This window comes from Erinaceus europaeus, chromosome X (genome assembly GCF_950295315.1).
Source record: "Erinaceus europaeus chromosome X, mEriEur2.1, whole genome shotgun sequence".
Taxonomy (NCBI): domain Eukaryota; kingdom Metazoa; phylum Chordata; class Mammalia; order Eulipotyphla; family Erinaceidae; genus Erinaceus; species Erinaceus europaeus.
The window spans coordinates 2,155,051-2,291,752 of record NC_080185.1 but is presented as its reverse complement, the minus strand read 5'-3'; the positions used below and the strand labels follow the sequence as shown (position 1 = coordinate 2,291,752).

At 58.0% G+C, this 136,702-nt stretch overlaps 5 protein-coding genes and 2 long non-coding RNA genes across 22 annotated transcripts in view; 3 read left to right on the top strand and 4 right to left on the bottom strand.

Annotated features, from left to right (window-relative positions):
- Positions 1–7,773, bottom strand: part of PNMA6E (PNMA family member 6E) — a 9,760-nt gene extending 1,987 nt beyond the window's left edge. Inside the window, exons 1-2 of the mRNA XM_060183446.1 lie at positions 7,693–7,773; positions 1–1,836 (exon numbers count right to left, since the gene is read on the bottom strand). The exon at positions 1–1,836 is cut by the window's left edge and continues 1,987 nt beyond it. Of these exons, the coding sequence (XP_060039429.1) occupies positions 1–1,829 (1,829 nt within the window). The 5' untranslated portion in view covers positions 1,830–1,836; positions 7,693–7,773. The remainder of the gene's footprint in view (positions 1,837–7,692) is intronic.
- A 10,164-nt stretch (positions 7,774–17,937) lies between these two features.
- TREX2 (three prime repair exonuclease 2) lies at positions 17,938–34,897 on the bottom strand. Of its 3 annotated transcripts, none has more exons than XR_009547661.1 (2): positions 33,819–34,451; positions 17,938–18,096 (listed from the first exon to the last, which is right to left on the bottom strand). XR_009547661.1 is itself a non-coding variant. In XM_060183596.1 (2 exons), exons 1-2 carry the CDS (start codon positions 34,574–34,576, stop codon positions 32,692–32,694), a joined length of 861 nt encoding a protein of 286 aa, XP_060039579.1. In that variant the 5' UTR covers positions 34,577–34,897; the 3' UTR covers positions 32,479–32,691. The 3 variants fall into 3 exon arrangements, 2 of the variants coding, with proteins under 2 accessions (XP_060039579.1, XP_007534962.1); XM_060183596.1 differs by lacking the exons at positions 17,938–18,096; positions 33,819–34,451 and adding exons at positions 32,479–33,433; positions 34,458–34,897; XM_007534900.3 differs by lacking the exon at positions 17,938–18,096 and adding an exon at positions 32,479–33,433 and having other exon boundaries at positions 33,819–34,448.
- Positions 23,334–26,505, top strand: LOC132535785 (uncharacterized). Its single transcript, XR_009547492.1, has 3 exons — positions 23,334–23,445; positions 24,950–25,076; positions 25,840–26,505. It is a non-coding gene; the product is annotated as an uncharacterized LOC132535785 (long non-coding RNA).
- A 148-nt stretch (positions 34,898–35,045) lies between the features above and the next one.
- Positions 35,046–56,106, bottom strand: HAUS7 (HAUS augmin like complex subunit 7). 5 transcript variants are annotated; one of them, XR_009547659.1, is made up of 12 exons: positions 55,960–56,106; positions 55,422–55,537; positions 51,365–51,432; positions 49,746–49,807; positions 43,457–43,548; positions 43,154–43,294; positions 42,975–43,071; positions 42,528–42,740; positions 41,741–41,855; positions 39,381–39,485; positions 36,271–37,527; positions 35,046–35,258 (listed from the first exon to the last, which is right to left on the bottom strand). XR_009547659.1 is itself a non-coding variant. In XM_060183595.1 (10 exons), exons 1-10 carry the CDS (start codon positions 56,062–56,064, stop codon positions 35,080–35,082), a joined length of 1,188 nt encoding a protein of 395 aa, XP_060039578.1. In that variant the 5' UTR covers positions 56,065–56,106; the 3' UTR covers positions 35,046–35,079. The 5 variants fall into 5 exon arrangements, 1 of the variants encoding a protein (XP_060039578.1); XR_009547658.1 differs by having other exon boundaries at positions 36,271–37,515; XR_009547657.1 differs by lacking the exon at positions 36,271–37,527.
- A 3,502-nt stretch (positions 56,107–59,608) lies between these two features.
- On the bottom strand, positions 59,609–79,659 carry LOC132535777 (uncharacterized). Of its 5 annotated transcripts, XR_009547482.1 has the most exons (6): positions 79,061–79,659; positions 78,990–79,020; positions 71,369–71,581; positions 66,191–66,359; positions 63,665–63,861; positions 59,609–61,355 (listed from the first exon to the last, which is right to left on the bottom strand). It is a non-coding gene; the product is annotated as an uncharacterized LOC132535777 (long non-coding RNA). The 5 variants fall into 5 exon arrangements; XR_009547483.1 differs by lacking the exon at positions 66,191–66,359 and having other exon boundaries at positions 71,105–71,581; positions 79,061–79,657; XR_009547480.1 differs by lacking the exon at positions 66,191–66,359 and having other exon boundaries at positions 79,061–79,647.
- BGN (biglycan) lies at positions 73,503–83,281 on the top strand. Its single transcript, XM_007534889.3, has 8 exons — positions 73,503–73,652; positions 79,679–79,926; positions 80,085–80,197; positions 80,330–80,543; positions 80,619–80,729; positions 80,890–80,983; positions 81,064–81,202; positions 81,886–83,281. Exons 2-8 carry the CDS (start codon positions 79,689–79,691, stop codon positions 82,081–82,083), a joined length of 1,107 nt encoding a protein of 368 aa, XP_007534951.1. The 5' UTR covers positions 73,503–73,652; positions 79,679–79,688; the 3' UTR covers positions 82,084–83,281.
- Positions 83,282–89,358: 6,077 nt separating this feature from the next.
- On the top strand, positions 89,359–132,634 carry ATP2B3 (ATPase plasma membrane Ca2+ transporting 3). Of its 6 annotated transcripts, none has more exons than XM_007534888.3 (22): positions 89,359–89,582; positions 102,021–102,337; positions 105,021–105,218; positions 105,333–105,590; positions 105,861–105,986; positions 106,396–106,521; positions 107,804–107,842; positions 108,803–108,967; positions 109,135–109,349; positions 109,590–109,832; positions 110,098–110,339; positions 112,859–113,093; positions 114,070–114,249; positions 114,336–114,423; positions 114,934–115,040; positions 115,407–115,598; positions 116,244–116,457; positions 116,925–117,136; positions 117,467–117,574; positions 120,764–120,946; positions 124,396–124,549; positions 131,877–132,050. In XM_007534888.3, exons 2-22 carry the CDS (start codon positions 102,127–102,129, stop codon positions 131,900–131,902), a joined length of 3,522 nt encoding a protein of 1,173 aa, XP_007534950.1. In that variant the 5' UTR covers positions 89,359–89,582; positions 102,021–102,126; the 3' UTR covers positions 131,903–132,050. The 6 variants fall into 6 exon arrangements, with proteins under 6 accessions (XP_007534950.1, XP_060038526.1, XP_007534947.1 ...); XM_060182543.1 differs by lacking the exon at positions 131,877–132,050 and adding an exon at positions 124,058–124,173 and having other exon boundaries at positions 124,396–124,628; XM_060182544.1 differs by lacking the exon at positions 89,359–89,582 and adding an exon at positions 99,944–101,419 and having other exon boundaries at positions 124,396–124,509; positions 131,877–132,634.
- The last annotated feature ends 4,068 nt before the right edge of the window (positions 132,635–136,702 follow it).

The window sequence follows — 136,702 nt, the reverse complement described above, 5'->3', positions numbered from 1 at the left end:
CCGGCTGAGGCAGAGAGGGCATCTTCCTCATTGGCTGTGATGGCACGGGCTGCCTCCTCATTGGCGGCTGCTGATCGCACAACTTCCTCACTGGCTGCAATAATAAAGATGGCTTCGTTCATGGGTGGTGCCTCCCAGGCCTCCGTCTCGCGCACCAGCCGCAGCATCCCCAGGAAGCCAGGAGGCCTCCGCTCCAGCCTCATCCTGCGCAGCCGGCTCTGCAGCAACTCGTTGGGGCGGGCCTGCATGAGCACCTGGCGGGCGCGTACCTGGTTGGCCACGCAGGGGTTGATAGCACCCCGCTCCATGGCAACTTGCAGTAGGCCCTCTAGGCGCATCACGTAGGCAAAGAGTGACTCGCGTGGCCGCTGTGCACAGGTCACAAAGCGCAAGCGTGCTCTCACTTGCACATCTCTGTCCCCGAACACCCGCACCAACTCAGCCAGGCAGTCCTGCACAGTCAGGCCGGGGGTCTCCGCCAGGAGGCCACACAGAAAGTCCAGGGCAGGGCCACCCAGGCTCTCCACCAGGCGCCGCCGCCGCTCCCCTGCCGGCACATGGCGCCACAGGTACATCATGTCGTTGGCATGGTGTAGCCAGCTCTCGAAGGACTCGCCACGTAGCTCCAGCTCCTCGCGCCCCGAGAAGGTTCTGAGCTCCTGGTAGGCCCTGCTCTCATGCGCCGGCTGGAGAACATGCCTCCACTGATGGGTCCACAGCCTCACCTGGCCTGGCACGCCTGCCTCTCCTGCTGCCCCAGCCACATTTACAGAGCCTGCCACACCTGCCACACCTGTGTCACCTGCCGCACCTTCCTCATCCGACATTCCTGCTTCCTCTCCAGCTTCCATCTCAGCCACATCGTCGTAGTCCTCCCATCCATAGCCTTCTTCATCCAGGTCAGCCTCCGCACCCTCTGCTTCTGCCTCGCCTGCAGCTCCTGCCTCGCCTGCAGCTCCTGCCTCGCCTGCAGCTCCTGCCTCGCCTGCAGCTCCTACCTCGCCTGCAGCTCCAGCCCCGCCTGCAGCTCCTGCCCCGCCTGCAGCTCCTGCCCCGCGTGCAGCTCCTGCCCCGCGTGCAGCTCCTGCCCCGCGTGCAGCTCCTGCTTCGCCTGCAGCTCCTGCCTCGCGTGCAGCTCCTGCCTCGCCTACAGCTCCTGCTGCTCCTGCCCTTCTTGCAGCTCCTACTCCACCTCTGGCATACATTCCACCTACAGCTCCCTCTCCACCCACAGCCCCCTCTAGGTTCTCTGCAGCCTCGAGAACACCTTCAATTGTGGCCTCAGCTCCTGCCTCTCCTGCAGTGTCTATCAGCCCATCAGCTCCTTTCCCACCTACAGATCCTGCTCCACCTTCCGCCTCTGCCTCAGCCCTGGCTCCTTCCACAATGGCAGCCTCTGCCTCACCTTCTGATCCCTCCTTGCCTTTGGCTCCGCCCTCACCTGAGCCTCCAGGCCCTGTTTGCCTCTGGGGACATGCAGACAAGTAGGTTCTATCCTCTGGCTCAGATTCAGGAGCCTGGGGCAGGAAGACCACAGACCAGGGTCCCCCCTTACCCATTATCTGGCGGGGGATCAAACTTCGGTTTAAATACTCAGTGAACTCGACCAAGGCAACCTTGGAGCCAAGCTCCTTCCGACAGACCTTGACCAGCTCTCGGTAGCTACCCAGTGGCTGGAGGGCAGCCTGCATGGCCTCCCGGAAGTCCTGGTCACTGCAGTCTTCAGGGATGCCCAGGATAAGCAGGGAGCGCTGTGCATTGGCGCCCAGCCACCCACACCAGTCCTGCAGCATCATCTGTGCTGGGTCCATTTCCTCAGGCTGCTGCATACCTTGACTGTGGGTACAAGAAGAGAAGGAGTAGTGAGTGTGAGGCAGCTCACCCAGCACCCAGAACCCAGCCAGCGCCCCTTGGCCCTCCCAGAGTGGCATTTAGCCTCCCTTGCTGTTTGCTTTGCTCAATTTGGGGAAATCTTCCTTGACATCTACAAAATAAAAGTCAGGAGGCCGGATGGTGGTGCACCTGTTTGAGCGCACATGTTACAATGTGCAAGGGCCCACATTCAAGTCCCGGGTCCCCACCTGCAGGGAGAAAGCTTTGCAAGTGGTGAAACAGGGCTGCAGATGTCTCTCTGTCTCTCTCCCTCTCTACTTCCTCTTCCCCTCCCAATTTTCTCTGTCTCTATTCAATAATAAACAGATAAATAAAATTATAATTAAAAAAATAACAAAATAAAAGACATCTTCCCATTTTTCTGAAATCCATTTTAGTAAGGCCTCTTCCCAAGGAATCTGTGAATGTGTCCAAAATTCTGGCCTAAATATCTCCATTTATCACCATATTTTCTCTCTTTTTAAATGAATGCTGAGGAAAGAAGTCAGGTTATCCTGCCAGATGCAGCTGAGCCACCTCCCAGCCCAGTCTGTATTCTTCAGAGGCACCAAAGCAACTTGTTCCTGTCCATGCTGCTCCCTTACGGTGGTAAGAACAGAACTCGTGGCCTACTGAGCCTTCTCCTGTTAAACCCCCCACCCACTTTTTCATATCTGTCTGATCCTCCTGTTTGATTCCTGACATTGCTAATTTTGTCCTCTCTTTCTTTTCAGACTTATTGGGCTATCTGAAAGGTCATGAATTATAGTTCTACGTATTTCTAGGCAAAAATACATCAAGATGAACCCTACTAAGCCAAGGGTGAGTGCAAACGTGTGGATCTTGGTCAGAGAACAGTATAAGGAGAGATTCCTTGGGCCAAAATCCCGTACCTACTCAGGAGTGGCTAGTACTAGTCTTGCAATTGGCCAGTTGCTGCACCACCTCCAATCTGAGTTTTACCAACAAAAAGACTACTGAAGGGAGAAGAAGATCACCTAGACTTCACCAATTTACAACCATGGGTTTCTTCAGGGGCTGAAAGAGCAGCTGGGAAGCCCTATACTGGCATTGGGAGTGGGGAGAAAACTGGCCAGGTGGCTCAGAAGAAAATGTACATTGCCAGTGGTCTGGAGGTGTGGCTATATAGTAGGGGCTTTTTCACATCATACTCCTGATAAATTAGGGGAAAGGGTGAATAATTTTATCAGAAATCAAGATTTATTCAGAAACACAGGGCCACAGAGCACTGCTTACCAAAGCTGTGGCTGGAGGTGGGCAGGGATTGGGCCCAGGACTTTGGACTCCGGGGGTGTGGGAGTCTCTTCGTACCACTGTGCTATCTATCTCCCACGCTGTTTCATCTCTTGGTCAAAAAAAAAAAAAAAAAAAAAAAAAAAACTACTTATAGTTAAAAAGCCCTCAGGCTCCCATAGCTTTCGGGGAAAATAAATAACACAAGGAGGTTTTAACAACCACTATGCTTCACCTGAGGGATTGAGATCACATTGAAACAACTGTTAATTTTTCACAACTGTGAACTCATTTAAGTACGTTATTTAGACACAAGTCAATCCATGCAAGTGTGATTAGTGGGTTGGAAAGTAGTGATAAAGGGGCCTCATAACACGTCAAATATAATGGTTACACTCAGAAGAAACATCGGATAAATTAAATAGGACAAAAGCCCAGAAAAAAGGCCCCCCAAACATATAAGAAACATAAGAGTAAGGACAAAAGCCAAACACGAATTGAAGCAATAGTTACAAGAGTGAGGAAAGCTTTTATCATCAGAATGGGGAAACAACAGATTCAAGTCCACATGGGTCATTCTCAAGGACAGACCGTATATGTTAGGCCACAAAGACAATGTCAGCCAATTCAAGAGCATTGAAATCATCCCAAGAAACTTCTCAGACCACAGTGGAATCAAATTAACATGAAACCACAAACAAAAAAATATTAAAAGTCCCAAAGTATGGAAACTCAACAGTACATTACTTAACAACTACCAAATCAAAAAGGAAAATAAGTAATAAATCAAAATGTTTGGAGAATTAAATGAAAATTAAGACACGAGCTATCAAAATATTTGGGACACAGCTGCGGCAGTACTGATAGGGAAGTTCATAACTATACAAGCACACACTAGGAAACCAGAAAAAGCTCAAATAAACAATCTCATTGAGCAAAGAAACCCTAAAACAACCAGAAGGACTGAAATAACCAATATTAGAACAGAAATAAACAACACTGCAAACAAGAGAACCATACGAAAGAGCAACAAAGCTAAAAGCTGGTTCTTGGAAAGAGTAAGCAAAATCTATAAACCCTTAACCAGATTCAAAAAAAAAAAAGGAAGAAAACTCAAAAAAATAGGATTGTAAATGAAAGAGGAGATATAGCAACATATACCATAGAAATCCAACGTATAATGTAAAGCTTCTATGAAAAACTATATGCTACCAAACTAGAGAGCCTGGAAGAAACAGAAAAGTTTCTAGATACCTACAAACTTCCAAAATTAAAGAAAGAGGACCTAGAAGATATGAACAAGCCAATCACAGCCAAAGAAATTTCAATAGCTATCAAAACCTTCCCAAGAATAAAAGTCCTGGACCAGATAGTTTTACAAATGAATTCTACAAAAGCTTCAAGAAAGAGTTAATTCCTCTACTTTTCAAACTCTTCTAAAAGATTGAATACACAGAAATACTCCCTTCCAGCTTCTATGAAGCCAATACCACCCTGATAGCAAAAGCAGACAGGGATAAAACAAGAAAGAAAGGAAGAAAGAAAGAAAGAGAGAAAGAAAGAAGAAAACTAAAGACCAATATATCTGATGAACATAGATGCTAAAACATTGAACAAAATTCTAACCAACCGAATATAGCAGAGTATTAGAAAGATTGTTTGGAGCAGGATAGTGGCGCACCTGGTTGAGTGCACATGTTTCAATGTACAAGGAGCCAGTTTCCATCTCCTGGTCCCCACCTGCAGGGGGAAATCTTTGCAAGGGGTGAAGCAGTGTTGCAGGTGTCTCTCTCTCTCTCCATTTCTATCACCCCCTTCCATCTCGATTTCTGGCTGTCTTTATCCAATAAATAAAGATAATAATTTTTTTAAAAAAAATTGTTCATCATGACCAAGTGGGTTTATCCCAGGGATGCAAGATTGGTTTAATATATATAAATGAATCAGTGTGATCCACCACATCAATAAACACAAAACCAAAAACCATATGATTGTCTCAATAGATGCAAATAAAGCCTTTGGCAAAATCCAACATCCCTTTATGATCAAAACACTACAAAAATTGGGAATAGATGGGAAATTCTTCAAGATAGTGGAGTCCATATATAGCAAACCTACAGCCCATATCATATTCAGTGGTGAAAAACTGGAAGCATTCCCCCCCTCAGATCAGGTACTAGACAGGGCTGCCAACTATCACTATTATTTTCAACATAGTGTTGGGAGTTTTTGCCATAGCAATCAGGCAGGAGCAAAGAATTAAAGGGATACAGATTGGAAGCGAAGAAGTCAAATTCTCCCTATTTGCACAATTTGTAATAGCCAAAACCTGGAAGCAACCCAGGTGTCCAACAACAGACGAGTGGCTGAGCAAGTTGTGGTCTACATACACAATGGAATACTACTCAGCTATGAAAAATGGTTACTTCACCATTTTTAGCCCATCTTGGATGGGGCTTGAAGAAATCATGTTAAGTGAAATAAGTCAGAAACAGAAGGATGAATATGGGATGATCTCACTCTCAGGCAGAAGCAGAAAAAAAAGATCAGAAGAGAAAAACATGGGCAGAGGATAGATAGCATAATGGTTATGCAAAGAGACTCTCATGCATGAGGATCCAATGTCCTAGGTTCAGTCCCCCACACCACCATAAACCAGAGCTGAACAGTAATTTGGTGAGAGAGAGAGAGAGAGAGAGAGATATGCAAATAGAACCTGGAGTGTAGTTGGTGTATTGCACCAAAGTAAAAGACTCTGGGCTGTGTTTGGGGAGGGTTCAGGTGGTGGAAAATGATGACAGAGGAGGACTTACTGGAGGTTAAATTGTTGTATGGAAAATAGAAATGCTACACATGTACAAACTATTGTATTTTACTCTCTACTGTAAGCCATTAATCCCCAAATAAAGAATTTTTAAAAAAAATAAAAAGGAAAAAAAAGCTTCAAAAAATATGTCGTGGGGCCGGGTAGTGGTGCACCTCGTTGAGTGCACATATTACAGTGTGCAAGGACGAAGGTTCGAGCCCCCAGCCCCCACCTGCAGGGGGGAAGCTTAAGAGGTGGTCTGTAGCTGTCTCTCTTTCTCCCTATCACACCTTCCCTTTTGATTTCTGGCTGTCTTTATCCAATAAATAAATAAAGATAATAAAAAAATACGTCATGCCTTTTCAGACAACCCAATAGCTAGAAGCTCTATTGCTGCCCTTAAAGAAAAGTGATGCTTGTTGTTTCTCTAGTTGGCTTTTTACCACTGATTTCCTCTTTTCATTCTGGTCTCTCTTCACTCAACTAGTGTGTTTACTATGCTGTTACTTTGCTTAACTTTTTTTTTTCAATTCAGAACCAGGGTTAAACCTCCAATAATAATAGAGCCTCCAATAAATCATATAGTCTAAGAATACGCGACTTATTTAGTCTTTTTTTTTTCCTTTAATGAGAGAGAGAAAGAAATCTGGTATGATTTTGTTTTTATCACTGCTGAGGCTTCACCACTCCATACTGACTTTTCTAGAGAAAATTCAAGCAGCCAAGCTTCCTCCACCGCAAGGGGAGCAGGACCTGGGCTGCACCCACGGCAAAGCCCGCGAACCGCACATTGTGCCGTCTCACCAGCCCCAGGTCTAGCCTCGCAGCCCAGCCCGGAAGCCCAAACTTCAGCCCCGCCCCCTTCAGCCATCTTGGTCTGGGAATGCGCACGCGCACTCCCCACCCCCCCAAGGTGGCGGCCCTCCGCCACAGCCCCCAGAAACAGCCTGCCCAGACGCCTTCCTCACACCAGAGGACCTCTTTCTCCCTCTGCCACGCTAGCACCCTCCAGCCGTCCACCAGTCACCCTCCATAGTGACTCCGGAAACAAGGCACTTTCCAAGATGGCGTCGTCACGTGGGCCCCTCCTCTAGGCTCCATGTTGGGCGTGTCACATGCTCGGTCGCCACAACTCGAAGCACGCCCCTCCCCCACTACAAGGCCACAGCCAGCCTCCCACCGCTCACCATAGAGGGCGATGGGGGGGGGGGCACCCTGCCTTCGGACCCCACAGGCACGGCGGCTACTGGGAATGCTCCCCACTCCGTCCTCCCCTGGCCCGGTGACCTTAGAGCCTTCCTCCTGTCCCCTGGCACCCCGAAGCCCCCACCCGCTCGGCGGGAAACCCTGCCCCCACCTCCCGGCACTCAGTCTTCCGGAGGCCTCCCCTCCCGCCTTCACCTGGCCGGATCTAGCCGCCCCGCCACAAGCCACCCAGGTCGGCGGCCCCCCCAACACACACCTCAGCACCCCTCTAGCCAGAAGCGAACCCCATACACTCAGGACCCCTGAGATCCAGTAGTCCCCACCAGTGAGCGCACACACATACTTGAGAAATATCAGTCCTCGGCCTCCCAGACCGCCCCACAGGCACCACCAGGGTCTCTCCACCAGGCTCCATGGCTGGAATCTTCCCCCTCCCCCCACCCGACCCCCAACTGCCGCCGGGACCTCACCCCCCACACACCCACACCCGGAGAGGCAGTGAATAGACAGACCCCTGCCCAGGACTGCCGAGGAGCCCTTGCCCACCTTCTCACCTTTGTCGACTCTACCAACTCCTCCGAAATTCCTCTCAAAAGAACCTGGAAAAACCACCTCAGCCAACGGTCAGCGTCGCCACCACTCAGCTCTCGTGGGACCCGCTTTTCCCAGAAGCCCCCGGGGCCAGACGAGACAGAAAGTTCCCAGAAGCCCCTTCGCACAAGGCAAATGATTGGTTCAAAAGAGCGCGTGGTGAGGCACATTGCTACTGTAGCACTGGCCACATGTGCTACAAGCAAATTAAAGCAAAGCTGAAGGGATCAGTTTGCACATTAAGAGCCCTAAGTAGCAGGCAGATTAGTTTCGCTACATTGTCCTTTTTTATTATTGAGGGCTTGTTTATTTGTATTATTTATTTATTTATTGGATAGATACATAGAAACCGAGATGGGGGTAAGACACAGAAAAAGAGTGACAGAGACGCCTACAGCCCTGCTTCATCATTTGCAAACTCCCACCCCTTCGGGTGGGGACCGGGCGCTTGAACTTGGATCCTTGGGCTTTGTAACACATGCACTAAGCCACGTATGCCACTGCCTAGCTCCTTATGTCATAAGCGTTTCTTATGGTTTTATTGACATTGCATCTGGATTCAGCTTCTGAGGCCAGAGTGCTGAAATCTCCAGCCACCCACTGGAAAATATCCACTTCTCCCCTTTTTGTGGCAGATTTTAGTCTACATAGTTAGAAGATCTGATAGTGGCTGCATGTGCATGTATGGATTCTGTCTGTCACCGATGAATTGCCCCTCTTGTCATGATTGCCATTATCTCAGGCTGCAATATTTAACACTCCTTTGTCTGCCTTCAATACACTTTCCTCAGCTCCCTTTACATGATATAGCTCTTTTTGTAGCCTCTCAATATTAACTCACTAGAATAGTTTCACATCTTACCTCTTGCAGAAAACAGCTTTGCTCTTTGGTCTGAAAATCTCTCCCTTTTAATTGAAGTATATAATCCATTAATATTGAGTGATTTTAATATAACTAGATTGTCTTTTTTATTTCTTTATTGGGAGGTTAATGGTTTACAGTCGACAGGACTAGATTGCCTTTTATCCTTTCACTGTTGCTTTTAATCTTTTTGGACTCCTGTAACAAAACATCATAGTTTTTATTTCTGACAGTCCTGAAGACTGAGTCCAGGTCAAGGCACCTGCAAATTCTGTGTATGGTGAGACCCCACTTCCTACTCATAGAAATCTCCCTGGGGGGTCGGGTGGTAGCGAAGCGGGTTAAGTGCACATGGCACAAAGCACAAGGACTGGCGTAAGGATTCCATTTCCAGTCCCCGGCTCCTCAACTGCAAGGGTGTCACTTCACAGGCGGTGAAGCAGGTCTGCAGGTGTCTATCATTCTCTCCCGCTCTCTGTCTTCCCCTTCTCTCTCCATTTCTCTCTGTCCTATCCAACAACAAAGACATCAATAACAACAATATTCACAATAACCACAACAATGATAAAAAACAACAAGGGCAACAAAAAGGGGAAAAAATAGTCTCCAAGAGCAGTGGATTCATGGTGCATGCGCCGAACCCCAGCGATAAGCCTGGAGGCAAAAAAAGAAAAAAAGAAAAAAAAATCTCCCTGATGCCCCCCCATACACACACCCATGTCCCCACATGGCAGGTTCTCCTGAATCTGTTGTATAAAGACATTAACTTCATTCAGATGTGCTCCCCACCTCTGACCTAACCACCTCCCAAAGGACCCATTTCAAGATGTCATCACATCGGGTGTTAGGATTTGACTTGTGACTTTGAGCAAGGGTACCAACATTCACTCTACAGCAATGTTTGCCAGGCTATTTTCCTTTCTATGTTCCTGATGGCAGTAAAATACTTTTAGAACTGGGACTGAAAATAATATAGTTTGCCCTTTTTTGCAATATGAGTTCCCATTCCTTTTCGTGTTTGCACTACATATTATGGTATCTACTTTTAAAATTTTTGTTTTTGTCATTTCAGATTAGATAGACACAATGAGTTTCAGAGAAAGAGAGAGAAAATGGGGGTGGGAGAGAGACAGAGAAAGAAAGAAAGAAAGAAAGAAAGAGAGAGAGAAAGAAAGGAAGGAAGAAAGAAGGAAAGAAGTGCCAGAGTACCACTCGGGTACAAGCAATTCTGGGACTCAAACCAGGAGCCTCAAACATGTGAGTCCTGTGTTCTACCACTTGAGCTGTCTCCCTGGCCTCTGTAATCTCTGCTGTGGCATGGCATTATAAACAGGCATTTGTCAGACTGACAGAATAAGACAGTTCAGAGGTAGGCCTGTGGAAACCCCTAAGCTTAAGGTATTTACAAGGCAAAAGCTAGCAAGCAGTCAGCTTCTAACCACTGAATATCAAAAGATTAGTACCAACTGTTGTATTTCACTGTTGACTGTAAACCATTAATCCCCTCAATAAAGAAAAAAAAAAGAACAAAGCAAAAACAAGCAGACACTAGCCTAATTAACAGATCAAAGCATCCTTGATTATTTTTTTTAATTCTACCAGTTCGATGATTAACTTAGAACCAAAGGTTTTACTGTTTTACAATGAAAAAAAATTAAGCTCCTCACTTGGCCATTGAACAAGCTATCTGCCCCCTGATGTCAGGGTCACTGCCAACACACCCCTTTATCCTGTTTCACATAGACCCAATTTTCACTGAGCTCTGTATAACCCACGCATTTCTGCCCAGCAGCGGGCAGTTGGCTCTCTCTTTGCCAGCCAGCCTATCTCTGTCTCATTTGGGAGGCAGATGGCTTCTTTTCACTGTCCCCATACCCTTCTATTACTATTTATTGTTTATCCCAATACACTTAAAAAAAATAAAAGCCAGGAGTCGGGAGCAGCTCAGCGGGTTAAGCGCAGGTGGTTCAAAGTGCAAAGGCGCAGCATAAGGATCCCGGTTTGAGCCCCCGGCTCCCCACCTGCAGGGGAGTCGCTTCACAGGCGGTGAAGCAGGTCTGCAGATGTCTATCTTTCTCACCCCCTCTCTGTCTTTCCCTCCTTTCTCCATTTCTCTCTGTCCTATACAACAACAATGACAGCAATAACAACAACAGTGATAAACAACAAAGGCAACAAAAGGGAAAATAAATGTAAAAATATATAAAAATAAAAAGCCTTTGTAACTGCTTCATTCTCTCTCCCCAATGCCCTATGCATCACCAGACTGAAGAAGGCAAGATATGTCTTCAGTATCTATGCCCCAGTTACCATATGCATAGCCTCTGTTTTTATTGTAAGTCATATGACAATAGATTATGATTTTACTTTAAACGCCTGTGTATATTACAGACAAAAATCGGATCTATTTAAGTAATTACCCTTTCTTCACTTCTACCAAAGTTCCACTCCCCTCTCTTGTTTCTTTGACTGAAGAAGCTCTGTTAGCATCCCTTTGAGTGCACCTTTGTTACTGAATTATCTCAGCTTTCAGCGCCCAAGTGGTCCTTACTTCACCTCAATCTTTGTTTACTTTTTATTGCCACCAGGAGGCTCAGTGCTGGCACTATGAATCCAGTACTCCTAGTGGTCATTTTCCCTCCCCCTCTTCTATTTTATTATTTGATAGGACAGAGAGAAATTGAGAGGGAAAGGGAAGATAGGGAGGGAGGGAGAGAAAGGACACTTGCAGGCATGTTTCACCATTTGTGAAGCATCTATCCTGCAGATGGAGAGTGGGGACTCAAACCCGAGTCTTTGTGCATGGTATGGTGCACTCAACTGGGTGTGCCACCACACAGGCCACTTCAGCTTCATTCTTGATGAATACTTTCCTGGTTAACTTTGAAATATCTCTTTGTTGGGATTTGCTGTATCATACACAACATCACCATAATATATGTGCTTTGACATTACTTTTTTAATTTTTATTGCCTTTATTTACTGGATAGAGACAGCCAGAAATCAAGAGGGAGGGGTGATAGAGAGGGAGGGAGACTGAGAGAGACCTGCAGCCCTGCTTCAACACTAGTAAAGCTTTCCCCCTGCAGGTGGGGACCGAGGGCTCAAACCTGGGTCCTTGCACATTGTAATACATGCGCTTAACCAGGTGCACCACCACCTGGCCCTGTCCTTTGACATTATTTGCATATAGCTGTGCCACCGGTTGCTTCTGTTCTCCCTGGTTTAAACTTTCATTGCCTTCTTAAACCCTAAGACAGCAAGAACCTCCCACTTCCTCTATAGAGCCTATATTTCCCCCAGTCCTGGAACCTCTAGGGTGAGGCTCACTTTCCTGCATGCTTCTCTCACTTCATACCAAATGATATTGCACCCTCCGATCCCAACCTAATCAACACAATGAGTACTACCTCAGAATGCTTCATTTCAGACTGTGTCCAGACACAGCAGGCATGGAATGTCAACCCTTCAGCCTCATAACTCAGGTGAGACCTTTCCTTTTATAGGATTCTCTAATTCCATTCCAGACGGTTCACTTCCTAACAAAGTCCCAAAACCTAGATATAGACAAGGTCCTGTGAGATAGGACATATTTTTACATGTATCCATAAATTAGGGCAAAATTTATACCTGAATGCAAAAGTACACAATAGTATGCAGTCCGTATAAAGTTCATAATGAAATAGTGTCTACTAGACTTAAATACTCTCCTCACCTACTTCCTATTATACTTCCCTCACTCACTCCAAAGCTCACCTTATCAAAGCAAGGACTGCAAAAGCTGAATAAGGACAAGAGATTGGCATACTTTAACGATGACTCTTTAGTCAATATCAGACCAACCCATCAGCTAAGGCCCTAGCCGGGGAGTCCTGAGATTTCCAAACAGACATGATGGGCCTAGACCTCAAATAAATCCCTCTCTCCATTGTTACCAGTCATCACTATCAGGAGCAATACAATAGACCTCTTTGTGGGCTCCCATAGGACCTTGCCCTCAACCTGGATCAACAACGGTAGAGAATGTTCCATCCTCTGAAGGGAGGCTGGACAACATACTCTATGATACACCTGAGGAAGATGGTCCTGAAATCTGAGCAATCTGGAATGTTCGTACTCATGACCACAGAATGTGAGCTCAGATCTACAGGGATGCAGAGGTCACATAGGCTCCTAAACTGAATATGGGCCCCATATCACATCAAATCGATGGGGTTCACAGACATAAACATTTATACAACTTTTCCATATTTGGAAGCTGCTCTCTTCCCTGACCCAGCTTTCTGGTCCTTTCTCCAGTCATGACAGCATCTCCCCAGACAATTACTTGGATCCACCTGCATATCAGATTTCAGGCTCAGGGAAAAAGAAAAGAAAAGGAAAGGAAAGGAAAGGAAAGGAAAGGAAAGGAAAGGAAAGGAAAGGAAAGGAAAGGAAAGGAAAGGAAAGGAAAGAGAAAAGAAAAAAAGAAAAGAAAAGAAGAGAAGAGAAGAGAAGAGAAAAGAAAAGAAAAACTAGTATAGCCACAGGTCCTTTGGACTAAAACTAAAATAGGCCTACTAGCTATCTACAGAATGAAGACCCAAGAGCCAGGCAGTAGCACAGTGGGTTAAGTGCATGTAGCGCAAAGTGCAAGGACTGGCTTAAGGATCCCAGTTCCAGCCCCTGACTCACCACCTGCAGGGGAGTCACTTCACAGGCGGTGAAGCAGGTCTGCAGGTGTCTGTTTTTCTCTCTCCCCTCTATCTTCCCCTCCTCCCTCCATTTCTCTGTCCTATCCAACAACAACTACATCAGTAACAACAATAATAACTACAACAATAAAACAAGGGCAACAAAAGGAAATAAATAAATATTTTTAAAAGACCCCCCCCCAACTCTTCATCTGCACTATTCTAGTCTTTAGATTCATGATTAGTCAACAACTTGTTTGGCTTTATATGTTAACTCTCTTTTCAGCCACCAGGTTCCAGATACTACCATGATGCCAACCTGACTTCCCTGGACAGACAGCCCCCCCCCCAGTGTGTCCTGGAGCCCTGCTTCCCCAGAGCCCCACCCTACTAGGGAAAGAGAGAGACAGTCTGGGAGTATGTATTGACCTGTCAATGCCCATATTCAGCGGGGAAGAAATTACAGATGCCAGACCTTCCACCTTCTGCACCCCACAATGACCTTGGGTCCATACTTCCAGAGGGATAAAGAATAGGAAAACTTTCAGGGGAGGGGATGGGATATGGAGCTCTGGTGGTGGGAACTGTGTGGAGTTGTACCCCTCTTATCCTATGGTTTTGTCAGTGTTTCCTTTTTATAAATAAAATAAAAGAATTAAAAAAATGTTTTAAAGAGTACTTTCCTGGTTATAGATAAAGAACTCTGGAGAGTACAGGTCCTGGAAAAGGTTGACAGAGGACCTAGTGTGGGTTGTATTGTTATGTGTAAATCTGAGAAATGTTATGCATGTACAAACTATTGTCTTTACTGCTGACTGTAAAACATTAATCCCCCGATAAAGGGAAAATGTTTTTTTTTTTCCCTCCAGGGTTATTGCTGGGCTCGGTGCCTGCACCATGAATCCACCACTCCTGGAGGCCATTTTTCCCCCTTTTTGTTGCCCTAGTTGTTGCAGCCTCGTTGCGGTTATTACTGCCATTGTTGACGTTGCTTTGTTGTTGGATAGGACAGAGAGAAATGGAGAGAGGAGGGGAAGACAGAGAGAGAGGGGAGAGAAAGATAGACACCTGCAGACCTGCTTCACCACCTGTGAAGTGACTCCCCTGCAGATGGGGAGCCGGGGGCTCGAACCGGAGAAAATGTTTTTTTTTAAAAAAAAAAAAAAGAAATCTGGGTTGAAACTGAGATACTATTTGTTTTCTTTTAGTAGAAATACTTGTTTACTTACTCATGAGAGAGAGAAGGTAGCAAGAGAGGGCCAGAGCATCACTCAGGCACATGTGATGCTAGAGATTGAGCTCAGGATCTCATGCTGGAGACTCCAGTACTTCGGCTGTGCCACTTCTGGAGCACTGTTTCATTTTTATACATCATTTTAAAGCATTTAAAAATGTATTCCGGGAGTCGGGCTGTAGCACAGCGGGTTAAGCGCAGGTGGCGCAAAGCACAAGGACCGGCATAAGGATCCCGGTTCGAGCCCCGGCTCCCCACCTGCAGGGTAGTCGCTTCACAGGCGGTGAAGCAGGTCTGCAGGTGTCTATCTTTCTCTCCTCCTCTCTGTCTTCCCCTCCTCTCTCCATTTCTCTCTGTCCTATCCAACAATGACAACAACAATAATAACTACAACAATAAAACAACAAGGACAACAAATGGAATAAATAAATAAAATAAATATTTAAAAAAAATTTTTTTAAATGTATTCCATGGGGCCGGGTGGTAGCACACCTGGTTGAGCGCATACGTTACAGTGCCCAAGGACCTGTCGACAAGCCCCCGGTCCCCACCTGCAGGGGGAAAGCATTCCGAGTGGTAAAGCAGGGTTGCAGGTGTCTCACTGTATCTCTCCCTCTCTAGCTCCCTTTTCTCTTTCGATTTATGACTGTCTCTATCCAATAAAGATAATTTTTAAAAATAACTTTTTTATTTTTTTATAAAAAAGGAAACATTGACAGAACCATAGGATAAGAGGGGTACAACTCCACACAATTCCCACCATCCGAACTCCACATCTCATCCCCTCTCCTGACAGATTCCCTATTCTTTATCCCTCTGGGAGCGTGGCCCCAAGGTCATTATGGGGTGCAGAAGGTGGAAGGTCTGGCTTCTACAATTGCTTCCCCGCTGAACATGGGCATTGACAGGTCAATCCATACTCCCAGCCTGTCTCTCTCTTTCCCTAGTAGGGCGGGGCTCTGGGGAATTGGGGCTCCAGGACACATTGGTGGGGTTGTCTGTCCAGGGAAGTCAGTGGCATCAAGGTAGTATCTGGAACCTGGTGGCTGAAAAGAGAGTTAACATATAAAGCCAAACAAGTTGTTGACTAATCATGAACCTAAAGGCTGGAATAGTGCAGATGAAGAGTTGGGGGGGGGGCTTTTAAAAAATATTTATTTCCTTTTGTCACCCTTGTTTTATTGTTGTAGTTATTATTGTTACTTATCTCATTGCTGTTGGATAGGACAGAGAAATGGAGGGAGGAGGGGAAGATAGAGGGGAGAGAGAAAAACAGACACCTGCAGACCTGCTTCACCGCCTGTGAAGCGAATCCCCTGCAGGTGGTGAGTCAGGGGCTGGAACTGGGATCCTTAAGCCAGTCCTTGCACTTTGTGCCACATGCACTTAACCCGCTGTGCTACCGCCTGGCTCTTGGGTCTTCATTCTGTAGATAGCTAGTAGGCCTATTTTAGTTTTAGTCCAAAGTCACTGTGACTATACTGGTTTTTTTTTTTTTCCCTGAGCCTGAAATCTGATATGCAGGTGGATTCAAGTTATTGTCTGGGGAGATGGTATCATGGCTGGAAAAAGGACCAGAAAGCTGGATCAGGGAAGAGAGTAGCTTCCAAATATGGGAAAGGTGTGCAAATATTGTTGACTGTAAACCTCATTGATTTGATCTGATCTGGGGCCCATATTCAGCTTAAGAGCCTATTTGACCTCTGCATCCCTGTAGATATGAGCTGAATCTGAGCTGCAAAAGCTGAATAAGGGCAAGAGACTGGCATACTTTAACAATGACTCTTTAGTCACTATCAGGCCACTCCATCCTTTGGGGCCCTAGTCGGGGAGTCCTGAGATTCCCAAACAGACATGATGGTCCTAGACCTCAAATCAATCCCTCTCCCCAGTATTACCAGTCATATCTATCAGGAACAACACAATAGACCCCTTTGTGGGCCCCCATAGAACCTTGCCCTCAACTTGGATCAACAAAGGTAGAGAATGTTCCATCCTCTGAAGGGAGTCTGGACAACATACTCTATGCTCCACCCAAGGAAGATGGGTCCTGAAATTGGGGCAGCTTGGAACGTTCCTACTCATGACCACAGAATGTGAGCTCAGATCTACAGGGATGCAGAGGTCACATAGGTTTCCTCTTTAGTCCTTTTTTTTTTTTTTTAGGAATCTGACTTTGGTATTCCCACATGTGGATAGTCTGTGTATTTTTGTGGGCTGCATGACGCTTTTTTAATCTGTAAAGGATATCGGTCTCCAAATATTGAAAATGTCTTTGAATCTACACCTACTCACAGCTCTATTTCCTCATCCTCTGCCCATACACACACTTGGCTCCTTATATCATCGCATAACTCACAAGTGTCTTTTTTTTTTCAGTCCCTTTCCCCTTTTTCTCAAGATAATTCTGTTTATCTGTCTTCAGGTTCATGACTTCTCTTTCATCTACAACCTATTTTTTATTATTTTTAATTATCTTTATTTATTGGATAGACACAGAGAGAAACTGAGAGAGGAAGAGAGGATAGAGAGACACTGTGAACGACATTATCTGATTCACTTCAAGTTCAATTCTGCTGGATATTGGCTTTCTTGAGTGTACGCTCATTTTCTTGTCCCTGTTGGAGATCAAGCATCGGGCTCCGGTGCCTTTCAGCCCCGTGTCACAGTGGTTCTGGATTTGTGCTGCCCCTTGTGTTTGTCCAGAGAAGCATGGTTGTCATGGTCACTACCACTGTCACTGTTGCTAGCAGTTGGCTGCATCTTGACTCCAAGCCCTGCCTCCCCTGAGCTGGGCATGAGCTGAAACCTGTCCTGGGAATATACACCTCAGGGGTCCCCAGAAATGTGGGCCAACTGTCTATGTCAGATCTGGGCTCCCTCACTGTGGTTCTCCTGCCTTACCCCAAACTCTGTCTTCTGAGTCCCTGACATGTAACCCCCACAGGCCAGAAGTTCTCTGTTATCTGTCATCACATTCGAACAATTAGACCAGCGGAAACTCACTCAGCCAGTGCACCTTCCTTTTCACCAGCTTGCTGGCTTTCCCTGGGCTTGGCTTCCACCCCTGCCCGTCAGACCAGCAGGAGGTTTGCCTTCAGTGTTTTGTCTGAATTCATCATTATCTGCCCGATTCCAGCATTGTCTCCCCATGACCAAGAGGGTAGTCATGGCAGAATTTGCATACATATCAACAAAGATGACTTTTGAAAAATGTTTTATTTATTATACTGATATATTTATTTATTTAAGAAAGGATACATTAACAAAACCGTAGGATAGGAGGGGTACAACTCCACACAATTCCCACCACCCAGTCTCCACATCCCACCCCCTCCCCTGATAGCTTTCCCATTCTCTATCCCTCTGGGAGCATGGACCCAGGGTCATTGTGGGTTGCAGAAGGTGGGAGGTCTGGCTTCTCTAATTGCTTCCCCGCTGAACATGGGCATTGACTGGTCAATCCATACTCCCAGTCTGCCTCTCTCTTTCCCTAGTAGGGTGGGTCTCTGGGGAAGCGGAGCTCCAGGACACATTGGTGGGGTCCTCAGTCCAGCGAAGTCTGGTCGGCATCATGCTGGCATCCGGAACCTGGTGGCTGAAAAGAGAGTTAACATATAAAGCCAAACAAACTGTTGAACAATCATGGACCTAAAGACTGGAATAGTGCAGATGAAGTGTTGGGGGGGTTCTCTCTTCAGACTCTTGTGTACTTCTGCTTTCAGGTATATATTTTTCCCTGGTTTATGGACACGTGTGAACCTATGCTCTATCTCAGGGGACCTGGTCTATATCTAGGTTTGGGGACTTTACTGGGGAGTGGACCACCTGGAATGGAATTAGAGAATACTATGAAAGGAAAGGTCTCACCCGAGTGATGAAGCGGAAGGGTTGTCATTCCACACCTGAAGTCTCTGGTCACGGTCTGAAGCGAAGCATGCTGGGGTGGCACTCGTTGCGTTGATTAGGTTGTGATCGGTGGATGCAATATTATTTGATATGAATTGAGAGAAGCATGCAGGAAAGTGGGCCCCACCCTAAGGTTCCAGAACTGGGGGAAATATAGGCTCTATAGTGGAAATGTGAGGTTCCTGCTGTCTTAGGATTCAAGAAGACAGTGGATAGTTATTGTTATCATCACATTTTTTGGTTATTATACTGATATATTAGTGAGAAAGATACAGAGAGAAAACACCAGAGCACCACTCAGCTCTGGCTGGTCATGATACTGGGGATTGAACCTGGGAGTCTGAAGCCTCCAGCAGGGAGTCTTTTACAGAACCATTATGCTGTCTCCCAGACTACAAAGATGATAAAAACTACTTACAAAAAAAGTATCTACAGGGGATGGATGGTGGCACGCCTGGTTGAGTGCACACCCTGTTAAGCACAGGGACCTGAATTCAAAACCCCTGATCCCCACCTTCAGGGGGCCAGTTCACAAGCAGTGTAGCAGGTCTTCAGGCGTCTCTCTGCCTCTCTCCCTATCTACCTCACCTTCCTCTCTCTATTTATCTCTCTTCTATCACATAAAATAGAAATTTAAAAAAATGACAGCCAGGACAGGTGGATTCATAGTGCCAGCACAGAGCCCCAGTGATAACCCTGGTGGCAATAAAAATAAATAAACAAGTGAACTTTCCAAATGGAGGCTGGGCCAGCCTACTCTGCCACTCGAGGAAGACGGGTGCTGAAATAAGTGCAGCTTAGAATGTTCCCAGCTGTGAATATGGACTGTGAGCTCAGACTGACAGGGATCCGGAGGCTGCACAGGCCCCTACACTAAATAGAAATAGACATGGGCCTCGGGTCAGGTGGATAGGGTAAACAACTAGATGTATTTGTTTATTTTCTTTGAGTTTGGAAGCTACTCTGCCCTAATCCTGCTTTCTAGCACTCTTCTCAACTCGGACACCATCTTCCCAGACAATATGTTTAGCCCACCTCCATGTTAACTAGCAAGCTCAGGCAAAGATCACTAAAATCATGGGCCCCTAGGAACATCCCTGAAATAGACTTTCAAGCTTCTTACCACTCTGAAATCCCTATTCTCACCTCCTCTGTTCCTATTTATCAAAAATTTTGTCCTGCCTCATAACTTACTGCCTTTCAGACACCAAGTTACAGATGTTACTATGATTCCATCCTGAATTCCCTGAGCAAACAGCCTCACCAATGTGCTCCGGAACCTCTCCAGAGCACCACCCCACTAGGGAAATATAGAAACAGGCTAGGGGTATGAATCCACCTGCCAATGCCCATGTCCAGTGGAGAAGTAATTTCAGAAGTCAGGCTTCCTACCTTCTGCCAAAAAAAAAGGACTTTAGCCATTACTCCCAGAGGGGAAGAAATGTTCAGGAAAGATGACTGGAGGGTTCTGAACTCCAACTCCATCAGGACCCAGAGAGAGACGAGGAAAAAAGGGAGGGCATTCGGAAGTAGTAACTGGTGTAGGTGTGACTTAAAATGGAAGAGAAGGCAGGACCATAGAAAAATGCGAGATAGAGAGACAGTTTTAGAAATAATAGTCAACCCCTATCTGTGGCCTTGGGAAAATCACTGCAGTTTGCAATGGAGAGAATGGGGACACAGAACTCTGGTGGTTAGAACAGGATGGAATTGTACCCTGTGATTGCATTGTTTTGTAAATCACTAATAAAAATAAAACTAAAAAAATAATAAATAAGTAAAACAGTGAAAGTTTCAGGAGGGCTGACAGCCCTCTCACCTGCTCCCTGACTGCCTGGGGGCAGGGGCTCTCTCTATCCCAGCACTGCTACCTCACACCAAAGGGCCTATCTCACCTCAGTTGCCCCCAGCCCTCCTGCTGTCACTGCCAGCTGACGAGGGGTGTGTAGACCCTGTGTACTCCCATCCGCATCCTTGAGTGGGGTTTGACCCAAGCTCAGCCCTTCTTGTGTGAGTTTTCTTGAGCTCTAGTAACAAATCACCACAAGCCTTGTGGCTTAACACACAGAAGATGTATTCTGCTTCCTCACCATTTCAGAGGGCAGAAGCCCCGGGTTAAAAGATCTGCAGGGCCTGCCCCACTTGAAGCTCACAGGAGAGGCCTTCTACTCTCGAGGGGTCCTGGGTTTCCTTGGCTTGTGGCAGCATCAACCCAACCTCAGCCTCCGTCTTCATATAGTGTTTCCTTTGTGTCTGTCTAAGAACATTTGGGCTTGGTTAAAGGGCTCATGTGGTGAATCCACGATGAACTCCTCTTGAGCTTATCAACATGATTGCATCTGCAAAGACCCCTTGTCTAAACACAGGTCACCATCATAGGCTTTAAGGGTTACGACCAGCCATATTTTAAGGGCTCACCATTCACCCCACTATACCTTGAGAGTCCATACCTGGGTCTACCTCTCTCTTCTCTCCAAGAACTAGCTCAAAGGCATAAGGGCCCAGAGCCAGGGGCAAGGGCCTTGGGGGGGGGGGGCTCTCCGCTGCTGCTCTGGAGAAGGACACCAAGGACCAGGCCCTGCCCCACCTCCTCACTTGCCTCCCAGGACCCCTTTCACTGTCCCTCCCCCCCTCCCATCTTGGCTCAGGTGAGCTGATCCCTTCATGAGTGACAGTGTCTGGCCACTTGATGCTAGCTGCCCCCACCTGCACACCCACGGGTGACAGGATGGATGGAGGTCCAGGGGGCATCCAGCCCATGGCTGGAAGGGGTGTGGCCCTGGGCACAGGGGAGCCAGGTTAGACCCCCTCTGCCTTCCTGCCCCTACAGCCCAGGTATGTTGGCCGGGTGGGGCCGCTGTGGCCCTGGGTGGTGGCCTGTCTCAGTCAGTGGTTCAGGGCCAGGGAGCAAAGGAGTGATCCTTACGGTGCCCTGGGAGGCAGCGGGCACGGAGCTTCCAGGAGGGCTCCTCGACTCCAGGCCCCGGTGCCAGGCAGCCCAGCCCCTCACACTGGGTACAGTTTCCCATTGGCTGTGGCTTCCCAGAACACCTGTCCTGAGATGCTGGGCAGTTCTCCGCAAGTGGGGATCCTGAGGTTGAAGCCCCCACAACGGGCCACCTGCTGGGGCTTCCCTGACATACTCCCCCGCAGCACCTCCCGGGTTGGGGAGTGAGCAGGGCTGAGTGGGGCTGTGACTGCCCCCCTCCATGGCCAGCTCTACCCAGCTCAGCAGACATCCAGGGGCTGCAGGCCTTCCAGAGGCACCAGGAAGCTGGAGGACCACCAGGGAAGAGGCGATCCCAGGCAGGGCGGAGCCTAGGATGCTGTCCACTGCGGTGGGGGGCAAATGGGAAGTGACAGCAGATTCTATGGTTGCCACTCAGGGAGGTGACACAGGGCTCCAGAAAGGCTGCAGTGAGTTGGGTGCCAAGCCCAAAGGCAGTGCCACCAGGGCAGCAGAGGCCAGCTCAGGGCTTCGTCGTGTCCCCAGTCTCTAATCCATGCAACTCTTTCCAACTGCTGTTTGTTTGTTGTGGGTTTTTTTGCTGGGAAAGAGCCCCATCTCGTGGCTCCCTTGTGGCATTCCCAGAGCCACTCCCAGCACTCCCTCCTGCTCTTCACAAGTGTGTGTGTGTGTGTGGGGGGGTTGTTAGGTGCTGTGCTTAGTGGTCTTCTACCTAGAGCCGAGGGGCTGAGGAGGACTTCAGTGGCCCTGAGTAGTGAAGTCCTGCTTTGGGGTGCACTTGCCTCTTTGTGGAAAGGACTTGGAGAGCTAAAGTGCTGAGAAGGCAGAGAAGATTGAGCCCAGTCCAGGCTTGGAAAGTAGGTCAAGACAGCGTTTCTGAAAGGCCAGGTTACGTCACCTGATTGGAGTCAGGCCACGGTGGGCCCTTTGTGTCTGTGCCGGGCTAGTCTCCCGTGAAGTGGCCAAGCTCCCTTCGCAGCTGAGCCCAGCCTCTGTGGGCCTCCCTCCTCTGTGGGCTGGGCAGGGCAGGGCGGGGAATGCTCCAGGGTATGAGGCCCAGGGGCAGCTTGCTGGAAGCAGGTGGAGGCAGGCACACCTCCCGGAGTTAGCCCAGCAGCATCACTGATGGGGGGGCTGGGCACTACCAACCACACAATAAAGCCACCCCAAACTCTGGCACCTGATGGCCATCTCTTTCTCTTTGGTTCTTAAGCATTTTCTTTGGGGAGGGGAGCAGGTAACTGGCCCCCCTTTCTTTCCCTTCTCCCTACTTTGTGGGTCTTCCTTTCATTTTCTTTTGTTAGCTTTTTCTTTTCTTTTTTACTTTTTAGTTGTGATTTAATACTGAGCTACAAGACTGGAAGCTTACAGGGTGTAGATCCACGCCGTAGCCACGAGCGGAGTTGTGTCTCCACACCCAGCCACCTCCCTAAGATAACAGAGAGCCTCCAGAGTTCTCGCAAAGTCTTAGAAACAGTTTGCTTTTTTTCTTTTGGAAGATTATGTATTTCAATTCTGTAGACTCCACACATGAGTGTAACCATCTGGTAGTGGCCTTTTTTCTCTCCGCTTATTCCTTTAAGCATCATCACTCCACTCCCATCCATTTTGACCCGAAGGGCACAATATTGTCTTTTTTGACTGCAGAGTAGTATTCCATGGAGCCTATATCCTTCGACTTATTTCTCCAGTCACCTATGGATGGGCATTTGAGCTGCTCTCACTCTTGGGTTTCTTTTCCTTTTGATGAAGGACATCTCAGACCTCCCACTTGCTACCCTCCCCGCACCCTGCCCTGTGGTCACTGTCGCTGGGCTGGCTTGCTGTTTCATGTGGTCTGCCCGTCGTGTCACTTCCTTACAGCGAGTACACCCATGGGTGCACGTGGCCAGCATTTGTGGTTTCCTTCTGGATGACCTCACTTGACCTTTCACCCCTTCCATTTTGCTGCAAAAGCAAAACAGTGTCGGTTTCTGTGCTCGAATGGTTCCCAGTGTGGAGTGCAGCACATCTGTTTCCTGTCACCCATCGCCCACCAGGCACTTGGGCCATTTGGACATTTTCACTGCGGTGAGTAGCCAGGACTCTCTCTGTCCCTGCTTCCTTAGTGCTCCAGGGGGGCTGGGCAGGTCTCTGCTGGACCCCATGATAGCCCCCCTTTCAATTTCTTGAGGAAATGCCAGAGCACTTCCTCAAGGCTCCCAGGATGGGTGCACCAGCTTCTACTACTCCCACCACCGGTGCCCTGGGGTGTCCTGCACATACGCACAGACACACAGAGACACACAGACACATACACAGAGACACACGCAGCGTCTGCTGGTACGGTGTTTGCTGTGACCCATTCCCTCAGGAGTGGGGTGGGAGTCACAGTGGTCAGCGTCTGCATTTCCAGGAAGCCTCTCTCCTCCACAGTATCTCCCAGGGAGAGAGCACCTCTCTTCTCCACAGTATCTCCCAGGGAGAGAGCACCTCTCTTCTCCACAATATCTCCCAGGGAGAGAGCACCTCTCTTCTCCACAGTATCTATCTCCCAGGAGGGCTCACTTGTCTTCCCACAGTATCTTCCAGGGAGAGGTAGCCAGGGAGCTGGCAGTTGTCTGTCCTCCGTGCCAGGCTGGCCACTTCCTGGTGGTGTGTTTAGTCTTCCTGTGCCTAAGACCGTCCACAAGCTGGGCCTGGGTCACGAGGCTGCCCCGGGATGTGGTTGAATTTTGGCAAGAGCCCTCCTCACAGCCACCCATGCCTCGCACCTAGCCTCTGTGCTAGCATTCAAGGAGCTCTCTCTCTCTCTCTCCTGTCACCAACAGGATGCGCAGGGCATCTTGACGTTGGCTAGTCGCCCCCTAGCCCTGGCGACAGCATCTGCAGCACCTTCAGTGATCTCTGCTCTCTGATAAGCACAGCTAGGCTGTCACACACATGAGTGTGAGCAGCCCCTCTTGCCAGTGTGGACTGGCAGTGAGCCTAGGTGATAAGGGACTCTGGGAGGATTTGAGCAAAGGCCCACCCCTGCCTTCCCTGCAGCACCCAGAGCCCGGCCAGCTGTTCTCTCTGCTCCTCCTGGCGCCTCACACGGCAGCGCCTGGGCAGGCAGACGAGAGCAGAAGTTCTTGCTGGGACAGACCTTCTGGGGTGGTGGGGTCTGTGCAGATGGCGGTGAGTTCAGACGAGGTGGGACTGCAGTGGCCCCAACGCAATGGCCAGGGTCCTGTTCCAAGAACATACGCAGGAGCCTAGACATTCCAGGGGGCTGAGGGCGGATGGAGGCAGACTGCAATGATGTGGCCACCACCCAGGCCCACCTTGGTTCTCCACCCCACTTGGGGCCCACTCCTCCTAGTCATGACAGCCAACCTCCTGATGGTCAGGCCCGAGGAGAGCAGGGCACCCTCCCCTCGGGAAGGTCACAGCCCCTGCCCTGCATGTCCATGCCACCTACCCCCCTGCTCCTTTGCTGAATCCAGATGCTCTCCACCCCTGGGCCCCCTCCCACCCAGCTTTCGTTGCTGCCACTGTGCCTTGGGGCTTGTGGGGAAGTATCCCCTGCTGTCACAGGACTGGTTCATTCTAGGTGCCAATATCTTTTGAGGACGTGTCCGTGTACTTCACCAAGACAGAATGGAAGCTTCTGGATCTTAGGCAGAGGATCCTCTACAAGTAGGTGATGTCGGCAAACTATCACCACCTTCTGTTGCTGGGTAAGAACCCCTCCCCCATACACATCCTTAGCCCCCCGATCTTCTCTGATTTGGTTTAGTCCCATGGTGCTTTGCGTGTAGGCTATTGCAGTTTCCGGAGTAAGGACATGCGTGTCCTGATGGCATTGGACGAGTGGCACCATCCAGGTCCTGTGAGAAGGCCAGCTATCAGCTGGTGCTCTGAATGGACCTGTGTTTTAGGTGAACAGGACAGAGAGGTGCCTCAGGGGAAGAGATGTAAAGTTGCATGCAGAAGGTCCTGGGTTGGGTCCTGGGCACCACCCTACCAAAAAAAAAAAATCAAATTGGGAGTCGGGCGGTTAGGGCAGCGGGTTAAGCGCACGTGGCTCGAAGCACAAGGATCCTGGTTCGAGCCCCCGGCTCCCCACCTGCAGGGGAGTCGCTTCACAGGCAGTGAAGCAGGTCTGCAGGTGTCTCTCTTTCTCTCCCCCTTTCTGTCTTTCCCTCCTCTCTCTATTTCTCTCCGTCCTATCCAACAATGACATCAATAACAACAACAATAATAACTACAACAACAATAAAAAAGACAACAGGGCAACAAAAGGAAAAATAAGTAAATAAAATCAAATATTCTTATTTATAAAGTATCGAGTAGCACATTTCAGAAAAGTTCAGTGTGAGTCTGTCAGATAGCCTTTGCACAGAACGGCGTAGGTCAAGCGGGCTGCTTCCATCCAGAGCAGAGACTCGAACTACATCCCACACGTGTGTGCACAGCTTTCGCCTTTACTTGTCTCTCCAGGGCTGCATGTCGCTCAGTTCTGGAATGGGACAGTGTGTGACTATTTCAAGGCACCCTCATTGCCGACGGTGGCAGGCGGCGGCGGGCGAGGCTTCTGATATGTCCGCCTCCTCCCTGCACTTGCTCTGTTGTCCCTCTTCATTCCAGCCACGGGGGCTGGTCTCTCTCTCTCCATCTTCAAGCAGAGCACCCTTCGGGAGGCTTCGCTGCACCCCGTGTCCCCACCGTTAGGTGGCCCATCCGTCCTGGTTCTATAAGAGCTGTAGGCCTGGGGGCCGGGTGGCAGCGCACCTGGTTGAGCGCACACGTTACAATGTGCAAGAACAACCCAGGTTCGAGCCCCCAGTCCCCACCTGCAGGGGGGAAGCTTCATAAGTGGCGAAACAATGCTGCAGGTGTCTCTCTGTCTCTCACCTTCTCTATCCCTCCCTTCCCTCTCAATTTCTGACTGGCTCTATCCAATAAATAAACATAATAAAAAATTTAAAAAGAGGAGCTGTAGGCACAAGTCTTCTGTCGGCTCTGTCGGTGCCAGATGTGTTCGACTACACTGCTTTGGCCTCTCCTAAGTGTTGTTGTTGTTGGTTTTGATCTTGAAAAGCACACTGTTTCCTCTCACTTGAACCCAATTCATAGGCCTTTCGCCAAGTAGGACTGTGCCATGTGTCTGCTTCCAGAGCCAGGAGCCTCAGTTGCTTCCCAGCATGCCTCCCTCCAGCCCTGCCCACACCTGATCACGGCCCGACCTACACTATAAAAAGATGGGTCTGAGGACTTGAAAGTATTCTGAGACTTAAAAAACATTCTGGCAAAGGCTTCCAACAGAAAACAAATCAAATCAAAACAAGGAAGGAAGAATCCAATTAAATTGTGGGGTTTTTACAGTGAAAATATTCCAGGCTTGATCAGTGATGTGGGACAAGAGAAAGGAGGTGTGTGGGGGCAGAGAACACAGAGGGCAGAATGAGGAAAGGTCAGTGAAGGGACACTTGGGTAGAAAAACAATAACATTGCTTCCTCTGATTATGGGGGTAGAAGGGAGAAAAAAATGCCTCAGCTGGGAAAGTGGACATAAGTAATGACAGTCCAGACTGGCACACTTACTCATTAGTGGTTTAATGCTCTCACATATGGAGTTGGGGGTGGCAGGTGGGGGCGTTGGCTCTGCAGCACAGCAGGGCCCAGCATGACTGCTTAGAGTAGCTTTACCTCATGATCACAGAATGGCTGCTGAGGCTCCAGCCATCACATACTAAGTTAAGGACAGAAGGAAAGGACAAGTACAGTTGCATCAGGCCCCTTTTCCAAGAAAGCAGCAACTTCCTCAGATACTGGACCAGCAGTTTTCCACTTAGGTCTCAGCCAGAAATGGACTGCATGGTCACCCTGAGCTGGAGGACAGGCTAGGAAAGCAGCACACAGGATTGCCATAACCTGCCAGTTGAGGATGAGCCCACCGGGGCTGCTTTCCTGAACAAAGCTGGAGTCTTAGCCTCAGGGAAGGCTGGGCTGGGCTGGGTTGAGTAGTGCCCTCCCCTGGCCCCAAGGTAAGTGGGAGTCCTAGCCCCCGTTATTCTGTGGCCATATCTGGAAGCAGGGTCTGCGCAGGTGTGGACAGTTCAGAGGATCGAGCTGTGGAGTGGGCGATGCCTAGGAGCCCCCGTGTGTGCAGACTCGGAGCCAGGAGAGCAGTGCTCTCATCACACAGCCTAAGGCCTGGGGACAGGGGTGGGCACTGTCCTGAGCACCTTTGCAGGCCAAATGCTGAGAGCAGAGATAGTATAGAAAGTAGCAGGTTTGTGCCCAGGACTTCGGACTCTGCAGCCAGTCCCTTCTCCCCTGCACCCCCCCCCCCAGCTGGCTGGCTCTGCCAAGTACCCTCCCTGCCCTTTGGTGGATGAGCCCTTACATTCCCTGGAGAGAAGTGCCTTCAGGGCAGGCTGGCTTTCCTGAGGGTACTACAGAAGAAACCCAGACCTGCCAAGCCCTGCTTTGGGAACCTTACTGCTGGGGAATGATGCAGATGCAGTCACATCTGCCAAGCTGTCCCCTCAGGCTTTGCCACTTCCCACGATATTCTCGCAGTGCCTTTTTCAACCAATCCTGTTCCGACACGTCACTCCTGGTTGTTGCCCTATAAAGCCCTTCTTCTTCCGCCCCTCGTCTCTCTTGCCCGCTTTTCACATTGGTGATTAGACGCAGGAGGGTGGTCCGGGAGGTGGCCATTTTTGCTACCTCCTCGTGGCCCGAACCACTGCACTCTCACCCAACTCTGAGGTGCCCGTGTGAATAAACAGTTGTGTTCCCTCTTCGCTCCGGATCTCCTCTCTCTCTTCTCCGCGGCGCAGCCCGACACCTTACCTGGGGGGAGGGGGCGCAGAGGTGCTGTGCCTTCCAAGTGAGGCACATCCCCAGCCAGCCGAGGTTTAGAGAACACTGACAGCCTTACACACACACACACACACACACACACACACACACACACACACTGCCCCCAGTCTGAGAGCAGAGGAGTGGGAACAGCCCAGTCGTACTCTCCTCCCTAGAACTTGTTTCTTTCCTTGTGACAAACAGAAAGAGCCTTCAGGCTTTGGAGGCGGGGAGGGGACACTGGGTTGGGTTGGGGACAGGGGTCCAGTTGTGAGCCCTACCAGGTGCCCTGCCTCCCAGCTGCTGGGCACTGCCTGCTCAACTCCACCTGCACCACACCCCATCTCCTCCAGCCAGAACACTCACAAGTCGCCTGCACTTCTCACCTTCTGAAAGACAGAAAGGGGTAATCCTGTTGGGCAGCGGTGTGTCTACCTCAGACCCGAGCTCGTGCCCCTCCCCAGCCCAATGTCCCCACATCTTAGGGGCATCCCAGCCCGAAGTGCCTCTGGGTAAAGCATCTACCCACCCAGGGAGAGGGAACTCAGAGGAAGCTGCCACTGTCCTAGGCTCAGGATGGAGGCCATTCGCTGGCACAGGTGGCACCAGATTGAAGCCACCACTCCCGCACTGCCCAGGCGGCTGGTCTCCTCAAGACCTTGTGAGCGGTGCAGGTCATTCACTTTCCTAAAACAGACGTTTTTGTTTTGGGAAAACAGTGTTATCTCTGGTGCTTGATGCTTATGCAACTCCATGGTTACCAGAGGCCATTTCTTTCTTTCTTTTGTTTTTTTAATTTCTTTATTGGGGAATTAATGTTTTACAGTCGACAGTAAATACAATAGTTTGTACATGCATAACATTCCCCAGTTTTCCATATAACAACCCCCACTAGGTCCTCCGTCATCCTTTTTGGACCTGTATTCTACCCACTCCCCACCCACCCCAGAGTCTTTTAATTTGGTGCAATACACCAACTCCAGTTCAGGTTCTGCTTGTGTTTTCTCTTCTGATCTTGTTTTTCAACTTCTGCCTGAGAGTGAGATCATCCCATATGCATTCCTCTGTTTCTGACTTATTTCACTTACCATGAATTTTTCAAGGTCCATCCAAGATCGGCTGAAAACGGTGAAGTCACCATTTTTTATAGCTGAGTAGTATTCCATTGTGTATATGGACCACAACTTGCTCAGCCACTCATCTGTTGTTGGACACCTGGGTTGCTTCCAGGTTTTGGCTATTACAAATTGTGCTGCCAAGAACATATGTGTACACAGATCTTTTTGGGTGGGTGTATTGGGTTCCTTAGGATCTATCCCCAGGAGAGAAATTGCAGGATCACAGGGTAGGTCCATTGCTAGCCTTCTAAGAGTTCTCCAGACTGTTCTCCACAGAGGTTGGACCAACTTACATTCCCACCAGCAGTGCGGGAGGGTTCCTTTGACCCCACAACCTCTCCAGCATTTGCTGCTGTTACCTTTTCTGATGTATGACATTCCCACAGGAGTGAAGTGGTATCTCACTGTTGTCTTTATTTGCATTTCTCTGACAATCAAAGACTTGAAGTAAAAAAAAACACCAGTTATTATTGCACCAAAGTAAAAGAGTCTAGGCTGGGTGGGAAGGGAGGGGAGAGTTCTGGTCCTAGAACAGGATGGCAGAGGACCTAGTGGGGGTTGTACTGTTATATGGAAAACTGAGAAATGTTATGCATGTACAAACTATTGCATTTACTGTCAACTATAAAACATCAATCCTCCAATCAAGACATTTTTAAAAGAAAGAAAAGAAAAAGGGTATTTTGTTTGAGGTTCTGAGGTCCCAGCTTTCAATCCCTGGGATCATCAGAGTTGAGCAGTGCTCTGGTGGGAGGGATGGGGGAGGAGGAAGAGGAGGAAGGAGAAAGTGTGTGTGTGTGTGTGTGTGTGTGTGAGAGAGAGAGAGAGAGAGAGAGAGAGAAAGAGAGAGAGAGAGAGAGAGAGAGAGTGTGTGTGTGTGTGTGTGTGTGTCTGGGAGCAGTGGAATTACATGCAGAGGCCTCAGCTCTGCCAAAAAAAAAACTTAAATAAAAACAAATCAGGGGAGTCGGGCAGTAGCACAGCAAGTTAAACACACGTGGCTCAAAGTGCAAGGACCGGCAGAAGGATTCCGGCCCGAGACCCCAGCTCCCCACCTGCAGGCGGTGAAGCAGGTCTGCAGGTGTCTATCTTTCTCTCCCCTTCTCTGTTTTTCCCTCCTCTCTCCATTTCTCTCTGTCCTATCCAACAACAAAGACATCAATAACTACAGCAACAATAAAAAACAAGGGCAACAAAAAGGAAAAATAAATAAATAGATAAAATACAGTAAAATAAAATAAAATAAAATAAAATAAAATAAAATAAAATAAAATAAAATAAAATAAACAAAACACATTCAAACCAATGGAAAGACTCAGAACTCATCACTCCACGTACTGGTGTGAACCATTTGGCACCACCAGGGGGTGGTGCAGGCAGTGTGATATACAGTCTTTTCACCACCTTCCCGAGAGAGAGAGAGAGAGAGAGAGAGAGAGAGAGAGAGAGAGAGAGTTGTGTGTGTGTGTGTGTGTGTGTACACAAGCAGCTTGAAAGTAGCAAGGGGGGGCGCTCACACCAAAGATCTGTGCAAAGCCAAGTAGAAAGCAGCCCGTTCAGCTAGGAGGTCCTTCCCATCACTGCCAATAGTGACAACTGATGTGCCGCTTCACTTTATTCACTCATGAAAGGGCGACTGTCACCAAACACTGACTGGCACAAGGCCCAAGGGGCTCACCGACTGAGTCATGGGCACACGTGAAGCGGCAATCGGCGGGCACCGAGCCCTGCCACTACCTACTCTGTTAGGGACAGAGTAGCTGATGGTATTTGCAGGCTGTGTCACGACCTTTCTCCAGGTCCCTGAAGTCTGCAGCACGGGTTTCCCAATATCCACGTGCACACAGTGAAATTGGGGGTGAGGGGGACTCACGGCAGGGACTCCTGGTGACGGCCGCAGCGTGGCCCCCGCTTGTCTGAGCAGCTCGAAGGCACAAAGCTTGGCCTGGCCACCAAGTTCCAGGATGCCCAAGGATGGTGACTAGGAGCCCCGGACAGGGCTGGGCTCAACAGGGTGGGAGGGCAGGAAGGCGGGGCCCACCCTAGGGCTGTGGACCTGCCCACCCAGGCCTGGCCTGCCTGTCGAGTGAGGAGACCCACTTGTCATGACCCGCTGAGGAGCTGGTGTCCTAGGGCCAGGATACTTGGGGCCTGGCCCGCTTGGGCACCAGGGGGCCTGAGCCCACCCCCACCCCCATGCAGGTCTCTGGGCCAGCCCTGCCCCACCACATGGCACTCTCCCAGGGGTCTTTTGGCATAGGGGTCCAAGTAGCACCCCCAGGAGAGCTCAGAGCTCACGCCAACCACACCCCCGTCCACCTGCTTTCTGGTTTTGCCTGACCTTGCACCCTGGGCGCACGCTGCCCTACCCTCCTGCCCCTGACCACCGCCTCCCATGGGACCCGGCTCCTGGGCGCCGCCCACTCCACGGAGTTCCCTCACGTGCCTCACGATGTTCTCCACTGAGCAGCCTGAGCGCTGCCGCCTCCACAGAAAAGTCCTGGCCCTGTGGCCCCAGCCCGTGTCTCTCCACTCCCCTCAGGTGGGTACCCATCCTTGCCCGGGCCAGCCTCGCCACCTTGCACCCTGCAGTGTCTGCGGCCCGTCGCTCTGACCTACTTCGGGCCCCGAATGGGCCGGGCTGGCTCAGCACTCTGGGCTTTGCTCATGGAGTCACTCGAGGTGTGGCAGCCCCACCCACCCTCCCCACTCTTCCCACCTGCTTCCCCGGGCTTCCTGCCCTGCCTCTTCCCACTCTCTAGTGACACAGCTGGGGCTCAGAGACAAAGGTGGCTACCGAGAGGCTGCTGTCCCCATGCCCAGGTGTGGCCCACACCAGAGGTCTGGGGCGCCCCTCATCCTGCCTACCCAGGCGCCCTTCTGTCAGCTGTCAATGCCAAGTCCCTGACCGTGTGCCCGCTGCAGCCCTGCTTAGCCTACCCTGTCACCCCACTATCACTTGGCCAGGCAGGGTAGAAGCTGGGAGGGGTGAGCTCTGGGGCTCAGCTCCCCTCCAGCACATTGTCCCTTGAACTGAACCCCCAGACACAGGGGGAGGGGACCGAGAGGCGTGTAGAAAAGCAGCAGGTGACCTGGGTGGCTCTGCTGCGCTGGCCCCTGGGGCAGGGCACAGAACGGCTGGACAGGCAGATGGTGAGCAGCGGGACGTTTATTGGGACTCCACGGGCACGGGCCAGGGTGTGCCAGGAGGGTCTGGGGTTGTGGGACTTCTCATGCCGGGGCAAGGACGGACAGGCGCAGGGCTACCTGACGAAGGGGTGAGGCCACCAAGGCTGAGCCCAGCGAGCCGGGTAGGTTGACACAGCCCCGGCGAAGGCAGTGGCCTGGGTGCAGAGCCTGGAGCTCAGCCCTCGAGGCACGGACCATCGGACAAGGCATACATGGGCTCGATGTGAGCCCAACTGCACGCCTGCTCGTCGGCCCAGGCCAGCAGCTCAGGAGCGCGGTGCAGGAAGACCATGAGCAGCGTGTGCACGTCACCCTCGGCTGAGTGGGCGGCACAGGGCTCGGCCTGGAAGTAGCGGCGGAAGAGGCTGCCCAGGCTGTAGCCCTTGCAGCTCTGGGACCGCGTGCCGTGACTGTGGGCACGGTCCAGGCCCCGCAGCGCAGGCAGCGTGTCCAGGCAGACGGTGTCTGGGGGCAGGTGGGCGCCCAGGCGCTGCAGCTCTGTGCGCAGCAGCGGGAAGTCATAGTCAAAGCCATTGTGGGCCACCAAGCAGATGGGACCCTCCTGGCGGCTCAGGAAGGCCTGCAGCGTCTGCACCACGGCACCATCGAAGCCAGCCTTCCCGCACTGGGCCAGGCCCTCGCTGCTCAGCCCGGTGATCTCACTGGCCTTGGCAGTGAAGGGGCGCTGGGGCTGCATGCACAACGTCAGTTTGTCCAGGACCCGGGGCAGTGCCAGGCCACCGGACCTGGTGCGTGAGGGGCCCTCTAGTGAGGATCGGTGCACGGCGAACAGGGATAGCTCGGCGATCTCGGGGTCCACCTCGGGGAGCCCAGTGGCTTCCAGGTCCAGGAAGACAAAGGTCTCAGCCCGGGGCGCCTCGGCCATGGCGATGTTGCAGGGGACAGGGAGGCGACAACTGCCAAGACGAGAGGCTCAGGCCCTGAGGCCCCACATCTGGCCTCAGGGTCACCGCCTGCTGCCCCTTCCCCTATCATGGGCTTCAGACTCATGTGCTGCCTGGCTGAGGGCCATTCACTTCTGCCACCTCCCCCTCCACCCCCACCTAGCAGGCAGCAGAAGGGCAAATCCATGGCATCGGGCACTAGTGTGTCCTCAGCCCCACACAGCACCTCCACGGAGACACCTTCCCAGGAGTCCAAGCATGGCAGCACTGGCAGCCGGCCCATGGCACTCCTGACCCTCTCCCCCCTCCCGGTGCTCTGCCCGGCCCTCCGTTCCCCAGCAGGCCTCCTCCGCCTCGTGGCTGGCAGCAGTGCTGCCCAGCCAAGCGCCATGCTTACCTGGGGCAGGCACTGCGACTTCCTGGGCTGCTGGGCACCTGTGTGGCGCTGGCAGCTCCGGGCAGCCTTTAATCAGCAGCCTGGCCCGCCCCCAGCCACCTGTTGGGCAACCAGGCCCGAGGCCACAGGACCCGTGTGGCCGGCTTGCCTCCCCTCACTCGCTCACCCAGAACACACGCCCGTGTTTACAGGCCGCACAAAGGCTCTGAGCACTGCGTCATCACAGCCTTCCGGGACCTGCCACCAGGAGGGGACCCTGGCCACTATGGGAGGTAGCCTGGCCTCCAGAGGCTGAGGGCCCAGGAAGGTGTGCTTAGGATAGGACCTCGAGGCTGCTGCGGGCCCGCGTGCGGCCAGCGGGGCATCAGTGGTCCCCGCGCCGCCGCCTGCTTCCCGTCACCCACCGTGGGGTTCCACGCCCAGCAGGAAGAAAAGGTGGAAGCTGTCCCGGGACGTTAGAACAGAGCACAGAAGGGGCTTGCCTGGGGCTGTAGAAAGCAAAGGCTGGCGTGCAGCCCACCCACCTTTCAGGGTCAGCGGGGGTGGGGGACACAAAGCCCTCAGACTGCGCCTCAGCCAGCCCACCCAGCCCAGTCACCGCAAAAGGGACACGAGAAAGCCCTACGGTCTGGAGCTCACTAGCACGGGGAAGCAGGCATCTGCAGCTCGGCCTCCCTGGGGGCCAGGGTGACAGGCCTCATGGCCTCGGGGACAGAGGTGACAGAAGGCCTACCCGTGCTCCTGCTTTCTAGGGTCATAGGGAGATCTGGCAGCCCCAGTCGGAGGATCCCCGGGGCTGTGACAGGCGCACTGCTCAGGGAGGTGCTGGCTCATCCCGGGAAGCCCCGAGACAGCTTCCTGGCCGACCAGTCAGGCCACCAGCAGGACAGACTTCCTGGGCTGTGCTGGGCAGGCACCCAGGAAGGAAGGAGGGAGGTACCGATGAGCCCCGCCTGCCAGGGCACAGACTGGGGTGCACGGGGCTGGGGGCACGGTGCAGCCTCAGCAAGGTCAAGCTTAGCATGATGGTAGCAGGTGAGGGCACTGAAGTGGTGTGTGTGTGGGGGGGGGATACTGACATAGCCCAGAAACCTGAGCATAGCAGGAGGAGAGGGCACAGAGGGGACCCCCAGAATGGCAGGAAGCTCCAGGCTGGGACAACGGGAGAGCACAGTGGATGGCAGAGCCAAGGGGACAGTGACACAAAAGCAAAAAGCAGGCCAGATACAACTTGTGACAGCATGGTTTCCTCTCTCTGGGTTCACACGGTCCTGTTCCCCTCGGCCCCCTCCCCCACCGCTCCCCCAGGCACCAAGGCTGACACGGAGGCAGAGGCCGGCTCCTCGAGCTGCCGGCCACAGAGCCGCTGACTGGTCGGGGCCCTGGGCAGCCTGTCCCTGACGACCTTGTACTTCTGGGTCAGCTCTTCCATCTTGGCGGCTGAGGAGAGAAGGCAAAGAGCAGTGAGCACGGGCCCCCAGCTCCCGCAGTGACAGACAGCCTGGCTCGGCTCCGGGCACCCCCACCCAGGGCTGAGGCGGACATGGAGATGCAGACCCTGTGGCTCGCTTTCCCAGGCCAGTCCCCTCTGCTGGAGGCATGGAACTCCATGAACTGTGATGGTCCTGGAGCCCCCCACCCACCCACCCTCCCCCGAAGGCGAATGTGTCACCGGCGACCTGGCGTCTGGAGGGGCACACCTGCCTCTCACAGTCCAATGTCCGGAGAATGGCCACCGGGCCCACCGTGACCCTCCCCGGCCCTCCCCTGGCACAAGTCACAAGAGGGGCAGCCCCTCTGACAGCTGCCCTCAGCCTCGCCCGGGAGTGTAGGCACGATGCAGGCTGCGGGTTCCTACAGAGCGGGGTCCTGGCCACCTCTCCACTTGTCGCCACTCTCACCAGGGCGGGTGCCAGGACGAGCGCCTCGGTTTTCACCAGCCTCCTCTCCCCTGGCCCCAGTCAGGCTGCTCCACCGCCCACGGGCCCAGGCTGGCAACAGACCTCGCCTTCCCTGACTCAGAGCATGGCGAGTCCCAAGAGGTGGGGAGCTCACTTCAGCAGGCCCTGTGGCGGTGCTCCTGGGGTCTCGGTGCTGAAGTCTGGAAGTAGCCCAGGTCCACACCCCACCTTCTCCCCGCCCCGCTCCCAGAGGCCCGCCAGTCGCCTGTCAGCCCTGACAGAACCGCCGCCTCACTTGGCTGCCTAGCTTCCACATGGATCGGTTAGTGAGCACTCCGCAGCCGCCCTCAGCTTGCTTGCTTTCACTGCTCTTCCATAGTTCTCCAGGCGCTCTGGACATGCTGCTGAGTGTGTGAACTCTCTGGACGGCCCTCGGGAAGGTGGATCTTGGCAGCTGGCATGCAGACTGGCTCTGCTTCAAAGTGTCAACTGCTTCCTACAGGGTCACCGCAGGAGCCCCTCGGAGGACAGAAGAGTTGGGTGTCACTCACTGGCTTCACAGTGGAGCAAGGGAGGGCCTGCCCCAGCTAGCTGCTCCCTGTCACCCTCCTGGGCTGCCAGGCCACCGTGCCTCTGCCAGGCAGAGCTCAGGGCGGCCTTGTGGCCGCAGCTTGCTCCATCTGCTTCTTTTGGCCTAAGGTCACCAGCCCTCTCTGGACTCCAGAAAAGCTGCAGTCTGTCTGTGGTGGGTACCCGTCCCCACAGTGCTCACTCACAGGCTGGCGGCCCTGTCAGATGCAGCTTTTGTGGCACCAGTGGCTCTGGACACTGGGGAGATCACTGGACCGCAGGGCCACCCCGTCGTGATGACGGATGAGGACAGGACAAGCTGTCTAGCGGATGCCGCAGGCACACCCTGCCTTCAGACGTGGGTACACACAACCAGCATGCGGCTGCTGACTGCCAGGGGAGCGGTCAGCTTCCTTTTGCACTGGAGGGAAGTCACCCCAAAGCCGAGCTCCCCTTCCACAGGGGACTGAGGAGCCCTGCAGAGCCAGGCCCCGGATCTGCCCTCAGGGAGGGAGGAGGGAGACCGAGGGGGGCCGAGATGAGGAGGGGATCGGCAGCCTCTTGGCAGCAGAGCAGAGCAGAGCAGAGGCCGTGACGACATGTGAGGTGGCCCACGTGCAGGGTATTACTGATCACTGAGTGGTGAACGCATCTCGTTACTGGCAACCACACACACGCGGGAGAGTCCCAGGGCTGGCAGTCAAGGAGAAATGCTAGAGGACATTCAGCACTGGAGGCCACGGGCCGCAGGACAGGGCCCCTGCAGTGTTCACGAAGACGCGACCAGTGGGCGCAGCTGGGGGCTGCTAGGAAGACACGGCCGAGCCAAGCGGAGCCAGAGCCTGAGAGTCCGGGCACCACAGCAGGGTGGGGGCACGGCCTCTGAGTTCAAGAGGCTGCAAGACGGTGGGGCAACACGTTCTAAGTGCCACGGAACACAGTACCCACAAGTCAGACGTGTCCTTCATCTGGCCACCAGACGAGCTCAGACCCAGACAAGGCCTCAGACGACGGCAAGAACAGTGAGAGCAGGCCAGGCAGGCCACAGTGCTGGGGTGAGGGGGCCGAGGCCCGTCTTCTGTCCCGGAGAAAGGTAAGTGCGCAGCCACTGGGAATCCGCATTGGTGGGCATCCACACACGGGGCTGGAGTCCGCACACAGTGACACTCAGAAGCGGCAAGGAGGCTGGAGGCCTGAGCAGCACATTTCCTACTGACGAGATTGACCTGCAACAAACCCTCAAGAGAAGATGCCAAGTGTAACCCCCGGGGCAAGCGCTAAGAAAAAAGTGAGCTTCCAAATAGAGTTAGAGGGACAGTAGATAGCTCAGCCAGTAGAGCGTAAGCTCTGCCCTGTGTGGGGCCCTGGGTTCCAGCCCCAGCAACATGTGGGAACACAAGGGACTGCACTGGGAGAGCCCCATGGCTGGTGGAGTAGTGCTGTGGTGTCTTTCGCCTCTGTTCTTCCTTCCTCTTGACTTTTCAGAGGGGGTGGCAGCTCAAATGCCCAAGGACCTGGACTCCTCCCACAGGGCCACACACAGACAGGCGAACTCCACTCCCTGCGGGGATCAGCTCACAGCAGACGAAAACCACACTTCATACCTTCACTTCCAACACTGCAGTATCGCAATTCAATCCCAAGAGAAGTGGGGAACCCAGCAAAAAGCTCCAAGAACCAAGATGGGAATTCAAAGGGCACACTAGACACAGGACTCAAGAGAGGGTCACCCCAGACCTAGGAATGATGGGATACAGAGCAGAACAGCAGACACGAGCCCAGCCTCCCCGGTAAAGCCGAAGCACTAAGCAATCCAGGCCAGCCATGGAAGAGCACACCGGAGGTCTCTCAAAAGCAGCTGCCTGTGACGGTTCAGGGCCCGATACAGCACAGTAGCAAGAGCTCTGGACTTGCAAGCACAAGGTCCCAAGTTCCAACATCATATATATCACAGCGCTCTGGTTCTCTCAAAATGGGGGTCAGGAGGTGGGGTGGTGGTGCACCAGGTTGAACACACATGCTACAATGGCCAAGGGCCCGGGTTCAAGCCCCCCGGTCCCCACCTGTGGGGGGAAAGCTTCACGAGTGGTGAAGCAGGGCTGCAGGTGTCTCTCTGTCTCTTTCCCTTTCTATCTCCCCCCTTCCTCTTGATTTCTGTCTCTGTCCAATAAATAAAGATAATAAAAATTTTTTAAAAAAACCTGGGGCCAGAGGACACTCAGCATGTAGACGGTCCTCAGCGCACTGGCCTGAAGCATTCTTTCTGAAAGCACTGCTCGCTTCTGGCTTGTGGTGGTGCATGAGAGCATGTTGCGTAACCACAGGAACTAAAGCAAAGGGCGGGGAGGAGCCGAGAGCTGGCTCACCAGGTTAGGTGCTTGTTCTGCAATGTGCGTGACTAGAGCTCAGGCCCTGGCACCTCACAAGAGTGACTATTGCAACAGAGGAAGCTCTAGTGCTGTGGTGTCACCTCTACCCTCTATCTGAATAAAAAAAGTTGCCCAAAGCAGTGATATCGTGAACGCCTCAGCTTCGGGCTCCACCAAAAAATAATAATAATAAAAAAAAGTCAAAGAACTGGCTTTACTTTTCTTTCTTTGGGCTCATTTTACTATTTAAGCTCTCCCCTCTTTAAATAGTGCTATTGCTATAGTGACAGGGAAACAAAGAGGCCAGAGAAGCCGTAAGTCTCATGTTAACTCTCACTAAGGGACACTAATGAATGCAGGCGACAGTGGAGGGCAGAAGCTTCCCAGCAAATGGCGCCAGGACCATTGTTATCTCCCAAAGTTGGAATGGCAGCTCCTTGCTGGCACGCGCGTGCGCACACACATACACACACACACACACACACACACACACACACACACACACACATCAGCTCAGGGAGGGGGGTAGTGCCCTGAAGGTGAGGGTGGGCCACAGAGGAGGAGGTCACAGGAGAACAATCCCCCAGCAGAAGTCAATGCCTTTAGCCAACAAAGCACACAAAGTGACGAGCTTGACATCGAGAACCCACAACAGGCGCGGAGAGCGAGGCTGCATAGTGGAAGGGACACCCGCAGCGCACTGGGCAGCAGAAGGCATGCACCCACAAGGAGACAGGGCCGCGCATCGTGAGGAGAGAACAGCACTTCAACGGAGGAGCAAGAACTTCCACGACACTTCAACAAAGCACATCAAGCAACCTCAACCGCTGAAACACACACGAATCGTAAGAAATGAGTCACGCTAAGCCCAACCCCATCACTCACCTACCAGACACTTCAAAACCAGCCTCCACCAAGTGTGGGCAGACACTAGCGCAGCGGGCCATCCCCTGTGCCACTGGGCGGGGGCAGACGGCCGACAGAAGCGTGGCGAAGTCCCACACTCCCAGCCTGCAGTCAGTCCCTGGGAGGACATTCTTGCAGCAGCATCACTCACCCAGCCCCCAAACCAAGCTGAGCCATGTGTCCACATTGGCCACGTGGCTGCAGAGCCAGGGAGCCACTATGCAGCCCCTGCTGCACTGCACTGCTCTGCACTGCTCTGCACTGTACTGCTGCCCCGCCATGCGCACCGCCTGCTTCGGGGCCTGTCCTCGGCTGCTTTCTTCCTGCACCAGCAGAGCTGGGTGCCTGTTGGCGAGACAGGGTCCACAGCCTCAAACTGCCCTCTCTGCCTCTTCATGGGCAAGGTCTGCTGGCGAAGCTAAGCTAAGCTCCACAGCTGTAAAATGACCACCCTGCAGGGACACATGCGGTGGCGGGGTCTCACGGGTGGGGATGAGCCCAAGGCAGCACTGCAGCTGGCTGGAGCTGAAGGCTGTGGGGCTGCAGGGTACTGGGTCTAGGTCACGGGGCTAAGTCCGCTGTGGAACGCAGACAGCCTGCCGCGGTGCTGGGAGAATGCCCAACCATGTCTTGCTTGTGTTCGCTAGAGCCGGCACTCCTAAAACGCCACAGATCTTTTCTGAACTATGTGTTTACACGATCAAGACGGCAAGTGGTTCTGAATAAATGTTTAAAGTCAACACAAAACCAGACTTGTGGGACGTAGTGGGCAGAAACCCCAGCCTGGCGATGGCTGGGACCTCCGTCTTGCCCACACACACACTCGGGAGCACATGGTGCCTCACATGCACAAAGGGCACCCACAGGAGGCACCCAGGAAACAGGCACCTGGGAGGGGGAAACAGCAGGAAGCTCACAGACCCCTCCCGGCTGGCTTCCCCCGCTACACGTTGCGCGTGCACCTCCAGCCACCATCATCCCGGCCAGCTCACCAGACATGCCAGCACGAACCCAGGCATGGCCCGGGGGAGGTCAGGCACCATGCCCCCTTCGTGAGCATGGCCCAAGCATGTCCACGTGGGGCACGGGCTGGAGCAAGCACCTTAAAGCAAGGGTATCAAGCAGCTCAGAGCGGCATCGAGAACATGGGAACAGGATACGATGGGCTGTGTGTTCTGGCGACACAAAACTCGACACCGACAGAACAGGGACAGACAACAGAAAAAGACAACAGAACTCTGGCACTGACAGCCCCGTGCTATCAGCTCTTGGATCAGATCAAGAGTCACTCATTTCCTCCAACCAGTGACTTACTTGACAGAGGCAGAGAGAAGTCGAGAGAGAGGGGGAGATAGAAAAGGAGAGAGGGGCCAGGCGGTGGCGCAGCCGGTTGAGCAAACACATCGCCATGCTCAAGGGCCTGGGCACAAGGCCCACGTCCCCACCTGCAGAGGGAAAGCCTTGTAAGTGATGAGGCAGGGCTCACCCTGCAGGTGTCTCACCCTCCCTCCTTCCCTCTGTCTTTTTAATCTTTTTTATCTTTATTTATTTCTTGGATAGAGACTGCCAGAAGTCAAGAAGGGGAAGGCAGAGAGGGAGAGAAGCAGAGAGACACCTGCAGCCCTGCTTCACTACTTGTGAAGCTTCCTCCCCACAGATGGGGACCGGGGGCTTGAAACCAGGTTCTTGGGCATTGTAAGATGTGTGCTCAACCAGATGTGCCACGACCCGGCCCCCTTCCCTCCCTATCTCCCCCTCCCTTTTTGATTTCTGACTCTATCCAATAAATAATAGATACAATATTTTAAGGAGAGAGGGAGGGAGAGAGAGAGAGACAGACAGACAGACAGACAAAGAGATACCTGCAGCACTGCTGTACCACTTGTGAAACATCCCCCCTGCAGGTGGGAACTGGGGGTTTGAACCCAGGTCCTTGTGTCTGGTAACATGTGCATTCAACCAAGTGCACCGCCCCCTGGACCTGAATGACTTCATTTTATAGTCAGTCAAAGCACTTTGCAAGGTAAGGAAAACCTCCAGTGACAGCGAGAGAGAGAGCAGTGAGCCGGACCCCAAACTCAGCGGAGCACCATGTCCAGGAAGAAGGTGGAGGCGGGCCGCGCAGGGAGCGTCCCCAGGCCAGCCGGCCTCGCAGGCTCGAGGGGCAAGTACGTACCTAGACTCATCATGTAGCTGCTGCCGCCCCAACAGATCTGCTGGCTCTGCTGCTGCTTCACCATCTCCATGGCTTGCACTGAGGTGTCAGCAACCTCCATGATGGCTTTCAAGAGCTGGCGGAGGAGCCAGGGGCACTCAGTGTTGGCGGGTACCCACAGCCGCGCTGGCTGCCACCGGCTTCCCGAGCCTGGGCTCTGCCCCAGGTCCCAAGTGCGGCCCAGGGTGAGAGCCAGTATCACCTCTTGTGGCCCGCCCAGTGGGGAAAGCTAAGGGCAGGTGGGCCGGCAGGGCACAGTGGGTGCAGGCCGAGTGCACCCACTTGCCCGCCCGGTGCGGTCATCACAAAAGCGTGGCGGTCTTGGAGGCTTTCTGTGAAAAGCCTGAAGCCAACACCGGGCAGCCGTGCAGCACAGTTCCACCATGGCACACGCACTCAGCACGGTGCCCGAGCCAGCAGCCCAGCATCCGGATGGGTCTGCAGCACAGAGCTCAAGGTCCAGGCAGCCAGCTCCGGGCATGGGGCTACTCTGTGTCCACCCGGGCCGGGATCCAGCTGCACGTGGGCTGCAGCCCCGGGTCGTATGCGAGAACAGAGCGTAACACACTTGGATGGATGGCGACACTGAGACCAGCATCGGAACGAGGGTCTCTGGCATGCAGGCGCAGACTCCTCTGGGCCAGCCCTGGGCTCAGCTAACACCCCTGGGCACTTCAGTCACAACCCTCTCCCAGGTCCCACACTGCGGGCCTGGAGCCGGACCCCCAGGCCAGTGCACCCGACGTACCTGGCTGCAGGAAGTCAGCATCTGGTAGACGGCTTGGACGACGGGGCCACACGGGTGCAGGAAGGGGCTGGAGCGCTGGCAGCACACACGCAGCTCATCATCGTACACTTGCAGGAAAGCCACCACGAGCTGGTGGAAGTCCGAGACAACCAGGCGCAGCTTCTGGGCCAGGGTGCTGGAGTCGATCCTGCTCTCAGCTGCCAGCGGCGCACCCTGTGGGAAGCATTGAGGGCACAGAAGAGGAGCAGGCCTCAGCGGTTCTCCCGGGAGTCAGGCTAGGCGGCAGCCCACCGTCGGCCCAGCGCCCGCCTGCCAACTCCAAAGACTAAGAGCCCACCCCTTTGGCGTCACCCCACAAAGCTGCACAACATGCTGGCCTGAGACACAAAACCTGTTTCTCGGGCTGGGCACTCACTGCAGCCCAGAGCCTGGAACAGGTGCCCTCACCTCCGCCCGAAGCGTCCGCAGCTGGTTGGCACTCTCCTGCAGCTGCCTGGCCAGCTCTGCTACCTTCCTCTCCTCCACATCCTCAGCGGGGCTGGCGCTGCAGGAACAGAAAGGGATAGGCCCACAGTCGCTGGCCCCGAGGATGCCCCGGGGCAACACAGAAGTGGAGGGGCACGCACCTGGACCACTCATCACTTTGCATGTTCAAGGGCCACGGGTCACACGTGGGACTCAGAAGCGACTGCAGGTGGGGGCTGGAGAAGAGATCTCCCAGCAAGGCCTCGTTCTTCTCCCCAGTGTCGTCAAAGCACTCAGTCACACTGCAAATGCCCCCAAAGCCAGGTCATGCTGAGGCCCGCAGCCAACCCCGGGCCCTGCGAGCCCAGGAGAAGCGGGAGAAAGGACGCTGGCCGCCTGAGCCTCAGGGGATGGGGAGCCCCACTGGAGACAGCACGGCAGCAAGGGGACCCTGCAGCAGGTACCTGGTGTGGCCGGTGTACGTGAAGGTCTGGCTCCGCACCGCATCTATCAACTGGTCCAAGTACTGCAGCTGCTTCTGGGCACAGGCCCGGCCCTGAAGGGAAGCACACATGCACCCGCCACCAGGCACTGCTGCCACGGCAGGAGGGGGTCTCTGGCTGGCCGCCTCGAGGGCCCTGGGCTTCAAGGTTCCCACCTGAGGCCAGCATGGGGGCACATGGCTACGCTGGCAGGACTGAGGGCTCCAGAAGCGGCGAGAACGCCCAACTCCATGCCCTGGGCCTGCCCGCGGCTGCCGGGGCCCCTTCACTTCCTCTCAACGTACCCAAGTGGCAACTTGAAGGGGGGCCTGGGAGAAAGGGGTGTGGGTAGGGCACTAGTGAGCTCTAGAAGGGAAACAGCGTCAGGATCCTGTCACTCAGGACCTCACCAGGCCTTCATCTCCAGCCTGCACGCTGTCTCTACGACACCCCTGACGGGCAGAAGAGCTGGGCGCCTGGCTCAGGGCTCTGCCGGCCTGGGGGGAGCTGGTGCCCTGGCAAGGAGAAGGGGCTGGGCCTCAGGGGTAAAGGCGCAGCACCCCAGTCGAGGGAGCCTCTGTGCACGTGACTCATGCACCAGCCTTCCCGAGTAGCCCCACGTGCCCACCAATGGAAGGGGGCAAACCCACCTGAAACACGGGGCTCAGATTCTTTCTGTGTCCCTCTCTCTTTTCCTGTCCTTATCTTAAATTATAGAAGAGAAAAATTAGGGGCTGGGCTACACAGTGCAATGGGCTGACAGCATGAGTTTCCATGAGCAAGGACCCAGGTTCAAGCCCCCCAGCCCCCACCTGCGGGGGAAGCTTCATGAGCACTGAGCCGGTGCTGCAGGTGTCTTTTTCTCCCTACCATCTCTCAACTTCTTTCTTTTTCTATCAAATAAACAATAAATTCGGGCCCCAGATCACATCAAAGCGATGGAGTTTACAGTCAACAACATTTATACCCCTTTCCCAGATTTGGGAGCTACTCTCTTCCCTGATCCAGCTTTCTGGTCCTTTTCCCAGCCATGACATCATCTCCCCAGACAATAACTCGGATTTACCTGCATATCAGATGTCAGACTTAGGAAAAAGAAAAAAAAAAACTAGTATAGCCACAGGCCCTGTGGAATATAATTAAAATAGACCTACTAGCTATCTACAAAACGGAGCCCCCCCCCCCCCAATTCTTCATCTGCACTACTCCAGCCTTTCGGTTCATGATCAGTCAACAACCTGTTTGGCTTTATATGTTAACTCTCTTTTCAGCCACCAGGTTCCTCCAGATGCTAGCATGATGTCAACCTGACTTCCCTGGACAGACAACCCCACCAATGTGTCCTGGAGCTCCGATTCCCCAGAGCCCTGCCCCACTAGGGACAGAGAGAGGCAGGCTGGGAGTGGATCTACCTGTCAATGCCCATGTTCAGCAGGGAAGCAATTACAGAAGCCAGACCTTCCACCTTCTGCATCCCACAATGACCTTGGGTCCAAACTCCCAGAAGGTTAAAGAATAGGAAAGCTGGGAGCCGGGCAGTAGCACAGTGGGTTAAGCGCACGTGGCGCAAAGCGCAGGGACCGGTGTAAGGATCCCGGTTCGAGCCCCCAGCTCCCCACCTGCAGGGGAGTCGCTTCACAGGCGGTGAAGCAGGTCTGCAGGTGTCTGTCTTTCTCTGCCCCTCTCTGTCTTCCCCTCCTCTCTCCATTTCTCTCTGTCCTAGCCAACAAAGACAGCAATAACAACAATGACAATAAACAAGGGCAACAAAAGGGAAAAAAAATAAATAACGGAATAAATAAGAGGACGGTATAAAAGGTGTAGAAAGAGCACTTAAAAAAACCAGCAGCTTCTGCTAAGAACTGCCTAGGAATAAGGGGAAACCTATCACTCTGATCCAGAGCATCTATGAAAATCCACAGCAAAACAAAAAGGAACACACGCGACATGGACTCCCTGGGGCAGGCCAGGTTCAGCCTATGAGCAGAGCCAGGCAGAGACGGCCACTCCTCCCACTCTAGCCATACACTGCCCTGCAGCTGCCAGCCTGAAAAACCAGCAAGGAAATGCGATCAGAAACCCATCGCCATTTACAGGTGATGCGATCTAGAAAGTTCGAAAGAGTCCCCTGCAACTATGAATAAATTTAAGCTAGGTGGCAGGAGCCAGGAGCACTATGCAGCAGTCAGTTCTATCCGTACACATGCGGAAATGAACAAGCAATACAAAATAAGTCAAAAAAACAACTCTACTTACAACAGTGCTGTCAAGGATAAACCGCCTAGGGAGAAAATTGCAGAAATGGCAAACCCGAACGCTATAAAACTGATTTGAAAGAAACCAAAGGAAACCCACAAGTCAATAGAAAGACACCCCCACCCTACAGTCCAAGACTGTAAGACCCACAATGGTTGGCAGCAGCAGCCCCCCCCCCCCAAAGAGATTGACAGATTCCACATCAAAACCCAGTCACTGACTTTTGTTTGCCAGATCGGCAAGCTGATTCTAAAATTCATATAGAAATCGAAGGACGCCCTGACATGCCAAACACACTGTTTGAAAAGAACGTAACTAGAGCCTGGGAGGTTCAGCTTTGCCAGCTCAAGGACCTGTGCAAAGAATAGGAAAGCTATCAAGGGAGGGGCTGGGATACAGAGTTCTGGTGGTGGGAATTGTGTGGAGTTGTACCCTCTTATCCTATGGTTTTGTCAGTGTTTCCTTTTTATAAATTAATAATAAAAAAAAAGAGGAAGAAAGGCGAACACAGCAGGATCTCGGGAACGGCAGAGTAGTGCTCCGCTCACTCTCCACCCCAGTGCCACTGAAAAGAAAGATAGCTGGAGCACTGATAGCTTAGCAATAGCTAATGAGCCAGGCAGTGTGGCCCGACAACAGCACACATCCAGAGACTGAAACGGAGCGAAGGGTTCATAAGAGCCTCACGCCGACAGGTAACTTCCTGGCAGCAGAGGCGGGAGAAGCCACTGGGCACAGAATGGTCTTTTCTTTTTAATTTTTTTATTATCTTTATTTTATTTACTGGATAGAGAGAGCCAGAAATTGAGAGAGAAGGGGGTGATAGACAGGAAGAGACAGAGAGACGCCTGCAACACTGCTTCACTACTTGCAAATCATTCCCCCTGTAGGTGGGGACTGGGGGGTCAAACCTGGGTCCTTGTGCACTGTAACATGTGCGCTCAGCCAGGTGCGCCACCACCTGGCCCCAGAAAGGCTTTTTCAACAGACGGTTCAGGGACAGCGGGATGCCTTCCCACGCTCAACAGCAATGACCACAGCACACACAAAGACCAATAACAAACTCAGCAAAGCTGGGAGAGCTACAGCTACTCACAGCTTCAAAGAAACCGTAGGTGCCCACTTTCTGCTGTGAATCTGGCAGTGGACCTGCAGGACAATGAAAGCATATGTACCAAAAGAAAGCAAAAGGCTGGCCAAATAGCTCAGTGGGGCAATCTGCCACCTGGCCACATGCATGACCCAGGTTTGAGCCCGGCCCCTGCCACACCGAAGGGAGCTTCTGTGTCGTGGCCTCTTCCACTCTCTCTGCATCTCTGTCTCTATTTAAAAATAAGAAACTGAGGGGAGTCGGGCGGTAGCGCGGTGGGTCAAGCGCAGGTGGCGCAAAGCCCAAGGACCGGCCTAAGGATCCTGGTTCGAGCCCCCGGCTCCCCACCTGCAGGGGAGTCGCTTCACAGGCGGTGAGGCAGGTCTGCAGGTGTCTGTCTTTCTCTCCCCCTCTCTGTCTTCCCCTCCTCTCTCCATTTCTCTCTGTCCTGTCCAACGACATCAATAACAATAATAACCACAACAATGTTAAACAACAAGGGCAACAAACAGGAAAATAAATAAATAAATATATATATATAAATTTTAAAAAGAGGAAAGTAACAACAGACTTCATCCCAACTAAAAAACTTCTGTGCCCCAAAAGGACACATCAAGAAGACGTGAAATGCAATCTGTACAATGGAAGAAAGCCTCGGAGGCCAAATGTCGAGAATATGTTGCGTTTTGCTTGGAAACAAAGAGGGAGGCTGGGCCACGTGGGCATGGCTGGCAGGCGGATTAGTGCCCGGCTGACGGGTGGCATGGTGTGGGACACAAGCTCGCCAGGACTTGCAGAGACGTCTAAGGACAAGTCTGGCGGAAATGCGCCCCCTGTTCTGCTCAAGCGTCATGGAAGCTGAATGCTGGGAACAGGACGTCCGTCGAAGGGCTCATGATGCACGCCGCGTATCTGGCTAGATCCACCCTTCCTCCCTCTATTCCCTTACTGTGCTTTTAATAAATCAGCCAATTTTATAAACCCCAGCAAAAAAGAGCTGTCTGATTGTTTGTTTGACAAACAGCAAAATACATACAGATGGAGAAAGAGTTCACCAGGCAGGGTGCCTGCATAGCCACGTGCAAGGCCTGGGTTCAAGCCCCTGTACCCCATGGGAAGGGGCATAGCACAGCAGGAAGCCGCAGTGCCGTGGTGTCTCCATCTCCCTGTCTGAAGCAAAGAAAAGCAGTATAAGAAAGGTAAAACTCATGCATGTGTGAGACTCGGCGCCACAAAAGAAAAAAGCAAAAGGACCACAGCAGAGCCAGGGACAGGGTTCTGCCTGTCAGCGCACAGGACTGGCCAGGAGAGGCCCCAGGCTTGCCCCCTCAACGCCTGGCACCACTTCACTGCTCTGGTCTCTCCTCACTCTCTCTGAGAAAATAAGTAAAACCTCTCTTAAATAACTGTTACAATTCAGGGGGTAAACATGATAGCCTGATTAAGGCATAGGCAAGGGGCTGGGGAGTGGTGCGGCACTTGGTTGAGCACTGAGCACATATTATCACGTGCCAGGATCCACCCAGGTTCAAGCCCCCAGTTCCCACCCGCAGTGGAGAATCCTCACGCGTGCTGAAGAGGTGCTGCAGGTGTCCTTCTCTGCCTCCCACTTCCCTCTTGAGTTCTGTCTTTATCCAATAAACAATAAACAAATAAATAAAAGGTTGAAACAGGGCAAAAGGCTTGGATAGACGGAACCCGGTGGTGGTGTATCAAGTAAAGCGCACACATTACAGTGCACAAGGACCCAGGTTCAAGCCCTTGGTCCCTACCTCCATGGAAGAAGCTTCAGAAGTGGTGAAGCAGGGCTGCAGGTCTGTCTCTCTCTCTGTCTCTGTCTCTCTCTCTCTCTCCCCCTCTCTCTCCATATATATATATATATATATATATATATATCCCCTACCCTCTCAATTTCTCTGTCTCTATCCAAAACGAAGAAATAACAGGTTGAATAGACATTTTCTCTAAGCTCATGAACATATGCTCAGCATCTTTAGACACCAGGCAAATGGCAAGTGTCATCACCGCCCCCGCCCCCCTGCGCCAGGATGCCTGGAGTCACAATGACGAACACAAAGCAAACGTCTTAGTGAGGCCGTGGCATCGATGGAGCCCTGACCCACTGCTGGTGGAAACAGGAGACAGTGCGGTCACTTTTGGAAACGACTTGGCACTTCCTCAAAAAGCCAAGCGCGGGGTCTGGGAGATAGCCCAGCAGTGGTGATGCAAAAGGCGTCCTGCCTGAGGGTCTGAGGTCTCCTGTTCAGTCCCCGGCACCACCACAAGCCGGAGCTGAGCAGGGTTCTGGGGAAACGAAGACATCAAGAGATAAGGTAAGCACAGACTACACATGCCATAGCAGTCCCACTCCCGCCTCTTCAGCCCACACCAAGCACAGGAGCGTTCACACGAGGGTTCACACTGACAGCTCAAGCGCGCAAACATTCTTTCCACATCAACATATGCTGGAGGGGCCCAGTGGAATAAGGTCCAGAGCACTGGGCTGACGCCGACTCCGGTCAGAGGCATATTAACACGGCGGTGATGCTCCAGTTCGCGCCCATCCCGTGCTCCTCCATAGCTCTCAAAATGCTGTGGGGAGGGGCCCTGGGACTCGGGGCCAGCTCTGACAGACAGGCAGCGCAATCGGGGGGGGGGGGGGAGCACCAGGCCACCTGAAACAAGCTGTCAACTCCCCCATGGAATGCAACTGAAGACAAGGACCTACCGCTGTGGGGGAGAGGGTGTGCCTGACCATTTCTGGCATGTAAACAACTTACCACAGTGCCCGGGTGATAATATCGCCACCAAGGGCGTGGCCCATTGTGCATTTGTCCCTCTGAGTCAAAGAGCCCCCTTGGCCTCCTCAGTGGCCCGCCCACCTCAGCCTGAGGGATGGGGGTGGAGTCAGCTGGCCCCTCATACCTTCAGGAGCTCGTGGTCATCCAGCCCGCACAGCATTAGCTCGTGGCCCAGCTTCACCATCTCTGCAGGAGCACGAGGAACCTGTCACCGCACACACCCCGGAAGCGGAAGCACGTGCTCTTCCCTGGCAAGGTGGGCCCCTAGGGAGGCCAGGGTGGCAAGCAGGCCGGCTGGAGACACCACAGGTGCCAGGGCCATTCCTGCTGGGTGACCTGCACCCAGCCACTCCCTTTCCCTGGGCACCGTTTGCCCACCTGAAAATAAGGCCCCTTGTATAAGGGCATCTCTATCTGGCTTCTAGTAAGAGCCAAACAGCTGCGGAGTGGCTGGCAGAGGCCAGAGAACCTTCCAGACAAGCTGTGGGCTGTTCTTTCAGACACCTCTTAAGACCCAACAAGGGGCTGTGGAAACAGTATAATGGTGATACAAAAGGACTTTCCTGCCTGAGGCTCCAGGGCCCCAGATTCAATCCCTAGCACCAGTAACAGCCAGAGATGAGCAGTGCTCTGGTGTGTCCTCTCTCTCTCTCTCTCTCAAATGAAATATTAAAAAAAGACACAGAAGAGGGAGTTGGGCGGTAGTGCAGCAGGTTAAGCACACGTGGCGCAAAGCATAAGGACCAGCTTAAGGATCCCAGTTCGAGCCCCCAGCTCCCCACCTGCAGGGGGGTCACTTCACAGGCGGTGAAGTAGGTCTGCAGGTGTCTGTCTTTCTCTCCCCCTCTCTGTCTTCCCCTCCTCTCTCCATTTCTCTCTGTCCTACAAATAAAACTTGTTTTCAGAAAGAAGAAAAAAAAAGACACAGAAGAAAGACAGCCCCACTCAATCCTTATCTCCTTCCAGCCAGAATTGAAGAGGTGGGTGTGAGCTGTTTCCCACATGGGGAAAGTCCCTGCATGGCACCCTGGCATGCTCCAAGGAAGCTAGGGCCAATGGCAATCCTGCAGTAAAGCCCCTCTCCCACCCACCCCCAACCCGTGGCTCAGGTGCAGCAAGCAGCATGCCCATGTGAGCACCGCACAAGTGCCAACCATCCCTGCCCATAGCCCCAAGGCCAGGCTGAGCGTCCTCTCCTGTCAGGAGCGAGCTTGGACCTGCCTCTGGACTGTGTCTCTTCTCCAGTTCTCAGCATGGTGGCTGGAGAGGCCTGTGGGACCCACTGTAGGCCACACTCATGCCCTTGTTGGGCTTGCTGACTCCCTTTCTCAGGGCCCAAAGAACTAAGTGTCTCCCTGCTTGTGTCATCTCTCCTTTGTGGCTGGCATCAAAGCTTCCTGGGCACCTTAGCCAGTGCCACACTGTGGGCTCCATGAACCCTCACTGTGTCCAATGCCCCCACATCTGCTCCACACTGCCACTGGGTAGGCAAGGCTGCAGAAGAGAAACTGAGGTTGGGAATGGCAAAAGGTCAAGAATGTGGGTATGTGAATCAGAGTCTGGGCCTGAGGGCTGTGCCCATCAGGGAGCAGGACGACACCTTCCTCTGGTCACTATCCCTGAGCAGGAAGGCTCCAGCCACATCCACAGGGCGTGTTACACGCAAAGGCAAACACAGGTCCATTCACACAAGCCTGGTTCAGGGCCTGCCCGAGCCTGCCTCCACTAAGGGATGGCACCTACCTTGGATCTTCACCTCAGCTGGGGCCATCTTCAGTGAGTCGGACTTGTCCTGCCAAGAGGGACAGACCCTACAGAGAAAGACACAGTCAGCGGGCCACAGAGGGTGGCCATTAGGCACTAGCACGCCTGGCTATGAAGCCCACTCGGCGCCAGCGAACTCTCACTCTAAACGGGGCTGTCCTTGTTCCGGGACTGGAAGAACAAGAGCTTCAGTGCAATCCTTAGCAAGACCCCAGGGACATTCTTCAAGTGAGCATCTATAAAGAACAAGTACAGATCGACGAAAGGGGGGGAAATGGTCCAAAAAAGTGGACCAAAGGAGTGAATAGTTTTCTAAACATGAAGGATACATGGCCCACAGACACATGAAGAACTGCTCCACTGCACATATCACTGGAGAAATGCAAATTCAAACTGCACTGAGATCCCATCTCACCACTGTGAGAATGACCTACATCCACAAACCAGCAAAGGACAGGTGTCGGAGAGGTCGTGGGACACAAGCGAACTCTGCTCCCCTGCTGGAGCAATGCAAACTGGGGCAGCCCCTCCGGGAGACCGCACTGACAGTCCCTCAACAAATAAAGATGGAAGTACATTACGGCCCAGCGACACCACTCTCGGGCAGCTGTTTACCCAGCGGACACTCAAACACCAACTCGAAGGGACGCATGCGCCTCTATGTTCATAGCTGCACTGTTCACCATAGCCAAAGGGTGGACACAGCCTACATGCCCATCAACAGCTGACTGGCTAAAGAAGCTATGGGACATATACTCCATGGAATACTACTCTGCAGTAAGAAAGATCTCGTGTCCTTTGGGACAAAATGAATGGGGCTGGAGGTGAGCATGCACCGCTAAGTAAGAGATGAGAGACAGCTACCAAATCATGTCACTCACATGTGGAATCTAGAGATCTGCAACACGTGAACCTGCAGAACTACATGACAGGTAGACAAAGGCAGAAGCCAACAAGCTAGCTCCAAGACTCTGTGAGAACTCTGGTGGTTACTGTCGGGAGGGCGAGGACACCAAGCTTTGGTGGTGGGTGCGGTATGAAACCAGACCCTGTAAAGTTGAAATCTCATAAACCACGATTAATCACAAATAAAAACTAGCTTGAAATAGTAATAATAATAATAATGGTGTGGATCATTCTATTTCAAGTTCATCAACGGTAGGGCAAAAACTCAAAACTTTTTGAACACCACCTCAGAAGTGTGAACGTAAGCACTGAAATCCACATTTTCATGATAAAAACTCAAACTCAGGCACCAAGGTTTCTCAGAGGGAGGCCAGGAGGGCCTCTTTGGAAGCGGGGCTGGGTGTCCACAGGCCAGGGCTGGACCTGCAGTGCCCTCCAAAGCCCTCCACCAGCAGGGCCAGGGCACTGTCATGGCACCAGGCGTCCCCTCATAGACCCCGGGGATGCCAAGGCTAGGGGCTGCCCGGATCAGGCGGCCAGTAAGTGTGCCCAAGTGAATGATGGAGGCCGCCAGTCACAGCATAGCTAGCCAGGGCTCAGCCAGGGGAGCACACAAGTGACAAAAAAAAAACCCACAAAAACTGCATAGGGCTACACTGCTCCTGGCCCATGGCAGCCAGCGGGGGTCTCCTGAGATGACAGGTTCCGGGGCTGCGCCTCCCCAGAGGAGAGACCTGGCAGCCCCAGCCTTTCACCCTCAGCCTGGCAGAGTCCCAGTGTGCCACACAAATGCGACAGGGGCCCGAGGCGCCGAGCTAAAACCAGACACAGTCACATGCTGGGAAGGAAAGGTCTCAGCTGCATGCCCACCTAGCTTGGCAGATCCCTCCGTTTGAGGAAGAGGCTCCCCTAAGCCCCCTGATATGGCCACAAGCCAAGGCAGCCTGCCTCAGGTAGCCATCAGCTGAGGAGCGTGGGAGACAGCATGGACGCCGCTTTGCGGACACTTACCCTACTACACCTGGCCCTGGACTAAGGCCCGCGCCCACAGCGCACAGCCAGAACAGACAGGGCTCGGAGCCCTCGTGCTGACTCAATAAGGCCGCCCCCCACTATGCCAAAGAGGGGCCTGCAGGGGAGGAGGCAGCCCTCACGTGGCATGCTGGGCCTGGCTGCCGGGGAACCGTCTGCTCCCCGCACTTGGAGGGAGCACTAAAGCCATCCAGCCATCTAGCGAGCTGCCCCTTGGCCTCAGCTTCATTACCCGGAACAAAGCCACTGAAGCTAAAGGGACCTGGCTGAGAAAGGTGTCACGAGAGCCCATGTCCCCCAAGCAACAAGGCTCAGGTATGAGCTAACCCGCCTGCGTAGAGAGCCCACGCCGAGCGCTGAGCAGGGCACACGACCTCCCAGAGACGGCCCCACCCCACACCCAGCCACCAGCTTTGCCCAGGAGAGAGTGAGCATGGAGGCAGAAGCCTTGGGGTGAGTGACCGGGAAAGAACACTCGCACCCCTCAGGGGTCCTGTCAACACCCGGCACTTCTGCCAGCTTGCGGTACCAACGCCCACTCCCGGCTGCCGCTTCAAAGGACTTGCACTCTTGTATTCAAAATGGTGCTGAGGGGGCCAGGAGGTGGCACACGAGCAGAGCACACAAATTGCCTTGCGTGAGGACCAGAGTTCGAGCCCCCAGCAAGTAGAGCAATGCTGCAGGCGTCTCTCTTTCTCTCTGTCCCTCTCTCTCTCTCCCCACATTCCGTCACAATGTCTGTCTCTAGCAAATAAATGAATGGCCCTGAAAGCCTTTGAGGACTGCAGCTAGGGCCTTCCCCCGCCTGAGGACTCCCAGTGACCTGCTCCCAGCCTCCCTCCCACAAGAGCCTCGTCTCCACAGTGTGAAAATGTGCTTTCAGCCTCCCTGCTCCTGGGAGGGCAGTGAAGCCCCCCCCCCGCCCCCCCCCCCCGCTCCAGGGCCGGCTGTGGCTGTCACGTGAGGCCCGTGCCCCTCTGAGCCGGCTCCCACAGTCTGTCCCGCAGCCTGCGACAACAGTCTCCACACTGGTCTTCCTGCTCCAGCCCCTGTCCCCAAAAGTCACCTGCCACAGGACCCGAGTCGCCGATTTCAGTCTGTGGCTGCCGGGGTCCCAGGCTTGCACTGCCCAGAGCACACGGTTCCAAGGCCTTGGCTGGGCTCCCGAGGCGGCACACGAGAGCACCCTCCCGCCAGCGTGCACCACACTCACTGTATGCGGACCCATCACCAGGGTCACACCAGTGGGCCAGCAAGGTGAGATTAGGACATGCGCCCACGTCCGGGGAGTCAGGGAGGATTCCTGGCAGGGCATGTGGCCAAGCACCCTCCTGGAGCCACAGCCTGGAGCACAGGGGGGCACAAGCAAACCGCACCGTGGCTTGGAACTGATGGGGTGGGGCAGTGCCTGGTGCCTGCCCCCCTGCATTTTGGAGAGGCGGTCAGGATTGTGAGCTGAGAGGCTGAGGGCATCCAGGGGGAGGAGGAATGTGCCTTGCTCTGGGCACTGAAGACTTTCTAAGAGAAAGACGGGTGTACTGGGTCTTTGAAGGGTGCGTAGGAGCCTGTGCGACATGCCCACTGCCAAGCAGCGCCCGCACAGCAAGTGCAAGCTGGCGCTGGGCAGTCCTGCCACCGGGCACCTGCCTGGGCTGGAAGAGAAGACGGGCCAGGCGGATGAGTGCAGGCGAGGGCCTGGCCTCCTGACAGCCCCACTCCCCAGTCATGTGCAATCCCCCAGAAGCCCGCGCTTCACCTGACAAAGAGGAAATTTTACGGCCAAGGATTCCGGGGCCAAGAGCTAGCTCAGCTGACAGGGCGCACAGTTTACCGAGTGGGCGGCCAGGTTTGAGGCCCCAGCCCCAACTAGGAGCACCTGCACAGGGGACTGTGACGAACAGTGGAGTAGTCCTGCGGTGTCTCTGCTAGTATCTCTCTCTCCCGCCGTCTCTTACCCTCTATAAAAGACGGTCCACAGAAAACAGCGGAGTTGTTCAGCTCGAACCGGGGCGGTGACTGGCCTGGCCTAGCCGGGCAGTGCGGGGGGGCGGGCATGGGGGCGTCTGGGAGGCCGTGCGGGAAGAGAAAAGTGCCTCACCGGGTACACAGCCACTCCAGGATCTCCAGGCGGTACTTGGAGGGGCTGCAGAGCAGTTCCAAAATGGTCGTGGGTTCTGAGATATGGAGGCCCTCCAGCAAAGGGCAGTTGACATCCTAAGCGTGAAAAGAGAAAGCCAGAGAGTCAAGAGGGGCTTGGGGTCCTGCCCGCACCCGCGCTCTCCCGCTACTCTCAGGCCCCGTACAGACAGACGCCTGCGCCCGCCACCAAAGCACACCCGCTCCGGGCTCTGGCAACCAGCTTGGGGCGAGATTCCCACTCCCGAGGAGCCACCGCAGGCGGGGCACCTGAGGCGGCGGGGGGACCAGGCCGACGTGGGCGGGGCCCGGCGCGGGGAAGTGCTCGCGCTCGTGCCCGTGCCCGTGCCCGTGCCCTCACTCGCTTCGTGCGCCCAGCCCGGGCTGTCGCCGAGTCCCGGGTGACACAAGTCCAAGTGCGAGCAACTTCTGCACCGGGCTCCGTGCGCGGCCCGCCCCTCCCGCCCCTCCCGCCCGGCGTGGCCCCCCAGCCGGGGCACCTTCAGCTTCGCGAACACGTCCGCGGCCGCCCTGAGCGCTCCGGCGTCTCGCTCGTCCTCGAAGCCTCCAGCGCCGCCACAGGCGCCCAGCCCCACGCCGGCCATGTTTCGCGGCCCGCGACGCGCACCGCCCACCTTCCGGCCTCAGTGGCCCGCCCGGCTGCCAATCACGCGCCAGGCCTCTGAGCACCCCGCCCCCCCCCCCCCCGGCCCGCTCTGCGCACGCGCAGCACCGCCCGGGAGGCGGGCGCCGGGGAGCGGGCTGGGCCAAGGGGCGGGGCGGGAAACGGCCGGCGCGCGAGGGGCCTCACCACGCCCCTACCGAGATGGGGACCCGGCCGCGGCGGCGCCCGGCTCTTCCGGCAGAGGGCGCTCCCGTCCGGATCCCGTCCTCCCTGGGAAGGTGACGCAAGTCGGGGGCAGGGCCGCCTGAGCATCCCGGCTGCCTTGATCTCCCTTTTGCCACACCCAGCTGTAGTCACTAGCTCTGTGAGTTCGAATCTAGCCCCACCAGCTGTGTGATCTGAGGCAGGTCACCCGATCTCCTGGTGCCTCGTGTAGCTATTGCGCCCTGTAAACTACCGAAGTCGGTGCTTACTTAGCACATAGGTAAAGGCACTTGATCCACTATTGCTGCTGTTGCTATCCTGTTGCTGCTGTTCCTGTTATTGCTGATTCCTTATTACTAAGCTGCGACTGCTACTTCCTCTGTCTCCTCCTAACCCAGTCTGTCTTTGACCTTCATGAAAGGATCCGTGTGGGTCTACTGGTGGGTGTTGAATCTACAATGACATTTGTCTGCCGGTCCCTCCCCAGACCTCTAAGGCCCCCAGCTCAGTGGTGGACCCTCCCTGGGATCTGGCAAGGAGATGGAGTAGAGTCGGTAGTCCAGAAGCCAGCCCACCTCGAGTCTCTCCAGAGCCTTGGTGCCCACCTTGCCCATCTTGGGGCAGGGATAGACAGGTCTAGGGGCAGTGTGTCACCTAAGTGTCCCCAAGGAGTTCCAAGAAAACAGGAAGGGCCCACCAGCTGTGCAGACCCTGGCTCCCTCCCCACCTCCAGGCTCGCAGTGGAAGCTGGGCCGAGAACAGGCAGTGCCCAGCTAAGGGGGCTGCCCGGCCCAGTGACTCTCTGAGGAACCCAGCCCCCTAAGCCCAGTCCACCTCCCATGCAGCCGTCACCTTGAGCCCTCCTGACAATTCAGGGCTGCGGGCACTTTGGGCTGGTTTCTCACCCCTCCCCCATTCTTGTTTTTCTTCCTTTCTTTTTAAAAACTTTCATTTCCACCACCGCCCCAGCTCAGGCATCCGAATTCTTGTGGGTTTTCCCGTGGATCTTTGCACTGGGCGTCTGGCAGGACAAACCGCGGCGGTGGCCCCCTCCTCTTCTCTGGAGGGCAGGGAAGAGAAGCCCCTGTGTGTTCTGGAAGCCGGCTCACCTTCCCATCACACTGTGCGGCCGCCTCACTCATCCACTGTGCCCGTGGCGTGGCGTATGTGGGACCAGGGCACAGGGCCATGAGAAGACTGCCTCTGAAGTTGTGGGCTCTGTCCTGAGAACCAGGCCAGCCCTGGCCTCGGGGACATGGCCCTCCCCATGTAGCCCGCACTCTTGCCGCCTCCCAGGCGCCCTCCACCATCAAGGCTGAAGGGCTGAATGGAAACCGGCTGTGGGACTGTCGAGGGGGACGAAAGGGCTGAGTGGTGGAAGCTTCTGGAAACATGGAGGTTCTTCTCCCAGAGAGCACTGTCAGCTCCCTGCACAGGGAGATGTGTAAGGACCAGGCACCAGGCATGCCAGGGCTGAGCTCATACAGCAAGCGAGTGTGGCCAACAACCCAGAGAACTCAGACTTAGGACCCTGGTTCTGAGGGAGGCCCAGATGAGTCCAAGGAAATGACCCACATGGGGCTCAGGGGAAGGGACCCCACAGGGGCCTGGGGTGGCCCAGGCACCGCAGGCAGCAAAAGTCAGCTTCCTGCAGTCAGGGGAAACTTGGCCACAGGCCCCGGCAGCGCCCCAGCCACGGGTCAGAGCTTGGAAAGCAGGTTGGAAAATGAGCCGGGTGGTGGGGGAGGTCACAGGAGGCCTGGCTTGGGGCGGGGGGGGGGGGGGGACGACAAGGGTGCCGAGGTGCACAGCCAGCCACTGCTTCCCCCACTCACCCCAGCCCGGAGCACCCTCTGAGCAGCAGCTGGACAGGGTGTCCAGCAGATGGGGCACCTGGCCACTGTGGAAGCGAGGGGGCTGTTAGGGTCTTTGGGCCCAGTGCAGGCTGGGTGGCGCTGCCCCCTCATCTGACTACCTTCTAGGTCTCTGTCACCTTGGGAGTCTGCTGGCACAGAGGATGGTAGGCGGGCTACCCTGGGCCCCCTCACTGCTGTGCCAGGGGGGCTGAAGAGCCCCAAGGGCTAGGTGGCCCCTGCCTCTTGGGCCCTCTGCAGCACCGCCCCCGACACCTACCCATCTGAGGAGCCTGTCGGGGAGCAGCCTGGCTCCCCAAGTGTTTGTGGGGTGTGCATGGAGCCTGGCTACCGGGCAGACTGGGGACAGGTGGGAGCTTTTTTTCCCTTTCTATTTTACGGAGAGGGGAAGGGAGAAAGAGAGACGCCTGCAGACCCGCTCTACCACTCATGAAGCTTAGCCCCTGCAGGTGGGGAGTGGGGCTCGAACCTGTGTCCTTGTACACGGTAATGCGTGCTCAACAAGGTGCGCTACTGCCCAGGCCCCTGCAGTGCTTCTCTTGTCCTCTTGTCCCAGAGCTTAGGATGGCCCCCGGGGCATGGGGGTCCCCGCCGTCACCCCCAGAGGCCAAGTCAGCATTGTGAGAACAATGTCCGGGGCAGCTGCATGTGCGCGGGGCTCACAGCCCAGCTGGCTGGAGAGGAAACGGAGGGCTGGACAGGCTCTCTGTGGGGAGACACCCGGGTCTAGACGGCTTGGCAAGGCCGGCAGGGCTGAGTCACTCACGTCTGGAGCTGGAGACTGGGCGCCAGGACTGGAAGACAAGCATGCCCACTCAGGGGGGCGAAGGAGGGGCCCGCACTTCGCCGTGCCGTCCCGTTATGCCCACTTTCTGCCCAGCAGCTGTCCCTTGCCTGAGTCCCCTGCCCACCGGAAGAGGCTGGGACAGCTTCAAAAGGGAATCCAAGCAGGGCCCCCCAGGACCAGCAGGAGCAAAGTAGAGGTTCAAGCGGGAAGATGGGCCATGGGTACCCCTGCCCTCACCCCAACCATGGTCCGGTGCCTGGCCCTGAGTGCAGCCCAGCTCTAGCGGCCAGCTAAGACCCTTTAGCGCCACGTGGTCCTGGCTTCAGGGCATCCCTTTCAGCTCCGACTGCACCCCACACCCCAGCAGCTGAAGGCCCGGGCTCCCCTTCCCGACCACCCCGGACCTGGCCCCCCACAGGGTTGGGATCCCCCTGCCCCCACCCCTGGTTTGCTGAGGGCCCCCAGGACTCAGAGCAGGACTGGATGCTGAAGCAGCGTGTGCTCACGAAAGCGTCTGTGGGAGAAGTGACTTAATTGGGACCAGACCCGCCAAGCTTCCAGGGCCCTGAAGCGAGATGGCTTTCTCTCCAGGGAAGAGTCTGCCAGCAGGACAAGGGCACCAGAAGTTGGCCTTTCTTCCTGCCCAAGCTGTAAGAGGAGGTTTCGGACCTTTATTTACACGCTACTGACGTGTGAACATGCCCCTAGAGACCCTCTGCTGTACTCCAGGAGTGGGTGTGTCATGTGGAAGATCCCAGAACAGGCAGGCAGCTCCTCGGCTCCCGGCCTGAGGTGTCTTCGACAACTCAGTGGGGCTGAGCTGCTGCCCTGGAGGTGGCAGGAGTGCGGAAGTGGCAGCCAGGCTCTCAGGCTTCTATGTGGCACCGTTTTCTCTATTCCTTTTTATAACTTCATGTTATTGGTGATTTACCAGCAGTCTGCAAAATGACGAGATGCCAGGAGTCCCGTTCCATACCCATATGTTGGCACTGCCTCTTGGATGTCACCTGACCGTGATGTTCAGGCCATCTCTCTCTGGCACCTTGAGGCCTCTGGGGAGGGCCTCTCTGCAGGACTCTGTCCTCCTCATGTCCCTCAAAGTCCCTGTGAGCTTCCCGCCTCCACTCACCGTGCTCCGCCCCTTGCCTTCTGCTGGGGGTTCCCGTGCTCCCCAATAGATGGCCAGCCCCAGAGTAAGGAGAGTCGCCTCTGTGGTTCTCACTGCCCCCTGCATGGTTCGTGACCCAGGGCCCGGCCTGCGGCGGGGGCTCGGGACATTCCTGCGTCTGGGGTCCCATCTACCCTTGTGAGGGCAGAGCCGCCCCACTGGCCAAAGTGAAGGGGACTGGGCAGGGCTGTGGGGCTCACCCTGCCCATCTGAGTCCCTGCTCATGAGGGTGTGGCATGTGCGGGGAAGGGCGGGGAAGGAGCAGGAATCTGTTTCTGGCTCTCGGGATCGGGGGACAGTGCAGCTGGAAGCAGCCTTGGTCGTCGGATACAGCTTCTCCTGGCCCCTTCCAGCTCTAGAGGTTCTAGAACTTTCGAAGCATCCCACATCCACCACATCAAGGTGGGGAGTTGGAGGCCCTGCTCAAGGAGGCCAGCTCCTGAGATCACACGACCATTTCATCCAGGGCAGAGCTGGGAGCCCAAACTCTTTCCAGCACCCCCAGGCTGCATCCTGGTTCCTGGAACGCACCGACACGGTTCCCACCCTGCACTCCAGACAGCACTTGGGTTAGTGTTGGCTCTGGGCCTGCCGTCTCAACCCGAGTCCATGAGTGAGCTGGGGGTGGGGGCTGGGGGTGGGCTAAGGACTCCCTCTGCCTCTGCCCCCCCCCCCGGGTCCTTCAGCGCGCCCACGGTGGCCAGGAGCCGTGACAGTGGAGGCAATAGGTGACCGAGTGGCCCCAGCATCCCCAGCAGTGGAAGGGCAGCATGGACAGGACTCCACTGGAGGTGGGGGGCTTAGAGAACCCCAGGCCTCACCCCTTCTTCTAGGTGGATAGGAACAGGGTCCCTCCCTCCTCCTGGCCGCTGTGCCCGAGGAACCTGGGAGTGGGCCTCCAGCACCCCGCCCCCACCCCCGCCCAGCTAATGGGAAGCAGATGGCAGGATGTTTAGTCAGCGCCTGGGGAGCAGGCTGAGCAGGGAAATGGGTTGGGGGCCAGGATTCCAGAACCCACCCCAGGCAAGGGGAGGGCCAGTGTGACCCTGCACCGCAGGGGGACACCTGGCGGGGACACCAGAGGGAGGCAGGAGACTGGCCCTTGGCATCCAGCTGCGGCGAACCCCCTCATCCTTCGCCGCCTTCCAGGGTCCTGAGGTGAAGCTCACTGCGTCCTCCCAAGTGCTTCCGAGCCTCTTCCCCCCAACTGCAGCAGCCTGCTGGCCCTGTGTCACCGCCTAGGGGCGCTCAGGCAGATGGTGACCCCATCCTGTGCACTCACTCAGCCCCTCTCTGGTCTGCAAAGCCAGCCCCAGAGCCAGGTCATAGGTCAGAACCTCGGAAGGACCAGAGTTCGAGGGTGTGAGTCCTCACTGACTCGGGGCTCAGGTCACGCCCAGACTTAAGTGGGCAAAGACCAGAAGTGGATGAATGAGCCCTGGGACTCCAGGAACCTGCCCTGCCCACCGTTGGTCTCATTCACCCTGAAGCATGGTCAGAGGCTGGGGAAGCCCCGGATGGAGATAGGCATCCTGACCCTCCCCCACCCCCTCCATCGTCTTGCCCACAATTAACTCATTTTCTGAGATTGCTTCCAAACATAAGTCAGCCCTGGCTGGAGCTATAGGAAAAGCTTCCTCAAGGTTGGCCCGAGCATCAGGAGTAAGCCCCGGCCCCTCAGCCAGCCTCCTTCCTGATCCCTGAGGCCGGCTCAGACACCCCTTCTTTGCCTCCTATGGCCCCCGGAAGTCCCTGCCTAGGCTGTAGCCTCCTTTCTGACCCTCTGACCCAGAAGGTGTGAGGGGCGGCTGGCTGGGGGCTTCCTCAGAAAGCCGGCCTGAGGCCACTGCTGCCGCGGAGATGGTCTGTGGCCATGCCAGGCAGCCGCCCCAAGGCAAAGGTCCCCCAGGAGCCAGGCAGTTTCCAATGTGGGCCTGGGGCACAGCGGGGCAAGGACATCCGGACACATGCCCTCTTTGCAGGGGAGGGGGTGGTGGTCTGGAGGGAGAGGTATGCAGAGGTATGTTGAGAGCCAGGTGGAGGACCAGGGCCACAGAGAGAGGCCTGTGCCCGGCCGCTGCCAGCCTGGTCCTGCCCACACGTGGCTTCTGCTGTGCCAGTCAGCCCTGGCTCTGGGGAGCCCAGGGCAGAGGCCCTCAGGCCTGACCATACTCCTCCCCACCTCGGAGGTGGACCCTGGCAGCGCGGGACAGGGTGGGGTGGGGTGGGGGAAAGCACTGACTAGCCGCGTGTGCAGACTCAGACAGAAACCCATTCATGGGCCCATGGGCCCAGGCCAGTAGGGCCTGCCTTGGCCTCAGAGACCGCGGCCGAATGCTCAGTTCCAAGAGCACCCACCTCCTCAAGCGGGAGTGGGGTACAAGGGACGCCTTCCTGAGAGAGAGGTGGGCCTCTCTCATGCTGCCCGTGAGCCTCATCTGCTGTGGCCGCTCGGCCTGTCTTGGCTAGTCACCCCACCCCAGCAGGAAGAGGTGGGCGGAGCGGAGCCCCCGGACTAAGCTAAGGGAGAGAAAGCTGGTGACTGGAGCCCTCTGTGGCAGGCAAGAAAGGGGGGCAACCCCTGGGAGGCCTTGCAACCCTTGCCCAGGGAAGGGTTGGGGGAGAGGGGCAGCTGGCCCAGGGTGGGGGCTGAGTGAAGTGAAGTGGTGGGGGAGGCTGAGGAAGGTGGCACGAGAATACCAGGAGGCTGGCTGTGAGGGACCTGCCGTGCCTTGCCTGTCACCCACAATGCCCCTCCACTGGGCACCAGGCAATGGCTGGCCTCAGCCTCTCTGCCCAGGCAGCGCCTATGGGGAGCAGCAGACACAGGTCCAGGTTTCAGCCTCTTGGCAGTAAGAGGACATCCACAGGTGAGGGCCCAGGGACAGTGAGAGAAAGTGAGGAGTGTGAGGAGAGAAGAGAGGCAGGAGGAAGAAGAGGGAGCTGTGCCTCCAGGAGCTACAGCCTCAGCAGGCCTGAACCCCAAAGAGCAGCTCACCCCCAAAAGAGGCAACCCTAACCACCCAGTCCTTACCCTCCCCCCCCCCACCGCCCTGTGGAGAGGAGCCAAAGGAAGTAGTAGCCTGGAAGCAAAAACGGGAGTCAGAACCCGGGGTCCGGGGCCCGGGGCCCGGGGCCCCGTTGCCCAGGAAGGCACAGCAATCACCAAGGAAGAGCAGACAGGAAGGCGGAAGGCTGCCCAAGGCCCAGGCATGAGGCAGGGTGACAGTCCACCCTCCACCAGTCAGACCTGCCTCCTTCTCAGTGTGCCAAAGGCCAAGCCCTGGGACTCGGGCCAGGAGGGGACCCTCCACGGGCCAGTCACCTTCTCTGGCCTGGGAGCCCTACTCCAGGCCTTTGCTCTACCTGGCCTCAGAAAGCAGCAGGCACTGAAGCTGGCTGGCTTGCTAGCAGGGCCAGATTGTCCCTGGAAAGCACCTTTCTACTGCCCCTTGTCACACAGCCCCGGTGGCTATGTGTCTCTTTTCTTGAGGTGTCTCCAGCCCCCCGCCCGGCCTGAGGGGCTGGATTCCAGAGGAGCACCCACCTGCACAGATGGGGACATGCCCACAAGCCTCTGCTCCACCACCCTGGCCTTCCAGAAGCCCAAGCGGGGGGGGGGGGGGGGGCAGGGGGGGGGTCTGGACCATCTAGCCACGCGGTGCTCAGCAGCTCTGGAGGCTGTGTCCCAGGGCCGTGACACAGCCAGTTGCCCCAGGGCACTTCACAGGGATGGCAGTGGGCCTGGCAGAAGCAGAGATGGTAACCTGGGTCCCAAGGGTGGGTCTGGGTAGAAAGCGGCAGAGAGCACTCGCCTCGAGCCCCAGCCAAGGGAGCCACCCCTGGGCACCAGTGTCATTGAGGAGGTGACAGAGGGATGTCACCAGCAGTCTCGGTGTGCTGGTGCTCGGAGACCACTGCCGCAAGGGGCCCACCCAATGGCCCGCACCTGGACCCATCTCCTTGAGTGTCGCTCCTGTCTGGCACCCCAGACTGTCTGTCCTCAGAGACCAGAGTGGACAGACACACCCAGAGGACCTCAGAGCCCACCAGGAAGGCAGAGAGGGCCCCAGTGCCCTGCTGCTGGGTCCCCTGCCTCCGAGTCCCTGTGCTCAGGGTGGCCTTGGGCACATGGCTACCCCCCAACTTCCATGGCCTGACAGAGTGGCCCAGGGCACAGACATCCGTTCCTTGGCTGGGCTGCAGCTGCCCTGCTGGCAGACAGAAAGCCCGGGGAGGGGTTGCGCAGGTGGGTGCGCTGGAGAGCAGGCCCCGAGGAGGTTGTGTGGGTGTACCTGCCGGGACAGGGCACAACACAGGCCCTTACTGCCCAGTTCAAGGGACCGGAAGGCCGCTCTGCCCCTCAGCGCTGAGGGGCGTCCCTCCTGTCCTTCCAGCTCGCTGGCCTGCCACCCCCTCGGCTCGTGGCCCAGGCCCCACGTCTGCCTTTCTGTCTGGTCTTCTATCCCTTATAAGGACACCTGGCACTGAACTTCTGGCCACCATAGCCCAGGATGATCCCAGCTCCAGACCCTTCTACAAAGACCCACTTTTTAAGCACGGTGGAGAGGGTTCAGGGGCACCCTGGTCTCCCCAGCACTGCCTGTGAATCAGGACAAGGCCTGGGAGTGCAGCAGGAGGGGCGTACGACCCAGCCAGCCTATGAGCTAGGAGGGGGGGTCAGCAGACAGCCCCCACCCCCAGCACCTCCCGCCTGCGTTCTTGTGTTCCAGGAAAAAGTTAGCAGGACGTTTGGGTTTAATTATTCCTTTTTCCTCTTCCCCTCTTGCCAAGGGGGCAAAGGAAAGCAGACAGCAGGGGAGGGGTTGCCGGTCCCTTTCCCTCCCACTGTGGGGCCTGGGCAGGGGACTGGAGACTGGTCAGGGCAGTGCCACCCCACTTTCTCAGCTGGAGAAGGGGGTCTCTGACACGGCAGGCTGAGGGGCATCAGAGCACACAGCCCTATGGACTCAGCATGGCACGAGTCCCCAATCAAAAGGGCTGACCCCACCTTTGGAAAATAGGGAGTGTCATTCTGAGAGGCTGCTCGCTCTGCTCCGACCCATTCTAGAACTGAGCTCGGCACGCATCTCTTGGCTGCCCCTCTCCAGCCCTGCCCCGGTCCCTCAGGTCTCCTGGCCTTGTCCCCTGTTAGTAGCACTAGGGTGGGGTTGGGGGGGGTAAACCCATACTCTCCTCGTGAGGGGACACTGGGGGAGCCCATTGGGGCTGTCCTGGGTTGGGGACCGGACAGAACCCTGCCAACTCACCGGCACGTGTGCATGCAGCCCACAGGAAGCTAGAGACCCCTGACTGGCTGGCACTGTGCCCTCCTTCCGCCTGGTGCTGTACCCAACCATATGCAGTGTGCCCTTGGCCTACCACAGTCTCCTTCTGTGCCCACGAAGAGTGCAGAGCTGCCAGTTATGCCTTGACCTCGTGGGTGACAACAAGACTAGTTGGGGTCACCTGCCAGTCCCGCAGCCAGGAAGAGCACAGCGTGCTAAGGTCTAGGATTGGCAGAACCAGACAGAGAGCAGGGGGGGGGGGGCGCTGAATGGGCCAGGGCATCTAGGGCCCAGCTGACTGTGCAGGAGATGGGGGACAGTGATGGCCTGGCTGACCACGTGGGTCTCAGCACCCCTCATGGTGGGGCCCTCCCATCCTCTCCTCTTGTGTGGCACCCGCCTCCCCTTCCTGGGGTCTTCTCACAGGCACATGTTTGAAAGGTACCTGTGCCAGATGCGGCCCAGGACTCCCACCTCATCTCCATGTCCCAGAGGACAAGCCTGTGGGCCACTGTGACATCAGGCCTTCCACAAAGCGCCTCAACCCTCCCCACTGCTCCCTCGGGGTTGGGAGCAGGCCAGGCCAGCTGTACTGGATCCTAGAACCACGGGAGAATGCCAGAGGCTGGCTGCTTCCCGCTGAGTGCTGAGGCCACTCTGCTGAGCGGGTGGCCTGACTCTCCTTGGGACTAGGCCTCCCTAATCAGTACATCTCACTCAAGCCTGTACACCGCCACCAGCCTCCTGCCTGGCCGCCCTCCCAGAGTTAAGTGCACATACTCCACCTGGCCCTCCACTGTGCAGGGAGCCTGCCGAGGCCACTCCCTGGCCACGGCTTTGTCAGCCTAGGGTTAAAATGGCCTGCTTCCAGAAGCTTCTCCAAGGGCTTCTTCCAGCCCAAGCCATCTGTGAGCTGGGCTGGAATCGATGGCTCCAGAATTTGTGCTGGCCCTGCTGTGGACAAAAGGCACGGCTCCACAACTCTTGGGGTATGGGCTCCGTCTGTGGGAGCCTGACCCAGAACCCCTATGCAACACCCCAGCCAGAAGTGCTGACTGTGCCCCGGTGGGGGCAGGCACAGTGAGCTATCACACTCCTGCCTGGTCCAGCCTGAGGCCCAAGGCCACTATCCTCCTTGTGAGTGGGGCCATCTGGAACAGTGTGAGGTGCTGCAACCATGATGTCACTGTGGCTGCTGCCGGGAGCCAGAGGGGGATGAGGAACAGGGGCGTGTGGTGGGCCCAGCTACTGGCCCAGGGGAATGAATGGTGGCTTGGGGGCTTGGGTGCCAGCCACTGGAAGTGGATGGGGTAAAGGGCTGGGACATGAGTGCCTGCTACAGACACGCTGTCGCCTCCAGCTGTGGTCTAGGCCTAGGAACATGGAGATTGCTAGGGTGCCCACCCACCCATCCCCAGTCCTTGGCAGAGAAAGGGCCAGACTGTGTGTGTGTGTGGGGGGGGGGTGATGATGAAGAAGCCTGGGAAGCTGGCGGAGTGTTTGCTTTGGACTCATCCCCACATTCCATCTGCTCCAGCCTGAGCCCACAGATATGGCACTTCCTGTTTGTGCTAGGTCAGAGGTCAGCAGCCCTTGAGGCTCTGGACTTGATGGGGAAGCCTGTCCCATTCCCAGCTCTCAGGGCGCCTCTTCCACTCCGGCTGATGCTGCCTGCCAGCCCCTTATCACAGAGGTCAGGCTCTGGGCAGCACCAGAAGTTGGGGGGCTCTGCTGCCCACTCTCTTCTCCATAGCGTGCAGGAAGCTAGAAGGGTCAGGCCCAACGAACTCCAGGTGGAAGCAGTGGGACCACTGATGGTGGCAGACTCCATTCATTCCACTTCTCAGACAGGAAGCCTCTTGGCCCAAGGGCTATTATCAGAACGGCTGAACCTAGACCAAGGGGCCAATCCTTCTAGGACATTCCTTTTTAAAAATTATTGCCACCAGGGTTACCAGTGGGGCCAGTGCTTGCATCACTCCCAGTGGCCATTTTTCCCTTTTTCTTTTCTTAGATAGGGCAGAGAGAAATTGAGAGTTGCGGGGGGAGACACGGAGGGAGAGAGAGAGAGACATCTGCTATCACTGTTCCAACTCTCGTGAAGCTTCCCCCCTGCAGGTGGGGAGCAAGGTCTCAAACCCAGGTCCTTGAACATGGTAATGTGTGTGGTCAACCAGGTGCGCCACTGCCTGGCCTCCTTCTAGAACATTCTTGAGTGGAACAGTCCCAGTTCCCACTGGGGGGCTGCCATGAGGCTCCCCAGAAGTCAATCTAAAGGCTCTGGCTGGACAGACAGGAGGAGGAGGCAGAGCGGGCCCCTGACAAGCTGGCCTGCGCCCACTGGTGAAGGCCTCTCAGGCGCTTCTGGAACTGTCCTGCTCTCATCAATCAGTGGCCTAGAGGTGTCACGGTCATAGGTGGCACCCAGTGGGGTCTGCATGCTCGCTGGCACAAGGACAACCTCACAAGAGTGCCTCTGCCCTCCCGGTGCACTAGGGAGGGGTCAGCTAGGGGCTGCATGGCTTATCCCCAGAGGGAGGGGCTGGTGTCCACACAGCCAGGGTGGGAATGAGTGAAGCTGGATGGGGACGTCCCAGCCACCCCTCCCCAGGCATGTGACTATCTCCATGGTGGCCCTCATGCTTCCGGGTTGAGACTGCTCAAGTGGCAGAGGCAGAGCTGAGGGGCAGGACAGTGGGGACAAGGGTGGGCCGTGTGGACTAACAAGTGCTAAGAGCAGAGAATGGGGACTGGCTTCTCACTCTAGAGACCTGAGCAGGCTGGCACACCCCGGCTACCTACCGCCACAGTCCCAGCATCCTGTGTGCCCCATCAGACCTTTTGCCCTGTCCCCATCACTAAAGATAGCTGGGAGCAGGCCAGGCCTCCACGAACCCCTTTGAGCCCAGAAATTACAGCCCTGGAGGCCGGGTGGAGAGATGCCATGTGATTATGTCCTCAGGGAAGGTCAAAAAAAGCTCTGGCACATAACACCAGCTCTTGCAAGCCACGCCTTAGCCATTGGCAGGAGGAAAGTTCTAGAGAGCTGACGCTCTGCCCCATCAGCACTCGTGGTCTCTCCCAGCTTGGCGTGGTCCCTGTCTGCACTGCTCCTTACCCTGCAGGTCTGGTCCCCCAAAAGGATGGTGGTGTGACGTGGGACTAGAGTTGTGATGACCATGACCTTATCCAGCCCCTGAGAATGGTGACATATGGCCCCTGGAAGTGGTGGGTCTTGAGTGAGCCCCACTCAAGTTGCAAGCTTGGGGGCTCAGGCCTGGGTTCAAGGGCTTCAGTGCTGGGAAGGCCGAGTCTCCTCACCCTGCTCAGGTGAGTGTCGCAGCCCGCAAGTGCATCCTGAAGGCTAAGGCCCAAGGGGCTCCATGGGCACGGCCCTTGCTCTGGGCTGGCTTTGCAGAAGGGAGACCACTGGAGGGGGAGCCAGCGGGGGGGGGGGGTGGGCAGAAGCAGAAGGGGGCAGGAAGATGCCAGGCGCTCACAGCCAGCCTGCTTTGTCCAGTCCTAGAGGCCTATGGGATCAATTGCTGGATGGGTTGGAGCTGAGGGTGTGGAGGACAGTCAGTCACCACCCTCTCCAGGAGCCCCGGCCCCCACCCCCGGGCCACATCCCAGACTCTGCCCTCCGGAGACCACCCAAAGGCCAGGAGACCAGAGGCTCAAAGGCTGCCCTTGAGGTGCCCTGCAGTCCCCGGGCCTCCCGCCTCCAGCTTTGAAGTCGAGCACGGACAGCTGTGCGCCAGCTGTGGAGACGGCTGCCGCCTGCTCCTTGTCTGCGAGGGACTGAGACGCAGTGCTGCAGCCTTGCCCCCACACCCATGCAGGCACACACACGCATGCACATGCGACACACATTCTGGCACATGCATGTACACTGAGCATGGGAACTCCCTGCTGTCCCCGCCTCCCAGCACCCGGCCTAGGTCCAGGAGAGGCTCCTTCAGGCGGTGCTTTCCCCATCCTGGGAGGGGGCTCCTGGGGGCGGCATCTGGACCAGGGCTGAGGGGCATGTCTGTTGGGGTCCTGGGGGCACACCCACAGACTCCCCTCACATGTTCTCGGCCACCTCAATTCAGTCCCTTTCCTCCTCCCCTTCCTTCTCCTCCCCTCTCCTTCCCCTCCCCTTCTGTTCTCCCTCCTCCTCTCCCTCTTTCTCTCCCTCCTCCTCCTCTCCTTCCCCTCCCCTCCCCTTCTCCTCCCCCTCCCCCTCCTCCTCCCCTCCTCCTCTCCCTCCTCCTCTCTCCCCTTCCTCCCCTTCCCCCTTTATTCCTCCTCCTCCCCAGCCTCCTCCCTTCTTCCTCTCCCTCCTCCCCTCTCTCCCCTCCTCCTTTTCCCCATTTTCCTCCTCCTCCCCAGCCTCCTCCCCCACCTCCTCCCCCTCCTCATTCCCTCCTCCTCTTCCTCCTCTTCCTCCTCCCCTCTCTCCCCCTCCTCCCCTCTCCCTTTTTCTCCTCCTCCCCCCTCCTCCTCCCCTCCCCCTCCCCTCTCTCCCCCTCCTCCCCTCTCCCTTTTTCTCCTCCTCCCCCTCCTCCTCCCCTCCCCCTCCCCTTTCTCCTCCTCCTCCTCACCCTCTCCAGGAGCCCCCCACCCCCCGGTCCCCACCCCCTGGACCACATCCCAGGTTCCCAAACTCTGCCCTCCTGAGACCTCCTCCCCTCCTCCTCCTCCTCCTCCTCCTCCTCCTCCTCCTCCTCCTCCTCCTTCTCCTCCTCCTCTTCCTCCTCGGAGTAGCCCAGCAGCAGGAAATGCCTGCTCTTCCTCCCTGCCATGACCCTGAACAGGTCCCCCCCTGCCTGCCTCTGTCTTCTGACGTCCTGAGAGGCCAGAGAGCAGGAGGTCAGTCCAATTCTGCCAGCGACAGAGACAGGCTGTTCCCGGCGCTGCTGCTGGGGCCCACACTGTCCTGCCTGGCATGGCTTCCCAGAGCTGAGGCCTGAGAGCAGGAGGGGGAGGCTCCAGCTGAGGTGCTGCCGAGTTGGTCTGGGAGGGGCCCCCAAATTAGAGGGCCAGGCCGGTGAGTCAGTGGGCCCAGGGCCGGCTTATTGCAGACTGCGAACCACAGACACAAGGACCTTCCAGGCATAAGGGCCATATTTACCAAGCCTTGCTCCAGATGCACCCCAAGGGCGGGGAGGAGCCCCAAGGACCACGACGCACCCCACGCAGGTGCCACCGCATGGCCACCGTGAAGCTCCCGCCAGGAACGTGCCTGCAGTGATGCTCCTGCCCCACCGTGCCCTGGGCACTTCCCTCTTCCTCCCTCATCTTTCCCTGGTCACCTCCTCAAAGGAGCCTCCCTGAGTCTCCGGCACTGTGTGTGGCCCGGAAAGGCAATATATGAGCATGCCCCGACCCACTGCCCATGGAGGTCAGAGCGCCCTTCACCTGCTGGTGCACAGAGACCCCCAGAGCACCCAAGCAGGGCTGACTGGAGCCAGGAGGCCAGAGGCAGCCAACACAAGGACACAGTGCAAAGTTCCTGAGCAGTGGTGTGAATCACCGGCTTTTTTTTTTTTTAGAGAGAGAGACAGAAAAATTGAGAGAGGGAGAAGTAGAGACTTTGAAGTTATCCCCCTGCAGGTGGGGAGCAAGGGCTTAAATCCATGTCCTTGTGCACTACCACTCGCAGCCACTTCTTAAACAGGTTCATTGAGACAGAATTCACACACCACACAGTTTACCTGCTTTGGGCATTATCCATTGGGTCACAGCATATGCAGCCATCACCAAGCTTTAGTCTGTGAAAGACCAGGACTCCACTCCGGTGCATGCGGTGGCAAGGATTGGGCCTGGAGCCTCATACCAGCAAGGCTTGAGCTCTGCAAACACGGCCGCCACCACAGCCACCATGGCCAGTTCTGGAACCTTCTCATCACCCCCAAAGAAAGCCCCTGCCTTTAGCTATCCTCCCTACATGCATCCAGCCCCACGTGGCCCTGACCTACTTCCTGTGACTGTGGACATGCCCATCAGGGTTCCTGTGTGAAAAGGCAGGATTCCTGCATGTCGGTGGCTGGCATGCCCCATGGAGGGTGGCGTTCTCGTGTGTGTTGGGCCTCTTTCTCCCACTTCACGGCCTTCTCCAGTTGCTGTCTGGCTTCTTCCCCGTGGTGACGTAACTGCTGCCTGAGCCCAAATGCACTTCGAGGGGAAGGGGTCTGGGGAGGGAGTAGGGAACAGAGATGAGATGAGGTGACCATGTGTTGGGGAGGCCAGCTGGGCTCCACGATATCAGTGCTCTCGTGCCCACAGATATAGGAGTTTGTCCGGGAATAGTCAAAGTGCCCCAGGAAGAAGCAGAGCTCCCCACCAAGGGCGATGCCTGCTCGTGGGTGCAAGAGCGAGCCAAACAACCCTGGAAGCTTCCTGTAGGCAGGTGCCACAGCCTGATCAGGCCACAACCTATCCCAAGGCTCTGACTTGGTCTTATCCAAACTTTCTATTTTAATTTTATTATTTTTATTTATTTCCTTTTGTTGCCCTTGTTGTTTTAGCGTTGCTGTTATTGATGCCGTCGTTGTTGGATAGGACAGAGAGAAATGGAGAGAGGAGGGGAAGACAGAGAGGGAGAGAGAAAGACAGACACTGAAGACTTGCTTCACCACTTATGAAACGACTCCCCTGCAGGTGGGGAGCCGGGGGCTCGAACCGGGATCCTTAAACCGGTCCTTGTGCTTTTTTTTTTTTTTTTTTTTTTTACCAGAGCACTGATCAGCTCTGGCTTATGGTGTTGTGGGGGGTTGAACCTGGGACATCAGAGCCTTAGGCATGAGAGTCTCTTTGCATAGCCATTATGCTATCTATCCCCACTGACTTGTTTCTATTAGGGTGCTCTGGGATGTGGCACAGTGGACAAAGTGCTAGGCTCAAAAGTCTGAGGTCCCAAGTTCAATCCCTGGCATCTCACAGACCAGAGTGACGCTTAACTTCTCTTTCTCTCCCTCTGTCTCTCTATCCAACACAAATCAATGGAAAATTAGATTTTAAAATGTGGTACTGATCCAATGGCACACAGAAAGCCCGAGTGTCACCCAGGCACACGTGGTACTCAAGCTCAAACCCCAGGCCACTGAGTCACTTTATACCACACCCATATGTCCACGTGGTGACCGCCCAGCACCCCTGCTTTCCTGTGGTGGGCGCCATCTCTGCTGGCCTCCTCTTGGCTCCAGCCCCCTGCAGCCACCCTCTATCCCCTAGCCTGGCCTGTCTCTCCCAGCTTAGGTCCTTGTTGTCTGCGCCCTCACCTCGGTGCTCCTGAAGCCACTCATGCAGATGTCACTGCAAGCCCATGCTTGAGGTGGCCTGGTGTGGCTTCCCAGGGGTCCTCAGGAGTGCCAGGTGTCACAAGGGAGCATAGCATGCGTCTGGAGATGGTGGGCCCCCAGGAAGTGACTCCCCCAGAGTGGTGAGCCAGAACTGCTGGGTAGAAGCCTTGTATGTGGGCTTGCTCCTGTAAGAACCAGCTGCCCCATTCACAGCCTGGGAGCCTTGGGGACCCAGCAGAACCAGCCTTGTGCCTGAGGGATGGCAAGGACAGGAACACTTCCTCTTTCTCAGGGAAAGTGGGTTTAGGGGGAGGGGCCACATGGGTGGGTCTCTGGGCCCGGAGAACTGGCTCCTTGTCTGAGCCAGGCGCCTTAGGTCCTGGGCGGGCTCCGGCCATTGCTCACTCGGAGCTCAGGGCTCCAGGCCTGGCTGCCTCCCTGCTTCCTTCCATCCCTGCCCTCAAGCTCCCCTCCCCTGGCCCAGTGCCAGTCAGTGGAGCCGCCCCTCCCCGGACCTCAGTGTCCCCATCCGGGTAGTGGAAAGTGTGACTGCAAGCCCTGGCTGGCCCTGAGCCCTCGGGGGTCCTTGTGCGCAAGCAAGGCAGAGCAGGAGGGGGTGCTGGGGGGCGCTGGGAGAGGGAGCAGCTACCCAAATGTCTACAGGAAAATTGCTCCCTTTGAAGCTGTCAGGGGGGCCTAGAAGCCAGCCCCCCTCCCTCCCCTCCCCTCCCCTCCTACCTCCTTCTGCTTCTCCGCCCCACCAGCCCCCTCCCTTCTCCCTCCCCGCCCCCTCCCAGTCAGCCACCCGCCCAGCCTTTAGCCTCCCGCCCGCCTCTGTCTCCCTCTCTCCGCCAGCTGCCCAGGAGTGAGCGGCTACTCCAGGACGGACTGACGGACAGACAGACTGCCCAACGCCCCAGCCTGCCAGCGTGCCCACCTGTGCTGACTTTTCCCCCTCCAGGTAGGTCCCCCCCACTAGTTCCATGCTGCCCCTGCTGTCACATCCCTGGCCCCGCTGCCCCAAGCTATCCCACGGTCGATCCTGCCTCTGAGCCCGCTGTTCCCAGGCACCCCCGCCAGCTCCAGGCCACCCACGGTGGGGAGCACCACCCTGGACACCTTGGTCTTTACCCCCTGCTGTTTCTGTCTACCTCCTTTCTCTGCAGCCTCCTCTGCCCCCTCCCAAGCTCCCCTCACCTCAGGGGTCTTCCCTTGGCACCCACCCAGAAGCTCTCCCATCCCGTCCCACCTCAGCCCTCTCCCTTTGCTGCCAGCTCCTGGCTCTGCTGTGCTGGCAGGGGCAGGAAGACCCCCGGGCGCCCAATGGTCCCCAGTGCTCCAAGCCCCTGCCCAGCGGGTCCTCACTCCCCTTGCCTCCACCTCCCCCCTGGTGAGGGGTGCAGCTCTGAGTGGGGCTGCGGGGGGTTAGGGAGCATTTTGCCTGTTCCCAGAAGCTGCCTGCTGACTGGTCTCAGTCAGAGAGCCACAGAGTCACTTGAAGGGTGACCAGGCTAGCCTGTGGCTGGCTGCACCCGACACCCCAGAGAGTCTGCCCCTCCCCCCGTCTGGAATCTCCCAGGCTCTGGGAAAGGAGGAGGGGAGAAGCGGCCCCCTGAGGGGCACCCTATGACCTGTCCGGGAAGGCTGGTCCTCAGGGTGAGGATCTCCAAGGGCAGGGCAGACCAGGGAAGTCATTCTAAAAGTCTTCAGAATGGCCACCCAAGTGGCAGAGGTACCCAGTCCCAACCTCCTGCCCCTTGCTGGCCTGGTCCTCTCTGCCCGCGAGGAACGGATTGGGCCAGAGACAAGTCTGATGCTCAGTCTTCCTCAGTGCCAGGAAAAGGTCCCAGGCTTGAGCACAAGGGCTGCGGCTAGGAAACTGCAGGCCTGCAGGAGAGCGCCTCCTGGTGGCATCGCCAGTGCCACTGCACCTGAGACAGCCTCCTTGGGGCTCCAGCGGGACAGCAGGGAGCCTGAGAGGGCAGGGCAGTGGGGGTCCTTGGAGTAGGGGTAAGAGGGAACTAGCAGCTGGCCTCGCCAGGCTGCCTGGGGCCTGGGCCACACTGCCCATGGTGAGTAGGGGTGGGCATGCATGGGTCCGAGCTCCTACACTCGTGGGGCTGGGGGCTCAAAGCGACCCCCTATCCAACTGGTGGTGGGGTGGGGGCGGTGGCCTTGCTTTCTGTAGCCACACTCTACAGTCTAAGAGGAACTTAGGATGCCCCTCCAGTGCCAGCAGCCAGTGCCCGCCCTGTCCTGTACAGAGCCTCGCGGAGCCTCCTTCCTCCAGCCCCTGCCTGGGCCCACCCTCCGTGGAGTGCCCTGGGACATGAGAGGAGAGGGTGGGCACTGACCCCCGCCCCTCATGATACCCCAACCTTCATGCCTCCAGCCTTGGGTCCTGAGGGAAGCACATCGAGTACTCCACATTCTGAAATCCCCTAGCTTCCCATACACCCCTCTTCCTTTATAATGGGGGCCCTGGAGGCTGCTTGACTCACAGCCTAGGGTCTGCCAATGGACAGAGCTGGCCAGCCCCGGGACATGGCTTCAGCTGAGCAGCTCCAGGTGATGGTGACTATTCCTGGGTCCTGCCAAGTGTGCCCCAGGACAGCCAGTGTCCTCCCCTCCCTCAGAGTGGTGGAACCCCCCCCCCCAGTCTCCCCTGAAGCCTGATCTAAAAATCCAGTTTTAGAGGGAGCAGCAGTAGGGCTGAGCAGAAGGGGCTGGGATCGGGGGCCACTGGGGCTAGGATATGTGCTCAGTCCTGCTCTGGGCCTTCCTCCCCAAGCTTCCAGAAACATCTTCCTGGTGTTCTCCAGGGGTGGGTGTGGAGCATGCAGGGCAGGCTGGGGCTCATCTCCCCATCTTCCAGAGCCTGGCTGTGGGCTGAAGACCACTTGGCCCCTGGAAGCCCCCTGCCTCCTTCTGTGGCCCCAGGCTCCCAGAAGCCCCTGCCTCCTCCATGCTTGGAGTTGTCGGCTCCAGCTTCTCACTCTGCTCACCGGCTGCCCACATGTCCCCACTGCTGGGCACATAGCCTCCTGCTGCCCCGAGCCCGGGGACTCTGGTGGCTCTGGCCTGCCCCTTCCCTGTGCCAATGTGACTTTCACACTTAGGGGGCTCTCTCATGTGTGGCACCTGGAAGGTTGGCTGGCAGGTGGGTGGGGAAGTGGGCCCATTCTGAGCTGGTCCCTTCTTGTCCCTCTCTGCTGCCTCTGAGAGGGCCAATAGTTGGGGGGCACATCAGGAGGAGGCCACAGAATGGAAGTGGGCCTCAGAGGAGGGCAGAAGGGGCCCCCGGAGCAACCCCACCCTGGGCATCAGGAGAAATCCAAGGCCAGTGACCTTGATTCTGTCTATTCGAGCCCCAGCTCAACCTCGGTTCTGATCCTCCTAAGAGGCCAGTGTCCCATGATGGACAGAGACTCTGGGAGTCCCAGAAAGGGAGGGGATCCCAACCCCTACCCCTGCCCCGCACCTCCTCAGGCAGACTGAGGCAGGCGGGGCCCTGAGCACTGGGAGTTGAGCTCAGAGCATCACCCTGTGAGGTCTGGCACCTCCTGGGTCCTAGAATGCTCAGGGCACCTCCCTGGCCTGGAGGGGAGATGACTTTTCCAGGCTTCTCCTGACAGCAGAGGACAGGAATCAGGGGTAGGGCACTGGGGTGGGCAGGAAGAATACACTGGGGGCCTAAGAGGAGGGAGCAGGGTGCACCGAGCAAGGTCCTGCCTTCCAGCCGGGCTGCCAGGGAGGCTTGTCCAGGGCTGTGCAACTTTGGGCAAACTTCCCAAGCCTCAGTTTACCCATTCAACAACTAGTGCAATGACACTTTCTTGTGCTCATCTGCAGGACTAATTTCAAAATCACATAGGTCCCTGCCCTGCCTCAGAAGGTGAGAACAGCCACTCTCTTGCTCAAAACTTCTAGAACATGTCAAATAAGAGCTCGACATTGCTTCAGTGAGTGGGAGGAGGGGGGGTCACAGACCCCAGATATGGAAGGAACAGACCCCCCCCCCCCAGACTCAGAAGGTCCTCGGGGGTGTGGCACAGCCATCTGACCACCTGGGGTGGCACCTGTCTGCAGAGGTGAGCTGGCCCCTGTAGTCCCAGTCACCCCAGAGCAGGGGGCACCACTCAGCAGCACTGGTGGTGAGGGTGTCACTCAAGATGGGGTGAGGCTCGGGCTCCCATTCATACTTGCAGGCTTCCCCCATCTCTGCCCAACACCCACACAAGCTCCAGCCTGGGCCTGAGCCCACTGCGGCAGGGCATCTGGGTGAAGCTGGGCCCCTGGGGTTTTGGTGGATGGGATTGGGGGCAGGGCTTCCTGCAGCTACAGGGGCCAGGCGCTGGCGGGCAGTGAGCTGGCAGGAACGTTAGAGTTCAGGCCGGGCTGCTCGGTGGGCCAGACGCCGCAGGCTGGGGCAGCCACTTGGCAGCCATGGGGTGCACATCTGCAGGCACACCCCGCTCTGCCAGACCTCAGGCCCCGCTCCTGCCGCCCTTGGCCTGGCCTGAATGCCTGGCACAGCCCCTGTGTGTTCTCAGAGGCTGCCAATGAGTCTTGTTTGCCGCAACCTGGCGCGGGCCGGGATGAAGACTGCACAGGCTTTGAGAGGGCAGACAAGGAGGGCCCTGTGGGCACCAGTCAGGGCCCCACCACTTGGCCACGTTGCCCCTCGGCTCGGCACAGCTTGAACACAGCCAACTCGCAGCCTCACTCAGGCTGCTGGGCCCTTCCTAGGGTCTGTGAGGACACACCCACAGTAGTTAATGAAGGGAAACTGAGGCAGAGGCTCGGGTACTGAGGGGAGGTGGGGCAGAGGGGTTCAGCTTCCCAGGGCCAGAACTACCAACTCTATCTGCCCGAGGTAAGCTCAGATTTGGAGGGGTACAGCTGGACCTGTCCACGGTTCTACATCCCCATCTGTGGCCATCACTACCCACAAAGGGATCCCGCCCTGGGTTTGCCACAGTGACTGCCCACACTGAGCCCCCCCCCCCCCCCCCCGTCATTCCCAGAACCCATCCCCTGAAGTCCGTTGAAGTCTGGGGACTGTGACTTCCTCTTCCACCTGTTGGGGTGAAGCCCTTAGCTCCTCCTACCTGCTGGGAGCCCCCTCAGGGCCCTGGCTGCTTCAGACTCTGTGAGGGATCCCAGGGGCCATGCCGCCCCTCTCCCCGCACAAACCTGACCGCTGAGGGCTGGCAAGGCCTGGAGGGAAATGAGGTCCCCAACACACCCGTCTGACAGACCCTCAGGCCCAGGTAGCAGTCAGGTGGTGCAGATAAAGCTCATCAGTGGCTAGTGTCTGCCTCCATGCCCCCAACCTACCTCTCCCTCGGTGAGCCTGCGCCCTCCCCGCTCGCTGCAGGCTGGGACAGCCTGTCTGTTCCCACAACTGCCCCTGGGCCCAGCCCAGGTGCCCCCCACCCCACCTTCCAGGGCACTGCAGGCCCTAGGCCTCTGACTCACCCTGCCAGTCTCCTCCCCTCCACCCAGGGTGCTTCCTTCCACCAGCCCCTTCCTACCCCCACCCCTACTGCTCCCCCTGCCACCTGTGAGCCCGGACATCTGGGCCAGGTCCCGTGGGGCAACAGACATGGAGGCTGAGGCCACACTGCCTGCTGAGGGAGGGTACTACTCAGGTAGGCAGATGGCTTCTGGGGCCTTGCTCAGCCTGGAGCTGCCGGCACCCAGGGGTATGGAGTCTGGAGGAAGCCAAGCAGAGGGGCACTCTCCAAGCACAGGAGTGGGGCGCCTCTCCGAGGAAGCAGCTCTGCCCTCACATGGCCGTGTGGCCTGGGGGTGTGGACTCAGCAGGGTTTAGCCAGACCCACATAGTCAACGACTGCCACCTCTCCAGATTCAAAGGAGGTCTCGAAACTTGACATCAGGCTCAACCTGACGCTGTTGACTGGCTACGGAAGAAGGGCAAACGCTAGAAGAAGAAGAAGCCAGCAGGGGACGCTCTAGGCTAGTTCTGAAGCTGAGGCCCCACAGCACACAGCTGCCCTGACCTCGGACTGTGGGAACTAGGGACAGTAGTGATGGCTCTGGACCGAGGGGGCAGGAAGGGTAGCTGGATGGGGGCTTGGGTAGCCCAGGGGCTTGGAGCAGCAACCCCACTGACATCAGGCCCGTGTGCAGAGGAGCTGGTGAGAAGGGGCTAGGCTGGGCAGGGCAGGGCAGGGGTCCTGGCAGCAGCAGACTCAGGAGGAGTCCCCAGCCCCATAGAAGCCCCAGACAGTCACCCCCCAGCCGATATGGGCCCCCACAGGGGCCTCCCTACCTGCAGATGCATGCAGGCCAAGGCCAGCCACCTGGCCTGGGGCTGGGGGCACCCATTCCTGTCCTCCAGACCAGCTGAGGCCTGGAAATGGGCGTAAGGGGGGCCTGGCAGTCTCTGCAGGAAGAAGGCAAATGTGGGCTCCTGCAGGCCTGGGCAGGGCCGTGCCCCCCTCACCCACTGTTGCTCAGCCCGGAGGCCTGGAGACAAGTCTGCCCCTGCCTACCACCTCGAGCAGCCGGCTGCCCCGGTGGTCTCTCTGGGGGGCTGGGCCACAGGCAGAAGAAAGACAGTAGCAACTGTGGGGGCCGTGGGCAGGAGGTCGGAGCTGGAGAGTAGCCTAGCCACCGCCTTGGCCTGCCGACTTCCTTAGTGGGTGTGCCGCCAGGAAGACCTCAGGCAGGAGAGGAAGCAGCGGCTTGTGGCGGCCTCACTCAACCCTGCAGTGTTCACGTGGCCCTGAGCTGTGGGACAGCCCAAAGCAGAGGAGGCATCCACCCAGACTACTCAGTGATTCGGGGTGCAAATGACCCACTGCCCTCTGGACCTCCTCTAGCCCTTATCGCCCCCCCCCCCAGACAGAGGGCTGACAGCCCCCCCACCCCCACCCCCACACCTCTGTGTGAGGCTCAGAGCATGGCAGGTGCTGGTCAGGCCCTCTGAGGGCTCCTCTTCGTTGCCTGCTCTCCTAGGCCTGTCACCATGTGGCGGTGGCTCCTTGCGTCTCTGCTGGCTCTGGGTCAGACACTGCCGTTCGAACAGAAGGGCTTCTGGGACTTCACCCTGGATGATGGGCTGGCCATGATGAACGATGAGGAGGCTTCCGGTGCTGGCACCACCTCGGGGGCCCCGGACCTCGACTCGCTCACACCCACCTTCAGCGCCATGTGTCCATTCGGCTGCCACTGCCACCTGCGAGTAGTTCAGTGCTCAGACCTGGGTGAGTCTCAGAGCCAGGAAGAGGGATGCACCCCTGACAAGGGGGAGCACAGTGGGCCCTGTGGGAGGGCATGGAGGGGCACTGAGGGAAGTCAAAGCCGGGGGCACCATCATTGGAGAGCACGGCTAGGGTGACAGGAGGGTGCCGCCGGCTCCCAGGTCTGAAGACAGTGCCCAAGGAGGTCTCTCCCGACACCACATTGCTGGACCTGCAGAACAATGACATCACCGAGCTGCGCAAGGACGACTTCCGAGGCCTGCAGCACCTTTACGTAAGGCCTCTGAGCTGGCGGGCTGAGGATTCATCACGGGGGGGGGGGGGGGGGGGGGCGCGGGCGGGCGGGCGCTGGGCAAGCGGGCCTGCTTCTGACCTGTGCACACTCCCCCGCCCCGCTCCCACACAGGCGCTCGTCCTGGTGAACAACAAGATCTCCAGGATCCACGAGAAGGCCTTCAGCCCACTGCGGAAGCTGCAGAAGCTCTACATCTCCAAGAATCACCTGGTGGAGATCCCGCCCAGCCTGCCTGGCTCACTGGTGGAGCTGCGCATCCACGACAACCGCATCCGGAAGGTGCCCAAGGGCGTGTTCAGCGGGCTGCGCCATGTCAACTGCATCGGTGAGCTGAGCGCGCGGGGCGGCGTGGGGCGGGAGAGGCCTCCAGGGCACCCAACTGACTGGGCCTGTCCCCCAGAGATGGGCGGGAACCCCCTGGAGAACAGCGGCTTTGAGCCTGGCGCCTTCGACGGCCTGAAGCTCAACTACCTGCGCATCTCCGAGGCCAAGCTCACCGGCATCCCCAAAGGTAGGGGTGGCTCCTCAACCACCCGCCCAGGGCCGGCCGCCAGTGGCCCAGATGGGCAGGGTGGGGTGGGCACCACCTGGGCCCACCCTGAGGCCCCCATTCCTTCCTCCCTGGCCACACGCTTGTCACACTCAGCTGGGGCACCTCCTCTTCCCGGCAGACCTCCCGGAGACACTGAACGAGCTCCACCTGGACCACAACAAGATCCAGGCCATTGAGCTGGAGGACCTGTTGCGCTACTCCAAGCTGTACAGGTGCAGAGGCGGGCAGGAGCGGGGTGGCTCCCTCCCCCAACCCCCTCTCCTAGCCCACAGGCTCACCCGCCCCTCTGCAGGCTGGGCTTGGGCCACAACCAGATCCGCATGATCGAGAACGGGAGCCTAAGCTTCCTGCCCACCCTGCGCGAGCTGCACCTGGACAACAACAAGCTGTCCCGGGTGCCTGCGGGCCTTCCGGACCTCAAGCTGCTGCAGGTGAGTGAGCACGCAAGGACAGCCCCTGCCTGCCAGCGCCCAGCGTCCTGCCCGCAGGATCTCCTGAGTAGGCCAGCAGGAGCTTGGAGCAGGGCTGGGAGGCGAGGCAGCAGGATGGAGGCATGGCATCCGAGCCCTCGCTCGAGTTTCCCACCAGGTCTCTGGCTTGGCTTCCAGTCATGTGCGTCAGCCTGACTTGCCCAGCTCTGGGCACTTCCTCAGCCCTTTCCCACATGCCCCCCATTCCCAGGAGCCCCTCATTCCCAAGGCCTGTGGGGGGGCTGTCCCAGCCAGCCAGGAGCGCACCCTCTAGTAGTTAGCTTCCACCTCTTCAGCCCTTGCTCAGCACTAGGCTGGCTTCTGGGGGGACAGGCCCAGGGTCAGGACTCTCAGTGAGCCCATCCTTGCCGCACCCCTTCCCTCCCACACACCACACACCCCATGTGAGACCCTCACCTAGAGCCCTGGGCACGCACCACACCTTCATCCAGCCTCAACAGTGAGGGGCCCATGACGCGGGGGGGGGGGTGTGACAGTTGGGGAGACGCCTGCACCCTCAGTGAGCCTCACAGATGCCATGAACACACTCAAAGGACTCTGCCAGGAGAGAGACCCTCTCTGCCATGGTTCTGCCAGTGCCTCACCCGGGCCAGCACACTGAGCCTGGGCCCCGCCTCCCCTAGGTGGTCTACCTGCATACCAACAACATCACCAAGGTGGGCGTCAATGACTTCTGCCCCGTGGGCTTTGGGGTCAAGCGTGCCTACTACAACGGCATCAGCCTCTTCAACAACCCAGTGCCGTACTGGGAAGTGCAGCCCGCCACCTTCCGCTGCGTCACTGACCGCCTGGCCATCCAGTTCGGCAACTATAAGAAGTAGAGGTGGCAGGCATGCCCGGGGCCTGGACAGGGCCTCGGAGACACAGTGGGTGTCTGGGAGGCAGAGAAGGGGCAAGGCACACCCAACCCCTCCTACCCCAGCCCCACCCTGCCACTGCCCCATGGCCCTCTAGCTCTCAGGGGCCCCTGTCCGGAGGAACACCACAAAGCTTTCTTTCTTCTCATCCTGGGCCCGGTGGTGCTGAGGGCCCCTCAGCAGAGGAGACAGCCAGTGGGCCCAGTCAAACCACCCCACCCATCTGGCACCCCGTCCTCCACCTCATGTTCAAGCCTCTTTGGCCTGGTGTCCCCCCCATACTCTGCCTGCAAGTTGCAAGTTCATGGTCCTCCACTAAGCTCTCTAATTCATCAGCTGCCTGGAACGTTTTCTCCTCTCTCTCTCTCTCTCTCTCTCTCTCTCTCTCTCTCCCTTTCTCTCCCTCCCCTCAGCAGTCTCTCACTATCCTCTCTTATCCTTTATCCAGCCTTTGTTGCTCAGTTCACTCTCTTCTCTCAATTTCTAGTCAATCTCTTCCTCTTTCTCACTCTCCTATCCTCCATCTCCAATCTCTTCATGTCCTCTCTCTAGTTCTCCCTCTCCAATCTCTTCCTGACCTCTCTCTAGTCCTCCTTCTCCGATCCTTTCCTGTCCTCTCTCTAGCTCTCCCTCTCCAATCTCTCTCTTCATGTCCTCTCTCTAGTCCTCCCTCTCCAACCCTTTCCTGTCCTCTCTCTAGCTCTCCCTCTCCAATCTCTTCTTGTCTTCTCTCTAGTCCTCCCTCTCCAATCTCTTCCTGTCTTCTCTCACACCCTAACCCTTGGCCCTGGGTTGGGTCTGGTGTGCTATTTTTGCTGTACCTCCTTTCCCAAGCCCATCCTGCGCAGGCCTCCACTCAAACCCAGAGCAGGGCACAATCCTGGGGGTCCTGTACACCAGTCAGAGGGGACCACAGAGAGGGACTCAGCATACCTGGGGTCCAAGCATGGTTTCTCACCCCCACCTTTCCAGCTGGGGGTTCCAGTTCCCCACCCAGTTCCACAGAGGCTCCACCTCTAGGGCTCCAAGCTCCGCCCCTGGAGCCTCAGACTCTGCCTCTGGCCATTCTAGACTTCTCCCCCGGGGCTCCGGATCCACCCCTGAGAGAGGGCCCTCTGGCGTATCGGTTGGTGTCTGTCAATAAAGAAACACTGTGCAATAAGGCTCTGTGTGCTACCTGAGGCCACCCCCAGGCTCTGTGCTCCTGTACCCTCCACCTCACCTTCAGACACTTTCATCACCCAGACTGTGCCTACACTGGACCCCATGAGCAGGCACAGCCTGAGGATCCATCCCCAAGCCCCTTCCCTGAAGAACACCAGATTAGATTAGACCCTGCAAATTCTTGGAGGCTCTGCCTGCACATGGGGACTGGGGGCTCAGAATGGCAGGTTCCAGGCTGGCGGCTGAACTGCGAGCTGCATGTAGCTGTTATCAACACCAGGGGGCGTACCTGAGGCCAGGCGGCCTTTCTAGGCCGGGGCTGAGTGCTGTGTGTGCCAGCAGGAGCAGCCCCCAGCCAGGTCACAGCGTGCCAAGACAGTGGCAAGGCTTGCTCCGAAGGCAGGTCCCTGGCCTGGGAAGCCTGCTCACCACTGACACAGCTCTGCCCCCTTCCCCTCGCCCCCCTCGCCCCTGGCAAGGGCCTCAGGAGCATACTATGTGAGCTTGGCCTGGGAGTCAATACTCCCACAAGGCGGGCCAACACGGCAGGGTGATGTCCCAACTTGGACCTGGGTCCGGGACTGCTGTCCCCAGAGGACACTGTGACAGTCACACTAAGACCCTCTCTGATGGCAGCCCAGGCGGCTGGGAGGGTGGTGGGCTAGAGTCTTGTCACACTTCTGTCTCAGCTGGTGAGAGCCCAGCTCACCGATGCCAGAGCAGGGAAGGCCCTGGGAGGGCCAGCCCCAGAGGGAGGGAGGCCAAAGGCGCTGCGAGTTGGCCCCGTGCTCTGCCGCCTGGCCAGGCACTGGAACACTCGGCAGTCCCAGCTATCTCCTTTTGGGGATGGGAGGCGCCGCCCAGAGTGGTAGCCAGCGATAGAATGTCACCCGTCGGCATCATAGCACTATTCTGGGCCCTGAGCACCACAGCCCGGCAAGGTCTGCTGAGCTGGGCAGACTCAGGGCAAGGGCACTGGCCTAGGGCCAGGAGTCAGGGCCTCAGTCAAGTCCCTGTGCTGGCCATAGAAAGGGATGCTGGCACCCAACCTGGCAACGCCAGGACACAGGGTCCTTAGGACACGGGTACGACAGGCATTATACACTTGAAGGCAGAGCCCATGACTGTGACCCAGAGGAGGCATCCTGTTGGCCTGGCCTGTCACCTCATGCAGTCAGGAGGCAGTGCACTGTACACAGGACCCACACTCTGCCCAGGCCTGGTGGAACAGGGTCACACCCACAGCGGCAGTGAGGGGGCAGGAGAGAGGGCCCGACTTGCAGGTAGCATGCACAGCTGATGACTCTAACACTGCTCCAAGCTGGCGACCCTGGTGATGAGGCTGACCTTTTAAGAGAAGGCAGCTTCAGGCACTGGGCAGTGGCACAGTTGGCAGAACAGACACATGCGCTAGGACCTGGGTTCGAAACCCTGGTCCCTACCCGCGGGGCGGGGGGGGGGGGAGCTCCATGAGTGGTGTGTGTGCGTCCCTTCCCTCTTGATCTCTTTATCTCTAACCAATAAATACAGTATTGTTAAAAGGTAGCACCAAGGCAGTTGCCCAGCCCATGGCCCCTCCCGAAGGCTTCCTCTGTACTGTCTGCTGCCCTGGGGGACTTCAGGCAAGTTCATGGGGAACCCCAGGGCTTAGAGCTGTGTGCGGCTGACAGGGTCCACTCAGAAGGGGGAACCAAGGAAAGAACAGGAGGGGTATATCACTTAGGATCCCCTAGACAGACCCGAGCTGGGGCTCAAGGCCAGGATGTGGGCGTGGCACCCCCAGCTGGAGCCCCGGGTGGAAAGAAGTGCAGCTCAGAGGACAGGGCTGGGATAGGCTGCATGCACACGGGAGCAGATGCGGCCCAGAGTCACAAGCAGTGCATAGGCCCATGCTCAGAGGGTGCCGGGCTGGGTTGGGGGCATCTCCCCATGCTTAGAGCCAGTCAGGTGCTTTCTGGCTAGGGCAGGCCTGGCTGGAGCCACAGCCAAATCCACTGCTTGGATTTAGACGAGTCGGGGCTTGTTGGAGGGGCAGCGAGCCAGGTGTCCACAGGCCACGGCCAGGATGGGCCTCAAGGCAGGTGGAAGGCCGCTCCCAGGACTTACAGGGCAGCATTCCACCATCACTGGTCCCCCCCCCCCCCCCCCCCCCCGTGGGCTCCAGGCTCCAAGCACCGCCCCTAGGAGCTCCAGGCTCCACCTCTAGGGCTCCAAGCTCCGCCCCTGGAGCCTCAGACTCTGCCTCTGGCCATTCTAGACTTCTCCCCCGGGGCTCCGGATCCACCCCTGAGAGAGGGCCCTCTGGCCTCAGCACTGGGGCTCCAGGATCCTCCCCTGGGGCTCCAAGACCCACCTCTGGCAGCTTTGGACACAGTCCCTGGGTCCTCAGCCTCTGCCTCTGGGCATTCTAGATTTCTCCCCTGGGGATCAAGATCCAGCCTGAGAGGGTAAGCTCTGGACCCCACCCCTGGGGCTCCAGGATCCCTCCTGGGAGCTCTAGACTCCCCTGCAGGCACTCCAGGCTCCATCAGTGTGGGCTAAGAGCTCTGGAGGGCAGATGCTGCAGGAGAAGCAGTTACCTCCGATGAGGGCTCCATGACCAGGGTCACCACAGAGCCACTGCGGCTCTCTGAAGGGAGCGCCAGGGCTGACTGGGCCTCAGAAGCAGGGCTGAGGGGCAGGTGGTCCAGGGCCGCAGTCCAGCCTATGCCACTCCCAACCACGGGGTGGGGGATGGGTGAGCCTGGCATGCCTGAAGCTCTTGCAGAGCCTGCTCGGTCTGCAGGCTGGAGGGGAGTTGTCCTGAGCCACCTTCCTAGGGGCCTGGGCAGCGTTCGGGGCTCAGCAGGGGCTGGCATGACTACTGGACACAAGTCAGGAATCCAGGCATCTAGTACTGCGTTCCCGCCCAGACTCCAGACCAGTCCTCCTCGTGTGTCCCACTTTGGAGGGTCCCAGGTTTGTCTGGGCTGGGAGCCACCCCACCTCAGCACATAGCCTCCTTCCTGTATGTGTCGCCCTCCCAGGATACGCTGAGGGCTGGGTGCATATTCTGGAGTTACCTCGGTGTCAGGGCCCCTAGTCCACACCCGCCAACTGTTTCGGTGCTGCCCCACAGTCTGCCCAGAGCTACGAGGATGTGCTTTGGACCCAGGGCCTAGGGGGCAGGAGGCCAGTGAGTTTACCAGAAGAGAGAGGGAGCCCAGTGCCTTCCTGACTCTGACCTGGTCTGGGATGGCTGTCCCCACCTCCCAGGGCTTCCTGGAAGGGACAGCTAGCAGGGCACCAAGAGAGGCAGCCGGGGGCAGGACACAGTGGAGATGGGACTGGACAGGATGAGGTGGGTCCACACCCCTCCAGAGCCCGGAGCCTCCCTGGGCTACTGCCCAGCCTCTCCAGGGCCAGGCCTGGCTGGTGTGTGTGTGAGGGACGCTACCCGTGGGGTGGACCTCAAGCCCAAGCCCCACCTTCATACCCCATCGTGTCAGTCCTCACTACCACAGGTGGAATGCTGAGGTGGACCCACTGCTGACCCTGCAAAGCAGGCTTCCCCACTCCTGGTCAGACCTGTGGCTGGGGACCAATGCCAACCTCAAACCAGGGGGGTCCCCTTTCCGGCTCAAGGTTCCCCTGAGCTCTGGGAAGCTTGTTGTTTGCTGGGGGCTGGGGCTTGGTGCCTTCAGCCCTCCTAACAACCAGTCACCTTGCTCCTTGATGGGTGACACCACAAGAGCATGTGGTCTGGGCAGCTTTTGCCTGGGCAACATCCCCAAGGGTGAACGGGTTAGCCTCCCTTCCCACTGTTCACCCCTAAGAAGCCAGGGCCATGCCAAGTGCAAGGAGGAGGCACTTGGGGGCCTCACTGGACAGGAGTGCTGGAGCTCGGAGAGCACTGGACTCACAGCCACTGGACTCATGGCAGGCTGGACCCGGTGCCTTTGTGCACAGGGGAAGCAAAGCAGGTCCCTGGAGAAGGCAGTGCACAGCCTGCCTCACCTCATCTCAGCCGCCGCCAGTCTGCTGACAGGCTGGCCTTGAGCTGCCCAGGGCCACCCAGGACCTCAGAGCAGCCACACAGGTGGCCGAGGGTCAGCGAGTCTGGAGGGCAATCATGCCGAGCTCATGGGAGTGAGGGGGCCTCGCACACCTGCACTGCCCTTCCCTCTGCTGGTTTGGGTGGGGGGGGGCAAGACAGCCAGCTGGGTGTCCTGGGGGCCCCCTCCAAGCAGGGGGACATGAGAAGCAGCTCCAAGGAACCAGGTTCCAGAGTGGTGACATGGGGCTCGTGCTCTCTCTTCCTGTGGCCTAGGATCAGGCAGGCCAGGACCAGAGCTGCTGTGGGGCTGGCAGGGGCAGAGCCAGTGCCCACAGGGCAGCTCACCCTGTGAGGTGAGGGCAGGTTGGCTGGGCGTGGACAGGGACTCGTGGAAAGGAGTGCTAAGAGAGCATGCCAAGTGATTGTGCACGTGTGAGTGCGAGCACCCCGAGTGTGGGCGAGGGTCTGGGGAGAGTGTGACTGCGCGCATGACTGAGTGAGAGTGCATGTGACCGGCTGCATGTTATTTCATGGTGTGTGAGCACATGTGATCAGCATATGTGTAGTGTGGCTACCTGCACCAGGGAGGGGACGACAGTGTGAGCACAGGTGAAGAACTGCTTGAGTGTGTGTGTGTGTGTGTGTGTGTGTGAGAGAGAGAGAGAGAGAGAGAGAGAGACAGAGAGAGAGACCGTGCCTCTGCATGGCAGACTTCTTGCTTGGATAATTAAACAGCACGAGAGTGTGTGAGTGTGACAGCCTGTGCCAATGTGTGAAGACTCAACCCCAAGTGGATGACTGCGTAACTGAGCACGTGCAGCTGGGTGTGTCACTGTGAGTGAGCATATGAGTGTGAGCACCTGTGAGGGTGAGTGTGTGGTGCACGTGAGTGTGCCAGCATGTCTGAGTGAGTGGGCATGAGCGCGTGTCAGCGTGTGAGTGTGCGTGTGCCTTCTGTCCGCACAGGGATCTCCAGGGCTGTTCCTGGGCCCCGCTGATTTCCTGCAGACGGACAAGCCCTGGCAAGGCCTGTCGTGCTGTGACATGGTTGGGTCATCCCCAAGTACCTGTATGGTCTTTGGTTTCCGTCACAGTGGCGCCGCCTACAGGAAGCTTCCCTGAGTACCCTCTTTCATTCCAGGGCCTCCATCCAGCCACTGCTTGCACAGCAGCTGCCCAGAGGGCCCTGCCACAAGACACCCCAGGACCCCACTCCTCCTGGCTTGTTCAGCTCTTCAGCTGCTCTCTCCGTGGCTTCCAGCCCTTGCTCCTGGGCCCTGCCTGTGACACCACGCCCCCCACAGCTGCTGGCTGCTCACAGGTGCTGCAAAGGCCTGCCCTGCTCGGGCAGGGACACTCACTACCCCTCACACTGGGGCGCCGGGCTCTGAAGATCGGTGGCAGGACTGGTGTCGGGACCCTGGGAGGCCCATGTTGGGGCTGAACTGAGATCCCTCTTCATGCCTGTATACTCGTACCTGTGTGAGTGTGTGTGTGTGTGTGTGTGTGTGTGTGTCCAGGTCCTACCAACATGGGTATCTTTGGAGGCCTGAGTTTGAGAATCTGTCCTGAGCTCCTGCCTACCCCCCACCTCCACCCACAGACTCTGGCTGCAGCAGTTACAGGACAGCTGGCCCAGCTCAGGGACCTAGAAGCAGTGTCGCGCCCCTTTCCTCAGGCCTCAGCTGAGTTCTGGCAACCCGAAGGGCAGAGCAAGAGAGGGGAACCCCCTGTGAGCAGCCCCAAACCCACTCCTTCTCTGAGCTCCCAGGTGCCAGCCCCCCAGCCTCCATTCCTATGCACTCCATACCCTGTAGCCAGGGCCTAGAGGGCAGGTGCTGGTCAACGCGGCAGAATGGGCACCCCCTGCGCATCCTGGGGGGCACAAGGGCACACATCAGGCTCGGGTCTCCGGAGCCCAGGCCCCCGCACGCGCCGCCCCCTGCGCCTCTCCCTCCTCCCTCTCTCCTCCTCCCCACCCCCCTCCCTCCTGCCTCCCTCCCTGCCGCCCTCCCTCCCTGCGCTCTCAGAGCTGCGGCTGGAGCCAAGCGCTTCGCCCGCCACCGCTGGTGCGGAGCGTGGGGAGCAGCCCTCGGCCGCCGCCGCGGAGGGTCGCGCCCCTCGCTAACCCCACTCGCTGCCCTGTGCCCAGTGTCTCCGCCCTTGGGAGCGGAGCGGATCGGTGTCCACCCGGCTCTCCCTGGCAGCAACAGCGTCCGTCCGCCGGAGCCGAGGCCGCCGCGGCGGCCGTGCCCATGACCGGGTAAGTGCGCATGGGGTGCCCGGCGCGGGCACTGTTGGGGTGGGCGCAGGCGGGGGCGGGCCGGCAGGTGGCACGGGCGGCAGGTGGGGGAACACGGGTCCCGGGCCGCGGCACCTGCTCCCCGTGTGTGGGGCCTGCGTGTCCTTGCGGCTCCGCAGCCGCGCGTCACCCCAGGGCCCGGGACCGGCGGGGAGCGCCCCACACCCAGCACCTTGCACCCCGCATCCCGCGCGCAGGCGCATTTGCGCCTGGGGAAAAAGGCCACGGGGGGCTGCGGGCGGGGTCCGGGTGGGCTGTGCCCACGCTCCCCCTCCCCCGCTTAGCGCTCCATGTCATTTTCCCCTGAGCCGCGGTCTGGGAAGCCTCACACGTTCCCGCAGTGGCCCCCACACGCCCGCAGAGCCGCCCCAGACGACCCCGCACAGGCACAGGGCCGTGCCCACCGCCTGCCGCCCCTGCGCGCCACAGCCGCCACCGCACGTCGAAGCCCTTCTCTACCCCGGGCGCAGCTGGCCTCCCCCTCCTCACCTGTGTGACCTTGGCCAGAGGCCCGATGAGCTCTGGACTCAGTTTCCCCACTCCTCGGGAATGCTAGCATCCAGAGTGCAGGCATCCCCGAGGGTGGAGGGACCCCACAGCCCCGCCTGGCCCTAGCCCTGCCCTTGCCAGCTGAGGATGGGTAGCCGGTAGGAGCATGGCTGAGGACGGGAGGACTGGAGGGTGCTGGAGAGCTGGCTGAGAGCCACCAGGGGCTGGGAGAGAGTGGGGTCCGCTTCTCCTCCAGGGGTAGGCCAGGGCCAGCATCCCTCAGGTCCACTGTGTGCTCCCGGTGGGGGGCAGGGAGCGAAACTGCTAGGCCTTTCAACCGTGGGGCCACCAGTGTTTGACCTTCGGTGGCCCCTGGCTAGCCATAGAGCCACCCCGGTGTCCCCTGCTCTCCACAAGGGCTCGGGTGCCACTCTGGCAGGCACCAACCTCATGCTCCACACAGCTCTGTGCCCATTGCCGCCCCCCTAGCAGGCCACAAGCATCCAGAGACCTGGCTCCCCTGGGCACCGGCCAGAGTGGCAGGCTCACGACCTTGACCTCACCCGCGGCTGCAGAGTCCCCGCTGAGGGAGGCACGGCCCAGGTTCTGCCCCATTCATCAGATGGGGTGGTTGAGGCCAGAACACAGGAAGTTGGCTGGGTCCTGCCTCAACTGGACGAGTACATGGCTGGGGGTGGACACCTCCCACATCTGGGCAGTTCTGAGCAGGTTCCTGAGCATCACCGTGTGCAAACTGTCCTCAGCCCGGGGAAACTGAGGCCGCGTGTGGCTCATGGAGGGGAGCAGGTTGCAGACAGACCAGAGCCGCCTTGCCTGAAGTGACGGGCTCGCCCTCACCCTGCCCCACCCTCATGTTGGTTGAGACCTGAGAGTGAGCCCAGCAGGAGTGGCTGTGGCTGCTGTGGCCCAGGGCCCTGGCTGTCCCTGCTGCTGGCCTTGGGGACATGAAGGGCCAAGGGCACAGAGCATCTCCACCGAACCAACCTGCTCTGTGCTCAGCACTGCCAGGCAGGTGGAGCGAAGGGGCAGGCAGCTCTGGCACAGAGTGTGTGTGTGTGTGTGTGTGTGTGTGTGTGTGTGTGTGTGTAGGGGTAACACAGGCAGATGGAGCCGGGGCGGCGTGGGAAGGGGCTTTTCGCAGAGCCAGAAGGAGAGCCAGTCCATGGGGAAGGAAGCCCCAGAGCTAAGCGTGCCTGGGACTCGCGGCAGGCCCAAGGGCCAGAGTTGGGTGTGGGAGGTGTGTTGGCATCAGCAACGGGAGCTCCCAGTTCAGTGCCAGCTCCAGCTCCAGGCTCAATGGTCCTGGTGACCTTGGCTAAGTCCCTTCCCCACTCCAGCCTGGGCGGGCGGGGGTGGCCTCGTTGGGCTCCGCTGACATTTCGGGATCCGAGCTGGCACTGGAGGTTAAATCATTGGCTAGCAGAGGGGCCGAGCTGTGAGTCAGTGAGTTCCCTCCATCCCAGAATGCCTTCTCCCAGCCTGGGTCAGCTCTGCCTCCCGTCCCCAAGGCTCTCCTCCCCGCTGGCCCTCCAGCAGCCCACACATGTGCAGACTCTGGCCCTGACCCACTCTCCCCATGGAAAGCTGCTTCCCAGTCCTCAGAAGACACCCTATAAGTGACATCACAGACACCGGTGCTCATAGCTCTGGACACTATGCTTGCAACTCACTTCTGGGAAGCTCTAAGCCAGTGAAGCCAGAGCTGTCACCACTCCCATTTTTCAGATGAGTCTGAGGCCCAGAGAGGCCAGGCAGCTTGCCCAAGGTCACGCAGCTGTGGGCGAGACCACCAGGCTCTGAGTCTAGCCTGTGCGAGCCTAGTTCTGAGCCAGGTGGAATGAGGAACAGAGCCCCTGAGCATGTATTGAGGGTACTTCCAACCCCAGAAAGACCTTTCTACCCAGGGAGAGATGGGCAGAACGTGGGTTTGCACCAGTCTCAGGCAAGTGAAGAAGGGTCCGCTGAGGGTCTGTGCGGTCCCACAGTCCTGAGGGAGGAGGCGGAGAACAGGAGCCTAGAGCCTCACCTGTGTCACCTCTGAGCTGGTTCCCAGCAGGCAGGGCCGCCAGTCCTGCAAGGCAGCTCCTTGGCTGGGCCTGGTGCCTCTTTCTTCCGTCCGTCCTCGCCCAGGCTTAAGCCAGCAGAAGCCGAGCCAAGTGGTGCCCTGCTGGGGAGCCCTCCCTGCCTGTGCACCTTCTGTTGGGTGGGAGAGGCGCCTGGAGCCCACACGTCAGCCATCCAGCAGGAGGGAGGCCACCCGAGCTCGGGCTGGGGACTAGGCCAAGGTCACGCAGGTGGCCGACAAGGCTTTACAGTCTCCTGGAGGTCCGATGTGAGGGCAGAGGTGCAGGTGGGAAGACAGGCTGAGTGGGCATCCACCCTGCTACTACCTCTGAGGCCCTGCCCGGAGCATGGAGCTTCCTGGAACTTGGCTCCAGCTCAGATTTGTGCCCGTGGGGTGCAGCAGCAGGAACCACAAGCGCAAGGTTTCGTTAGTCTATTCCAGGTGGCATGAGGCACGAGGCACTTCCTAGTGCCCGGGGAGGCTGGTATGTGGGGCTGCATCAGCAGGGCATGACAGCGTTTCTGGGACTCTCGATGGTCCTGCCACCTGCCCCTGGTGTCCAGGTCTGTGCAGAGCCGGGGCTGAACCTGTATGGACGTTGAGGTGACCCCGCAGGCCTGCTCTTGTTGCTCCAGGGCAGGCAGGAGCCAATCGACGCTAGGACTTCGGGCAGCTCACCATGCGCGGAGGGCCAGGGCCTTTTTCACACTTGCCAAGGTCGAGCCCAGGTGCTGGCGGGCAAGAGGGACTGGAGAGGCCAGAGACAGCACTGCACCTGGTTGTTGCCTGCCTGCAGGGCAGCTTGGGGCAGAAAGGCTGTGGCCCCTCCGACTGAGCTCAGGCTCTGCGAGGCCAGCAGCTCTGCACAAGCAGATAGGCTCCTGGAGGTGGGGTGAGGGGGGCTGTTTGTTTGTTTGTTTGTTTTTGGTGGAGCTTTGCCTCACACATGCTCAATTTTAGCACTCGCAGCCAACGTTTTGATTCAGAGAGACAGAGGGAGTGAGAGACGGTAAACCTTGAGAGCTTCCCTAGGCGCATGTGGTCGTCCCATGTGGTGGCGGGAGTTGAACCTGGACCACTAGCATGGCAAGGCAGGAGACTTACTGGCGAACCGTTATCTCCTGGCCCTCTTGTGGTTGATTGATTGATTTTTCTTTTTTTTAATAATAGTTATTTCATTCCACTGAAAAACTAATGCTCTTAACGTGGGAGCTCTTTATAGAAAATCCACAGGGAAGTGAAAGGCATGGGAACCCTCCAACGTGTGCACAAGCCCCAGCCAGGGCTCCATTCTCTGCGGGGGTGGAGGCAGGGGCGGGGGCTTTATTTTCCCATGATTGTAATTACACCAGGGGTACAGTCGCGTGAGGTGGCTTGTACTTCACATCAGCACTTTCTTTATTAATCTAATCCCTTCCTAAACGAATTCTTTCTGAATGTATAGCGTTAACTCCATGCACAGAGGACGAGGGCTGCAGGCGCTGGCCAGCCAGCACAAGGGCGAGGCTGTGGGCGGGTGCGAGGTCCGGCACCCAGGCACTCGGGGCGCGCTTCGGGCTGTAATTACAATGTCTAATGGCTGAGCAGTCTTCTCTCAGGAGATTGTAATTCACTTAATTATTTGGCTATTTGTGGAGGTTTAGGCAGCCGGAGTTGCTTGGCTCGCAGACGGGGCTCCATGGCTTGGTGGGTAACGTGTCCCAGATGGGGGCCCTTTGCCAAGGCTTCTCCCAGAGGACTGCTTCAGCGTGTCCGGAGGGCTTGCTCACTGTGGCCTTGCCGGCCTGGGTATCATGCTCCAGCACCCTGGCAGAAATCTTGAGGCTCCAAATATCTCCGTGCCTGTCTCTGGCACCGACAGCTCCCTTTGGGTGAACACTTTGCCCTGGCCCCTCTCTTCCCCTCTCGGCTGGCTGGTCTTGGAGGCCCCGGCCTTGCTCTGGAAGTCTGAACTAACTTTAGGCATGAAAGACGCCACAGTGGAGCCCAAGCCTGCAAGTCAGCTTACAGCCTCTTTGTTCTTTGCTCTTTCAACTCTTTGTGCGGAAGCCACCACTAGCTCGTGCCTTTCTGTTCTCCTGGAGATTGTGCCCACTGCTCGCGTGCAGTGCTCCTGGCTGGCTTCTGGGCTGGAGGTGGCCCTTGTTGGTGCATCTTGCAGACGTTCAACTCTTTTTCCTTTTCCTTTTCCTTTTTTTCTGTCTTTGTTTCTGTGTTTGTTTCTTTGGTTCTCTTGCCACCAGCATTATCAGCGCAGCTCCAATCCTGCCTGGCCATGCCATGGCTCCAGGAGGCCGTTCTGTGCCCTTTCTGTGCCGGAGGAAGACTGACAGACAGAGAGAAGGAAAGACGCCTGCGCCACTGCTTTTGCACAGTGCACTGTGGAGATGGGGGTGCACGCCCGGGCCCTGTTGCCTGATGGCATGTGTGCCCTGCCGTGTGCACCGCAGCCCAGTGTCCACACGTGTAGTAACTCTTTATCTTGGGCTGACTGAGGTTTCCCAAGAGAAGTGTCAGAGAAACCTTGCCCACTGGCGCCACGTGCTGTCTGCCACACTTGTCCGAGCCTACCACACGTGTGTGCGCGTACCTGTTGGCATACACACATCCTCACCTGCACACATATGCACATGCAGGACCTGGCTGGCGGCAGACTTTCTCCCCAACACACCTCCCCAGCCTCATGCTGGGGCTGGCTTCCCTGTGGCCCCGCAGCTCCAAGTCCCAGCGCTTGGAAGGTGAGGATGGAAGGGGTGCTGTTTCCATTCTGGTCCTCATTCCATCTAGCTGGCTGCTGCCCTTCCCATGCACTTACTGGCGTCAGGCAGGCCTGCTGTGATTTCCACCCCATTCCAGGGACACCTCCCCCATCCCCGCTCCTCTGCCCTGGCATTCCCCCCTTCTCTGCCCTGTACCTTGCACCACCTGACAGCTGGTGTGCCTCCACAATCTTAACACAAAACAGTGCTCCTCTCACTCGCCCCTTGGTCAGGTGGATTTGAACTGTCAGCCAGCGTCTACTGTTGAGTTGGCGGCCATGGGCGCTCTCGCCATACACGGGGGTGGGGGTGGGGGGGTGGGAGCTTCTTCTCAGGAAATGGCCAGAGCAGGCAGGCACGAAGCAAGAACCCAAGGAGAGTCAGAGAGGTGCAGCCAGCAAAACCCAGGTGCCCCAAGGCCACCAGAGTGCCACCAAAGTCCAAAATTTCCAGCAGAAAAGCAAGGCTGGCCCCCAGCAAGGGAGGGGCATGGAACTCGAGGATTCTGATCAGCTCACCTGCCTTGGGGAGTTCGGACTCCAGCCTGACCCAGATGAAGGCAGAGGCAAAGCCCCCAGGAGTTCAGCGACACAGCTCACGGGGACAGTGAGCTACTTTGCCATGCACCAGCAAGACTCAAGCCCAGCCCCCTACTGCACTGAAGGAAGCGTCATTGTTGTGGTCCCCCCAGCCCCACCCCCATCTCCCTCACTTTCACTCTCTCCGCCTCTACTCCCCCATCTCTAAAAAGCAGAACAAAAAACTCTACCAACACGTTTTCACAACCGGCCTGGGTCTGCCACTGGGCTTAGCGGTGCCAGCTCACAGGGACCCCACCATGGAGTTGCAGCCCAATTGGAGCCCGCTCAGCCCGCTCACCCCAGCTGGCCCGGAAGTGCTCCAGGTGGCTACCAGAGCAGGTCTGGGACCTTCCTTATGGGAAAAGCCATCTGTTCTGTTGGGGGGGGGGCCTCCATCCTAGACACAGGCAGGGTGGGTGTGGCCTTCTCAGGTGGCTGCACTCCTGAGCACTGTCCTCTGGGCAGGGGGGCCTGAGGCAGGGAGGCATGGGTCTTGGTGTTCCCCAGGCCTTGAGCCTGGCAGGACAGAGGGGCACAGGCACCATGACCTCCTGGGCCCTTCCCCATCAAGCCCGGCTCCATGACTCCTGGCTCCTTAGCCCTGTCCGCCAGAGTGTGGGGCAGGCCACGTTGTCACCAACTAGCTGGCCTAGAATGTAGCATGGGAGGGGCCCTCCTGCCACTGGTCAGATCCAGCCAGCACGCAGGGCTGCAGGGGCTCTCTGGGTCCCTGACTGGGGTTGGGGGGGGGGAGGCTTGCCAGTTGCTTTACGACTGGTGGGCCAGCCACCTAGAGGAGCCCCAGAGGACTTGGTGGTTAAGTGACCTTCAGAATGTGCCTTCATGGCCAGTGAGCGGCCTGGGAAACTGGCCGGTCCCACAGGGGCAGCTGGACCCAGAGCTCATCCTCAGGCCCTTCACTGTCCCAGGCTTCTCTGTTCCGCGACGAGGGGCTGGCCGGTGAGGCTGCCTGTCCAGCCCCAGCCTGGGACACGTCCCTAATGCAAGGATCCCTACTGCCACCTGCTCCCCAGAGCTCAGGCCTCTCCCCAGTGGACCTGGGGCACATGGGGCACAGTGTCTCCTTATCTCGGCCCCTGAGGCTCCAGCCTTCTGCAGTCTCCCTAATCACCTGTTCATCCTTGGCTGCTTCCGGGTGTTCAGGGCTGGCTCAGGGGCTGGAAGCTGGCAATAGCAGCAGAGGGGTGCCTCAGATGGCACTGGGGAGACGGAGCAGGGACTGGACCCCGAGTTCTACCCACCCATGTGCCCTGCCTACGAAGGCTTGCGACAGTGCAGCCTCCCTACCCCACCTCTACTTAGAGAATTGGTGTCATTAGCTGCCTACCTGTCAGATTCTGACTCCTTCCCTGCTCTTTCCAGCAGGAAACAAATGACTGTATCACCCCCTCCAAATACACACACCGAGTCTTGACTGCCCCCTCCTCAGAGCCCTGGACCAGAAAGAGACACCTGCTGCCCTGAGTACCCTGTGTGCTTCAGGAGAGATGAGGACTGGACGGTGGGCCTGGAAATGGGGAGACCCTTCCCCCCCAGAGCCTCTGGGGTCAGGTCCTGCTGAGTGGCCTTGGTGGCAGAGCCAGGGCTGGGCCTAGCCCAGAGGCAGGGTGAGTGAGGTTGGCAGGGTCACCAAGAGTTTCTTGGGGCTCCTCTTCCCAGTGCAGTGTGAGCCCAGGCAGGCCCCCAGGAAGGGGCCCATCCTCCCACCCCCACCCCCACCGCGACGCTGCAGGAGACAGGACTGAGATTCCAAGCTGAGGAAGAGAGAGTGGGTGACGGGGGGAGCTGGATGGTCAGGCCGCACTACAGCAGTGCACTTGGTGGGGACAGATGGGCCATGGGGTCACCTCCTGGAGTCTCCTCCTTGGCTTCCTGGGGGAGTTTGTTGCACATAGGGCTCCAGGAAGTCCAGGAGCTGGCCGCATATGGCGTTCCCGCCGGCCCTGCTCCCCACTTGCATGAGGCCGTGGCAGAGCCTCAGGATCCCTCTGCCTCCAGGCTCCAGCTCTGATGGGGGGTTCAGTCACTGCCACTGCAGAGGCTCCCGGAATGGGAGACACACCTCTGCCCTCAGCCCAAGGCTCAGCATGACCTCTGACCGCACTGTCAATGCTGCCTCTCTCCAGTGTCCCCACTTAGACTGTCACCTATTCGGGGAGAGAGGGCATGGGGGCCAGGTAGATCATGGAGATTTGAGGTCCCCAGAGCCAGGGCTGGCCTAGGCCTAGGAGGACCCATCTGACCCCTGCCATGCGCTTATGGGTCACCTAAGGGGTGGCTGAAGCCCTTTATCAGACAACCGACTTGCTGTAGGCCTGGGTGACAAATGGACTACTTTCCTCCATGGGCGTCTAGGGAGTTTAGAACAGCCACTCAGTCGCGGGGGTCTGGGCTCTTGCTTTGGGATTACCACTGTTAACAAGTTGGCACATGGAGCAAGATGGCTGCTCCTACCCTGTGCTCATATCAGCATTCCAGCCAGCAGGAAGGAGGAGAGGAACAGGGAAGGCACATTCTTTCCCTTTAAGGACAAAGCACGGCCACTTTTTCCCTCTGTGCCGAGAACCTCTAGTGCAGTCCAAGAACAAAGCTTGTCCCTGAGCCGTTTGCTCACATAACATCGGTGAGGACATGGTCAGACGCAGCTATCCTCCCTGCGTTGGGGAACGCAGTCACTGACTGAAAGGCCAGATCCCTCACTCAAAGCTCCCACACATGGGAAGGGGTGCAGGAAGTCAGGGTACCCCGACACCGCCCCGCTTCACAGCCTCCTCAAACCACACTAAACAGGTGCCAGTCCCTGCTGAGGAAATGCAGGGAAGGGCATCGGAGGGTGCCCAAGCCACCCCTCCAAGGGTCACTAGCTCACTCACTTCTCTGTCACTCGGTTAGGGTGCTGCCCAGGTAAAAGGGGCAGAAACAGTGTCAAAGTCACTGTAGGTGCCGGCGGGGAGAGACTTGCCTTTCAGAGGGGGTGTCCCTGACTGTACGCGGGCACCAAGCAAAGGGTCACTGGGACCCGTTAGTTTGTGTAATTGTGGTGAGGTATACAGAGCGTTCATCTGTCCATACACAGCGTGGGACACAGAGCTGAGTGTCTCTGGGAATCCCCGCCCTGGTCCCTGGCCAAGCGCCTGCTCTCTGCCCCCACCTGTGAGGACCTACCGCAGGGCAGCCACACCAGGGTGTCGGTTGGGACCGGCTGCCACGGTGCAGCTCTGGGTCCTGGGGCCCCTCCGGTAGTGGCTGTGTCACAGCACCGCCCATGTGCAGGCCGCCTGCTGCCCACTGTCCACCGTGTGGTGGACGCACCGCCACCAGCCCCGTGCAGGGCACTCGGCTCTGTGGGCGTGGCTGCACACCCTTCTAGCCCTTGGGGCCTTCTCCATGCCCCCTCTGTGTTGGCACACCTTCCAGTGGAGGCCTCAGACCTCCCCACCTCTGCAAGTGATCCCACAGTCAGCTAGGCGTCCTGGTGGAGAAGGGGGGCTCACGACTTGGCTCCACTGAGGATGGCCCATGAGCGGAGGTGGGCATGCGTGCGTGAGGGAGAGGGTGTGTGGTGAGGTTTTCTGCTGTTATTGTTTTTGCCCAAAGCCGTTCCCCACACCAGCCACTTGGCATGTACACAGCTTGTACCAGGAACTGGGGGAGGAAGGCAGGCAGAGGGGAGCCTGTCCCTTTAAATCTGCTTTCTGCCTTGCTCCCCTTCTTTCTGTCCTCCTTCTCCAGCAGCAGAGTGAGAGCAGGAGCCGCAGTGACAGCGCCTCTGAAATATTAATGAGGCCGTGCTCCTGGCCTGCCCCTCTCCCTCGGCAGCACCTTCCCTGGGCTGGGGGTCCCTCCAGAGGGCCTGGCTGAGGGTGCAGGGCTGACGTGGACGCCGAGGGCCTGAAGGGCGGGGCAGGCCGAGGAGGGCAGTGAGGCCCCTGTGCCAGGGAGTGCACAGAGCAGGTCTGTCAGGACATGTGTTGGGCCTGGAGCCGGGAGGGCAGTGTGGAGGGTAGTGCCCATGTGCTCGGCAGCCCCGGCACGTGACCTTTAGAGATGGGGCTTCCTGTGTGACTCCTCCAGGGTGGCAGGCCTTGACCTTGTCCTTCAGGTGTCTAGCTGCTGGAGTCACCTGGGGGGTACTGTCACCACAGCATGGCAAGTGGCAGGGCACGGAGTGGGGAGACCCCTAGAGCGCACTTGGCACCGGCACTCCTGCGCTCGGAGCACAGATATGGCGTCCGCATGGGGACACCTGTGCTTCCATCGTAGACGGGGAGACTTTGAATGCCTTGTCCTGTCTGCACAGGGGAAGACAGTCTCCCTTGACAGCCAAGTGGCTGAGTCGTGACTCCTCAGGGTGGTAGGGCCTGGGCTCTAAGACCCCAGTGTTTGTGGGGATGTGATGAAGGAGGTCTCTGGAACAGGTTGCCAAGGGAGGGCAGCCTGGGAGCAGGGGTACCCACCTCCTCAGGAAGCACCCGACCTCCTGGGCCTGTGGGCAAAGCTAGGTACCCATGCACATGCCTGTTGGAAGTGACTGGAGGAGACTGGTGCCTGGGAACAGGAGGCCTGGGCCTCTGTGGGGTGGCGAGGAGTCAGCTAGGCTGGGCAAGGGGAAGGGTCTGGAAGGCTGCAGCCCGGCAGCCCCTGAGGTGGCAGCCTGTTGGGAGTCCTTGGCACAGCTGAGGTGGAGTAGGGGGCCTACCCTACCACCTGCTTTGTGCCCAGGTGGAGCAAATTCCGGAAGTCCATTTCCCCATCTGTGGTGGTTTTCAATCTAATTAAGCCAATTAAGGTCTGACAGACGGGAGAGGACAGAAAGGGGACATTCCCTGCCCTTTCAGAGCCTTCAGAGCGTTCTCGGCAGGCAGCCCAGGCCAGAAGTGCTGCTCAGACCTGCAGAAGCCATAGGCCCGGGCACCTCGCTCTTGGCCATTCTGGGACAGCCACTGCCCCTCCTCAGGCCCTGTCCCACTAGGGTATACATGGAGTGAGGGGGCAGAGGAGTGGCCACAAGATCTACCATCAAAGACCAGGGTCCCGGGTGTCCAGGTCTGTGGGGCGAATCAGTCCTACCACCACGGGGCCAGAGTGAGGCCCTGGCAGCACCCCGGTGCCGGCTGCCCCAGAGCTTCGGCAGCTGCCCAAAGGTGGATCTGTGCCCCCTGGCACATATCACTCAGGGGAGCGGGCAGCTGGTCTTCCCCAGGGCAGTCCTTCCCCTCCCCCGACAAGGGCCAGCTCCTCCATGGAGGACCCCGAACTACAGGATGGGACCCCATGTTTTGCCTGGGCCCAGTCAGCCAGCCAGGGAGCACAAGAGTGTTCTCGCCCGGTCCTGGCCACAGCGCGCACAGAGTAGCCGCCCAGGAAACATGTCAGATGGCGCCCTGGGAGGCAGGGCGGCGGGCGGGAGGAGTGGGAGAGGACACAGTTGTGTGTCCGCCATTTTGTTCCCGCATCTCCTGGCAGCTGAAGCTGCCACAGGCAGAGTCTCTGGACAGTTAACACTTGGGTGATGGAGCTTGCCTGCTAGCCACTTCTGGGTGCCTGAGGGGCCCACGGGGGGGGGCGGGCAAGTCTGCTGTGTGATGAGCACTGCAGTGAGTGGCCAGGTCCGGCCTCCAAGGGGACCCTTCTGAGCCCGAGCCTCTGCAAAGGCCAGCCGTGGGCCCTGCAGGGCTGCGTTGCCAGGAGGCCTCAGTGCGGGTGTGAAGGTCAAGGCCCTGTGCGCTGAGGCACAGCTGGGAAGCTTAGCTCACGGCTTGCTCACTCACTCGCAGGCTGCTTTCACTCACTCCCTCTCTCCTTCCTGCGCAGGCTGCAGAGAAGCTGGGCCCAAGGTGGAGTTCCACGGGCCCTGTGAAGGTAGAGGGGGCACCCTGGCGGAATGCTCAGGACAGGGCACTGGAGCTGGAGCTGGGGGCACCCGTGCTGACTGGGGGCAGGGCCCCACTTCCCTGGGTGTTCCCCTGCGCCCTCTTCCTCTGCCACCTCTTGGCCCCCCTCCATGCCATCCTTCCTTCCCCTTCCCTCTCCCTTGTCCCTACCTCCCCTGCTTCCCTCCTCCCTCCCTCCCGTCCCCTCTCCTCCCCGCCCCTTAGGCACCAGAGTCACCCTGCTCACTAGAGCTGGACCTGGCGCCTGCATCCCCCACAGTCCCAGCTGAAATGACTGCCTGTGGGATTTCTGGCACGGGGCAGGGCTGACCCAGGCGAGATGAGAGGGGGAGCGGTGAGCGGTAGCAGGCTCTCCCACAGGCCACCTCCCTGCTCTGGGCATTCACTGGGCAGGACTGGGAGACCGGGCAGGTGGTCCTGACAGGCTGAGAGCCCCTAGCCCAGCTCAGAAGGCTAAGTTCATACTCAGTGAGCTGCAGCCAGATGCAGGGTGATAGAGAGGGTTCTGGAAGAGTGGCCTCTAGTGTTCCAATTGTGGTCCTGGCTTCTTCTGGCCTGCTTTTCCACAGGTGTCTGTACTCAGCCGCTGCCCGGGCGCCCCCACTGCTGCTGGCACCCCGAGCCACCGCCTGTCCCTAGCTGAGGCAGCAACAGCAGGACAGCCCATTGGGCAGGATGGGTGATATGGCCAACAGTTCCATCGAGTTCCACCCCAAGCCCCAGCAGCAGCAGCACGATGCCCCCCAGGCCGGCGGCTTTGGGTGCACGCTGGCGGAGCTGCGCTCCCTCATGGAGCTCAGAGGGGCCGAGGCTCTGCAGAAGGTTCAGGAAGCCTACGGGGATGTCGGCGGCCTGTGCCGGAGGCTCAAGACCTCCCCCACTGAGGGTGAGTTGCTGGGACCTGTTTTCACTCACTCATATGGGAGGAGAGGGGACACCCCCAGATGGTTGGCTGGGGCCCAGTGGCGCCAGCTCTGATCACCAAATCTGAGAAGACTCAGGTGTAGAGGGCATGGAAGGGGGGGAGGCTCTGCTTGCTGCTGCTTCATCTCCCTGCCCCAGGCCCAGCAGGTCGATCCCCGGGATCCAGGCTTGGCCCAGGCACCAGGAGCTGGAGTGCCCGGTCCCAGTTGGCACCTCCTGGCAGGACTGTGGGGCTGTCCCCACCCCGTGCCAGGCCTGTTCTCAGCCAGCGCTGATTGATCTGCTCAGCTCACATCTCTTCCCCCATTCCTCCTTCCCCTGGGGCCTGGCTGTGCCTCCCAAGCCCATCCTGCAGCAGGAGAGGGTGAGCCCCTGGGCAGCTGAAGAGCGCTGAGGTGCCTGGGCCTTGCCGGGCTGCAGCAGCCCTCCACCCTGACACACTCAGCTGCGTCGACCTGTCATAGCAGCAGATGGCCTGGCCTGGGGCCATCAGCTCTCTCTGCTCCCCCCAACCCAGCCCCCCAGGATTTGAGGCTAGGGAGGCCGGCAGAGGGCCATTTAGCCACAAGGGCTCTGGCCGCTCACAGATAAAAGGAAGCAGATGGGCTTCAGCGGCAGCTCTTTCCTGTGCCTGTGGGGCCTTGTGAAATATTGATAATGTCAAGGCCCCCGGGATGCTGCCAGGCTCGCCCATGCCTATGCCCCTGCCTGCCGTGCCCTCAGCCCCCACCCACTGGCCAGGTGGGCAGACTCAGGGTGGGGAGGCAGGGAGGGGGTCCGTTCCCAACGGCCAGCTCCTCCATGTGCTGGGCCTTTGCCGAGGTCCCCGAGCATCCCAGAAGCATGGAGCCTGGCTCTCTGACTGAGAGCGGCACTGGCCCAGGGGAGTGGGGGGAGGACCGGGTAGGCCCCTTCCCCTGCCTAGCTCCCCTGAGACTTCTGGATAGGGGATGGATTAGCCAGGAGCCACACGCTGTGGTCCTAATCCAATTCTGATGGCATCTGGCCTCTGCTCTGGGCAGGCTGCCCGTCTGTGTCCATGTCAACGGCCAGCCCTGGCCCCCACACCCTGCACCCGGGCTGCCCAAGGGCCTGCTGGACCAGCGTGTGCTCCCGTGCCACTCACTCAGGCCCGCTGTTGTCGGACCCGGACCAGCACACAGGAAGGCCAGAGGCCTCCAGCAAGTCTAAGGCGAGGGAGGGGGAGCACTGCTGTGACGTCAAGGGCAAACCAAGGCCAAGGGAAAGGGTGTGAGGAGGGGAGGGGCAGAGAGGGAACTCCAGGGAAAGGGGCCCCCAGGGAGACTTCCTTTGGGAGCAGTCTGGCTTGGGGTTGGGTGGGGGGGTGAGGCAGACAAGGTGCAGCAGGTCCTCAGAATGATCTAAAGGCCAGAATGGGCCTTTGCCTCTTTCTGGGGGCCTCAGCTCAGAGGCAGTGGGGTCTTTGAGTGTGTGGGAAGCCCTGAGCCAACCACCACATGTCCAGAGCCAGACATGGGCCCACTGGGCGTGTGGGCACCCCTGGGAGCTTTTACCAGACACCCCAGTCGGAAAGTGGTGGCTTCCAGAAACCTGAGCCTCAGTGGGGCCCCAGCTCAGGGGGGCCGAGGAGAAGGGCAGTGACAGCTGCGGGAGAGAGACTGCTTGAGGGAGGACAGCGTGTGGTCACTGCCTGGCACTAGGCTGTGGGCCTCTGCTCAGCTCAGCCCTTCTGCTGGGGGCCTCCCTGGCCACACTGCAGAGCCATCCATCCCTGCCCAGGGCACCTCTGCCCCCTCGCAGCCCTGCCTGCCTTGGGCCTGCACACCCCTGTCTGCCCACTAGGTGTCAGTGTGAAGCTGGGCCCTGGGTACAGAGAAGAGAGGGGCTTCCTGAGGTTGAACACATGGAGCTGGAGCCACCCAGTGCCCGGGCTGAGGAGGCTGACAGCCTGGGTGCCACTCCTCTCGGGCTTCTGACACCTGGGGCAGGAGCCCGGAGGCCCTGGGAGCCTAGAGCAGTCCCCAGATCATCCTGGCCCAAAGCACAGTAGTGGGCTCTCTGCAACCACCCCCCAGTCCAGAGTCCCTGAGGGTCAGCTGCTCCCTAACTTGGGGGGCTTCTGTGGGGGTCCCTCAGGTAGCCCCCTAAGCAATCCCACAGGCCTGGGCAGCGTCGCAGCCTGTCACTCAGGGCACCACAGTGAGTCTGGGGAAGGCACACGCCCCTCTACTCCTGAGTGCCTGGTTCAGCCTCTCTGATGGGGGACTCAGACCACTAGGCCTCCCCTCCTGGGCCATACCCTGTCTGCACCCTGGTAGGCTCGAGTAAGCACCTCTGGCCCCCTCAGAACTGCTGGGGGTCAGCTCCCTGAGGTCCCAGTTGAGAGTGGGCAGCCCCACGTGGCCCCACCCGTGGCCCACCCCAATCCCTGTGGTCCCTGGAGAGTCCTGGCCACTCTTATGTCCTGCCCCTGCCCAGCTCCCTGTGCCTAGCCTGAGTGAGTGTCATGAGAGGGACCCCAGCAGCTCCCACATGCATTGGAGTCCTGCAGCTGGCACTGTGCCCTCTGTGCCCATGCCAGCATTGCAGAAAGGCTCAGGGCATGGTGTGGAGGGGGCAGGGCCGCAGCCGGTGCAGCCCTCCTCTGGCGGTGCCACCTGCAGGCCTGGCCGACAACGCCAACGACTTGGAGAAGCGCAGGCAGATCTACGGGCAGAACTTCATCCCCCCTAAGCAGCCCAAGACCTTCCTGCAGCTGGTGTGGGAGGCCCTGCAAGATGTGACCCTCATCATCCTGGAGGTGGCCGCCATCGTGTCCCTAGGCCTGTCGTTCTATGCACCTCCGGGGGAGGAGAGCGAAGGTGAGGGTGATGGGACCTGGCAGGAGTGCGTGGAGCATGGGCACAGGGCGGGCATGAGCTGGCCCCATGTGACCCTCTGCCACCTCTGTCCTTTCATCCCCTTTGTCCCAGCAGCTTGTGGAAATGTGTCGGCTGGGGCAGAGGACGAGGGTGAGGCGGAGGCGGGCTGGATCGAGGGTGCAGCCATCCTGCTGTCCGTCATCTGTGTGGTGCTGGTCACAGCCTTCAATGACTGGAGCAAGGAGAAGCAGTTCCGGGGGCTACAGAGTCGCATCGAGCAGGAGCAGAAGTTCACGGTCATCCGCAATGGGCAGCTCCTGCAAGTCCCCGTGGCTGCCCTGGTGGTGGGGGACATAGCCCAAGTCAAGTATGGTGAGTGTGCCTGTTTCAGGGTAGGCTGGCAGAGACCCATTCCCCCAGCCCCCCCCCCTGGGCATTACTGTGTAGGAGAAGGGGGTGTGGGCAGAGGCGGAGCTCATATCGGGGGTTCTGGACCTCAGAGCCCCCGGAAGCAGGCTGCTCCATGTATCCCCATTCCACAGGACACCATGGCTGGGGTGGGGGCACCAAAGGAATAGGAGCCCACCTTGGGCATTGGGGGGCATTGGGACCCAAGTGCCATGGCTGCCTCGGCCGCCTCAGGGGACCTGCTGCCCGCCGATGGGGTGCTCATCCAGGGCAACGACCTCAAGATCGACGAGAGCTCCCTGACCGGCGAGTCCGACCACGTGCGCAAGTCGGCAGACAAGGACCCCATGCTGCTCTCAGGTGAGGGGCCTGCAGCCAGCCCAGCCCTCACCAGGGCCGCCCCAGACAGCCCTTCTGGTGCAGGAGTCTGAAGACACCACCTCTGCCAGCCCCTGGCGTCCCTGATGGTTCAGACTTGCTTCCCAATCCAGAACCCCCACTCCCAGAGTCTTTCCAGAAGGTTCCAGCTAGCCCAGAGCTCATCGGGGTGGGAAATGCAGCCCAGGGTGTCCACAAGTGGCTCCCCCCATGCCTGTGGGCTCTTCTTTGGCCTCCTGGTCTCCTGGGAGTTCTGATGAGGCTTCTGCTGAGGCTTGAGGTTAACTCGCCTCTCTGGGACTATGGACACTCTTGTGGCTCCTCGTCAGTGCTGGGCAGGCCCCTGTGAGATATGCAGACACCAGCCTCAGTCTCCACGTTGCCCTGCCAGGCACTCATGTCATGGAAGGTTCTGGAAGAATGGTGGTGACGGCTGTTGGCGTGAACTCCCAGACAGGCATCATCTTTACCTTGCTTGGAGCAGGTGGAGAGGAGGAAGAGAAGAAAGATAAGAAAGGTAAGCCCCCTTCTCGCTTCCCAGGGGATGTGCACAGATATACCCGCACCCTGGCCCAGCTGCACCCAGGTCAAGAAGGCACCCAGAACGACAGGCCCAGTCGCCCAGCCTGGGAGGATGCTGCCTGTGTCTTATGCCCCTGAGGGTGCTGACCCCATGGTGAGGTACTGGGACCCCCAGGCCAAGCCAGAAGCCAAGGAAGCACGGGCTGTGGAGCAAAGGTGGGAAGTCCAGGCACACAGGGACAGTCAGGGCCCAAGGAAGCTGTAGGAGGCAGTTTTAGTGACGACCCATCTGAGAGTCCAGCACCGTGGCCCTCCAGGCTACCTGGCATAATGCCCATGCCTGCTTCATTCATGACAGACCTGTTCGAGCTGCACAGCTGTCCTTGGCATCCCTAAGCTGCCCCAGTCTCTGGTCAGGATGCCACTCACGAGTCACCTTGCTCTCAGTGTTCTGGGAGCATGCCCCTCTCCCAGAGACACCGCCTGGAAGCACAAATGATGCCGGGGGTGGGGGGAGCAGCAGGTCCTGGGGCAGCCATGGGCTGGGCCTAGGGGAGCAGGACAGAGGACACTGTGTCCCTTTCGGCGGCGTCTGTCAATCGGACAATCAAAATACTGGGACGGGTTAACATAAAGAAGACCCCATGTCCTGGCCCTCTGTCATTCCCTGTGCTCTGTGTCTTGCTTTTTGGCCTTGGCTCTGAATACCCTTTCCCTTCCCTAGGTGCCCCCCCCCCCACTGCCACCGTGGGCCTGCCCAGACCTGTGCTTGGCCTGGCCCTGTTCTTAGCCCTTCCCTGGGCCCCTCACCAGCAAAGAGCCCTCCTGGCATTGCCTTGTCAGTGGGTATAAACCCCCCAACTCACCCCCTGACTCCCCCAGAATCCCCATGCCCGAGGGCTGACCTTGAGGCCTGGCATTTTCCCAGACGCCCTTCTCCCACTCTTAAAGCAGAGCCCCAGCTGGCTGCTGGCTGCTCCAAAGGGGTGACACTGGTTCTGGGAGAGCACACATCCCAGTTCAGGCTGCCTGCTCAGGGCGCCGTAGGGGCCAGCCTCCTGCAGTGCTAGTGCTTTCAGAGCCCCTACCATGTGGCCTAGGGTCTGTGTCCTCGGGCTGGCTGTTGGTAAGGGCCACTGAGGGAGGGATTGAGCACGGCCACCAGGTGTGAGGAGGTGGCGGCCAGCCTGGGCTAGAGAAGGCCACTCCCTCGCGGCCCCTGCGTCTGCCCCCTGTGTCTGTACCGCGTGTTGTCTGTCGTTCCTTTTCCATTGTAGGCAAGCAGGATGGGGCGCTGGAGAGTAGCCAGACCAAAGGTAATGTCCTTGTGGAGAGGGCTGGGGGAGGGCTGGTCCATCAGGAGGCAGGAGAATGGGGCCCAGACTCATGCCCCCCAAGGCCTGAGCACCCATGCCTGGCCCCACTCAGGTGCCCCCTGCCAGGCCTTTCTGTAGGATGACTCAGAAAAGGGCTAATGGCCCTGGGGGGGGGGGGCTTTGGACCTGACTGCATGGGGAAAGAGAGATGGGTAACCACAGGCAGTGGCATGGGGAGAACAGGCATCAGGCCTTCCGGAAACCACCCAGTAAGGGTGGGCAGCTGTGGGCTGTGGAGCTGTCACCCACAAGAGGTCATGGGGGCAGAGGTACCAGCAGGGGGCACTTTCGGGCACATGAGGCCCAGGGTTCCAGTTCCGTGATGCATCAACAAAGCAATCTGGAGTCGGGGAGAGAGGGCAGAAGGTCAGGCTGCCCCACGGCAAGGGCACATTGCTGGGAGGAGGCCGTGGGAGCATGGTCTAGATGCTCACCACCACCTGTCATCCTAGGGGAGAACACAGAGTGAGTGGCAAGGGAGGGCCAGGCAGAGGAGAGGGGCTGAGGAGGGAGCAGAGGAGGGGCAGGTGTTCCCGGGTATCTCTGAGGGCCAGGGGCAGGGCTGGGCAGTGACTGGGACATGAGTGGGTTGAAGAGCCAGCTCTGGGTTCCGGAACGTTCCTTGGGCTGCAAGCTGTTGCTCTCACATAGTGCATTCTGGGGTGTTCCAGGACTAGCCGCCCTGTCTGTGTGCCAGTCACTTGTCTTGTGTCTGTCCTGTCGCGAGATACCCAAGAGAGGGCATGTGTCCGGCCAGACTACGGGGCCTCCTGTGACATGTGGGTGGGGACTGACAGGACAGGGCGCAAAGTGTCTCCGTGGCCTTACCCTCCAAGTCCTTCCCTGCCAAAGCCTGGCCACAGGACCCTGGTCTTGACCCAGGCCATCCTCCACACACAGCTAAGAAGCAGGATGGGGCAGTGGCCATGGAGATGCAGCCCCTGAAGAGCGCAGAGGGCGGTGAGATGGAGGAGCGGGAGAAGAAGAAAGCTAACGTGCCCAAGAAGGAGAAGTCGGTCCTGCAGGGGAAGCTCACCAAGCTGGCAGTGCAGATTGGCAAAGCAGGTGGGCGTGGGCACAAGGTGGGGGCGGGGCTTCAGGCGCACAGGTGCAAGGCAGCCAGTAGGCAGGGCTGGCAGGGCAGCCGCATAAGCAGCGGAGTCCCTGATGGCCTCTCCCTCTGGCTCTCCCCTCCCCTCGCCCCCACTCTGTGCGCCGCATGACGCGGGCAGGGCTGGTGATGTCAGCCATCACTGTCATCATCCTGGTCCTCTACTTCATCATCGAGACCTTCGTCCTGGATGACCGGGAGTGGCTGGCAGAGTGCACGCCGGTCTATGTGCAGTACTTCGTCAAGTTCTTCATCATCGGTGTCACCGTGCTGGTTGTGGCTGTCCCTGAGGGCCTGCCTCTGGCGGTCACCATCTCCCTAGCTTACTCTGTGAAGGTGAGGACATCCAGCAGTGAGGCATAAGACTCCTTGGAGACGGGGCACACATGCAAAGCCATTAGGGCGGGAGGGAAATGGGGTCCCTGCTGTGTCCCCCTTCCCCACCGGCTTCACGGGCATAGTCAGGGGCATGTGGGGTGAGCCAAGGCTTGGCACCTGCAGAGCGAGGTGGGAGTGGGGGCAAGAGCATGGCAGAGGCGGCCGCCCAGCACCTGTCTGTGCCCGCCCTTGTCCCAGAAAATGATGAAGGACAACAACCTGGTCCGCCACCTTGACGCCTGCGAGACCATGGGCAATGCCACGGCCATCTGCTCAGACAAAACAGGCACCCTCACCACCAACCGCATGACGGTGGTCCAGTCCTACCTCGGGGACACGCACTACAAGGAGGTTCCGGCCCCCAGCGCCCTGACCCCCAAGATCCTTGACCTCCTGGTGCACGCCATCTCCATCAACAGCGCCTATACCACCAAGATTCTAGTGAGCACAGTGCCCGGAAGGTGGCGGGAGCTGTCGCCAGGGGTCTCGGGATGCGTGCACTATGTGGGTTCTGAGGCACCGCTCGCCTTGCTCTCCGTACTGCTATCCCGACCACTGGGTGGGGCCTGCAGGAGACCCCCGCCTGAGCCCAGGGAATGGCGGGGAAGCTGCCTGGGTAGTCCCCAGGGGAGGCCTAAAGACTTGGCAGTAAGGTGGGGAGGGGGGCGCTTGGACACAGCTCATGCTGCCTCTCCCCGCCCCGCAGCCTCCAGAGAAGGAAGGGGCACTGCCGCGACAGGTGGGCAACAAGACAGAGTGTGCGCTGCTGGCCTTCGTGCTGGACCTGAAGTGTGACTTCCAGCCGGTGAGGGAGCAGGTGTCCGAGGACAAGCTGTACAAGGTGTACACCTTCAACTCTGTGCGCAAGTCCATGAGCACCGTCATCCGCATGCCCAATGGCGGCTTCCGCCTCTTCAGCAAGGGCGCCTCGGAGATCCTGCTGAAAAAGTGAGGCCCGCCCTGAGCCACTGCTGCCCACAGAGAAAAAACCCCACCCTGAGCCCCCCCCCCCGTCCACTAGTGGGCCCCCTCTATCTCCTTCCCCTGAGGACTCTGAGGACTCGAGCCCTTGCTGTCCGCTTCCCACTTGCTCTGTGCTCCTCAGTGGCTGGCGGTGCAGGTCCTGGGGCCTGCAGAACCCCGTGAGGAGCCTGGCACCTCCATTTCCCATCTTACAAGGCAGGGGGGGGTCCTTCTTTTCACCTCCCTTATCCTGAGGCTAGCTGCTCCGGTCACTGCAGTGGGTGTGGCCAGAGCAGGTGGACTGGGATGTGGCTGGGCTTCTTGGGCACCTTGCCTGTGTGTGGCAGGGCTCACTGGCAGTCTTGGGTGCACCACGGCTGGGGCCTACTGCACTCTAGCTGCCGTGCTGGGCGGCCCCTTCGTTGTGTGGGAGAGAATGTTCTCTCCTTCTCTGCCTCATCCATGGAGCTGTGGCTGCCTCTGAAGAGTCAAGTGCAGTGTCCCTCCTCCTCCAGAGCATGGCATGTGCGGGCTTCCGTCAGGATCGGGACCTGACCCGAAGCCTCTGACCCTGTGGCCTGTGGCTAGGGCTGTGCCAGTGCCTGCCCACTATGCTAGGAAGCTGTTAGGAAGCAGAGGGGCTGCCTCTTCTCCCCTTGGCCGTGACCTTGGCCTGGACCCTTCCCACCTGCCTCCCACAGACTCCAGAGCCACCTTCCCAGCCACTACAGATACTGCCTCTCCCCTCTCGGCCTTCCGGGGCCTTCAGGACAGCCCTCAGCAGGCCACCCTCGCCCCCTGAGCCCCGTGACCACCTGGTACACCCCTGCCTGGCACTCTCCGGACTTGGCTCCAGTCCCAGTGGGCGCAGCCACCTTGGAGGCCCCATCCTCTTTCTGGACCGCCAAATGGGTCCCCCAGCCAGAAGCCAGAAGCCTTTTTTAAACTTATAAAATGGAAATATTGGCAAGACCATAGGATAAGAGGGGCACAGCCCCACACAATTCTCACCACCAGACCATGGTGAACACCACTGAACATGGGCGGTGGCACGTCAATCCATACTCCCAGCCTGTTTCTAAGTGGGGTAGGGCTCTGGGGAGGCAGGGCTCCAGGACACATTGGAGGGGCCATCCGCCCTGGAAAGTCCGGTTGGCATCGTGGTAGCATCTGGAACCAGGTAGCTGAAAAAAGAGTTAAGATAGAGAGCAGAACAAGCTGTTGACTAGTCATGAACCTAAAGGCTGGAATATTGCAGATGAAGATTCAGGGTCTCCGTTTTGGAATTAGCTAGTAGGTCTATTTTAGGTCTATTCCAAGGGGCCCATGACCCTACTAGTTTTTGCCTGCACCTGACGTCTAATATGCAGGTGACCTAAGTTATTGTTTCGGGGGAATGATGTCATAGTTGGGAAAAGGACTAGAAATATGGATTAGGGAAGGGAGTAGCTCCCAAATATGGGGGGAAAACATAAATACTGTTCACTGTAAACCCCGTCGGTTTGATCTGGGGCCCATAGTCAGCACATGAGCCTGTGTAACCTCTGCCTCCCTGTAGGTCTGACCGTGACCACGGGACATGAACTCAGAAGCCCACTTTTTGAAGCTGGTTCTGGGCTTTGCTCTTTGCTGGCTGTGTGAGCCCAAGCAGGTTTCAGCCTGGCCCCAGACCTCGGTTTCTCTGGGCAACATGTCTTCTGAGAGCCGTGGGAGAGTGACGTGGGCAAGCCCACACAGGGGCCATGCCCTGCCCTCCCTGGCTGCTCCCTGCCTCCTTCCCTGGGACCTGAATCCTTGCATGCCTTCCTCCTCTGGCTTTAGACTGAGTGATTTATGAGAAAGGGAGAGGGAGAAACTAGAGCACTGCTCTGGCACAGGCTGTGTGCCAGGGCTCTAAACCTGGGCCTCACAGGTACATGTTTTAGCCTCTACTCACTGAGCCTCTGCCTGGCTTTTGGCCCTTCCCAGAAATGCTGAGGTCATCAGAGCTCACAGTGCACTTGCTATCTCTTTGTGCCCCCACCGTGGGTAGTCACATGGCATTCTACCTTGGCCAGGGTTCCTCACCCCAGAGCCCAGGGGTTGACTTTGATGTACACCCGACTCCCACTGGGTCCACATAGAGCCAGGGCCCAGAGGTGGGAGGGGAGCAGGTGGGCCTGGGGGTGTAGGGCCCTCAATGCTTCAAGTTCCCAGCTCCAGCACTGTTGTGAGCAAAACTCCCTGGGCCTGGTGGCCTCCAGCAGCAGGTGTCTGCTGCTGCATGACCCCAGAGGCTGAGGTCAAGGTCACCATGTGGCTTCTTCTTGCCTCTGTCCTGACTGGCTATACCAGGAGCTTGTAGAAGCGCCCCCTCATCCTGGCTCCATGATCATGTAGCCTTCCCCATGTGTCATTACGTCCTCTTCTCTTTCTCCATGACACCAGTCCCTTGGCCATGCTGTATGGAGACCCAGCTCCCCAGTGGCTCAGGCCACCCTCCTTCTTGTCCCCACCCACCCCAGGTGCACCAACATCTTGAACAGCAGTGGCGAACTCCGTGGCTTCCGGCCCCGCGACCGAGACGACATGGTGAAGAAGATCATTGAGCCCATGGCTTGCGATGGCCTCCGCACCATCTGCATTGCTTACCGCGACTTCTCAGCCGCCCAGGAGCCCGACTGGGACAATGAAAACGAGGTGGTGGGTGACCTCACCTGCATCGCCGTTGTGGGCATCGAGGACCCTGTGCGGCCTGAGGTAGCCACCTCTTCCTTGTCTGATGTCAGAGCAGGTTGGCAAGAGGGAAGTGGCCTCCACTTCTTGACCGCAGGGAACACGGGCCTTGGCTCTGCCAAGGATCAGACCCTGCTCGCTGCACTTGCCCCCCTTACCTTCCCACCCTTGCACCCCGCATGGAGGCCTGCTGCGCAGAGCATTCGTCCCAGGCCTCCTCCGCCGGAGGAAGCACTCCAAACATCAGGCTCTGGCGTGACCACTTGGTGGCAGCAGAGGGAGGCTTTCAGGGGTTTCAGGGCGGGGAGGGCTCAAGCTCCAGCACCCCAAGATCCACACAGTGCAGCGGTGTCTGCTTTTGAGAACAGGGAGACACATCTGGGGTGAAGCTCAGGATGCCTGGGTCACTCGCGACACCTATCGGTGCCACTGCTGTTGACCACGCAGCGCCGGGAGGGTCTGTCTCTCTCTCTCCTCCTCAGATTCCACAGGACTGGCGAATGGAGATGGGCAGACGCAAAGCTCTGCTGTTCTAGGGCGAAGTCTGCAAAGAGGAAGGCCCTCCTGACAGGGAGTTTGCTTTTGATAGCATCAGGGTGACAACTAAGAGAGGAGCCCCCAGTCAGCCACAAGCCGGCTGTGCGACAGCAGGGTGCCCAGGGACAGACTGGTCGCGGGGCAGAGGCCTCACCATTCACCACCAAGTGATGTGCCCACCTGCTGGCCCCCATGTCCTCCCAGCCCCCTGGCAGCTGGAAAATGGTGTGGAAAGAGTTTGGAGAGCCCTATGTAACTTTCCCACATGTGACTCTGGCTTAGGCTAAGGCTGGCCCCTGGGCTTAGCGAGCTAAAGGGTCCCTGTGGGGTTCTGCGGGGCTGTGGCATTGCACACCAGACAGGCCCCCGAGTCCTTTGTCAGGACTGTGGGTTTGGCTGAGGGGTGTTTTTGTTGGAACTGGGGTTACAGCTGTACACTCACAGTATCCCATGCCACTTCCAGGTGCCTGAAGCCATTCGCAAATGCCAGCGTGCTGGCATCACGGTCCGCATGGTGACTGGGGACAACATTAACACAGCCCGGGCCATCGCGGCCAAGTGTGGCATCATCCAGCCTGGGGAGGACTTCCTGTGCCTGGAGGGGAAGGAGTTCAACCGGCGGATCCGCAACGAGAAAGGCGAGGTACCAGCTTGCCCGCCACCCCTGCCCCCCCACCCTGCCCCTCCACCTGCTCGCCTGCTCTCTGCAGCCTCCTGTGCTTCCCCCAGATAGAACAGGAGCGGCTGGACAAGGTGTGGCCTAAGCTCAGGGTCCTCGCCCGATCCTCGCCCACCGACAAGCACACTCTTGTCAAAGGTAACAGCTTGCTCTCCCATGCCCAGCTGCCTGCCCCGTCCCAGTGGTCATGCACCGCTGCTCCCAGGGAGGCTCTGGGGCCTGGCCAGTATCTCTCACCAACCAAGCCTCAGCTCTATCATCAGAAAAAGTGGGTGACATGCTGGAGATGGGCCTGTGGCCTGGCTGAGGTGCCAGAACCCACCCCCTATATCTCTGGACTGTAAAGGCTGTCCCCTCCAAGCAGCAGCTGCAGGAACTGGGGCCCCCGATAGGAAGAATGTATCCCAGTCACACAGTGCAGGGCGCTGCCTTCTGTGTGTCAGTGGGTGATATAGGCTGGGCCTGGTGAGGAGTGTCTGGGTGCCGGCCAGCGCCTCAGCAATTGAGCCCCAAAGTGAGTGGTGTAGGGTTGGGACTGGCAGCCAGAGATTCAGCCCAGGGTTCCCGGGGCCACACACACACACAAACCCCCCCACTGTCCCTGGCCAGGGCATTCAAGGTAAGAGGTGGTTCTACCCTGTGTCACAGGCATCATCGACAGCACCACAGGCGAGCAGCGGCAGGTGGTGGCCGTGACAGGGGATGGCACCAACGACGGGCCAGCCCTCAAGAAGGCGGACGTGGGCTTCGCCATGGTAAGAGACTGGTGCTGGGCGGGGCCTTGCGTCCTGGCACTAGCTTTGTGCCAGAAGGTGGGCCTCAAGTACAGACTTCCAGAAGGTTCTTCTTGGCCACAGGCTCCACCCCTCAGAGAACACCGTCTCATTAGCTTACAGGTATCTGCTATGAGGCTGCCTTGGAGCAATAGAGGCCACACCACCAAGACCGAGGAGGGGGTCTTGTCAGCTGAATGCCCGCCTTGCCCCCTACAGGGTGTGTGGGCCCAGAGGACATGTCCCGGCCAGGGCTCACAGGGCCAGGACCAATATTGGTAGTGGCCCCTGTGCATGATGAGCTGTCCCCAGGTGGAGGGCCCTGCAGATACCACTTGTGTCCTCCAGGGCATCGCCGGCACCGATGTAGCCAAGGAGGCCTCAGACATCATCCTGACGGATGACAACTTCAGCAGCATCGTGAAGGCCGTGATGTGGGGCCGCAACGTGTACGACAGCATCTCCAAGTTCCTGCAGTTCCAGCTCACTGTCAACGTGGTGGCCGTGATTGTGGCCTTCACGGGTGCCTGCATCACACAGGTGGGCCCTCCCTCATGATGCCGTGACCCCCCCCCCCAACTAATAGAAAGCTGGAGGAGCTTCCAGGGGCATGGACCGAGGGTCCCCCTGCATGTGAACAAGGCTGGGGGCGGGGGCGGTCAGGGCAGGTCCTCTGCTGTGAGGGCTTTGGTGAAAGTCACTCGTGGAGAGCGAGCGCACAGTGCAGGGTTCAGCAAGGTCCGCTACCAGCGCTCGGGATGTGCAGGCTTTGTTTGCACTGCTGACAGGAAACCGTGGCGATGGCTGTCAGCATTCCCAGGTGCTCCATGCAGGCAGTCCTGGCAGCTTCCCGATGACTGGAGGCCTGACGCACTGTGTTCTGGGACTTTCTCTGCGCTCTGTATCTGCTGAGCAGTGCATTCCCCCTGCCCCCAGAACCTCCTAACCTGGCTTCTCTGAAAGGAAGTTTCGGGGGGGTGGTGGAATCAAGTCTGTTCCTTCCTGCCCAGGGGCTCTCAGACTTCCTGGTGACAGTGGGAGCCACACCTGTAGATGAGGACAAGCACCGGGGCAGAGAACGGGGTCCGGCCACATTGGATAGTGCAGCTGGAGGAGAGGCCACTGCCCCTCCCGCCCCACGCCCCACGCCCCATGCCCCACGTGGTGGCTGCCTCCTCTCCACAGGACTCGCCTCTCAAGGCCGTGCAGATGCTGTGGGTGAACTTGATCATGGACACGTTCGCCTCGCTGGCTCTGGCGACCGAGCCGCCCACCGAGTCTCTGCTGCTGCGGAAGCCGTACGGCCGGGACAAACCACTCATCTCGCGCACTATGATGAAGAACATCCTGGGCCATGCCGTGTACCAGCTCACCATCATCTTCACACTGCTCTTTGTCGGTAGGCGCCTGCCTGGGACAGGACTCTGCTGGTCCTGTGGGGCTGTTGGCAGCCCCCCGCTTGTTTTGAAAGGGTAATTGGTTGGGCTGACCATGGTGGGCTGCGCTCTCGTGTCAGGGTGCTCTTGACTGTGGTGGCCCAAGACACAGTGACTGTCACTAAGGTGAACAGCTTCTGGCACATGCTCCCGGGAAGGACACAGTTGCAATGGGCAGGAGGTGGTGGGGGTTCAGCACCACCATGTGGGGGTCCTCTGGGATGGGGAGTGGAAGCCGTGCCACCTGGCTTTCCGCCCGAAGCCTGACCCAGGGACAGAGGCCAAGCCCCATGGGTCTGAGGCAAGAGGTGCCAGAACTTTCCATCTTCACTTCTTCTCTCCCTGTTCTCAGGACTGGGGTGACAGCCGGGCCTGGTGGCCTTGGCCTTGAGTTCAGGGCCAAGCGCCCTCACACACCCCTCACTTCCAGGGGAGCTGTTTTTCGACATCGACAGCGGCCGGAACGCGCCGCTGCACTCGCCGCCGTCAGAGCACTACACCATCATCTTCAACACCTTCGTGCTCATGCAGCTCTTCAACGAGATCAACGCCCGCAAGATCCACGGCGAGCGCAACGTCTTCCACGGCGTCCTCAGCAACCCCATCTTCTGCTCCATCGTGCTGGGCACCTTCGCCATCCAGGTGCGCTCTGTCCCTGGGACCCGCCTTCCTGAACCCCCACCCACCCACCCCACCCCCGCCCAGGCCTCCCGCTTGTCTCTCAAAGTCCTGCCCCCAGCACTTCCAGAGCACACTGTGGGGGCCCCTTGAGGACTCCCTGAGAACAGGCCTTTTCACAGACCCCATGCCTAGCCTTTGTGTCCCCCATGTGAGGCCACTATCACACCAGCACTTCTCTGGAGATGCCTGGTGGGGGGAGGGCTGTGCTCCTCAGGATAGCCGAGGCTGGAGGCATGGTCCCAGGGATGGTACCTGCCGCTGTGGAGCCACGTGCCTGGCCCTGCTCTGTAGATTGTCATCGTCCAGTTTGGCGGCAAGCCCTTCAGCTGCTCACCCCTGTCTGCCGAGCAGTGGCTCTGGTGCCTGTTTGTTGGTGTCGGGGAGCTGGTCTGGGGACAGGTGAGTGCCTCATCACTTCCCCGCCCTCACCCTGCCCAAAGCTTGCCCTGCACCCCCACCCCCCCAGAGCACACAGCACATTCAGGCAAGTGGAGGCCTGGGGCCTGGGGTCCAGGTGCAGGTGCAAGGCTGCAGATGACCGTGTCAGCAGAGAAAAGGCAAAGGACCCGGGCTGGGACATCACAGGGCAAGGGTGCCCAGCACCCCTTCTCCATGTTGGCAGCCCAAACTCATCCCTTAGAGCCGTGGAGTGTGAAAACCCCGCACATACGTAAGACTGGTTGAATAGCACAGGGGCCAAGGGAAGGCTGAGGAGCAGTGTGGGGCTGGTGGGAAGTGAGGATCTTGCTCCTCAAGCCGAGGGCACAGCTAAAGCCACACGTAGAGGGTAGTTCATAGCCCTAGTGCCTGCCTGAAGGCCGTCCTGGCTCCAGAGTGGTTTGGCGCACAGGAGTGCCGTTCTTACGCCATGACACACCAGAATGCTGTGAAAGCATTGCTCTGGACTTCTGGAACATTGCCGTAGGAGGCTGAGTCCAGCACCCACTTCGCCCTGTACCTGTCAGCTTGGCATCATGGCACAGTGCACACCCCCAGGCAGGTGCTTGCTGTAACAGCCCGTATGGAGGCTGGAGGGCTGAGTTGGGGAGCCAGCAGTGGGGCCCAGTGAAGGCCATCCTGCCTTGTGGATAGCTGCCTCCTGGGTGTATGCTTACAGCTGGCAGAGAGCAAGCCATCATGTCCTCAAGGCTGGGCTTCCCAGTCGCTCCTTCTCACCTCCACCCCTTCACCCCTGCCATCCCATGGCACCCCTGGGCTATCCACAGCCTGAGGTTCCTTGGTGTCCAGTGGAAGGAACAGTGCAGGCACCTCTGTTTGGTACCTCTGTCTGGAGGACCCTTCAGACCCCAAAAGCTACCGTCCTGATTTGCTTGGTACCAAGCTCCTTCAAGCAACTCAGGGGTCTAGGCAGGACCCTGTAGGCGCTCTTCTGCCCCAGCCCTGCACACCTGCCAGCTTGGCTGTGAGGCCCACTGCTTGCTGCACCCCAGCTGGAAGAGAGTCTTTTGGAAGCTCCCACCGCTAGGGCCTCAGCATGGCCTCTGCATGTCCTTCAACTGCTTTCTCCTGCCATCCCTGGCAGCAGCCAGCTAGTCGCTCCTGTTCTCTGTCCCCTGGTCCCCATCCCACCTCTCCAGATGCACACATGGCCCCAGGCTCCTGCACACAGTGAACAGCCAGCACAGGTCTTCCCTGGGCCTGCCTTCAGAAGTGCATATGCGTGGATGGGCTTCTGGGGGCCATAGCAGAGCACGTCACCCCAGCACTGCCCCCAGTCTTGGCACTGGGGCTCAGCCTCTCCCCTGAGCTGGGAGTGACAACTATGGACCCCATCTGGGGCATGAGGCAGAGCCGGTAGACACTAGGTCATCAGGTAGCACTTTATTGCAAAGGTAAAAAGAAAAGGTCAGGACTCACCAAGGTCTTTTTCCCGCCATTTTCTATTTATGGTGAACAGTGGTTTACGCTGTTGTCAGATGACACGAGCCTAGTTCCACACCACATCCACCAGCAGAGTTCTGATCCCCGCCCTCCCACCTCCCAAAGAAACCGCCAGAGTTCTCAGTTTGTTTACTTCTGTTTCTTTTTGTTTGTTTAATATTACTTTTCTTGCAAGTTCTTGTCTTTCAGTCCCCTGGATCCCTCATACGAGCAAAACCATCTGGCGGTTGATTTCACCTGCTATTTCACTAAGTCTCATCACCTCCCGTTCCATCCATTTTGTCCCAAAGGACACAGTACTGGCTTTTGCTTCCAGAGTAGTCCATGGAGTCATATGCCCTGTAACTTCTTTTATTTTTTTCTCTCTCTTTTTCAAAAATAATTTTTGAGTGATTTAATATTGATTTACAAAAGTATAAGACACCCCCCAAATTTCTCTAGCCAGTCATCTGTGGATGGGCACTTAGGCTGCTTCCACCCTTTGGCTGTTGTGTCTCATGCAGCTGTGGACACAGGGATACATGTGGCCCTTCAGATTAGTGCCTGCATGTCCTTTAGATAAATGCCTCAGAGTGGGATGGCCGGGTCATAAGGTCATTCCACTTTCATTTGTTTAAAGACTCCATACAGTCTTCCAAAGGAGCGGCCCCCATTTGCATTCTCACCAGCAGTATAACAGGGACAGTGTAACTGGAGCCTTACAAGTGATGAGCTTGTCTGAGCACTAAGAAAGCTGTCAGGAAGGTGCTTACACAGACTTTGGAGACAGGACGCGATTGTGCACTCGCAGACCACAGCACAGCATAGCTGAGACCTTGCATGTGAAGCTGGGAAACCGCCGCAGGACATGCTCAATGGGGTGCTCCAGAAGTGAGCTCACCGGGTTCCTGGGGGAGCCCACACAAGACGGAGTCCCCATGGGGCTTGCTCGGGACCACGTATTTCCTAGAAAAGCTTCCAGAACTTTCTGAAAATTTCTCTACCCATAGTGGCAGTTGATGGCAGCAAAGGCACAGAGGGTGGAATCTGCAAGGGACAGGGCACAGGGAGGCCAGGGGCCAGGAACCAGCACTCCACAGCTCCAGGCGTCCCCCACCGGCAGAGTGACACCAGTGTGATTATTCCAGCAGCCACATGTGCACTGCTGCCAGATTCCTTCTCCAGCACTGCTGCCACTGCCTAGGGGCATGAGCTAGTGACCACTTCTGCAGGCCCAGAGAACTAACTCTCGTGGGCTCCGTGCTGACTCAGACTCTGGCTCTGGTGATGGGAATGAGAGCCCCAGGAATCATGGTGCTTTAGTAACTGCCCCGCGGTCTCGTGAGGCAAAGCACTCATCAGGCAGGCTCTGTGGAGGGGCCGAGGGGGGCCATAAGGTGCATCGTGCAGAGAGATGGCCCTGGCCACCTGGGCTCCTACTGTGTCACTGTCACTTGCCAGGACACTCCTCAGCCCCCTGAAACAGAAAGTTCTGGGCTTCAGAGTTAAGAGGTCTGTGTGCCCTCTACACAGGGGGTGGCAGCAGGCAGAAAGTGGAAGGGACTCCTAGGAGCTGGGACACACATGGCAGCCAGGACCTGTGTCTCAGCAATGTTGAGAGGCCGGGTCCCTTCCCAGAGCTCCACACCAGGAAGCAGCCCTGCTCTGATACCACCTCTGCCTGCTGTCCCTCACCTCTGGCTACAGGTCATTGCCACCATCCCCACCAGCCAGCTCAAGTGCCTGAAGGAAGCAGGCCATGGGCCAGGGAAGGACGAGATGACTGACGAGGAGCTGGCCGAGGGGGAGGAAGAGATCGACCACGCCGAACGTGAGCTCCGCAGAGGCCAGATCCTCTGGTTCCGGGGCCTCAACCGGATCCAGACGCAGGTAAGCTGCCACCGAACTTGGCTGTCATCCTGTCTGCCGGGGGGCTGCCAGTGGCACAAGGCAGAGCGTAAGGCAGAAGGAAATCCCAGGGCTAGCTGCCAGTGTCCCTGTGCCATGCCCAGTGGTGCCATGGCACTGATAGGTCTGCAGAACCCAGATCCCTGCAGTGGGCACAGGACTGGCAGTGACTATCCTGGAGGCACAGCCCACCCACTCCCCTCCTACTGCCAGGCATTGATACACACACACACACACACACACACACACACACACACACACGCAGTTTTTCTCCTCTTCCCCAACCCCTCCATGCTATATTTCATGAGAACTGTCCCATGTCACAAGATGTGGTGCTCTGGGAACAAGACCTCCTCCAGATAGCCCTTGGTGAGCTCACTGTCCCCAGCTCTACCGTGGATCCAGAGGACCTGGCCTGCGGCATGTCCTCTGCATAGGAGCTCTGTGTCCATGCAAACATCAGGGCACCCCCAGCAAAGCCAGTGCTGCGGGTAGCACCCGCTCCTCCCTATACTCAGCCAAGGGCACTTTCCAAGGCTTCGTGAGGCCCCGCCGGCAAAGTCACCTCGTGCTTTCTCTGTTCCTAATGCTTCAGGCCAGCCCCCTCACCAGAGTGCTGTCCTGTCACTCCTCGTCCTGTCCTCTAAGCCCCAGTGGTTAAGGGAGGAGAGGCGTGCTCTTGCCCTGTGCCCCTGCTCTAGCCATCGGCTCACTGCCCTCTGCATGTGGCTGTCTGCTCCTGTTCGCTTGCCTGGCACCCCACCAGCCACAGCCCTCACCCGCAGAGAAGCCCAGGCAAGGCAGGAAGGCAGAGTGAGGCCACCTTGCTAGTGGGGCCTGGCAGAGGCCTGCCTCTGACCTGAGCTTGTGCTTCCTTTAGCCTTTGCCGACCGGCCCTCACAGGTCCTGAGGACCTGGTCCTTAAGCCCTTCCCTCTGGAAGCCTTCAGAAGGCCTGTGTGCCTGTCAGTCACCTCCTTCTCCTCTTCCTAGCCAGGACCCTTGGTCCTGAGAGCCAGAGTCCCCAAGCCATGCCCCAGTCTTCTTCACATCCCCTAAAACGGGGCATGGCCTAGGTTCCACCCTCAGTCTGCTCAGGCCCTCCTGCTGAAGACAGGATGTGACCAGAAGCTGCCTGCCCTTGTCTCACACAGGCTGTTGCCGACTCATCCCCAAGAATCTCCCATGGGCCACACCCAAGACTGCCTTGGGGACCACACTCACCATGCCAGGACAGGGCTCCCTCCACAATCCCCCCATCCGTGCCTCCACCCAGACCCCAGAGTCAACTCAGGCAGCCAGCTGCCAGCCTCCGACTTACTCTCCAGCCTCTTCTCCACTCTGCTCCTCCAGACCCATACCTTCCTCCATCTTAAGGCTCCTCACCTTGGCCTTCCAGCCACACATGCCCTGTACCGCACAGCCCCTATAGCCCTGACCATTGTGCCTCCATTCCAGACACCAGACCCCAGGGCTCTGCAGCCCCCACTGCAGCTTCCAGTGCCCTCACCCCAGCGCCCTGCGATGCACAGTGCTCATGTGAACAGGGGTCCCAATGCAGAAGCAGGTCCCAGCACCCAGCTGGGTGCGGCATGGGAAGAAAGGCTGAGGTGTGGCGGGACTGAGTTCTGGGGATGAGCGCCCTTTGCCGTGGCATCATAGGCCCTGCCCATCTGTCCTACAGGCTGTGTTCCTACCACAGGCATGCTGGTGTGCGTGCATGTATGCGTGTACGTGTGTGCGTGAGTGTGTGCGTGAGTGCGTGTGCGCGCTCAAGCATGCACTGTGTACACAGAGCCCAGGGAGCAGGGGTTGCCTGTCCTCCCGTAGCATCTCTCCTTCCTCCCTGGAATCTTGGTTTTGTCACACGAGCTTCACAAAGCTTCTCTAGCGTGCTGACCAGGAGGCCACTTGAGCTCACCGTTTAAGAAATGGAGCCCAGGAGATAACCTCCCACCGTGTACACCCTAGGTCTGGAGAAGTGGTCCCTGGCCACTAGCTCCAGATCCCTACCCCAGAGTGCAGAGGCCAGCTCAGCCTGTGATGTCGCTAGGCGAAGGCATTACGTAATCTGCCACCTGTGTCACCAGCAGCCAGTACTAACTCAGTGTCCAGCTGTCGGGGCGCCGTCCAGTCCCTGATGAGTGAGGGCTGCTCTGAGGTCTGCCTCACTTCCCATTCCAAGCCCATGGGAAGCCAGCCTCCTGGCCCAGCCTCCACGTGGGGAGCAAGGTGGGGGTCTTAAGTGCCACATCATGTACCAGGGCAGCCCCCGGAGGGAGAGGCCAGGTCGGGGAGAAGGTGGGTTTCCTGTCCCTCATAAGAGCCTCCACAGGGAGGCCCAAGCAACGTCTCCTCCATGTAGGCAGGCTCTCCAGTCGCGTCCTGCCATGTCGGGGGTGGTCCTGGCTGTGTGTGGTGGCCTAGGGTTGATGGGCCACCCATCTTCATCGGTTGGGGTGCAGGTCTGACTGCTCAAGCTGCTTCCTTCCTAGAAGTCTACCCCCAACCTGGTGTCAGGTGCCCCCAGGCACTGCAGGCAGTGGGGGCTCGCTAGGGGTGTAGGGCAGGAGACAGTCGGCCCCAACTCCAGAAGTACACACTTGCTTTGCTGCTGACGTCACCCAGAGAACTGTACAGCACTTTCTAGAAGCCCAGCCACCTCCTCCCAAGCTGTAGGCATTCCCAACAGGCTGGTCTCCCCAAGCCCAGTCGTCGAGGGACTTCACCCTTGAGCTCTCGCCTCCCCAAGACCTGCATTCTCCCTTGAGTAGTGGGGGGGGGGGGCAGGGGAGGTTCTGCCATGCCAGTCTTAAGTTCTCTGGAAGCTTGGTTCATAACAGCATCAAGTACTGCTTTCTTGGTTGACAATTTTGTATGGCCCACCAATGATGTAACACATAACCAAATGGCTCTCTGCAGAAAAAAGGCTCCCCAGCCCTCGGCTAGACAAAGCTCCCCCCAACCTTGTCAGATCCCTCCTTTCTCTGAGGTGCCTCACAGGGTGTCCCCCATGCCTGGATGAGGCTCGGAAGGGTGGCCCAGACTCCAGAGGGCAGGCTAGGGGTGACAGCACAGATGCCCCCTTACACAGGGAGGCTCCCCTGCCCACACACCTGCCACCAGGAGCCTGGTCTCTAACTGGAGCCTGTCGTGTCCCTCAGGTGTGTTGGGGAAGAACAAAGACTGACCAGTGCTGCAGTGTCGCGGGTATTTACTGAGAGTGGCTTGCGTTGAGCTCATGGGGATGGCGGAGTCAGACTTTAAAGTGTGTGCTGTGTGCCCCGCTAACCTGCCCGGGCCTCTGATGCCACAGAGGCTTCGGTGTGCCCACCCGTTCCCAGGGTGGCCCTGCCCTCTCCCAGCCCCACCCCTGCGCCGGGTCTAGGCCAGCCACGCAAGCCAACCTTTATCTCGTTTTCTCTCCCACAGATGGAGGTAGTGAGTACCTTCAAGAGAAGCGGTTCATTTCAGGGTGCTGTGCGTCGGCGGTCTTCGGTCCTCAGCCAGCTCCATGACGTAACCAATCTTTCTACCCCTACTCACGTAATTCTCTCTGCTGCCAATCCCACCAGTGCCGCTGGGAGTGAGTCTTGAGTTCCCTTTTCTCTCATAAATGGCATCTGTGGGGGAGAAAGCGCCTCCCCGCGTCTTCCTTCTCTTTCTTCCAGTCTTGCATTCTCCGCTCACCGCGCCTTTTGCGTCCCCTCCATCGCCCCGTGCCATGTGCCTGCCCAGATGGTGTCTGCAAAGCCAGTCTCTTAGGAAGTGTGCGGAGCCCAGGGCCCCACAGGGGCGTTGTTCCTTCTTTGTTCGGTTTTTGGTTTCCACGTAGTGCTCCTTCTCTCACTGGTCTCTTGACTCGAGCTTGTCTGCATTTGCCCACAGTTCTTCATGAACTTGGTTGGTGTTCTGTCGGCAGCAAGGGGGAGGCTCGCAGGCTCAGAGTGCCTTGGGGAGGGTGGGAGGGAGAGGCAGTGCCTGATTGGTCTCCTTTGCCTGCCGGAGAAGACTCCAGCCTACCTATGGGGACTACGGTGGCAGCTTCCAGAACATTCCTGGAAGTGGTTTCCAAAGGCAGCAGACCTACTGGGGGTTTAGGAGGCCATTGTCACATGTCCCCAAGTGGGCCGGCCCAGGCAGTGCCTGCTCCAGACGCCCTGTCCTGACCCACGGGGGTGGGGATCCACAGGGCGCGCTGCCAGCAGCTCAGTGGCTGTGTGTGTGTGGCCGTGGTGCCAGTGCTCTACAGCCGTCCATTCGTTCCCCAGGCACCTTCACTCTTTCTAAACAGGCCCCGGGATCAGAAGGTCTCAGCCTGATGACCTCCCACTCCGCCCCCTTCCTCCAGGAGGAGGCAGCCTCCCTGCCGCCCATCCAGAGAGCAGGTGCTGCCGAGGGGTCCCATGGGAAGGGGCAGAAGCTTCAGCAGTGGCTATGGAGAGCCGCTGCTCCCACCAGGGCTGCCTGCTTCTCAGAACAGACTCGAGAGACCCCAACCGGTGACCCTAGAGCGTGAGCGCAGAGCCGTGCAGAGGGAGGGTCGCTGCCACCTCTTTCCTTTCCTTCCAGAGCACACTTCCCCCAGCCGGGCCGGACCGCCGTGCTTCCTCCCACCAGACTCTGACCTTTTCTTTTTGCTCGACTTCTTCTCTTTCCTTTTTTTCTTTTGTCTTGTCTTTTTTTCCCCTCTTGGTTTTTTATTTTTCTTGTTTTTTTTTTCTTTTTGTTGTTTTTGTTGGTTTTTTTTTTTTTTTTTTTTTTTTTTTAGGAACGGTGAGAGGTCCCCAGTGGGGGCGTCCCTCCTCTTGATCCAGCCACTCTGTCCTTTAAGGAGGAGCCTTGGGCTGGCCACCTTGTTGCCTCCAGGGACAGCCGAGGGCCACACACCCTTCCACCACCACCACCACTATGCCCACTATCATAGTCGTCCATCCCATGGCAGCCGCAGTCACCACCCACCTCAGAGCCACACTCAAGGAAGAAGGGCACCGGGCAAGAAGGGTGCTTCCGTTCCCATTCCCCTTGGCTTCCTTCATGTGCCTTTGCCATTTCTCTCTGCTTCCTGTCTGTCTTTCCACCCGTACGCTGGGGAGAAGGCAGTGACGTGGCCCACAGTGTCCATCCCTCCAGGCTGCCCGTGAAGGCTGTGGCCTCTTGCCTCCCTCTGGTCTTGCTGCTTCCTCCCTGGAGGCAGCCTCTTTCTGTTCTCCTCCTGGACTCCTATCCCCTTCCTTCCTTCCTCCCTCCCTTCCTTCCTTCCTTCCTTCTATGGCCATCTGTTTGCCACTTCCTGCTGCCAGGGTCCCCATAGCGGGCAGTAAGTCCCACCTCAGTGGCCAGGGCACTGGCACCAGAGTGATGGATTCCACAGTCTGCACAAAAGGGCCATCTCAAAGACTTTGTCCAGGACCCACTGCAGAGGTCCGGCCAGTGGCCTCTGGGGACACCTGCTTCCAGAGCCTTTACCAGCACCCCCTCCCCCCATGTGCAGGGGCCTGCAACTGCAAACAGTCTGAGCTTGGAGGACCAAGGAGATATCTGCCCACCAGCTCCACTGTATGGCGGGGGGGGGGGGGGGCTCTGTGTGGCATGGTCCTCCCACTCCTGGGAGTCTGCCAGGGCAGGGCCGTGGCAGAGCACCTGGCCTGGCGAGAGGCAGCACTGTGCCTCTGGTCCCAGGGCATGGGGTTTCCTAAGGAAACCCCTCCAGTGTGAGCCGGGGGTGCCTGTGCCCACACAGCCAGTATGCCTCCCAGAAGAGTATCATTTGTCCCCTGCCAGCCCCCTGAGAGGCTCAGGCTCTCCAGGCAGAAGGCCAGGGCAAGCACGTATGAGGAGCCTGAGGGCCAGCACCATGAGGCCACTGCCCAGGCACGCACAAGCAATAACAATTATGCACGAGTGGCCGGGAGTGTCTTCGGAGGAGCAGGGAGACAGGCGCCGCGCAGGGGGTGACCAGCCAGCCGTGGCTCCACGATCCCGGTTCACACCAGTCCTGTGGGCCTGTCACATGTACGCACCACTGCTTCTTCTGGGCCAGGAGCCCCACTCATGACCTCCAACTCCTCCCCACCCGGCCTACTGCCTGCCCCCACTGTGGCCGAATCATCCTTGGCAGGGGTCCCACACCCACCAGACGCCTCCCAGGATCTCAGGCATGGCTGCACCACCCACGTGGCTCAGGAAAGAGAAGCTTCAGTCACCATTTTCAATCTTTTGGGACCAAAGAGGGGGCAAGCTCCTGGCCCCCATTCCTGCCCAGACACATACACTGAAGCTGTGAGGAACTCAGCACCCTGGCCACACGCCAGGCCAGAGTGGGGGCCCTTCATCCAGGTCTCCTGAGAACTGCAGGCCCAGGGCACTGACAGCAGCACACAGCTGGTGCTCGATGCCCACACCAATGCTGTCCTGAGGCTCCACCCACAGGGGCTGCCTGGCACTAAGCTGTCACCAGAAGGATCCCGGGGTGCCACTCAGTTCTGAGAGCACCTCAAAACAGAGTTCAGGTCTGCTGTGACCTGATTGGCATTGGCAACATGAAGAAGACCCTCCTTCTAACTTGGCAGAGCCAGGCAGGGGAGCCCGTCTAGAGCAGGAGACTAAGCCAGCAGTGGACAAGGGGCCGTGCCCAGTGACAGTGAGCGCATCTGCTGGTGTTTGCTTCGTGCTCTGTAAATTCAAGGATTTGTCAGCCAAGTCTCCCCACACAGCCTTCTGGGAACAGTGTCTTGGCATTTCTTCTCAGCTACCCAACCCTGCACCGACTACGTTCACATGAGAAAGAGTATCTGCCCTGCCTGGGCCTTCCTGTGACTGCGACCCCAGCAAGAGGAGAGCTGTGGGCACTTCACAAAGTGCTGGGGCAGGGCCCCTCCAATGGGCACTGCCAGGGCCAGACGCCGGGCCCAGGAAACACAGGCACTTGCTCGAGGTCCTGCAGGGGGTCATGGCCAGGGAGAGAGGCAGGGCATGCAGCAGGCTCCCCCTGGGGGTCAACTCCAGCCCCAGCCAGCTCCTGGAAGGCTGGGCACGTACACGGACAAACATGAGGGTAAAAAGTCTGCGGGTTGTTCACAGAGCTGCTGGGTTCAGTCGGGGGGGGGGGGGCGCTCTCCACACCCACTACTTCATGTTAATCAAGGAGAGCCTGCCCCATGCCTCAGCTGCCGCACATCACAGTGGCCCATAGCACGCAGCCGCAGGCCCCACTGTATCATTCTAAGGTCAGAACTCAGCTCCACACCAATGGGACCCTGGGAGCCCAAAGTGTTCCCCAGGGTAAGTGGTGTCCGTGTGCTCCTGACCGCTGGAGCAGATATTGCTGGAAAGCGGAAGCCTGCTGCCAAGCCTCTGGCAGGTCCCTTCCTCACAAGGAAGGTTCTCAACTGGAACTGAGATGGGCATGCCCGCGGAGTGTGCCAGAGCAGTGGGGGCACAGCAGACACAGGGCAGGGTCGAGCAAAGGCTTCAGAGCTCTGAGCACTGGAGTGGAGACAGGTGTGTCACCGTGCCCAGGGCTGCTTGTCCGCTGCTGGGGAGACTGGCTCAGTGGCTGTTGCTGTGTTGTCATTGTTGCTAGGGAGCCTCTGCTTTAGTTTCGCTTCTCTGCTTTGCTTTGCGTCTTTCTTCCATTCCTCTGAGTGGGAGGGTTTCCTGGTGGACCTGGGCGCTGGAAGGCCAGAGAAAAGTGGGGTGTGTCCACTTTCAGATGATCCCTTTGTCCCGTCCCTCAGCAGCCAGTGTCCCCTGAGCCTGTGGGGCACCCAGAGCAGAGGTCAGCCCCTGGCACAAGAGGGAGGCAGAGCAGTAGTAACACTCAGGGGCAGAGTCCAGGCAGGGCAGACTAGGGCGGGAACAGTAGCCACCATGGGCACTAGATGCCAGGCTGTCTGGGGACACACGTGACCCCTCTGGGGCCTTACACTTTGCTGAATGGAGAGGAGGTGGGCATGCCAAGTGTGTCACTCGAAGCAAGAGTGTGACACTGAGGGATAGTGCTGTAGGAACAGTGGGGGCTTCCCAGCCCCGGAAAGAGGCAGTACAAAGGCCCAGGGGTAGAAATGCCCCTGCAGGCTTGGGAGGAGGGAGCCAGACAGCTGCAGGGAGGATGCCGGAGGAGAGCAAGAGGAGGGCACCAGGCAAGTGCCTGAGGTTGTCATTATCGGGTGTTGTGCTCTGGTCTCTCAGGCTGCCTACTAAGAACAGGTCAAAGGGCAGAGGCAGGGCCGAGCCAGGGGTATGGGATGAAGCTGGGGTTCCTGGTGGCATTTGAAGGCAGCCCACACTGCAGGAGGGGCAGGGACCTCACCCACGGACCTCATACTCAGGCCACAGCTCAGGCAGGTGTGTTGGAAAGGCAGGGCTCCGGGCGTGGTGACAGAGGTGAGCGGGGATAGGGAGAGGAACGTCAGTCAGACCCATCCACGCTGAAGAAAGGAAGGCAAGAGCCTGAGGTGGGGCCCTAGCGTGAGGAGCACAGAGAGCACAGCCAGCCAAGATGGTCCCCAGAGCAGGGTGGGTCAGAAAAGGGCCCCGAGGAGAGGGGGTGAGCATCCTAGACGAGGGACTGAAGGAGATGCAGTCCAGGGTGTGGTACAAGGCTGTGAGGGACAGAGGGGAGATGCGGTGGGCTCATGTCGGCTCCACCTGGGGGGGACACTGAGCTTCCTGGGAGTCCCCAGCTCCACATGGTCTCCGGGGTCTCTGGTCAGCTGGCCACAAGCCTGACAGTTGCGAGGGGTGGGGTAGCAGGCAGCTTTCACATCCCTCTGGGATCTTGAAAAGAGCCCACAGTTAAGTGGACTTAGGTGTCCACTCCATGAACACCCACACATACACCCTGACCGGCAGGCATCAGGATCACCTGCTGGAACAGTCTAGGATCCGGGGGAGGGCAGCACTAGGCTGGGTGGCCAGTGAGACAGGGCAGAACAGAGAGCCCCAGAGATGCTACCCAGGTGGGCAGGAGCCCAGGGAGGGTGAAGCAGGGAGGTGGGAGGGGTCAGGACCTCCAGGGCCCCAGGAGGTGCTGTGGTCGCAGGGGAAGTGGAGAGACACCATCATGACATTTAGGAGAGAGAGCACAGGTCACAGCACTGTGTTTAGGGCACTCTTCCAACCTGGCTGGCCAGGTCCCCTCGTTCGGACCTAGGTTACAGGTACAGCCCCTGCTCCAACCCAGTGTAGCAGCTCCCGTCTCTGTGACTTGAGCCAGATGCCCCCTGGGCTCCCCCACATCTCCTGTCCAGATGACGAGGTGACGTCCACACTGGCTTCAAAAAGCAAGCTGGGCTTCCATTCATTACAAATGCCCAGTGGCTCTCCGCTTCTGTGATTGCGCTTGGGAAGTTGAGCCATAGGGGGCTGGAAGCCATTCACTGCCAGCTGCTTGACTCCCGGTCTACAGCAGGGGGCAGCACGTCTCCCCAAGAGCCAAGAGCTACTCCTCTTTAGTGTGCAGCTGTGCTCCTGAACTTGACGGCAGCCATGACAGTGCAGAGGCCACGAGTGTGCATGCAGATAAAGCTTTATTGACAACAACAGTCGGGGGCCAGAGTGAGCCCTGGCCTCAGTTTGCCCACATCTTGTCTGACATAAAACAGCCAAACCCTAGCGAGTGAGCTCAGGTGTGCCCTCCCACTGGTATCAGGAGAGCCGTGGGGAGGGCAGCCGTGCTGGCTTTCCCGCTTGTTGTGACCCAGTATGCTGGGGTATATCCATCAGCAGCCTGCCTTCTAGAAGCAAGAGGAAGCCCAGGCTCAGGGCTAAGCAGGGAGCAGAGAGAGGCAGCTGCTTGGTGACTTATAAGTTCCGTGAGACAAGTCCAAGTCCAAGCCAGGGTGAGCGAGGCAGCCAAAGGCCAGAAGACTCATGGGGTCTTGGGAGGGGTGGGGTCAGAGGGCACTGCAGGACTGGAGAAGGGTATGGTGGGGAGTGGGGATTGGGGACTGGGGACAGCCAGGGGACAAAGCAGGGAGTGCAAGTTACTTGCTTGGAGAGTAACAAGCAGGAGGAAGGTGGGAAGGCAGTCGTACTAGATTGCAAGGGCCACTGGTGGCAGGTGACGCCAAGACAGAGGGACTTTAGGGACACTAAGCATCCATCCACTGCATGCAGCCAGGGCTGGAGAGAGGCAGGAACAGCCATTACTGGGGGCCAGCACAACAGGTCACACAGCCTGGGGGTCTCCAGGTGGGGTCAGATGGACTCTGGGGCCTGGAGCTCAGAGGACAGACCATGCTCCCTGGTCACAGCAGGTCCACTCCAGGGGAGGGCAGAGAGAAGGGGGCGGGGATTGGGGACGCCATGGGATGAATGTGACTGGGCCAGAGCAGCCAGAGGGAGGAAGACTCTGGGGGCCATGGCAGGGGGGTCAGAGGTTCCCAAAAGTTGTGGGGGGCGGGGGGCTGCGTGGCGAGGCCCTAAGGGTCGAGTGAGGTGGAGATGCAGACATGGTCACTAGGCTGGGACAGGGACACTGATGGCTGATGGGTCTGGACATGCTGGGGCTGCCTGGGCCTAAGAGGGCAGGAGGACAGTGGAGAGGTCCCCAGGAAGCCAGGGAGAGGGGCCGGCAGGGACTGAAGACTGGGGGCTCTCTGGAGACAAGCAGTCCCAAGTGCCTCTCCAGTGGTGTCCCTTCTGAGCCGAGTCCTGCGACTCCTGGGCCTGGCACCTAGGCAGCAGCTCCTGTAGTTCCGGCCTCCCTCTGCCGAGCAGAGATGAGCGCAGGCACCCAGGAGGCGCTGAGACCTTCCCACAGCCAGGCGCAGCGCCCTGCTCCCTCCACTGGGCACTGATCCTCTCCTTCCTCTCCTCTGGCTTCTCCTCCCTTCCCTCCTTTCTCCTGCTTTGTTCCTTCCCGTCCACCCTCCCCAACACCCCTGCCCTGCCCTACCCTGCTCCAGATCCGGGTGGTGAAAGCATTCCGTAGCTCGCTCTACGAAGGCCTGGAGAAACCGGAATCCAAGACCTCCATTCACAACTTCATGGCAACGCCCGAGTTTCTGATCAACGACTACACCCACAACATCCCGCTCATCGATGACACGGACGTGGAGGAGAATGAGGAGCGCCTGAGTGCCCCCCCACCCCCGCCTCCCAACCAGAACAACAATGCCATCGCCGTGGACAGCGGTGTCTACCTGAGCACGCGGGGCACCAGGTCGGCCACGTCACTGGCGCTGTCCTCCAGGCCCAGCAGCCCGCTGCACAGCGTGGAAACGTCCCTCTGAGTCGCCGCCAGCCAGCCCACTCCACACCGGCCTTTGGGAGGCGCGGCCGCTCCCAGCACTCCCTGTGGCCGCGTGCAAGGAGCCCCCATTGCAGGCTTCTAACAGTGGGACACAAGGAAGGAGAGGCCGGGAGCGAGAAGGGCTGCGCCCCCTTTTCTACTGAAGTTTTTTAAATTGAACATGACTCTCCCACCAACAGCCGCCCCTTGGGCCATGGTGGGCCAGAGACTGGTGCAGGCCTGCTAGGGCCTTGGCTGCGGCCCCTCCAGAGCAAGCAGACGAACAGACCCACGCAGATGCAGCTGGGTGAGTGCTGCTTCTTCGCAGGGCGGGAAGGATGCCTCCGCCCTGGAATCCCCCCTCCCCCCTGCCCCTCACTCCCCCCCCCCCCCCGTACTGCACCGCCAAGCATCCCTACCATCTGTGTGTGTGTGCGTGTGCGCAGAGCCCAGCAGCACGTCCTGGCAGAAATAGGAACTATTATCTACCGGCATGACCCTCCTGACCTCGCATCGGCGTCTCCACTTGGAATCTGCATCCTTTCTCGTGGCACATCTTTTTTCAGGGAACTAGACTGTGAGCATATCTTTGGGGTCACTGTTTCCATCCCCAGCCCCTGCTCTGAGGACCCTGCCTAGCCAGCTCCAGGGAACCCGCCTTGGAGACTCCTAGGAGCTGGAAGGGAGGAGGGCCAGAGGCACCAGCCATGAGACAGCCATGAAGCAGCCGGGAAGTCTGCACTCAGAGCCCACCACCACCAGAGGACAGAAAAACTGTCGATGGCACTTTTTATTGAAAAGGAAAATACCAAAGTCAGTTAGAATGGCCCCCTCCAGTAGGCTTGGAAGGGGGTATTTTGTCTTCAGTTTCCTTTGCTTTCAGTTCCAAGCCCTGAATTCTGGCTTTCTCTGTCCCCAGCCATAGCTGTCCCAGAGTGTCCCGAATGCTGGGAGCAGCCCCAGGACAGCCAGGGACGGGAGAGTACCAGGAGCAGTCACGAAGCCACAGGGAGGGGCTGGCAAAGCTACTGCTGCCTCTGCCGACTGGGTGCTGAGGGGCTGGGAGCTAGGTCACATGCTGAGGCGCTCTTCCTCAGGCAAGGCCAGGTCTGACCCATGCAGGCCGCAGAGGGCAGGCCAACACCTCAAGTGATGGGCCCTGGCTGCAGTCTTACTTCCCAGAGGGCCCAGAGGCCTAGAGATGCCTGCCTCCCCTTGTTCTGCCTGAGCTCCCCACTTCAGGCAGGACCCCCAGCAGTTCCCTCAGGAGCCTGTCCTTGCAGTGTGCCCCCCCCCCCAAGAATAACACCACAGAGTGCAGTGCAGGGCAAGTGCAGGGGAGAGAGAGCCCCAATTTCTGCTGCTCCTTGAGGCAGCTGAGGGGGCCAGTCCCTTCTGGACGGAAGGCCGCGCAAGGACTGCCTCAGGGTCTCTGACCTTTTGAGGCTATCTATCTCTGCACAAGGTGCCAGGAGGCAGTTAGAGTGACACCACAACTTGTACCGGTGCTTGTCACTGGGGCCTGGGCCTGAGTCATGGGGCCACCACTGAGAGCTGACGGTCCAAGTGGACACAGCAAGGTTCCGGGGAGGGGACGTGGGTCAGTGCAGAGCATACATTCTGCACCTGCCCCGGGCTTGACTCGAGTCCACCGAATTCACCAGTAAGTCCCCTACCCCACCCCACGAGTCCCAGCGCCGTGTCATCTCGGGCCAAGGAATTTCGGTTAGACAAGAAAACCCCACCACCAATGCCAGCTAGAGAAATCTTCAAGCCATCCCTTTCTTGCAAAGGGCACATTGAGAATGTTACCCCTTTGTGAAGCAACCCCTCCTGTCCTTGTTTAAACAACACCACGAAGGGCAGCTCCTGTTGTTGAGGGTCTCCGTTCGCAGACAGGACGCATGACCCCAAGAGCGGCTCCACCGCCCCTCTGTGGCGGAGCTCCCACCCTCACCACTGCTGTGCACCGTCGCCCCAGTCCACGTCAAGCGTCAGTCCTTAGACCGCCTGTCTGCAGGCACAGGGTGGGGGCACGGCGCCGGGCACTCGGGGGCCGCCTGGGTCCTGTCCAGCCTTCAGACTGAGGCCCTTCTCTACAGCATCCTATTATCTGGAATGGCTTGGTCAACTGTGTTCAGTTACTCATTATGTTTCACATTTTTATCTGCCTGTTATAGAGATGAGCAAAAGCTCTCCTCCTGAGGACAACCGCAGATGCATCATACTTTACAGTTTGTAGTTGAATTTCCTGATTTAAAGACTAGACCAAAATTTCTGTGTGTGGAAGAAAAAAAAAAAGAAGAAGAAGAAGAAGAAGAAGGAGGAGGGATGGCCAGCCTGGGCAGTCGGTGTGTGTGCTTGTGTGCTTTCTTACCTGCTGAGCTCTCACAGGGCAGGGAGGCAGGGCCCTGTGGGCGGAACAGCAAGCTCTCCACATGGCGGGGCTGGCACTCTCTCCCGAAGTGGGAGACCCAGGCCCACCCTGACAAAGCTTGCGGAACACCACACTGCCACACGTGAGAGAAGTCCTCATTTCTCCCTGCGTGTGCAGGGCTGGCCATCCCTCCAGGGGCACAGATGTGAAGGGGTGCTCTGCACTGAGCTACGTCTCCCCTCATCCGATGCCACAGAGCTGTCCCCCAGCCATCCAGAACACTTCACCCTAGCTCTAGTCCCTGGTCTGTCACCTGCCCCCTGCCCCTCTGCCCCTGCCTGTGGAGACCTGGTGGCAGGGCAGCACATGAGGGTGTCCTCAGGCCACGTCAGCATTCTGCATCCGTGCTTCCTGGCACCCACTCCTGTTTCTGGCTCGCCAGCATCAGACTCCTCTAAAGGGGGGAGGGTCAGTTGGAGCCCCCGGCTTCACTTTGTGAGGGAGGGACACATACCCAGATTGGGGGACCCCACCAGCTCACACACTTCCCCTCCAAGCCAGAGCCCCCGAGAGTAAAGCTGCAGTGTCTGGTGGCAGCATGTGCCTTATCTCTTTCACAGGAGACAGAGCGAGAAGCAAGCCCTACTCCAGGGCTGGGCCTGGGGCTGGAGCTGCGGCTGAGGCTGGGGCTGGACCTGGACCTGGACCTGGGGCTGGGGCTGGGACTGGGCCGGGGCCTGGGGCTGGGACTAGGGCTGTGACTGGGGCTGAGACTGGGTCGGGACCGGGGCCGAGGCTGGGGCTGGGGCTGCGGCTGCGGCTGCAGCTGGGGCTGGACCTGGGTCTGGGGCTGGGTCTGGGGCTGGGTCTGGGTCTGGGGCTGGGCCAGGGCCTGGGGCTGGGACTAGGGCTGTGACTGGGGCTAGGGCTTGGTCGGGACAGGGGCTAGGGCTGGGGCTGAGGCAGGGGCAGTGTTGGGACCGTAGTTGGGGCTGGGGCTGAGTGGGACCGGGGCTCGGGCTAGGGCTGAGGGTGGGCCGGGGCCTGGGGCTTGGACTAGGGCTGTGACTGGGGCTGGGGCTGGACCTGGGGCTGGCCCTGGACCTGGGGCTGGGGCTGGGGCTGGGGCTGGGCCGAGGGCTGTGGCTGGGTCGGGACCGGGGCTGGGGCTGGGGCTGAGGCCTGGGCAGGGTTGGGACCATAGTTGGGGCTGGGGCTCCGTGGGACTGGGGCTCGGGCTGGGTCTGGGGCTGGGTCGGGACCGGGGCTGGGGCACACACGCACTCTACTGTTGCCCAGTGGCACCAAAGCTGCCGTTACTCATCCATCTCCCCACACGCCAGCCCCCACTGTTCCTTCAGTCAGCAGGTGCTGCCCGGGGACACCTGTGCTCCACCTTGTCCCTGTACCCACCCTGCACACCACTCCTTTAGACCTGCACAGCACTGGACACATTTTCCAGGGAAGCGTCCAAGAAAGGAGAAGAATGTCTCTGAGTTCCCTCCCAGCCGGCAGGGCCCTTGCTTCTAAAAAAGGCAAAGAGACAAGTAGCTGAAAACAGCAGGCACTCGCTTCCCTGAGGGCCGGGGATGCCCCGCCCCGCACTGCACCATCACTGGCTGGCTGGCACCTGGTGCTGAGCTAGGGTGCCCCCACACTGCCTGACGTGGAAGACAGAGGTGGCAACCAGCCTAAGGCCACAGTACTCCCCCTGCCCCGGAACCACTGCCACCTTCACTTACTGGCCCCTGGTAGCCAAGATCCATGCCAGAACCTGGGCACGCCCATGCCTGACTTTGGAGGTCTTCAAATGATAACCAGTTCTTCTGTTCTCTGTCCCCACTTCCAGGCCGTGTGGTCCTTGGCACACTTCCTCCACCAAGAGTGAGTGACCCATGTCTCTCTCCTCTCGTGGGTACCACCCCCCCTCCAGGCTCACCTTGTCTCCCAGGGCCTCCTCATGATCTCACACTTGCCAAGACCCCACTCCTCTTCCTAGAGAGGCTTGACATCAGTGACAGGGAGAGCATAAAGCAGAGCATCACGCTGGCCTGTGCAGCACAGCCCCAGGGACTGAGCACAGGACCTCATGCCTGCAACTCCTGTGCTCTGCCACCGAGCCA

What these genes read in the sequence shown, in the direction of transcription:
- TREX2 (XM_060183596.1), bottom strand. Translation starts at nt 34,576, where the DNA reads ATGACCCTAGAAAGCAGGAGCACGGGTAGGCCTTCTGTCACCTCTGTC. An exon ending in ATGCCTGCTTCCCCGTGCTA is followed by an intron (nt 33,434 to 34,457) that starts GTGAGCTCCAGA and finishes TCGTCTTGGCAG; the next exon opens with TTGTCGCCTCCCTGTCCCCT.
- HAUS7 (XM_060183595.1), bottom strand. Translation starts at nt 56,064, where the DNA reads ATGGCCGGCGTGGGGCTGGGCGCCTGTGGCGGCGCTGGAGGCTTCGAG. An exon ending in TGCGGACGCTTCGGGCGGAG is followed by an intron (nt 42,741 to 42,974) that starts GTGAGGGCACCT and finishes TGCTTCCCACAG; the next exon opens with GGTGCGCCGCTGGCAGCTGA. An exon ending in CAGCTACATGATGAGTCTAG is followed by an intron (nt 35,259 to 41,740) that starts GTACGTACTTGC and finishes TTCTCTCCTCAG; the next exon opens with CCGCCAAGATGGAAGAGCTG.
- BGN (XM_007534889.3), top strand. Translation starts at nt 79,689, where the DNA reads ATGTGGCGGTGGCTCCTTGCGTCTCTGCTGGCTCTGGGTCAGACACTG. An exon ending in AGTTCAGTGCTCAGACCTGG is followed by an intron (nt 79,927 to 80,084) that starts GTGAGTCTCAGA and finishes GCCGGCTCCCAG; the next exon opens with GTCTGAAGACAGTGCCCAAG. An exon ending in GCGCCATGTCAACTGCATCG is followed by an intron (nt 80,544 to 80,618) that starts GTGAGCTGAGCG and finishes CCTGTCCCCCAG; the next exon opens with AGATGGGCGGGAACCCCCTG.
- ATP2B3 (XM_060182544.1), top strand. Translation starts at nt 102,127, where the DNA reads ATGGGTGATATGGCCAACAGTTCCATCGAGTTCCACCCCAAGCCCCAG. An exon ending in CAAGACCTCCCCCACTGAGG is followed by an intron (nt 102,338 to 105,020) that starts GTGAGTTGCTGG and finishes TGCCACCTGCAG; the next exon opens with GCCTGGCCGACAACGCCAAC. An exon ending in TCCGGGGGAGGAGAGCGAAG is followed by an intron (nt 105,219 to 105,332) that starts GTGAGGGTGATG and finishes TTGTCCCAGCAG; the next exon opens with CTTGTGGAAATGTGTCGGCT.